At 38.5% G+C, this 142354-nt stretch overlaps 13 protein-coding genes, 3 long non-coding RNA genes and 2 pseudogenes across 18 annotated transcripts; 11 read left to right on the top strand and 7 right to left on the bottom strand.

Annotated features, from left to right (window-relative positions):
* The first annotated feature begins 4550 nt into the window (after positions 1-4550).
* Positions 4551-7774, top strand: LOC109093266 (purine nucleoside phosphorylase-like). The gene is made up of 6 exons (XM_042759411.1): positions 4551-4767; positions 5392-5561; positions 5668-5771; positions 6298-6473; positions 6589-6779; positions 7132-7774. Exons 1-6 carry the CDS (start codon positions 4745-4747, stop codon positions 7347-7349), a joined length of 882 nt encoding a protein of 293 aa, XP_042615345.1. The 5' UTR covers positions 4551-4744; the 3' UTR covers positions 7350-7774.
* Positions 7775-10627: 2853 nt separating this feature from the next.
* LOC109093265 (purine nucleoside phosphorylase-like) lies at positions 10628-13855 on the bottom strand. The gene is made up of 6 exons (XM_042759412.1): positions 13585-13855; positions 12782-12951; positions 12572-12675; positions 11930-12105; positions 11624-11814; positions 10628-11269 (listed from the first exon to the last, which is right to left on the bottom strand). Exons 1-6 carry the CDS (start codon positions 13605-13607, stop codon positions 11052-11054), a joined length of 882 nt encoding a protein of 293 aa, XP_042615346.1. The 5' UTR covers positions 13608-13855; the 3' UTR covers positions 10628-11051.
* Positions 13856-26437: 12582 nt separating this feature from the next.
* Positions 26438-43559, top strand: LOC109109663 (ATP-sensitive inward rectifier potassium channel 10-like). The gene is made up of 6 exons (XM_042759405.1): positions 26438-27100; positions 32221-32580; positions 32694-32905; positions 33597-33728; positions 33830-34007; positions 40621-43559. Exons 2-6 carry the CDS (start codon positions 32223-32225, stop codon positions 41010-41012), a joined length of 1272 nt encoding a protein of 423 aa, XP_042615339.1. The 5' UTR covers positions 26438-27100; positions 32221-32222; the 3' UTR covers positions 41013-43559.
* Positions 43560-45256: 1697 nt separating this feature from the next.
* LOC109109242 lies at positions 45257-51936 on the top strand. Its single transcript, XM_042759406.1, has 7 exons — positions 45257-45335; positions 47712-47801; positions 48338-48637; positions 48741-48989; positions 50348-50499; positions 50580-50717; positions 50829-51936. Exons 2-7 carry the CDS (start codon positions 47762-47764, stop codon positions 50991-50993), a joined length of 1044 nt encoding a protein of 347 aa, XP_042615340.1. The 5' UTR covers positions 45257-45335; positions 47712-47761; the 3' UTR covers positions 50994-51936.
* A 2219-nt stretch (positions 51937-54155) lies between these two features.
* On the bottom strand, positions 54156-56607 carry LOC109109662. Its single transcript, XR_006160395.1, has 4 exons — positions 56305-56607; positions 56037-56132; positions 54913-55002; positions 54156-54786 (listed from the first exon to the last, which is right to left on the bottom strand). It is a non-coding gene; the product is annotated as an uncharacterized LOC109109662 (long non-coding RNA).
* A 14-nt stretch (positions 56608-56621) lies between these two features.
* On the bottom strand, positions 56622-68724 carry LOC109055580. The gene is made up of 9 exons (XM_042761328.1): positions 68408-68724; positions 68014-68286; positions 67606-67713; positions 67335-67351; positions 63912-64059; positions 62375-62575; positions 57888-58136; positions 57145-57411; positions 56622-57021 (listed from the first exon to the last, which is right to left on the bottom strand). Exons 1-9 carry the CDS (start codon positions 68421-68423, stop codon positions 56714-56716), a joined length of 1587 nt encoding a protein of 528 aa, XP_042617262.1. The 5' UTR covers positions 68424-68724; the 3' UTR covers positions 56622-56713.
* Positions 57711-59510, bottom strand: LOC122145565. The gene is made up of 4 exons (XR_006160399.1): positions 59224-59510; positions 58823-58858; positions 58413-58667; positions 57711-58136 (listed from the first exon to the last, which is right to left on the bottom strand). It is a non-coding gene; the product is annotated as an uncharacterized LOC122145565 (long non-coding RNA).
* LOC122145558 (histone H1-like) lies at positions 61994-62706 on the top strand. The gene has a single exon (XM_042759413.1). The coding sequence runs from the start codon at positions 62056-62058 to the stop codon at positions 62683-62685; it is 630 nt and encodes a 209-aa protein (XP_042615347.1). The 5' UTR covers positions 61994-62055; the 3' UTR covers positions 62686-62706.
* On the top strand, positions 63676-64482 carry LOC109055589 (histone H2A-like). The gene has a single exon (XM_019072781.2). It carries the CDS (start codon positions 63733-63735, stop codon positions 64096-64098), a length of 366 nt encoding a protein of 121 aa, XP_018928326.2. The 5' UTR covers positions 63676-63732; the 3' UTR covers positions 64099-64482.
* Positions 68725-69206: 482 nt separating the features above from the next.
* On the bottom strand, positions 69207-80065 carry LOC122145764 (neural cell adhesion molecule 1-like). Its single transcript, XM_042761327.1, has 4 exons — positions 79683-80065; positions 78950-79234; positions 78554-78826; positions 69207-69463 (listed from the first exon to the last, which is right to left on the bottom strand). Exons 1-4 carry the CDS (start codon positions 79993-79995, stop codon positions 69207-69209), a joined length of 1128 nt encoding a protein of 375 aa, XP_042617261.1. The 5' UTR covers positions 79996-80065.
* A 2645-nt stretch (positions 80066-82710) lies between these two features.
* Positions 82711-83478, top strand: LOC122145559 (histone H1-like). The gene has a single exon (XM_042759414.1). The coding sequence runs from the start codon at positions 82782-82784 to the stop codon at positions 83409-83411; it is 630 nt and encodes a 209-aa protein (XP_042615348.1). The 5' UTR covers positions 82711-82781; the 3' UTR covers positions 83412-83478.
* Positions 83479-86956: 3478 nt separating this feature from the next.
* Positions 86957-89903, top strand: LOC122145763 (annotated as a pseudogene).
* Positions 89904-90624: 721 nt separating this feature from the next.
* LOC122145566 lies at positions 90625-98679 on the bottom strand. Its single transcript, XR_006160400.1, has 3 exons — positions 98628-98679; positions 96051-96329; positions 90625-91350 (listed from the first exon to the last, which is right to left on the bottom strand). It is a non-coding gene; the product is annotated as an uncharacterized LOC122145566 (long non-coding RNA).
* A 665-nt stretch (positions 98680-99344) lies between these two features.
* LOC109083419 (histone H2A) lies at positions 99345-99838 on the top strand. Its single transcript, XM_019098200.2, has one exon. It carries the CDS (start codon positions 99400-99402, stop codon positions 99784-99786), a length of 387 nt encoding a protein of 128 aa, XP_018953745.2. The 5' UTR covers positions 99345-99399; the 3' UTR covers positions 99787-99838.
* Positions 99839-101070: 1232 nt separating this feature from the next.
* LOC109059802 lies at positions 101071-101530 on the top strand (annotated as a pseudogene).
* Positions 101531-102201: 671 nt separating this feature from the next.
* On the top strand, positions 102202-103638 carry LOC109059803 (histone H4). Its single transcript, XM_019076982.2, has 2 exons — positions 102202-102577; positions 103506-103638. Exon 1 carries the CDS (start codon positions 102265-102267, stop codon positions 102574-102576), a length of 312 nt encoding a protein of 103 aa, XP_018932527.1. The 5' UTR covers positions 102202-102264; the 3' UTR covers position 102577; positions 103506-103638.
* On the top strand, positions 103365-103890 carry LOC122145762 (histone H2B-like). The gene is made up of 2 exons (XM_042761326.1): positions 103365-103368; positions 103511-103890. The coding sequence occupies exons 1-2, from the start codon at positions 103365-103367 to the stop codon at positions 103888-103890; spliced, it is 384 nt and encodes a 127-aa protein (XP_042617260.1).
* Positions 103891-105670: 1780 nt separating this feature from the next.
* LOC109112511 (Fc receptor-like protein 5) lies at positions 105671-141788 on the bottom strand. 3 transcript variants are annotated; one of them, XM_042759394.1, is made up of 15 exons: positions 141671-141787; positions 122927-122965; positions 122581-122823; positions 120652-120969; positions 117459-117722; positions 116458-116745; positions 115816-116100; positions 114988-115263; positions 114315-114587; positions 113923-114207; positions 113569-113847; positions 112762-113025; positions 112312-112557; positions 106285-106395; positions 105680-106194 (listed from the first exon to the last, which is right to left on the bottom strand). In XM_042759394.1, the coding sequence occupies exons 1-15, from the start codon at positions 141753-141755 to the stop codon at positions 106139-106141; spliced, it is 3312 nt and encodes a 1103-aa protein (XP_042615328.1). In that variant the 5' UTR covers positions 141756-141787; the 3' UTR covers positions 105680-106138. The 3 variants fall into 3 exon arrangements, with proteins under 3 accessions (XP_042615330.1, XP_042615328.1, XP_042615329.1); XM_042759396.1 differs by lacking the exons at positions 113923-114207; positions 114315-114587 and having other exon boundaries at positions 105671-106194; positions 141671-141788; XM_042759395.1 differs by lacking the exons at positions 122581-122823; positions 122927-122965; positions 141671-141787 and adding an exon at positions 121495-121650 and having other exon boundaries at positions 105684-106194.
* Between the last annotated feature and the right edge of the window lie 566 nt (positions 141789-142354).

Genomic DNA, 142354 nt, shown 5'->3' with positions numbered 1-142354 from the left:
TGAACAGCACGCCCTTGCTCTTTTTCCTGAGGCCTGTTTACTTAAACAACTCACATGAATTGTACTCTCACGTTTAGCTCTCTATCTCTCATCTCTTCTCAGCCTTCCTCTCTCTCCCTCTATAGAATTATATATCTATTATATATATGTCCCAAACTCACAGATAAAGAGGTATGTTTTCTTTGGGTGGGTAACGGAAATTTTCAGATCTTTATTTACTCATGATGCCATCCTCTTCTGTTTTTTTAATTGTCCTTAGCTCTCTCCATGGCCAGACTGGCCAGGTTTGCTTTTGCATGAACCTCGTTTACATATATGAAACGCACGTCCCGTCAATAGCCCGTCTATTTCAGTTTTTAGGAGGAGCACGTTACTCACAACAAATAAAGGCCTTCAAGTGCGCTCTTGTGAAGGACAAAAGTAATGTCACAGGTTTTACAAACACGTGACACTGTGGTTGAAAATTTCTCCACATTCATTCTCACTTAACTGAATTAATTTTTAGGCAAAGTAATAGGTAATTTAGCCAGAGAATGGGCCCTGTACAACTGTCACCGTCCCCCTATGGGACCTTGGTGCTCTTATTTATTTTGTTGGTGTTGGCCTTTTGCCCGCTAGCAAATCTTTTAGTAATCATCATAAAGGCTTAGAAACCCAAGATTCATCCTGTGAAAAAACACATTTTGAAATCGGACATGGCGTTACCATGGAAATGTACTCTTTAAAATCTTATGGCAGTCTCCCCCCCTTAGGTGGGGCGGTGGGTCAAGTGTCATATTAACCCAATGCATTACGGTCTGTTGTAGAATCAAAACTGTTTATAAGTTTTGGCAACCAAACATATCATTGGAAAAGGTCTCAGGATTTCCATTTTGGTTGGTTATTTTGAGATAGAAGTAATATTTGACAGAGAAATCTAGAGAAAAATTCAGTTAAACCAAAATTCAAAGGAGTTTTGATTGGCACCCAGGGCTGTTTGTGGCATGACGCCCTAAATAAAATCTCACAGGAACCTAGATTTTTTGCATATCAACGGCAAATTTGTAACAGAACTTATTTAGACACAAGGCTTTACTGTTATACCACATTAAGAGTAAAAACCTGTTATGTAAAAATATTATAAATAAATGAAAAATAAAATTAATACAGCAAATTTTATTTACAGTACATTTAAACTTTTATAACTTTTTGATACTTAAATTTTTGGAAAAAAATTCCACCTTTTGCCAAAATCTGCAAATTTTCTTCTTTAAAAAAAACCTTAGGTTTATATTCCAAATTGTTCATAAATTACAACTATTTAAGTTTGGATAGTGCACTTTAATGCCTATTATAAAAAATGGGGGTTGACGTTAAAGGGTTAAATAACCACTGGGGGATATTTTGTTTTTGAGTGAGTTCATTTACAGCAACCCCCTGTAATTACACATGGACTTGCAAAAAGCATGACAGTATTGTGCAATCTTAGTGCAAAGAAAACAGTCTGTTCAAACTCAGACTTGAGGAGGCGGGAACATACAGGGAAAAACTCACTTTTTTCGCACCGCCCCCCCTGTATGTATACTATTATATGTTGACTGACCTGTACAGGGCCTTGGCCTAAATGTTTGGTAAAATAAACGTAAGAGCCCTCTGTACATGACAATATGTATCGGGCCTCTTTTATCAGACTTCCTCATTGGAATTCAATAACATTTTAATGATGTGTGTACTACTCTGCGACTGGGTGTGTTTCATGATGGTTTGTGGCAACAGGTTTTTAAACTGTAAATTCCAGTAAGTTTCTGTTATTGACAAAGTTTTATGGTGGACTTATCACCCATTTACTGTCTTATTATTGTCTCTTTTCATCATGTGATTGATAAGAGATAGTTTATATAAAGACAGACTGAGGGCATGTTCTATGAAGGGGAGCTTGGTGCAGTGTCCACATTCTGATATAAGCTGACAGTAGAGACAGCTCTGTGATGATTTTTCCATAACAGTGATGAAGCACAGTGAGCTCATCTTGAAAACCTGATTGGCTTTACTATAAAGAGTTGATAATGTCTTGATGTCTACTTGTGAATTCCAGCCCTTCCTATTACATCACTTTTATAATGTCCAGAATGTCCTCATGTTTTCTCAATGTTCTTCCTCGTCGAAAGGTGTTGAAAACCTCAGAAGTCTTTTTCACTTTAAATATTCTATATTAAATTAGCAAAAAACAAAATGCCAAAAAGAAACAGTTCAAGATTGACTTTTGAACCAGACTGTATATTTACTAAAGCTTTGTTTTTGCTGCGCAGGAAGTTTAATGAAAGGCTGTGCGAGAAAAACAGAGCTGAAGTCTACATTTGTTTTGGTCCAAGTCCAAATACTGTATGTTTGGCAGTGAATTTCTGCAGACAAACTGACCCACTCATTTATTATGTAACATTATAGTCCAAATGCAACGTGTCTCAGTCCTACTAGAAGATTCTTTCTGGGTTGGCCTTTTTCATGCAGATCACACAAAAACACCTCAATGCTTGTCAGTTCAGAGGACAACAAATTAAGAGTCGTGGTCCATTTAGTACTGCACTGTTTTAGTTCCTAACTTCTACATGTGTTAGATTTTACTCGTGACTTGTCTCAACTGAGCTTGTGGTCTTCTTAGTCAATAAATAATAAGGACTGAAACTAAAAGGACTTATGCATGCATCAGCCAAACCGCATATTCTTGTCTACTCAGGTTCAAAGACATCAAGCTAAACTCACAGGCATTCAACATGTTTCACACACACTCTCAACCAAGTATGAACAGTGGGGTCACTATGTATGATGATTACATGCATGCTCGCAATTCCTGCGCTGACTGGGACGTGACTTTCATGCACACACTTGAAGTGAACATACTTTGCATTTATCAGGCATGGACAACAGTTTTACCAGATGTTATGCATGCAGTTTGTTGTGTAAAAAGTAAAAAAGTAAAACCCCTCAGTTTAAAGGATGCTGATTTATTTTCAAGGACTTTGCTCAGACAGTGTTTAAATGGAGGTTTTCAAGTAAGGTTAAGTGATTCAAATCATAAAGATGAGAAATTCTAAGAGCGTCCCAGCCTTGCAGCAGGAAGCTTTGGGAACATTTTTATCGATCCCTACAAGACTGTTACCGCTGAGGAAAAGCCTAAATTGTTTTGTGGCATCATGAGCCGAACGGTCAAGCCATTGGTCAGGATACAGGTGTGTCAGCTTGTGCAAAGAAAAACCATGTTGAGCTCAGCACAGCCGTTTCTTTTCTTCAGTTATGATTTTTGGGTTGATTCAAAAACAAGGCCCCCTATCATTATAGGTGAGGCTGTAAATACTATGCTTATCTGTTTGTCATTTACCTTGAATACTCGGCTGATCACAACAACAAGACATGACACAAAAAGCAGAATCAGTTTCAGAGAATTATGATGTCATGAACTGTGATGGAGTAATTTAATGGACTGGTGTACTGTGCTGTTATGATAGATATCGCATCAAACTGTCAGCCACAGAGGTGACCAAATATGACATCTTCACTGATAACCCAAAGATGGTTTTGACTGGCATGATCGTGTGTGGGAAGTGTGTCATACGAGGTGCTAAGGCTCTTCTACCTAATGTGATATGTTTGAAGCAGGTCCTAGGTCAACAAGGGTCGTGAACTTTGTTCCTGAGGCACCATAGGTCCTTTTCTCAAGTTAGGTCTAAAATAAAGCACGCTTGACCATTTAAACATATGCAGCAATAACTTCTGTGATAAATACAGGCCCAGGGTGCATGCATTCAGTACAAGGGTGTCCAATCCTGCTCCAGGAGGCCCAGCGTCCTGCAGAGATTAGCTCCAACCACGTATCTGACAGTTTCTAGTGCGTCTGAACTCTGAAGGCCTTGTTTAGTTGGTTTAGGTGCGGTCGGAGTTAAAGGACAGTGGCCCTCCGGGAGCAGGGCTGGACACCCCTGATTTAGTATGAGAGGAATGTTGAAAACTGTATTTGTTTGACTTTCTTAGGCATTTCTCCAATGTTGACTCACAGGAACAGCCAGAGCAAAGCAGGACAAAATAATTATGTTCTTGTTTGTGTTCAAACCTCAACAAAACACGTTTTACATACTTCATGTTTTTAAACACACACCTTAAAATTCAATAATAATAGCATCATACGCCCCTCGCTTGTTGACACAAAGTCAAAGGAGACAAGGTTGAGGCTATCTGTGTGAAAGTTTGTGATTTCTTTATCTGAATCACTGTGGGTTAGTTTGAACAAGCCAAACACACATGGACCCACACACAGTGTTTATATTGGGATGAGTCATGCATGAGTGCAGTTCAACCACCCGTCAATCTAACCGCGGAAAACCAATTTCCAGGTGAACATGTGTTCAGTCTGACAGCTGTTGTTTAAGTTTACTGATAACAGGGGCCCACGTTGGCCCTCCCTGGCCTGCGGCGGGGCCAGTTGAGTCACGAGATGTTTTCCGCTTTTCGTCTGCGTCAGAGCGCGAGGAGGAGCGTCAGAAGCGGAGGATCTATAAATAGCGGCTATATAAGCGGCGCTTCAGAAATTCTTAAATCGCTTTTATTCACTCATTCTCGCGTGTCGTTCCCCCTGGTTTTGTTTATTTGTGTCTCAGATTTGTTTCACTGGTAGGTCATCGCGTAAGTTACGTTCGTTGAGGGTAAGTAAAGTAACTTCACGTTGATATTTCTGTTGCCTATCCGTGAAGGATCTGACCATCGATTTTTAATCATGCTTCCTGAGAGCAGCACTGGGTAAACGATAATTATTTTCATATCTAACTTTCTAATTCTACTTCGTTTATTGAAAGCGTATATGGTTGAGTTTCTGTTTCGATGGTGAATGTAGTTGACTCGATCAGTACATCGAGCACGTGCAACTTTTTGGACATTGGCTAGTTGTTTAAAAATAATAATAATAATAATTTTGACGATTGTATTGAAATGTATTTGCCGCAATTGAATTATAAATCGAAGCTGAGTTTCAGATGAAACGTTGTTACTGTTTCTTAAAAGGCCATAGTAGCCTTCTACAGATGCTCACAGGAAGTTTATTTTAGCAGTCAGCTGCTCAGATGTGTCATACATGTTTCAGATTTGCCAGGATGTTTTTATTTGGTATCTGCAGGTTTCATTATAGCCATTCAAATATGTTACAATATTTAGCATCTTAGTTATATAATACATATGCAAATGCTATTGTATATTTGTCAGTTGTGAAAATAAGTGTGATATGAATGTGTGTGTGACATTCGAGTGTATCGGGGATGTGACTTCTGGATGGGAATACATCCTGTGGATTCAGTGAGCTGGAAACACAGTTGGTTACAGTCATGTGTGTGGCCTTATAAACTCATTTTTTCCATTCTCTCTGTCCAGGTGCAGCTTTGAGGATTGCCAGGACACAGCTGACTGGCTTCTGTCCCAGACTGCAGTGCGTCCTCTGGTGGGCATTGTGTGCGGTTCGGGTTTGGGTGGACTGGCTGACGTATTGAAAGACCAGGTGGCCTTCAACTACAAGGACATCCCCAACTTCCCCCAAAGTACAGGTGAGGTTTTCCGTATAATCTAGGATATTGTGTACTTTATCTTCTAAGATCATTGCATTTACTTCTTTTATCTTTGCTCACCCTTGCGTCTCTTTCTCTTCTGCAGTGCACGGTCATGCAGGCCGGCTGGTGTTTGGCACTTTTAAGGATAGAACATGTGTATGCATGCAGGGACGGTTTCATCTCTATGAGGGTTATCCCGTCCAAAAGGTACGAACGAACCCCTTATAATACATGCACTCTGGCACGTCAGAGTCCAAAACACGTAAACAATATCCAGATCCAAATGGTCTCGGTGCTGATCCAGGCCTGAGGGTTTAAGAACTTGACTTCCATGTATTTAAATATCACTGAAATTGCAAGTTGCACTGACTAAAAAGGCTCTGACCTAATGATCCTTCTTAAAATGAATTAAGTGAACTAAGTGGAACCATCTTTGATCCACACATGACCTTACTGAAAACTGAATTAATTTTAACTGGTTGTGTCGTGTGTGTGATTAAAACGTAAACCCTCTGACCCTATGGTATGCAGAGACCAGAACACTCACACTCAGTAGCATTCACACAGACTATTTTGCACTAAAATTACTGCTTAAATCAGCAAGATGCAACAATATGTCCTTGTGTATAAAGACCAACAATTAAAAAACAGCATTAATGGAACACAACTGGCGTAGTATGCACCTGATGCCAGATTCAGAGCATCTCAAACTAAGATTGTTCTTCCGTTTCAGATTACGATGCCTATGCGGCTCTTCAAGCTGCTGGGTGTGGAGACCGTGATTCTCACCAACGCCGCTGGCGGTCTGAACCAGGACTATCAAGTGGGCGACATCATGATCATCAAAGATCATCTCAACATTCCTGGATTTGCTGGAAACAACCCTCTGGTTGGACCCAATGACGAAAGGCATGTTTATATGTGCTTATTTAGTTCCTTTAAGCACTACACTCAGGACATGCAGAAATTCCACACGTGCTTCTGTAGATATTGTTCATAATATAACATTACTTTACCTTTTTAGGTTTGGTGTTCGTTTCCCCTGCATGTCTGACGCATACGATCGAGAGCTCCAGCAGCTGGCGCTCGACGTGGGTTCGGAGCTCGGTTACAGTGACTTCCTGCGAGAGGGTGTGTACTGCGTTCTAGGCGGACCGTCGTTCGAGACGATCGCGGAGTGTCGCATGCTGAACAAACTGGGAGCTGATGCTGTCGGTAAGAGTCTCGTCTGCTGTAAAGCTTCTTTTAACCAATCGGAACATGTTATCATAGCTTTATGATATAATATTAGAGTATAATGCAGTTCTCTGAGCATTCGAACTGGCAATATTTAGTTTTCCTGTCGGTCATGGGTTCGATTCCCTTTTTTAGTGCAGTAGTAGTTGTGTAAACGTACCTTAAGTTCAATCAAATGTAACTTTTTCGTTATGCAAATGAGCAGTGGTTTAGTGACCAGTGAGTTGTTGTGCTGTATAATGAAATCTATATAACACTGAAATTAAAATTAGTTTATATACACATTTGTCTATGTGAACTGGTTTAATAACCAGACCCTAATGTGTTTTAGGCATGAGTACGGCTCACGAGGTGATCGTGGCACGGCACTGTGGGATGCGCGTCTTCGCTCTGTCTCTGATAACTAATAAGGTAGTGAGTGACTACAACAGCGAGAAAAAGGCCAATCATGAGGAGGTTCTGCAGACGGGCAAACAGAGGGCGGAGCAGATGGAGAGGCTGGTGTCCACCATAATCACCCGGATTGGGCACAACAACAATTTAGCTTAAGACTGTTCTCAGATCACAGACCAAAGAACGCAGACTCTGGATATGGTTAAAAAAATCCGTGTTATACAGGTCAATTCCATTTTCCTCCCACGTATTTATGTTTGTGGAATCTTATTTTACAATGGGAAATGGTTATAAAGCCTTTGTTTATGGTTGGTCTGTGATCTTTTGCTCTTATGTATAAACCCTGTAAACAGGAGAGCACTTATTTTTACTAAAGAAAAAATACCTATAATTGTTACGTTCCTCTGAATGCTAAAACTAATGTTTCTTATTTCTAAGCTATCGTTTACATTTGTTACGATGTCTAAAATTAAAAAATTGAATTCTCTGTAAAACCCTAATTGCTTTGTAGAATTTGTCGGTAAATGTACAGTAAAGTCTGTCTTGTGTTTTATAACCTTTATTAAAAAAATTGGTTATTACACCTGTCTCCCTCTCGTCTATGGTGGAAAAGTGAGGGATTTTTTTGTACAATTTTAATATTACACATTCATGGGTGAGCTGTCTGTCTAAAAACTGTTTAAATGCTTGAGCAGTATTTCTACAGAGCCTCTAATGAGAGTCATTGCAGACGTTTCTCTGGGGAATGCAATACTTTTGCGACAGAACATAAAGATTTTGCGAGTGAATGCAAACACGCTCATAAATTTTAAAATGCATTGTTTTCAATAGCCATGTATTTAATCCAAACTCCAAAAATAAACTTTTTTTTCTTAATTTTTATTGTATTTATTTTCATTATTTGGATTTTTTTTTTTCATTATTTTGCATGACATTATTTTTCATTACAGTATTTTACATTTTTAAATCGTATTTGTACTCCTTTATTGCAGTTCTCCTGTACTGGGCTCTGTTGATTCTGTAACATGAACAAGTCATGCTTTTAGATCTGATTTTGTATATTTAGGCCTCATGCTAACATATTATACCATGTTAATCCAGTTGCATTGATGTCAGGGAGTCTGTACCATCTACAGCTGGAGTTTGAAATGCTTCTTCAAATCTAAACTCCGGCTCTTCCTGGATAAAGACCGGATTATGTTAGTTTGATGTGCAGCAAATTAAAGAGTTTGTATGTTTAAAAACACCAAATGAGGAAGATGTTCTCCAGATGTGGTATGATTCAAACTTTCCTGGATTCCCAAACACAACATCTGACGTGAAATATTGCTGGTCTCCTCCTACAACAATGCATTTTTCTTATTTAATCTATTAAGATATCAAGAATACATGGTTTAATTATGAGATGGAGCACCTCTGACATGTTCCTCATCTTTGAGACGAGGCTTAAGTCGTCTTTCCCTCCCAGCAGACGATATGGTTGACTTGATCTGGTTGTGTAAGATCTTTTCTCTCTGCACTTGATGCTTTATTAAGGATTCTACAGATGTGTTCAGCCGTTGGGTTTATTTTCCTTATAGCAGCTATCAGATTCTTGTGAATCAAATGAGAAAACAAACAGCATAGAACAGGTTAACTTCATTAAGTTTCTACACGTAATGTTGAGGATCAAAGCTCCCACATTTTTTAAGAAAATGACTTTTAAAGAAAATATATATATTTTTTAAAATGTGCATCGTTAAAAAGTTTTATTTATTTAGAGGTCCACTGTAAATTATTATTATAAAAATAATATAAAAGGTGAATATATCATTAAGTCCCTTCAGTTAATGAGTTGTGACTTGTGTGCAGACTTCAAAATAAAAGTTGCCCACTAAACCTCAAGACCATTAAAAAATTCAGCAGCGAGTGTTTCAAATGTTTTATTTTAGCAACCACTATAAACATAAATATCCATTAAAATATTTTAATGTATTTAATAAAATCTAAATATGAAAAAAAAAAAAAAAAAAAAAAAAAGATGTTGGCACTAAAACACCTCCTCAATCCTGGTCCTGGAGCCCTTAAATAAACACATTTCTAATATAACTGACTCATTAACTCATCAAGTGCTGTGTGAAATCTGAAAAACATCTAAAAGCATAAAACAGAAGTTTGGTTTATAAAAAACAGACTTTGAGTGGCATTCTGGATTATACTTCTTCAGCTGATTCATAAAGCCTGGGTTTGGTTGAATGTAAGGCCTGGCGGTTTTCACAGCGCTGAAGGATTCATCAAAGGACATCTCCTCCTGGGACATGAGGAGCTGAGTGCGAATTACCCCACCATAATTGGGGGGTACTGCTCCTTCACTTCTTCTATGACCATCATGGTCCACTACCATATCAATCCCCACCGTGATCCCCAAGTGCAACATGTGTTGCGCCTACACTTTTAATGTAATTGTTTGTAGATCTTAGTGCTAATATTTCCTGCTTACTCTTTTAGCACCAAAAAAGTGCCTGATGTCGGTGTGCCCTTTCCTTTTCCTCATAGTGTCTCTGTGAATAAAATCAAATCCTAATTTTATTGTTATTGTTATGGAACATGTCAGAGGTGCTCCATCTCATAATTAAACCATGTATTCTTGATATCTTAATAGATTAAATAAGAAAAATGCATTGTTGTAGGAGGAGACCAGCAATATTTCACGTCAGATGTTGTGTTGGGAATCCAGAAAAGTTTGAATCATACCACATCTGGAGAACATCTTCCTCATTTGGTGTTTTTAAACATACAAACTCTTTAATTTGCTGCACATCAAACTAACATAATCCTGTCTTTATCCAGGAAGAGCCGGAGTTTAGATTTGAAGAAGCATTTCAAACTCCAGCTGTAGATGGTACAGACTCCCTGACATCAATGCAACTGGATTAACATGGTATAATATGTTAGCATGAGGCCTAAATATACAAAATCAGATCTAAAAGCATGACTTGTTCATGTTACAGAATCAACAGAGCCCAGTACAGGAGAACTGCAATAAAGGAGTACAAATACGATTTAAAAATGTAAAATACTGTAATGAAAAATAATGTCATGCAAAATAATGAAAAAAAAAAAAAATCCCAAATAATGAAAATAAATACAATAAAAATTAAGAAAAAAAAAGTTTATTTTTGGAGTTTGGATTAAATACATGGCTATTGAAAACAATGCATTTTAAAATTTATGAGCGTGTTTGCATTCACTCGCAAAATCTTTACGTTATGTCGCAAAAGTATTGCATTCCCCAGAGAAACGTCTGCAATGACTCTCATTAGAGGCTCTGTAGAAATACTGCTCAAGCATTTAAACAGTTTTTTAGACAGACAGCTCACCCATGAATGTGTAATATTAAAATTGTACAAAAAAAATCCCTCACTTTTCCACCATAGACGAGAGGGAGACAGGTGTAATAACCAATTTTTTTAATAAAGGTTATAAAACACAAGACAGACTTTACTGTACATTTACCGACAAATTCTACAAAGCAATTAGGGTTTTACAGAGAATTCAATTTTTTAATTTTAGACATCGTAACAAATGTAAACGATAGCTTAGAAATAAGAAACATTAGTTTTAGCATTCAGAGGAACGTAACAATTATAGGTATTTTTTCTTTAGTAAAAATAAGTGCTCTCCTGTTTACAGGGTTTATACATAAGAGCAAAAGATCACAGACCAACCATAAACAAAGGCTTTATAACCATTTCCCATTGTAAAATAAGATTCCACAAACATAAATACGTGGGAGGAAAATGGAATTGACCTGTATAACACGGATTTTTTAACCATATCCAGAGTCTGCGTTCTTTGGTCTGTGATCTGAGAACAGTCTTAAGCTAAATTGTTGTTGTGCCCAATCAGGGTGATTATGGTGGACACCAGCCTCTCCATCTGCTCCGCCCTCTGTTTGCCCGTCTGCAGAACCTCCTCATGATTGGCCTTTTTCTCGCTGTTGTAGTCACTCACTACCTTATTAGTTATCAGAGACAGAGCGAAGACGCGCATCCCACAGTGCCGTGCCACGATCACCTCGTGAGCCGTACTCATGCCTAAAACACATTAGGGTCTGGTTATTAAACCAGTTCACATAGACAAATGTGTATATAAACTAATTTTAATTTCAGTGTTATATAGATTTCATTATACAGCACAACAACTCACTGGTCACTAAACCACTGCTCATTTGCATAACGAAAAAAAGTTACATTTGATTGAACTTAAGGTACGTTTACACAACTACTACTGCACTAAAAAAGGGAATCGAACCCATGACCGACAGGAAAACTAAATATTGCCAGTTCGAATGCTCAGAGAACTGCATTATACTCTAATATTATATCATAAAGCTATGATAACATGTTCCGATTGGTTAAAAGAAGCTTTACAGCAGACAAGACTCTTACCGACAGCATCAGCTCCCAGTTTGTTCAGCATGCGACACTCCGCGATCGTCTCGAACGACGGTCCGCCTAGAACGCAGTACACACCCTCTCGCAGGAAGTCACTGTAACCGAGCTCCGAACCCACGTCGAGCGCCAGCTGCTGGAGCTCTCGATCGTATGCGTCAGACATGCAGGGGAAACGAACACCAAACCTAAAAAGGTAAAGTAATGTTATATTATGAACAATATCTACAGAAGCACGTGTGGAATTTCTGCATGTCCTGAGTGTAGTGCTTAAAGGAACTAAATAAGCACATATAAACATGCCTTTCGTCATTGGGTCCAACCAGAGGGTTGTTTCCAGCAAATCCAGGAATGTTGAGATGATCTTTGATGATCATGATGTCGCCCACTTCATAGTCCTGGTTCAGACCGCCAGCGGCGTTGGTGAGAATCACGGTCTCCACACCCAGCAGCTTGAAGAGCCGCATAGGCATCGTAATCTGAAACAGAAGAACAATCTTAGTTTGAGATGCTCTGAATCTGGCATCATGTGCATACTACGCCAGTTGTGTTCCATTAATGCTGTTTTTTAATTGTTGGTCTTTATACACAAAGACATATTGTTGCATCTTGCTGATATAAGCAGTAATTTTAGTGCAAAATAGTCTGTGTTTTTTACGTTTTAATCACACACACGACACAACCAGTTAAAATTAATTCAGTTTTCAGTAAGGTCATGTGTGGATCAAAGATGGTTCCACTTAGTTCATTTTAAGAAGGATCATTAGGTCAGAGCCTTTTAAGTCAGTGCAAATTGCAATTTCAGTGATATTTAAATACATGGAAGTCAAGTTCTTAAACCCTCAGGCCTGGATCAGCACCGAGACCATTTGGATCTGGATATTGTTTACGTGTTTTGGACTCTGACGTGCCAGAGTGCGTGTATTATAAGGGGTTCGTTCGTACCTTTTGGACGGGATAACCCTCATAGAGATGAAACCGTCCCTGCATGCATACACATGTTCTATCCTTAAAAGTGCCAAACACCAGCCGGCCTGCATGACCGTGCACTGCAGACGAGAAAGAGACGCAAGGGTGAGCAAAGATAAAAGAAGTAAATGCAATGATCTTAGAAGATTAAGTACACAATATCCTACATTATAAGGAAAACCTCACCTGTACTTTGGGGGAAGTTGGGGATGTCCTTGTAGTTGAAGGCCTCCTGGTCTTTCAATACGTCAGCCAGTCCACCCAAACCCGAACCGCACACAATGCCCACCAGAGGACGCACTGCAGTCTGGGACAGAAGCCAGTCAGCTGTGTCCTGGCAATCCTCAAAGCTGCACCTGGACAGAGAGAATGGAAAAAAAATGAGTTTATAAGGCCAACACACATGACTGTAACCAACTGTGTTTCCAGCTCACTGAATCCACAGCATGTATTCCCATCCAGAAGTCACATCCCCGATACACTCGAATGTCACACACATTCATATCACACTTATTTTCACAACTGACAAATATACAATAGCATTTGCATATGTATTATATAACTATATAACTAAGATGCTAAATATTGTAACATATTTGAATGGCTATAATGAAACCTGCAGATACCAAATAAAAACATCCTGGCAAATCTGAAACATGTATGACACATCTGAGCAGCTGACTGCTAAAATAAACTTCCTGTGAGCATCTGTAGAAGGCTACTATGGCCTTTTAATAAACAGTTACAAAGTTTCATCTGAAACTCAGTTTCGATTTATAATTCAATTGCAGCAAATACATTTCAATACAATCGTCAAAATTATTATTATTATTATTTTTAAACAACTAGCCAATGTCCAAAAAGTTGCACGTGCTCGATGTACTGATCAAGTAAACTACATTCACCATCGAAACAGAAACTCAACCATATACGCTTTCAATAAACGAAGTAGAATTAGAAAGTTAGATATGAAAATAATTATCGTTTACCCAGTGCTGCTCTCAGGAAGCATGATTAAAATCGATGGTCAGATCCTTCACGGATAGGCAACAGAAATATCAACGTGAAGTTACTTTACTTACCCTCAACGAACGTAACTTACGCGATGACCTACCAGTGAAACAAATCTGAGACACAAATAAACAAAACCAGGGAGAACGACACGCGAGAATGAGTGAATAAAAGCGCTTTAAGAATTTCTGAAGCGCCGCTTATATAGCCGCTATTTATAGATCCTCCGCTTCTGACGCTCCTCCTCGCGCTCTGACGCAGACGAAAAGCGGAAAACATCTCGTGACTCAACTCGCCCCCCCCCCCCAAATAAAAAAAAAAAAAAAAAAAAAAGACTCAACTCGCCCCGCCTCAGGCCGGGGAGGGCCAACGTGGGCCCCGGTCTGTTATCAGTAAACTTAAACAACAGCTGTCAGACTGAACACATGTTCACCTGGAAATTGGTTTTCCGCGGTTAGATTGACGGGTGGTTGAACTGCACTCATGCATGACTCACCCCAATATAAACACTGTGTGTGGGTCCATGTGTGTTTGTCTTGTTCAAACTAACCCACAGTGATTCAGATAAAGAAATCACAAACTTTCACACAGATAGCCTCAACCTTGTCTCCTTTGACTTTGTGTCAACAAGCGAGGGGCTTATGATGCTATTATAGTTGAATTTTAAGGTGTGTGTCTAAAAACATGAAGTATGTAAAACCTGTTTTGTTGAGGTTTGAACACAAACAAGAACATAATTATTTTGTCCTGCTTTGCTCTGGCTGTTCCTGTGAGTCAACATTGGAGAAAAACAAAATAAAAAAATACAGTCTTTCAACATTCCTCTCATACTAAATCAGGGGTGTCCAGCCCTGCTCCCGGAGGGCCACTGTCCTGTAGTCAAACTCCTGTAGTTTAAACCCATACGTGTCCAGAAACCTAAACCAACTAAACAAGGCCTTCAGAGTTTAGACGCACTAGAAACTGTCACATACGTGGTTGGAGCTAATCTCTGCAGGACGCTGGGCCTCCTGGAGCAGGATATCTATCATAACAGCACAGTACACCAGTCCATTAAATTACTCCATCACAGTTCATGACATCATAATTCTCTGAAACTGATTCTGCTTTTTGTGTCATGTCTTGTTGTTGTGATCAGCCGAGTATTCAAGGTTAATGACAAACAGATAAGCATAGTATTTACAGCCTCACCTATAATGATAGGGGGCCTTGTTTTTGAATCAACCCAAAAATCATAACTGAAGAAAAGAAACGGCTGTGCTGAGCTCAACATGGTTTTTCTTTGCACAAGCTGACACACCTGTATCCTGACCAATGGCTTGACCGTTCGGCTCATGATGCCACAAAACAATTTAGCCTTTTCCTCAGCGGTAACAGTCTTGTAGGAATCAATAAAAATGTTCCCAAAGCCGTCCTGCTGCAAGGCTGGGACGCTCTTAGAATTTCTCATCTTTATGATTTGAATCACTTAACCTTACTTGAAAACCTCCATTTAAACACTGTCTGAGCAAAGTCCTTGAAAATAAATCAGCATCCTTTAAACTGAGGGGTTTTACTTTTTTACTTTTTACAAAACAAACTGCATGCATAACATCTGGAAATACTGTTGTCCATGCCTGATAAATGCAAAGTATGTTCACTTCAAGTGTGTGCATGAAAGTCACGTCCCAGTCAGCGCAGGAATTGCGAGCATGCATGTATTCATCATACATAGTGACCCCACTGTTCATACTGATTGAGAGTGTGTGTGAAACATGTTGAATGCCTGTGAGTTTAGCTTGATGTCTTTGAACCTGAGTAGACAAGAATATGCGGTTTGGCTGATGCATGCATAAGTCCTTTTAGTTTCAGCCCTTATTATTTATTGACTAAGAAGACCACAAGCTCAGTTGAGACAAGTCACGAGCAACTCACGAGCATTAAATTGCTTATAATGAAGAGCGGCTCTTATGGCAGAATCAAAGTTAGGGACTAAAACAGTGCAGTACTAAATGGGCCACGACTCTTAATTTGTTGTCCTCTGAACTGACAAGCATTGAGGTGTTTTTGTGTGATCTGCATGAAAAAGGCCAACCCAGAAAGAATCTTCTAGTAGGACTGAGACACGTTGCATTTGAACTATAATGTTACATAATAAATGAGTGGGTCAGTTTGACTGCAGAAATTCACTGCCAAACATACAGTATTTGGACTTGGACCAAAACAAATGTAGACTTCAGCTCTGTTTTTCTCGCACAGCCTTTCATTAAACTTCCTGCGCAGCAAACACAGAGCTTTAGTAAATATACAGTCTGGTTCAAAAGTCAATCTTGAACTGTTTCTTTTTGGCTTTTTGTTTTTTGCTAATTTAATACAGAATATTTGAAGTGAAAAAGACTTCTGAGGTTTTCAACACCATTCGACGAGGAAGAACATTGAGAAAACCTGAGGAAATTTTGGACATTATAAAAGTGATGTAATAGGAAGGGCTGGAATTCACAAGTAGACATCAAGACATTATCAACTCTTTATAGTAAAGCCAGTCAGGTTTTCAAGATGAGCTCACTGTGCTTCATCACTGTTATGAAAAAATCATCACAGAGCCGTCTCTGCTGTCAGCTTATATCAGAATGTGGACACTGCACCAAGCTTCCCTTCATAGAACATGCCCTCAGTCTGTCTTTGTGTAAACTATCTCTTATCAATCACATGATGAAAAGAGACAATAATAAGACAGTAAATGGGTGATAAGTCCACCATAAAACTTTGTCAATAACAGAAACTTACTGGAATTTACAGTTTTAACCTGTTGCCACAAACCCATCATGAAACACACCCAGTCGCAAGAGTACACACATCATTAAAATGTTATTGAATTCCAAATGAGGAAGTCTGATAAAAGAGCCAGACATATTGTCATGTACAGAGGGCTCTTACGTTATTTTACCAAACATTTAGGCCAAGGCCCTGTACAGGTCAGTCAACAAATAATAGATACATACAGGGGGCGTTGCGATGATGGTGGTGTTTTGAGAATAAAAGTGAGTTTCCTGTATGTCCCTCCCTCAACTCTGAGTTGAACAGACTTCTTTCATTAAGATTGCACAATACTTCATGCTTTTTGCAAGTCATTGTGTAATAAGGGGTTGCTGTAATGAACTCACTCAAAAACAAATATCCCAGTGGTTATTTAACCCTTTAACTGTCACCCCCCATTTTTTATAATAGGCATTAAAGTGCACTATCCAAACTTAAATAGTTGTAATTTATAAACAATTTGGAATATAAACCTAAGGTTTTTTTTTAAAGAAGAAAATTTGCAGATTTTGGCAAAAGTGGATTTTTTTATTCCAAAAATTTAAGTATCAAAAAGTTATAAAAGTTTAAATGTACTGTAAATAAAGTGTGCTGTATTAATTTTATTTTATTTTATTTATTATAAATATTTTACATAACAGGTTTTACTCTTAAACTGGTATAAAACTAAAGCCTTTTGTCTAAATAAGTTATGTTACAAATTTGAAGTTGATATGAAAAAAATTGAGGTTCCTGTGAGATTTTATTTAGGGCGTCATGCCACAAACAGCCACTGGGTGCCATCAAAACTCCTTTGAATTTTGTTTAATGAATTTTTCTCTAGATTTCTCTGTCAATATTACTTCTATCTCAAAATAACCACCAAACATGGAATCCTGAGACCTTTCCAATGATATGTTTGTTGCCAAGATTTTAAAAAGTTTTGATTCTAAAAGACCGTAATGCATTTTGTAATATGACACTTGACACCGCCCACTAAGGGGGAGGAGACCGCCATAAGATTTTAAAGTACCATTTCCATGGTAACGCAATGTCCGATTTCAAAATGGTTTTCACAGGATGAATCTTGGGTTTCTAAGCTTTATGATGATTACTAAAAGATTTGATAGAGAAAAAAGACAACAACAACAACAAAAAAGAGCACCAAGCGTCCCATAGGTGGGACGGTGACAGTTTTAAAGGGCCCATTCTCTGGCTATTAAACAATTACTTTGCCTAAAAATTAATTTCAGTTAAGTGAGAATGAATGTGGAGAATTTCACCACAGTGTCACGTGTAAAACCTGTGACATTCACTTTGGTCCTCACAAGAGCGCACTTGAAGGCCTTTATTGTTGTGAGTAACGTGCTCCTCCTAAAACTGAAAATTAGACGGGCTATTTGAAGGGACGTGCCGTTTCATATTATGTCAAACGAGTTAAAATGCAAAAGCAAACCTGTCCATGTCCTGCATGTGAGAGAGATAAAGACAATTAAAAAAACAGAAAGAGATGGCATCATGAGTAAATAAAAGATCCTGAAATTCAGTTACACACAAAACACATACCTCTATTATCTGTTATTTTGAGAGAGAGAGAGAGAGAAAAAATATATAGAGATAAAAATACATATAAATAGAGAGAGAGAGAGAGAGAGAAAGAGAGAGAGAGAGAGAGAGAGTGTGCTGACATTTCCTGTGAGTTTTTTTAAGTAACAGGCCTTCAGGAAAAGATGATGTTCATAAATCATGAATTCTCCTTGATCTTATAATTAGATGAGTGAACATGTGTCATCAATAATTTGGAGCAACTGCAGAACAAACCTAAACAGAGAGACTGAATGTATGTGATGCTGTCTGACAGTAAACACGGGATCTTTATGAAATCAAGTCCGGCAAGTTTTATATAGCACTTTACATTTACAAAATGCAAGGCTGCAAGAAAATATAGTGGTATTAATATCTGAAATGTTTATATAACATACAGCTATCTGATGTTGTTGCGAATGTGCTGATAAAGATAAAGACAGCGAGATAAGATAATAGGTGACATGTCTGAAAGGAACAGCATCAGATTAGATTCTCAATCATCCCTAAAGGAGTTTTTTTTTTCTATTATAATTCACATTGCTGATATTTTTTGCCGAGATGGTACATGTATGTATGGCCTATGTTTGGACTGATGCTAAGAGTTTAAAGGGCTCATATGACATTATTTGGTGTATTTGGTGTAATGCAATGTGTTTATGCGGTTTAAGGGAAAAAAAAACACATTATTTTCCACATAATGTACATTATTGTTTCTCCTCTATCGCCCGCCTTTCTGAAATGCATCAATTTTTACAAAGCTCATTGTTTTGAAAAGCGAGGTGTGATCTGATTGGCCAGCTATCCAGTGCATTGTGATTGATCGAATACCTCAAGCGTGTGACGGAAATGTAACACCTCTTACCATACTGTGATGTTGGGATAAGACAAAACCAATAAAACCCATTACAAACGAGGCATTTGTTGCATCCAGTGGCGACATAATTACTGATTATAATGACTTATTCTGTGTTTTATCGCTCCGTGTAAACATAAGCGCATGTCTGCATTTGTGATCCGAGAAATGACAAACAACAAGCGCTACGCTACACTGCTCAAAACTCATGTTTGAATCATCAGTGACAAATTCTGTAGGTCAGAAGTGCCAGACTGTTCTTGCAAAGTTGGAATTGCCCCACTTTATAGAAACAACCTTTGTGCACAGAAGCATAGTAGGCTACTCGTTCAGGAAACATTCCTCGTCCTCCGTAAAATGTGCTGCACACATCTGAATATTTGGGTTGAACTGTTCTGGAACAATGTTTTAAATACAACTTAACCACTGATTTCTAGTTGTGTCCTCTTTTGGAAGCCCAAACAAAGTAGCTTCACTTTCACAATGAAACGCACAGTGTCTACACAACATGGCAGCAGCGGCAACAGAGAGAAAAGTTATGCCTTCTTTCTTTGCGGGAACATTTGGGTGGCATTATGAAAATCTTCCCACATAGTGACGTAGACATGTGGGGGCCAGGGGCGCCCCCAAGGGGTGGCCAGGGGTGGCCACGGCCACCCCTGTATAAACTCTGGCCACCCCTATGGCCACCCCTAGGATGATTTGCAGTGGCTACTATTAATTTAAATCTATTTAAAATCTATTAATTTTAGATCTATATAATTTTATATATCATTTAATATAGTTACTATCACACGAAGAGTGACTTTTTTTCTCCAGAAGTCTCCATAATTGCAAATGTGACATTGATTTTATACAACAGTTCAATAAACAAGAAGTTAATATCAAGAGTTTTACGTTTTAGACAACATATTCACTTTTTGCGCTCTATTTCTAAAAACTAAAATCATTCCAAACACAGCCACTGTTTTGCGTCTCTGAGCAACATGATAGTGTTTCGTTCCTGAATGAATCAACCGTTTAAATGATTCGGTTCAATCGCAATGACTCACTTATTAACAGTGACTCGCTGCCACCTATACTGGCTGTTTTAATTTCACATTTAAGGTAACATTTCATTTTTTAAACAATTTCAAACATCAGTTTTCAATGTTTTATGTTTAAAATATCAAAACATTATTTATTAATTTGTAACTCCAGGTTAAAGTGTTCCATGTCCCTCAGAGCTCCATTAAACAGTGTGTAAAAACATCTAAATGGCACTTCAGATGCAGTTTCTGTTTTCTCTGCATTGCAAAGATCAATTTTGTTGATACTGATTGCATTTGCTTGGTAACAGCCCAAATGCAAGTGTCTGACTTAAAGATGGTGCACACTTTTAGAAAAAAATGGTGTAAAGGTAAAAAAAAAAAAAAAAAAGCCTCAGCTGTCAGCACACTTAGAAATAAGATATCAGCACAATAACACACACAGCAAAATATTGTCTAATTTTCGTTAGCGATAAAATCCCAGAAATCACAGAGATATCATTTTTTTTTGTCAATATTGCAAACCCTTTGTTTATTTATTTATTTTTTGATGTGCCACCCCAAGATTTACTGTGGCCTCATCTGGCCACCCCTATTAAAATTTTCTGGGAGCGCCACTGGTGGGGGCGTGTTGGAACAACCCATTTTAGGGGGGTGTGGTTGCCTCTTAACATTTATAAATAATATCTCTTTGGATTTGTGACTTTAGTCTTTGCAACTTTACAGATCTTCTTCATGCACCAAGAGCTTAAGAAAGGTAAAATTAAAATCGCATCATATGACCCCTTTAAGACAGTGTATTTGTATGCATTTTAGAAGGACTCTTTATTGGTGAGGTTATAGGGGTGTAAGGATTCATCGATATGGATAGATACATCGATACGCTGTCTGACGATACGATGCGTCGATGCCACACGTAAAATATCGATATTTGTAGTATAAATATTCACCTTATTTGGCACTGTCCACATTTTCACATAATGCCCGTCTATGCATTACCGCCAACGCGTGCATTCTCGCTCAAACTCGCGTATCAGGACTCGATATAAGGACTGCCCTTGCCCGAAGGCACAAGGTGAAGCATAAAAGACGCTCGTGATTGTTGGTGGAACAGTCGAGCGCTGTGTGAGAAGTTTTCACCGCACACATCTGAAGCGCGCGCACTCACACAGACAGCCGCGTCTAGACCGCGTGTATACTAAATCGAGCTCTCTTCCGCTTTTTTGTGCATGGATGAATAAATACAGACAAAATTAAATCAAAATGCGCATTTTGACGAATATCCTAGTAAACACAGTCGTTGTTAGGCATGTCTTAACGTAAACAGTTCAGAAAGAAAAGGCGTGTGTATCAGTATATTAAATCCGTGCTTCATTCTTAAAGTGAAAGCAAACTAATAATAAATAATGCTGTCAAAGAAAAATACAAGTGCTCATTGCTCCTGACTAAATAACCGTTATAACATCAGAAATGATTCATCTATATTTAATTTATAGAGTGAAGACTGTGCAGTTATTTTACATTTGATTAGCCTATTACATTTCTGTAGCGTACCTGAACATTTATTTTTGACTGAGCTGAAAAACCTGAAAAGCACTGTTTATTGAACTTGTGTCTTTGTTGTATTGTAGTTATTTTCTGCTATCGCTTGTAATTTGGTTATCTGTAGAAAAGATTTTAAGCACTGAGCCCATAGTAGCAGCCAGAATTGTTTTTCCAATTGTTTATTTTCTTTATTATTTAAAAAAATGTGTAGGCCTATTTTTTTTGTTGTGAATGTCCCAACGGAGGTACAGAATGTAAAATTTTCAGATAAATGTTCTTGTTATATATTTTGGTTGCATTTGTGAGTTAATAAAAATGTAGATGGTTGTTTAAAATAGATATAAAATATCAAAATATCGATATATCGATCAATATACTCCTGTCTCGAATCGAATCGTATCGTAGAATTTTTTTTTGAGGTATCGGAAAATATTGTATCGCTGGGTATGAGAATCGATATCATATCGTATCGTGACGAACCATCCGATTTACACCCCTATGAGGTTACCACATAATGGTCCAGTTAGAATATGGATTTAACGTTCTTTCCGACATGAGAACATAGTCTGGACAATTTTTTGATTGTTCCTGGTTAGGAAGAGTCTGGTGTTTGAGAGCTGTGGCTTGTTTTCATTACAAGAGGCTGGATTATTCATTTGCTATCAGCCAACTTCAGCTATGGACAGTGTTTGGACATTGATGTACTACAGATAAAACTTTCACACACATCAGCTTTCACATGACAAAATCCTATAATCTTACATTGCTTTTGTTCGCTTTCTTTCTTTCTTTTGTACTTTTGTGTATTTACATTCTTGGCTATATGTTGCTGTATTAACCTGAATTGAATGTTTTCTATTTTGTATTTAATAAATCCATTGATTTTAAATCCCTTTGACTACTGTACATTTTTGACAATATAGAAATTAGTTATGTGTTGACTGCATCAATTTCAGATGTGTAATAACTGCTTTTCCCAAAGACTTAAGTTGGAAAGTATTTAAAGTGAAACAGATGTATTGTTATAGATCAAGGGTGCATCCTGTTCCTGGAGATCTACCTTCAGTTCAGTTCCGACGCTGATTAAACAAACCTGTCTGTAATTATCAAGTGCTTTTTAAGATCCTAATTAGTTGGTTCAGTTGTGTTTGATCAGGACCAGAGTTGGGCACCCCTGTTGTAGATTAATAGTGAGGGCTGCCCGTGCAGCACCAGGACTAAGGGGCCAACGTTTTGTCAATGAGCAAAATCTCAGAGGCCCTGTGCTGGCAGCCTGCTGGGGGCCCTTAGTCTAGCCCTAAGTAGAGGGGCAGTGAAGGCTTGTTTGCAGGGATGTTTTCTACCCAATAAATGCAATAAAAAAGGACAACAAACAAGGCCTTAATCAAGGCTTTGCATGTGTTGGAGACTCTTAACAGAACTGGATATCAGTGAATCGTGGGACTAAGATCATAATATTCCTAAATCATAACATTGAACCTTTCAGCTGATGAATTTCTCATAATTTATAATCCAATAAAAGTGGTAATTTACTCCTCTTCATTTTGTTCCAAAACTACAGTATATGACTTACTTTCTTCCACTAAACATAAAAGGAAACATTTTGAAATACAACAGTTGGCTGAAGAACAGCAAGAAATTGAGGTAACTTTTACTGATAATATTCCCCTTCAAGCTATTGCATTATGCACATTTTGTACCTTAATTTTTCAACCCTTTGACACTACTTCAAGCTAAAAATGTGCGAAATCCTGTCTGACATCCAGTCATTCTGGTTCTGCTTGGCAAACCGTTCAAAATGTGGAGGTGAAAAGATGCACAAGACTCCTGAGATTCAATAAATATGTCAACTCACTATGTTGAAAGTTTAGTTCAGCAATCATCACCATTTATTAGTTTGGAATTAAATATGGTTCTATTGAAAATGAGCACTGTGTACCTAATAGCATACATATTGCAAAAATATAGTAAGTGCAGTATGTTAGAGTCCCAGAGGCGGACAGCAGTGGAGTATTTTTTACTTTGCTGTAAAAGTACTTTTCAAGTGTCTGTACTTTATCAGAGTGTTTTCCTTTAGAAAACTTTACTTCACAACATTCTAAAGCATAATATTGTACTTTTTACTGCACTACGTTTCATATTAAATATCATTTAATTACATTAGAAATCTATTAGCTACTTCTTACTTTTACTCAAGTAAAAGTAAGAAGTAGCTAACAGAATTACACTCTGATAAAGAAAACAACAACTTTTATTTATGAAATGAAGTGCAGTAAAAAGTATGATATTGTGATTTGGAATGTCGTGAAGTAAAGTTTTCCAAAGAAAAAGTACAGATACTTTTTAAATTTAATTGAGTAAAGTAAAAATACTTCACTACTTCACTACTACTTACATAACCTAGTTGTCCCAGCACTTTTGAGTCTGTCCTTTGTGGAGATGAATTGTGCAGCACCGCCCTCTACTGGATGTATTCATTCATAGATCCCTGCTGAGCTTTACAATAAAGGCAAAGGATTTGGAAAACTGTTTTAGGAAAGAAATCCAAACGTATACAATTTTAAAGGAAAGAATACTTTCTGTGCTGCTATTGTTTTTTACCACCATTTTCAAGTTATAAAATGCATGCAGAGTTATACAAACATTACCAAAATGCTGTTTAAAACAGGTTTAGATGCCATAGCATGTCACACCACATTACATGTGTGCTTCCCAAAAGCATTAAACCAAGCTGTCAACTACTCTAATGTCAGAACAAGACCGAATGCATGACAAAATATCACCAACCACTGAATAAAGTCTTTGTTTCAAAATTAAAGAAAATGGAGTCGGACTGGTTTCTTATAGCCACAGGAGGGCTCTAGAGCTAAGGGTTCCTAAGAGACCATGCATCTAATTGCAGGAATGGAAGTACACGATGGAGAATCCCTTGGCTGAACCATGAGGCCAGCTGTGAGTTACAGAAGTTAACAACGACTACCCTAATAAAACTTCTCACTGACTGTACAAATAAAACATCCCTCACTGGGGAGGCATAAAACTTAACCAAGCGGCTCCCTTGGACAGAATATGGGCACCGCTATCACAGACCTAATGGTTTCCTCGTTTTCTCTGAAAAAAAAAAAAAAAAAAAAAATCCTGATTGAAAGTCTCTGCTCAATGTGTGTGTGTGTGTGTGTGTGTGTGTGTGTGTGGTTATTGACTGGACAACAAAAAGCACTGAAACTCACTTTAATGTTCAGCTTACGAGGTAGCCTATAATAATTTGTTGCTAGACTGAACTGACAGAAAGGATATGATATTGAATTGAACATCAACTGCTCAGAAGGGGATAGAGAAACAGAAAGAGAGGGACGGAAGTTAAGTGGGAAAAGGCAAGTGAACCATGTGTTCAGTAAACAAGTGACATGTAATGCCAGAGAAAAGGATCAACAAAGTGAAGGAACAGAAGAAAAAGTCTCTTCCGACAAAGCTGTCCAGCCAAAAAGAGTCCTGACCAACTTACATCACCTCTGTTTCCTTTTTGTGCCTCATCCTGTTCTCTTCCACCCATCCTTTCTTCTCTTGTGTGTCAACATCCTCTCATTTGCATCTTACATCCCTGAGTGACAGCTTAAAGGATTTTTTTTTTTTTTTTGTAGCTATTATTTATTTGTTTAGCCAGGGTAGATGCCATATTTAACTTATGAAGTATTACATTTCTAGGTTTAATTCTCAAAACAAAGCTTCCCCAACCTTGACTTCTTCCCGCCTAATAAAATCGCGCGCTTTGGCAGTTGGGCGGGAACTCAAGATTAATGCTCGTGTGAAATGCTTATATCGCAAGATGTCTCGCGGCACACACAGGAGTGTATTCTGTGTATTCTGCTAACGCAACAGTAAAAATGCATCGAAAACAATTTTTTTATATAAATATATATATATAGCTATATATATATATATATATATATATATATATATATATATATAAGTATATATAGGCTATATTTTTTATCCTTTACAGCCGGCTTTCACTGGTGAAAAAAGAAATATGACCACTGATCTATTTATGTTCTATATTATAGATCAGTGAATATGACATATACTCCAGGTAAAATGTATTTCTTTGAAAAACGATTTAAAAAAAAATAAAAAAATCCACCTCCACATTATGCTTAAACTAAATTATTAATCTTTCCTAGACAGCACACATATACGGAGCCCCGCACATGACATGCAAGAAAAAAAAGAAAAGAAAAAAAAATTGTGCGCACAATTTACTAATTTGTTATTTATAAATCGAGGAAACGAAATAGTATATTGTGCACACGATTTAGCCTACTATTTTTCCTGCATGCCATGTGCGAGGTTCTGTACACGTCTGCAAGATGTCTGTTAAAGGTCGCTTCATCTGGAAAGCATCTGTGGTGTAGCCTATACAAACATCTGACAGACGTCTTTAAGATGTCAGTTACATAGGCTTCATTCTAAATCATAAACATCTTAAAGAGATTTTCTTAATGTGTATTTGACATTTGATAGGAACTTCCTAGACGTATTGCAGATGAGAAAACACTCTAAAAAATACGTCTAGCAGATGTAAATGCAGATTTCAAATATCTCCGTTTTACCTGTGCTACCAGAGTTAGTATCTTTTGTAGTTTAAAAAAAATATATATATTATTTATTTTGCTTTTTTAAGTAGTGGTAATATATATAAGTGTTAAATAGTTATCATAAATACGGTAATTCTTTCTCTGTTCCCACCAGCGTCTCTTTTCAAAGGTTTGCATCTCTGCGCAGTTATTGAAGCGGACATGGATCGACTTCAAAGTCATGTCACTTTCTAAGCAGCAAATTCCGCTCGGATAAAGAAAGAGGAAAAACTGCCACAAAAACAAATTCAACATCCGAGGTCGTATTTATAGACTAAATAATGTAGCCTATGTGTCCTCCGAACAAAAGCAACATACAGTTACTTCATTTCGACATATTTAAATCAAGCAGAAAAGTTTACAAAGGCTGAGGAGCGGAGGAGCTCAACAAGGGCTCTTTTTACAGACGGAGACCCGGGGGGCGGGAGGAGAATTAATGAATTAAACAGTACTGAGGCGCTGAAAGTACGTATTTTCATCAACAATGAAAGGCAGGACTGAGACGAGAGGAGAAAGTTGTCAGATAGAGCTGCAAACAAAACTTTTTGAGGAGTTCCACTTAAAACAAGACGAGTCAAAAAGAGAGCGAGGAGGATAGAGAGAGAGAGGGAGATAGACAGAGGAGGGCATTACATAATAAATCGGTAACATTCGACCGGGACCGGAACTGACTGACACTTAACTAACTAATTGCTATAGTATCGGACCGATTATATAGACTATAGACTATATATATATTTTTTTTAACTTGACCGATTTTGTATATTTGCATAAATATTTAGGTGTATAAAGCTAGGTTTTTGTTTTTTTTTATTTATTTATTTATTTTTTAATTATACTAACTGTTTCAAATGTGTGTTTTTGAATGATAAACATTATGAGACCTCCGCGGCTTGTCACTCTTCTGGCGCGGATGATGTTGACAAAGACGCAAGGAACGCGCTTCTCTCCGTTCTGAACGCGTTCACAACTTTCGCCTCAGATTGTTTGCTGAAATTGGAAAACAGCAGTGACTGTTGTAAATCACAAAGAGAGAGAGGGAGAGCTCTGCGTTCAAGTCCTCGGTGAAAAGGTAAGTGCTGAAACCTGTAACATCCTTGCTGAAGTCAATCGTGAGGCCTGGAGGATGTGCTGAGATTATGTTCAATTAAGATTAAGGAGCTTTATGAAGAAACTAAACCATAAGCATCATTTATGCTACATCTGTGCAGTTTTGAATCCACAAGTCTCATCCTTAAATAAGTACAATATGCATAAGATCCTTGCAAGGCGAGACAGTAAATGCATCAGTGTACACACAGGTGCATCTCTAAGATGTAAAAACATATCATTGTTAAACATTAGTAGTACACAGGAAATAAACTTTATATTGTTTTTCAGATGTGTAGCCTGCAGACTGATTGCTCAAATATCCTGTTATGTGCTAAATTTGTCATTTAATTAGCTAAAACCAATTAATAATGTACACTATAAACTGTTTGTAAATATTAGATTGCTTCAGTTTGTATCACTCTCTTTCGAGTTTCAGTAGGTTTAACATCATGCAAAATAAAAACTGAAAAAAGGAAAAACAGATTATTTAATAAAAACAGTTTGACAGAAAAACTGAACCTTTTTTTTTGACAGGTATTGATTTTGGTCTTGTAGGATGCGTTTGTCTGCAACGAAATGTTACCTTTTAAATATCATGACCATTTATTATAGTAGTTTTTTTATGATTAGAACTTTTAGTGTGTAAAGCTTTCAAATTCAGTTACAGTTCACTGTATTAAGTTTCATGCATGAGCTGTAGAGAAATAATATTTACTGATGCAATGATATAAAAGAGGAGGCATTATCCGCTGCTATCAAAATAATTTTATAGACTTTGACAGAAACACAGCATCGCGTGGGTATTCTTTTCTTTTTTTGTTCATATCAACTGATCTGATATGCTCCCCATGGCTCTTTCTGGCAAACATCAGACCTGGCAAAGTCTTTGGGTTTCCTTTTTGGACTTTTCCCCTCATTCATTTCAGATTTAAACTAAGCTAGGCAATGAAAGAACTGATCTGCCTAGATCAGATTATTGTGCACATGTTGATCTGTTAAGTGAGTCAGTTTGTTCGCAGAGTGATTTCCAGTGAACTTTAAAATAGAAAAGTCAAGTACATTTGACTATGACTGAGAGAGTTGCACTGGATCCATCTCTGGTCATCATTCCTTCCTTCCTTTCTCTCTCTCTCTCTGTGTCTCTTTTACTCTCTCTCTCTCACACAATGGAACCAGATTAGTCTCAAATATAATTCACGCAAAAAACACGATTCACACATGCGTAGACAATTTCACATGCATGAAACCTAATTCACGTACACACAAAAAAAATTCACGTGCGTGAAAAAAATATATATTCACAAAAAGCAATTCACATGCGCTAAATAAAAATTATATATTCATAAAATACATTTCACAAATGCAAAACTCAATTCGTAGATATACAACTGTGCACAAAAACCCTTGAATGTTTAAAATGTACGAGTGTCTGAATGTACAAATCGTCACTACGAATCCACTCGGATTTGTGTGTGTGTGTGTTTTTGAGACTTTCCTGGCAGAGCTCTCTTCCCACGTGGGTCTGTCGTACTCTTTAGCCAATCAGATGCGAGCTTACCATTCAACCAATCATATCATAATCCACCGATAGTGCATTCAGAAGCTCGCAGGCAATCGGGGAGACGTCAAGAGAGAAGCCCCATAGAAGCCCTGGCGTTACATTTTAAAATACTATACAAAATAATAATTATTAATCAATACTTACTCCTGCTCACTCAGGCCAAAGAACTCCCCGCTCAAGCTCACCGTCTCTGCAAGATTAACGATGGCAGTTTGCACGCACAGCTACTAGAAGATTTACATCTGTCAGACAGGTTGCTGACGTCATCAAGCTTAGTTTGAGTCTGCGCGTCAGAAACGGAAGTGCTAAATCGTGCAGAATCGTGCTCCTTGAATGCACTCTCAGTGGCTTATGATTGGTTGAATGGTAAGCTCGCATCTGATTGGCTAAAGAGTACGACAGACCCACGTGGGAAGAGAGCTCTGCCAGGAAAGTCTCAAAAACACACACACACACACAAAAATCCGAGTGGATTCGTAGTAAATGACGATTTGTACATTCAGACACTCGTACATTTTAAACATTCAAAGGTTTTTGTGCACAGTTGTATATCTACGAATTGTGTTTTTGCATTTGTGAAATGTATTTTATGAATATATAATTTTATGTTGCGCATGTGAATTGCTTATTGTGAATATATTTTTTTTTTCACACACGTGAATTTTTTTTGTGTGTACGTGAATTAGGTTTCATGCATGTGAAATTGTCTACGCATGTGTGAATTGTGTTTTTTGCGTGAATTATATTTGAGACTAATCTGCTTCCATAGTTTTCTGTCCATCTCTGGTCGTCATTCCTTCCTTCCTTTCTCTCTCTCTCTCTCTCTCTCTCTCTCTCTCTCTCTCTCTCTCTGTGTCTCTTTTACTCTCTCTCTCTCACACACACACATGCAGTGCTGTATTTTTCAATGGTGGCTTTTGTCTCTTTCATCTAGTCTCTAAACAAAAGGATTCTTGTGTATACAGGACAGCGAGTGAGAAAGAAAGACATCGAGGGAGGACAGAAAGTGAGATCAAGAGTAAAAAAAAAGACAAGACAATTTGTAAACACAGTGAAACAACATGGCTTCGTTTTTGTCAGCATGCATCAGTATAATACGAGTCAAATGTTTGGATGCACCTCCTTATTCTTTATGACTGTTTTCCACATTGCAGAATAATAATAAAATCATAAAATAACACACTGAAATATGGAAATGTTGACAATTTTCTGTCTCAGTAGTATTGAATTATTTTGCATCTATTCTTAGTCAAATATTAACGTGTAGGCATAATTTGTCTACAAAACTAATTTCATGCATTTAAAGCTTTTAAACCAAAAGGTCTTTGAGGGCATGAGAAGCATACATCGAGTCAAGTGCCTGTCAGTGCTTGTCTGCTGTATGCACTGTATCAGTGGGTGTGTACTCGCCCGAGTTCAGAGGTCAGCTGTGTGTACACTCTGCTTATAACACGTGCCTCGGCGAGGAACCGCCTCCTCACTCTCGGTCGGCGTTAGTATTCAGAGCACAGAGATCCAGACAGATACCTATTCATTCTCTCAGTGTGAGTCCAGAGAGAGAGTGAGGTCAGAGAGGGGAGAGCGTATCACATCTCCCTGCTACTCATTCATTTCATTTATTTATCTTATTTGATGTGGAAGGCTGAGTGAGACTAAACTACCACTAGACATTTAAACATGAATGCAGAGAGGAAGAGAAGAGAATGAGATTGAACAGTGTGAATGAATAGAGTCACCCTTGAAAGTGATTCCTTGTGTAACGTAGCTAAGATATTGGTTCTTAGTTATGTTTTTGTTTACGTATTAACTACATATTAGCTGTTTGCCCTCAAATTTACAAATGAGTCAGTTGTTTGATATCCAGTCAGATTATAGACCCATTAAATTAACATGAACAGAATTTAACAAGTCAAAGAATTTCTCAATACATATTGTTTCAAAGCAGCTTTACAGAAAATCATGATGTTAATGTTTATAATATTGCAAAATATAACTTTCAATCAAACAATCAGCAGAAAAAAACATAATTCTCAATTCAAGAAATCAATCAAAATTTTATAAAGGTGAAGGGTTAAAAAACATCATTCTCAATGTAAGAGAGGAATGCAGAGAATATGGAAAACATTGTGGTGTTCTTTTCATCTCTGATTCCTTCCTGCGGTTTTGTGCTTTTGGATGGTGAATAAGTCTACCCTTTTCAAAAATAACCCTTTTCACTACTCACCCAGGCCAGCCGAGCACGGCATGTGAGTTTCACAGCTTACAACAATACTTTTAATGAGAAAGGACAGCAGCTTCCATCATCTTAATAATGAGCATCAAATAATGCACTTGGGCAGCTGGAGGGCCTGAATGTAGAGTCAAAAAAGAGTAACGGACCACCAGGGTCGCCCCCAAAACCAGCCCTGTACTCCTTCCTGGCACACACAAACCTTGAGAGAGAAGGATGCGCTTATGTGTCTGCGATAAAGATCACAGTGGAAGCTTCTTTGCCCATTTCAGCTTTTGGAAAAGTCGTTTTTGGATACTGCTGAGAGTCCTAATGTGTCCCTAATGTGGCTCTCTTTACTTGGACGATGCACGTCTTTCAGATAGAGCTCAGACAGAGATAGAGCCCTCTTGCTTCCCATGTGCTATTTCTTTTAAAATGCTTCGAGACGACCTAGATTTTACAGATGGCGATAAGGTGACAGGTTTCTCACACAGATGGCTGACTGCTGGATTGGTTATTTCATTAAGAACTTCTTTTTTATGTCAGAGTTACAAGATACTAGTAGTTTCTGTAACCTAAACTGTGGCATGTATGAGTCCCATCTGATAACATCCACTGCTGGCCAGAAAAAAAATGGGGGAAATAAGTGGAATTGTGAGAAAAATAAAAATGGCATTGTGAAAACTTAAACTGACAGATAACAACATCATAGTTTAGTGTCAGAGCAAAAACTTAACACTCAGACAAAGAGAAGTTCAGGTTACATTTTACCCCCAAAGTTTGTTGTTATTACAGTAATATATTTAAAAAAAGGCAACTTGACATAGACTTTAATTGTAATTAACACTTTGTAATGGTGAGAGAGTCACTATTATGTGGGACAGTATTAACTATTACCGTTTGGTCATAATTGAACATTAACCTAATTACAGACTGTCTCTTTTCCATGAAACAACCAACCTTGTGTGCTTAAAGATTTAGCAGTCTTAAACTACAGTTTTGAATGAAGAAGCATTGAGCATTTTAGAAACTGCTTTTGTTTTCATGTTAAACACACAAACCACTACGCCATGATGAGTTTTAATGCATTAATGATTTATGAAGCTCTTAGTTCTTAATCTCTGGTTGATCTAACCTCAGAAATAGCAGAATTGATCTTTGTTAAAAATAACAACTTGTTTTTTTTTTTTTAATTTACCTTGAACAGTAAACGTGCACATTTTAAACCAGGGGTAGCCAATCCCCTTGCAACCCTGGAGCTCAAGTCTGCATGAAGTTAGAAGAAATCAGACTACTGATTGTAAACCATCTCTCTCTTCCCTTCTAGCTATGACCTCAGCCATGCCCCCTTCTTCCCGTAGCTCCTCCCCACAGAAGGTCTGCCACTCCCAGACACAGACAGATGTTCTAAAGCCACTCCTAGGTGGAGGAGGCGGGGCTTCGACAGAAAACGGACCTGCGGCATTGAGACGCCGTCGGCGGGTGTTATCTAAAGATGGGCGGAGCAATGTACGTATCGAACACATCAGCGGTCGAGGGACGCTTTACCTGCGTGACCTGTGGACGACCTTTCTGGACATGCAGTGGCGTTACAAGCTTTTTCTGTTTTCTGCCACCTTCGCTGGCACCTGGTTTGTTTTTGGAGTGCTGTGGTACTTGGTGGCACTTGTGCATGGAGATCTACTAGGTGAGGAGAAAAGATGTTCTTCAATAGGACCTGAATGTTTATTTACGTAAATATTAATATTATACTGCAACCCTGTAATTTTCATCTCTTTGGTTCTTGTCCTTTCTCACCAGAGTTCGACCCTCCATCCAACCACACGCCGTGTGTGATGCAGGTCCAAACCCTGACGGCAGCGTTCCTTTTCTCCCTGGAGTCACAAACTACCATTGGTTATGGCTTTCGCTGCATCACAGAGGAATGTCCTCTTGCTATCATTCTGCTTATTGTCCAACTTGTCCTCACCATGGTGATGGAGATCTTCATCACTGGAACCTTCCTTGCCAAGGTACAACAGAATACTTATCTGAGAAGTTGCTTAGGTTTTTAACAGAAATGTACTTAGGAGCACTGGAATTAAGGGCTGCACGATTTGGGAAAAAAAGTCTGATCACATTATTTAGAAAAATTTGTAAGAAAAATATTTTATTGTACAGATGTACAATCACAATATAAATATTTATGTTTGTCTTATATCTTCAGTTTTGAAATATTAAACAATTAAGCTTTTATTTTGGCAGAAAACCTCAAGGAGACCCTTAAGCTCTTATTTTGTTGACATTAGCCAGTTTAGAAGCGTTTCTCATTACAAGTTTGGAAAGAAGGCTGGCAAATGTTGAGTTCCCAAATGTATAAGTGGACCAAACTCACACCAAATTCAGAGATGGATTTGCTGTGAACCAAGTCGATCTGAGACACTGAAAACACTGGATGATCTATCATGAGCTGCCCATGTGTAAATAAACACAGTGCTGAGCTTCACTCAAAAACACAGAACATATATTAATTGTAATAAAACTGGAGCATTTGCAGGTTGATAATCGTACTAAGCCATATTGTGATTGTGATTGATCGTGCAGCCATACTGGAACTGGATTGAACTGAAACAATATTGGTTTAAATAATATATTTTTTTATGACCTGTACAGTTCTCTCAGATCTAATAAGGTGTTATGTACATTTTCATCTGGTGTATGTAGGTAGCACGGCCGAAGAAACGTGGTGAGACGGTGAAGTTCAGTAAACATGCTGTGGTCACCAACCATGAAGGCCAACCATGTCTTATGATCCGTGTCGCTAACATGCGTAAGAGTCTCCTTTTGGGCTGCCAGGTAAACACATATGATGCATTAATGTTTAATTTCATGTTCATTTCTATCGTAACATATGTGCCACTTATCAAACTGTATGTCCAATTCCTGGGATTCTTCAGGTAACTGGTAAGCTGCTGCAGACGTCACAGACTAAAGAGGGTGAGACAGTGCGTCTGGACCAGAGGAATGTAGCCTTCCAAGTGGACACATCCAGTGACAGCTCCTTCCTCATCATGCCCCTCACTTTCTACCACGTAATTGATGACAACAGCCCAATGCGGGCCTGGGCTGCCAAAGGTATGCAAGCCTAGGAGAACTAGGAGGGTAACTAGAACAATAAAGTGTGATGTTGAGATGTTAATATTCCAAAATGGTGCTTGAAATCCTAAGCATAGAACCGTCCCATTAGAAAAAAAGTATTCATTACTTTCTGCTGTAAGTTGAACTGGTATCACTCTAGTGCAAATGGAAGTGTATGGTGCTGGCTATGCCAAGGTCTTGGGTCAAGCATCTGCCAAATGAGTAGATGTAAAACAGATTAGGCACAGTTTCAGCTGGTGCAACCTTAGGTGTCTTGCTCTGTTGGCTCATGGACCGTTCCTTCTGGTGAATTAAACAGCAACCATCTGGTTACCAGCCTTGAGCTTGAATTACTAGACATCACTACTCCATTTCCTCATATATGTACAATTCAAACCCATCACCTCACATGAATCTTGAGATTCCTGTAGCTCAAGCACTAGCAAAGCTATGGTCATGCATTCATTGGGAATCGAAACCCATGACCACGTATGCCATGAATGCAATGTAAGTTGTTTTTGATAAAAGCGTCTGCCAAATTCATGTGGGTTTGATTCCCAAGGAGTGCATGAACTTGATGTTAATGTTCTATGTTTAACATCAGTTAAACTGATGAACTGATGTTCATGCATTCCCTGGGAATTGAACCCATGACCATGTGTACCATAAATGCAATGAAAGTTGTTTTCAATAAAAAGTCTGTTAAATAAATGTTTTTTAGTTCTGAAAAACCTACATCTAATCTTAGCTTCTTTGTGATTGTGGGGGACTGCAGAGATGGCACTGGCTATGGTGGCAGATGAAGGCTGTCAGTAGGATACACCTGAGAACAGAGACAGCTTGGTTGTGCACTGGCCCCATGGCCCCAGCAGAGTTGCTTTGAGGATAGAGTGCTACACAAGAGAACGTGAAACAGTAGTGTGGGGAGAGGTGTCGAAGACACCGGAGAAGCTCTGTTTCAGTGCAAAGGTCACACTGCAGGCAGAAGGTTCAGGGAGTTTTGGCACTTTCAGTACACGCTGGTGCCCTGTTTCCACTGACACTTCACACCTCAATCAAGTGCACATAGCATGCCAAAGTGGCTCAATTTATGTTTCCATTTTGCCTCTGTTTGATTATTCATGAGGATAAATGTGAACTAGATTTGAACATTTACTGTTTGCCTGCGCAAAACTTGCTACCATGGTTCTAAAGTGTTTGGATAGGTTGCTAGGGCATCGCTATATATTTGCAAGAGTACTCCCCTTACCAAAAAGTAGTATACTTCAAGTTTATTTTATTAAGTATACTTAAGTAAAGTTCAAGTATATTTAGACTTTTTGTAAGTATAAGTCAAGTATACTTAAATGTCATTTTAAGTATATTTCTGAGAAGTACATAAAGCCCATTTCTGAGAAGTACATAAAAAGTAAACTAAAATCATACAATCCTACCATCAACTTAAAAAAATAAAACTAATAAAACACTCTAATAAACCAATCAAATGTAAGAAACTGTGTGTTTTTTAGATAATTTCTAGTGGTTGCTGGTCCACAACAAAATGCAATGATGCTTTTTAGTATTTATAAGTAAAAAGCAAATGAACACCACTACAATGTTGTAATTATGAATGGAAAAAACTTGGGGTTTTCTTTGAGCGCTAAGTTTCGGATGTGGAAATGTGTCTTCCACACATCATCTGTGAATTTGTGGTGGACAGCTGTTGTCCCACCAGTCCTTGCATCAGTTTGAGCAATAATAATATCACTCTACCAAGCAGCAACAATTAGCATCAGAAATAATGGTTTTTCAATGTTCCTGTAATTATTTATTACACGATTTAACGAGACTAAATGTAAACAGATCTCCCTTCATCAACCAAATCAACCTGATTGTCAAAATCTGAATCGTGCTGGGAAAAACAGACCGGACAAACCACCAATCCACAAGACTGGTCTGTTTTGGTGGTTTTAAGACAAGAAGACTAGCTTAAACCAGCTAAGAATCCATTTTTCAGTAAGGACCTTTGGTGTCAGGACTGGCATTTGGGAATTATTGAAATCCTTTGTGGTAAAGACTTTAAAAGTTTAATTTAATTTTGGGAGGTTAAAGGACAGAAGCGGATTTCACATTTTATATGCAGTAAAACAAAAGTTTTAGTGTGAATTGTAGAAAATGTAATAATGAATTAGATGGTGGTGGTGGTGGGGGGGTATGTTTACAGGAACTTAGGGTTTCTATAATTGGCAGATGAGCTGCATTTATTGCCTTCTAACTCCCTCCATCTCATTTGCTCTCTGTTAGCACACATTCACTTTCTTTTCAGACGTGGCTTTCCCTCTTTCTTTTATACATTCTCTCTCTTTGGCTGGAATGCGTTTACGAGCGTGTGCCAGAGCGTCTCATTAGAGGCACAAAGCAGCCCAGTTCCTGGTGCTGACATGCAGGTCATGGATCCAGTTACGGTCCCAGTCTCTACCCCATCGAGGGCCCAATATATCAGACCCTCCGGTCCCCTCTTTTGCACTTGGTTCAATGAATGCGACTCTCATCTCGCACGGCTATGATATTTTTCCTGTTTCTGCATATCCTTGTGTATCTGTTTATGGTTTCTGGTGTGCTTTTTCTCTCGTCTCAATGCTTCTTTCTCATCGTGTTTGTAGTCTAGCCAGATTGCACGGTGTAATTGACTATAGTCTGATTATACGGTATTGGGTTATTTTAATAGACCCCACTTACATCTAATGCTACCTAATCCAAATTAAACTCTTGAAGACTTCGCGTTTCATCATGTCCTCCCAGAAATGACTCTGTTTTGTATGTTTACCGTTAAATTTTTCTTTAAAAACCTGAATATGAATTAGAAATAGCTATTCAGAATGCTCCAATGGAAGCACATTTGCATATGAATGAAGAAACTGGCACCGTTTTTTAAAACGTGTCAGAAAGCGTGCTGCTGCATTACAGTGTAAATCTGTATGTAAATGTATGTCTATGTATAAATGCACACATATTGAAGCTACAACAGTGTATTTATCAAAAACCATGAAAATAAAAAAACTGAGAGAAAAAAAAGATCTAAAAAAAAAAAAAAAATTATGAAATAAAAAGTTATCACACTGATAGCAAAAAAACATTTCATGAGAGAAAAAAGAATATTTGAGAGAAAAAGTTTTCATACCAATAGCAAAAAATAATAATATTTGAGACTAAAAAAAGTTGTGAGAGAAAGTATTTTTTCATAGAACATAAAAAAAATATAAATTTGAAATTTTTAAAATTATTTCTGAGGAAAAAAATCTCTATCAAAATACTTTGAAAAAAACTCTCAAATATATATATTTTTTTGCTATCAGTGTGAAAACATTTTCTCTCTCTAAAAAAAGTGTTGCTCTCGAAACGCCTTTCTTTGCTCTCGATGCAATTTCTTGCTCTCGTGTCAGGATTTTGCTTTCACTGTGAGAATTGTGTCATGGGCGGGGCCACGTTCCTATTGGCCAGTCGGGTGAGCATCGTCTTGTCTTGGGAAGTCGAACTGAATCATTACACCATTGTTCGGTTCACCTGCATAGATGCCGCCTCTGCCTTATGGCTAGTTTAGTTGAGCACGGACACTCCAATGTTTTGGGTAAGATGATGACACACAGCTGGCTGAGCAAGTTCAGTATCACTGAAGACATTAAACATTAAAAAAATAGCTCTCACATATTCAAAATCCTGACACGAGAGAAGAAATTGCAATCGAGAGCAAAGAAAAGCGTTTCGGAGAAGAACTATTTTTTTTAGAGAAAATGTTTTCACACTGTAGCAAAAAATATTATTTGAGATTTTTCTAATCAAATTTATATTTTTTTTTTATGTTCTTTTTCTCTCTCAAACTTTTTTAGTCTCAAATATTTTTTTTTCTCTCATATTACTTTTTCTCTCATGAAATGCTTTTTTTGCTATCATTGTGATAACTTTTTCTCTCAAACTTTTTTTTTCTCTCAGATCTTTTATTTTCTCGCATGTAATAAAGACACAATTCTAGCTCCATAACAGTGCACCAGTGTGTGTGAATCTATAGTAAAAAAAAACCTACATACACAGTGTGCCAGTCCGCTTAATGTGGCATTGTGTTTGTGTAAGAGGCTGAGGAGAGGAGACACGGGCCTCTGCGGGAGCCCTGTGACAACTCAACATAAAACTATATGAACCGCCAAACAAGATGTTCACTCATGATTATGTGTGTGTGTGTGTTTGACTCAGAGATTGTTTTACTTGTGGTATCAAACTAGGGCTGCATGATATATATCGAAAACAAATATTGTGATAGGGCTGAATGCAATCATCAAATCGTGAAAGCTGCGATTTAATTTAAATGTAGAGAGTTTTAGCATCTTACTGAGACTTGGTTCATTAAATGAGAATCGAGCTGCTTTGAGATGCTGAAATGCTGTATTATAACATGCACACATGTAATCGAACACCATGCCACTTCACTCTGAAACTGGCAGCACATATATTTATATGCAGGCAAACCATAAAATCTAAGCTTGATGTTTTAACTTTTGAAAATGAAGAATTTAATATGCAAATATTAGTATTGAATTTTATCTTTGTACTATACAAAATATATATATATTTTTTGTTTTAATATTTTTATTTAATAATCCCAAAATTATATTTAAAAATTATATTAATAATTTATAGTCCAATTAAATGGGTCAAAACATGTGGCCCATGAAAACTCAATGGAAATAGATTTATTTTAATTCATACATACAAACTTTTTTAAAACTAAGTTTAACTAAAAAAAGAACCACAATATAAAAAAATCAATTACATAACAAATATAAACCAATAATTAAAAATTCATACATACAAACTGTTATAAAATAAAATAAACTAAAAATATTAAATGCACATTAAAATGAAAATATAAATACAAAAATGTATGTACGATTGACCCATATATAAGTATCTCTTTTCCTCAAACGCATTAAAGACACAGTGAGAGGCCACATCAGATCTGCCCGCTAGTAAACACTGACATCCCCTGAGGATCTTTACACTGAGTTATGCCATGATCAGTGTGTGAACGACACCAAACAATATCTTCATATGCTGATAATTAATACTTGTCAGTGTATTTGCATTAATTTATGATGTATATACACTGGGCCAAAACAGTTTTGAATGCTTAATGCCATTCTTTCTGTCCGAATGTCATTGTATTAGACAATATCACACCGTTTGTCATCTGTTGGTTTAGCATTAACAATAAAACAATACAAACACATTTCTCTAAAATGAGTTCTTATGCTGTCTTTCTGTAAAATAAATTATGCTACATTTAAAATTTTGTGATGTAATGCAGTGACATTTCTAAGTGTGACTCCAGTGTCCCGATAGGGGGGGGTTTTGGGGGGGGGGGGGGGGGGGGGGGCACTGTAAAACACACTTTTTTTGTGAGCATGATCTTGTGTGTTTGTGGGTTATGAAACCCCATGTTTTTTACTCCCAGATTGCAGAACTGTGTCTGGGTTAAAAGAGAGACTGTTTTCACAGATGACAGTCTCTCGCTCTGAATGTGGGATATTGCTGCAGGTGTGTGTGCGACTGTGAGTGTATGTGTGTGTATGTGTGTGTGTATGTGTGTGTGTGTGTCAGTGGGTGAATGGCATGTTTACGAGTGAAGGCATTTGTATTTCTGCTGGTATGAACCATAATTTTCCTTACGTAATGTCTATGTAGGTTTTTTTTATTTCAGTTTTACATTTAGTTATTTTAGTACATGAAGAGTAACTGAAAATGACAAATGTTGCTTTGGCAACAAGCTGAAAAAAAGTTTTAGTTTAGTTTTATTTTATATTATTTCAGTTAATGTTTATTTTATTTCAAAGAACATAAATGTTTTCATGGTTTTAGTTAACTAAATAACCCTGCTTAATATACATAAACAACATACAGAACTACCAAATTTTGCTATAAGTTTGATTGCATCATATAATAATTGCAGTTAATAGTGTTCATCGTCCGTTTGATTACATCTTTAATTGATTTTTCCATACATTTCTACTATATGTACATAAACTGACAGTCACCACTGATAAGCTACTACTAAATATTGTAGAAACTTAATTTTCTGTATTTGTATCGTAAAAAGCGCTATACAAATAAACTTGAATTGAATTGAAATAAGTAGAATTAAGGTAGAAAAATAAAAGTAATACAGTAAAAAAAGTAATACAGTAAAAGTAATACAATCTAGATGGAGTAAGGAGAAGACTTAATAAACAGACGTTAACATTAAGTATACTTAATATACTGTATAAGTATATTACATTACATGATGAATATTATATAAATGTTATATAAATGTTCTTTGAAGAATATCCAAGTTATATTCAATAAGATAATGTAAATGAAAATAGACAAGCTCCAAAAAAAAAAAAAAAAAAAAAAAAAAAAAGTTCCATTCTAAATCTGTTGGATATGACACACTAGGTTTGCTTATGTTCAAGCATAATTGAGATTTCATTTGTCATACTGAAAGAAAGCCATACAGGTTTGGGACAACATGGGATGAATTACACTATCTGTTACTGAATTTCTGCTGTCTGTTTCACTGTGAATCTTTCTTTCTAAGGTGGTGGGTGGACGGATCCGGAGCTGGCCGACTTTGAGCTGCTTGTGATCATGAGTGCTACCGTGGAGCCGACCTCAGCCACCTGCCAAGTCCGCACCTCCTACCTGCCCGATGAGATCCTGTGGGGCTACGAGTTTCCACCTGTCATCTCCCTCTCCCCCTCTGGAAAGTATGTAGCTGATTTTGCCTTCTTTGACAAGGTTGCCAAGACCAAGACCATGCCCTTTTTCAAACAAGCCCCGCCCCAGTCACCGCAACATCAAGGCAGTGGTGGTAGAGACCAAGGGGCGGATACGGAGAAGATGCGATTGGAGGAGAGTTACCAGGAGGAAAGGGGGCGGGATAAGGGGCGTGTCCGAGACCAGCTTAGCGTCCGCGTTAGCAACGTCTAGAGAGCGAAAAACAGGTCAATGAATGAATGAATGGGGGGATCACATAGAGATAAATTGCTTGAGCACTTGTTTGAGTCAGTGTTCGCCACTTTTTTTTTTGATGGCACTGAGCTAACCTGTTTTACAAGGTAGCGTGCCAGTAGAGTTGGCTAGTGCTGAAATACACTGGCGTATAAGCATGAAATAGAGAAGATAAGACAGCGACTATGTTCGGAATAGCACACTAACATACTACACTTGCTGTTTCTGCAGTATATAGTACGTATACTGTGCATAGCATGCACGTTTTCTGTAAGAACAGAACACAGTGATGATCTACTATGGGAAAATTATTGGAAAAACATGCCTTTTCCTACACTTTTGAAAAACTCCAAAAATATACTTTTACATACAACAGTTTCTAGTGGCAGTAAAGAACCAACAACTTATATTCCTTTTCAAACTAATTATGATTGCAAGGGCATATTATTGATTGTTAAAAGCCTATTTTCACATGGTAACTTGCACAATACTATGTTATGAGCTAATAAGTAATTCATTTTTAATGTTTGCACATAATAATCACGTAGTCAGGTCCATAATATGTTTTTTCTGGCTGGTAAACTTGCTCGATAGCTCACCCGGCCCAGCACTGCACTTGCGATACGAGTCATGATAAAAGAGCTCAAAGGCTTGTAGAAGCAAGATAAAATACCTCAGCAAATGTGTTTCATGTCACATTTGCTTTTGTTAACGCTATTGGTTGCATTTAAGGCTGGATTTAATTAGATGATGTTATTTTCAAACATTCACCGGACATTCATTTGCGAATTATACATTGCTATATGTACAATTACTAATGAAATAAAACCTTGCCAGTTTAATGTTCATCTGTTGTCCACCAACTGGACATTTCATTTCCAAACTGCTGAGATTCATAGAACAACCAGCGTGATAAAACATTGGCAGATCAGCGCCCCCACTGGTCATTTCACCTTTTTACGAGTTTTTTACGAAATGTGCAAGAAGCAACATAAAGTCACTTTGCAGAAATGGCGATGCAGGCATTTTTCCAATGAGCCTGGTTTGCAAATTGTGGAGAACAAAACCAGAGCACACTGTGAGGAATACGTATCTCACAATGCAATGCAATATTTGATTTCAGAACCTGAAGTAATTCAGCCACAATTTTATCTTTTATCAAGCGTTGCTTACAGTGCATTCAGACTATATGTTTCTAGCATCTTGCTCAGCCAGTTGAGGAACCCATTTTCCTGACTTTCTTTATTTCTTAATTATTTAAAACTTATCACTGAATAATGCACATCGTTCCACATGTTACTTTTAAAAATAGTATGCTACATATGAATGCTAGTATGCTAGTGTTCCATTCTGGACATAGCTGGAATCCGTAAATGAGAAATACTGTAAACTACTAAACTATTAGACCGTGTGGAATCAAATGATGATTCAACATAGATCTGCTGCTTTACACTTGACAAAACATCAACAGACTCTTGTGTGATGAACCTGCTCACTGGGAAAGACTAGTTCATCACCTTGTGGCCAAGAAAAGCAGTGCCACAGATTTGAGACACTTTGAGAAGAACAATTATTCTGTAAACTCTGATGGACAATACCTGATTTTATAAATACATGGATATCGATCTATTTTTGCAGAAGGATTATGGATTACAATGGATTGGAGGGTTGCATGTCATTGACTGGAAAAAAAAAATCATAATATTTAATCCACTGTACTGTACTTAATGATAGAGCAAAGGTACAACATTTAGAGTGAATAACTTGTGCGTGTCTCATTGAGAGAGTGCACTGGATGTGATTTGTATCTCTGTTTGTGTCTAACAGTGCCAGTTTAGAGCTATTTTGGGTAAAGATCTAGTTTTTTTCCCCCATAGTTGATCTTTTGTCACTGGAATAAACATGATGTTTGTTAACAATACTAAAAGCACTTTAACTCGAGGAGGAGGCTTTATTTTTGATATTTTGTTTGGGTCCAACTCAACTGTTCATGGCCTTTTATATGTGAAGATTATGACGAAGAGTGATAGAATGTATTTTGAAATATAGTAATTGTCAAGTCAATGTGCCTATGAATCAACAACAACAATAATAGTAATAATACATTAGAGCTGTTTATTAAGTCAAGAACCACTGTTACCGTGGTAAATTACTGTTGTTCATGCATTGTGTTATTTTGAGTGAACAAACTCCTCATTATACAGATTACTGAGGGGAATGTAATTATTTTTTTTTATTATTATTATTTTTATGAGAGATCTGATATAAACTTTTCAACTTGCAGGTGATATAAACCACTTAAAACACTATTATTATTATTATTATTATTATTATTCAATTTATGTTGTTGAAAAAGAATGATTGGTTTCATCTTTATTGCGTTCTGCCTGTCTTAAACTGTGGCTGTAAGGAAACACCTGTTTCATGAATTTCCTTTTGTGTTTAGTCACTTTCAGAACTGGACTTTCATCACTTTAACAGCTAATGATCTCAAATGTCTGTTTTTAATAAATGAGAAGTTTTGAAGCAGTTGCACAGTGATTTTATCAGTGTGTTCAGTGAACAGTGTTAAATCACAGTTTCGTAACACCTGGTGTGATTCTGAGGTGAGTGTTAAAAACACCCGGTGTGTATTCCCTAATTCCCAGCATCATGAAAATGAAAGATTAAAGTGTGATGCAGATGTGTCTGCAGTGAATTCAGCCTTCATCTGAAGTCACTGTACAGTATTTACAGTATTTATTTAGCCTATATATATAATTATATTGTCCTGGCAGCACTTGTTGAATTATGTGCGCCATTGACTAAGACCTTTCAAAAGGTACTAATATGTACACTTTAGGATACTGATATGTAATTTTAAGGTACTAAAATCCAATTTTATACGATAATATGCACTTTAAGATATAAGTATGTACTTTTAAGGTACTAATGTACTTTAGGGCACTAATATGCACTTTTAAGATGCACTTATAATGTGCTAATATGCACTTTAGGGTACTAATAAGTACTTTTAAGGTACTAATATTTATATTAATATGTCATTTTAAGGTAATATGTAATTTTAACATGCACTAATATGTACTTTAAGATACAAATATGTGACCCTGGACCACAAAACCAGTCATAAGGGTAAATTTTTTGAGATCTGAAAGCTGACCCAGATAGCAACATAGTGTTGGCCCAGATTCGGCCCACATCTGGCCCGTGTGAAAATCAATGTGGGCTGGATCTGGGGCGGATCTGGGCCAACACTGCATGCTGTCTGGGGAATAAATAAGCTTAAGGACTATATTTGGCCGAGATACAACTATTTGAAAATCTGGAATCTGAAGGTGCAAAAAAAAAAATCGAAATACTGAGAAAATCACCTTTAAAGTTGTTCAAATTAAGTTCTTAGCAATGCATGTTACTAATCAAACGTTAAGTTTTAATACATTTACAGTAGGAAATTTACAAAATATATTCATGGAACTTGATCCTTACTTAATATCCTAATGATTTTTGGAATAAAAGAAAAATCAATAATTTTGACCCATACGTTGTATTTTTGGCTATTGCTACAAACATACCTCAGCAACTTAAGGCAGGTTTTGTGCTCCAGGGTCACATGTGTACTTTTAAGGCACTAACATGTATGTTAGGGTACTAATATGCACTTTTAAGATGTATTTTAGGGTGCAAAAATGTACTTTTAAGGTATTAATATGTACTTATAAGGTGCTAATATGCACATTAGGGTACTAATAAGTACTTTTGAGGTACTAATATGCACACTTTCGGTACTAATATGTCCTTTCACAGTACTACTATTCAGTCTTGAGGTATAACTGTTATGTACTTTTAAGTTACTAATCTTGTATACTAATCTAAGTATTAATATTTACTTTTAAGGTGCTAATATGCACTTCATGGTACTAATATTTACTTTATTCACATGTAAATTACTTTAGTAATACGTACACTTTAGGTGCTTTTATGTGCTTTTAAATTAAATAATATCCACCAATTAGAAAAAAAAAAGCAAAAAAAAACCACCTTTCTTCTTTTAAGATATATATAAATAGATAGATAGATAGATAGATAGATAGATAGATAGATAGATAGATAGATAGATAGATAGATAGATCTATTGTGATGTGTTAATCATAGTTTCCATATGACATCACTTTCATATTGTGGGGTAGAAATTTTCTCGTTTCAAACATGCAAATGAACAGGAAGACAATGTTTTTGAGTTTGAGAGTGGAAAACCATTGCGTCTCATCCTGTGTAAGACATTTACTACAACAGATCTTGCAGGTAAGAACTCGCTGTAGTATGGGATCAATTTCTGGCTTTTATATATTTGACATGTAATGAGTGAAATGTGAATGCATGCATATTCGGTTTCACTTTAATTTATTATAAAATAGACTGAGTTTTTATAACTGTGCAGTGCGTACACAGCTGTTTCTGAATGTGCAATGTTTTCAGGTTTGCAATTCTAGATTTGACACAAGTGATATGAACTTTTGACAACATGGCAGTAGTTTTTTTTGTTTACATTAAAGTTTTAATGACTGGTTAAAGCAAGTGTTCCCTGGTTAAGCAGGTTTAGTTGTTTGTGGTGTTATCTGCTTATTTCTGTAAAAAAAGGTGGACACTTAAAGGGGTCATATGATGCTGCTAAAAAGAACATTATTTTGTGTATTTGGTGTAATGAAATGTGTTTATGCAGTTTAAGGTTCAAAAAACACATTATTTTCCATATACTGTACATTATTGTTGCTCCTCTATGCTCCGCCTTTCTGAAACGGGTCGATTTTCACAAGACTTATTGCTCTGAAAAGCGAGGTGTGGTCTGATTGGCCAGCTATCCAGTGCATTGTGATTGGCTGAATACCTCAAGTGTGTGACGGAAATGTTATGCCCCTCACCTTACTGTGATGCATGTCCTGGTCAGAACACCAGCACTACAAGACAAAAACTATAAAACCCATTACAAACTAGCCATTTGTTGCATCCAGTGGGGACATAATTATGGATTATAATGACTTATACTGTGTTTTTACTCGTTGCATCGCGCCTGCGCTGCATAAACATAAAACCATGTCTTTATTTGTGATCGGAGAACAAACGACAAACTACAAGCGCTACTCTACACCAGCAGTTCTCAATTCCAGTCCTTGTGCCCCCCAGCTCTGCATATTTCGCACGTCTCTCTTTGTTAACACACCTGATATAGATAACCAGCTCGTTAAAAAGTGAGCTCTGTGCATGAACTGTGTTCCCATTGACATGGTCCCTACACAGTGTTCATTGCTCCCTACTCCCTGAGCAGGGGAAATCTGTTGAAGTTTACCTCACTTCGGAACATTCATTCACGGACCTCTGTAAATAAATACAATTTAAATTCATGTCTTGCACACTTCAATGCACTTTGAATGGAACATATACGTTTGCTTCGGACTGGAATCATGGGGGACCAGTTCATAGGGCACTTACGATCGAATAAAACAAACGTCTGAAGCGATAAGAGAAACAAACAAAATGTGCAGAGCAGGGGGGCGCGAGGACTGGAATTGAGAACCGCTGCTCAAAACTCGTGTTTGAATCATGAGTGGCAAATCCTTTACATATATAAACGTACTTACAGACTGTGAGTCAGAACATTGTAGTCTTCTCTCCCAGGATCAGGAAACAGTCCTCCATAAAATGCGCTGCACACATCTGAATATTTGGGTTGAACTGTTCTGTAACAGTGTTATAAATACAACTTAACCACTGATTTCTAGTTGTGCCCTCTTTTGGAAGACCAAACAAAGTATTTTCGCTTTCACAATGAAACAGCGTCTCCACAACATGGCGACAGCGAGAATCAAAGTTACTCCTTCTTTCTTTGCGTGTACATCTGGGCGGCGTTATACAAATCTTCCCACATCATGACGTAGACATGTGTGTGTGTGTGGGGGGGGGGGGGGGAAAGAATGAGCCATTTTAGGGGGGTGTGGTTGACTCTTAACTTTTATAAAGAATATCTCCCTGGATTTAAGTCTTTAGTCTTTGCAACTTCACAGATCTTCTTTATGGAACAAGAGCTTGTAACACTTCAAAGAGAAAGGAAAAATTTAAATCGCATCATATGACCCCTTTAAACATTTGCTTGGCAAAATTTTGCACAAATTTCTGATCTTTAAGATTTCATTTAGAATCTATAATATGTGCTTGTGGTGTACATTGAGTAGGCAAGACTTTAATTATAAAAATTCCATTTGAATTAATTTCACAATTGTATGTATGCGTGTGTGTTGGCGGAGATGACCTTTTCTGTTGTCTGTGACTCATTGTAAAACAACACTGAAAACTTTTAAAAAATCATCTCAAGCTCAGAGGAGATTCAAACTTTCCGCTAACTGCACACACTCACACACACACACCCACCCACCCATGAACACATAGTTACAGTAATCTCTCATTCTCTATTTTGTTGAGGTTTACAGAAGTACAGAAGACTGAGGCTATTGTGGAAATAATAAGTCATTAGTGGACATAAAAAAGTTGGTCTAAACAGTTGGTTGAGGTGGAATTCTTCATTCATTTAGATTGCTTCATTTGCTGCTCTGTTTGTAAACTTTTTTTTTTTTTTTGCAGAAGAACTGCACTGCTGACATACACTTTTCTGTTTCTTGCCTGCAGGTGCTCAACAGGAAGTCTTATTTTCAGTCTTCAAAGTCGAGCTGACAGCTATGAAACTCATTCTGTGGTGGATTTTTTGCTTTAGTTTAGGTGCGTATCTGCTTTATGAAGAATTTCCCAGCTCAAACAGAGTCAAAAGATTCCCCTTACAGGTTCTTCTTAAACGTTATTTATTGAAGGAATAGTTTCCAAGAAAACACACACAAAAAAAAGATATTTGCAAGAATTTACAACCTGATAAAAGCATATAAGTACACTCTCAGAAATAAAGGTACAACAGCTGTTACTGGGGTGGTTGTCCTTTAAAAAGCTTATATGTACATTTTAGAGACCAATATGTACCTTTATGCTACCAAGATGCACCCCTCAGGGGTAAATATGGTACAAAGGTGAACCTTTCAAAAAGGTACTGCCCCAGTGACAGCTTTAATACTTTTTTATAGCCTATATATGGTGCAAAAAGTAGTTCATACTGTGTATACATAGGTGAATTATACTGCATTACAAATTATACAGGGAGTTTTCAGAATTCAGTTTCTCTCCATGTTTTCAGTTGTAGTAAGATACTGATCTTCAGTACACTGAACAGTTATGTATGAACATAAATAAAATTTTAATTCATGCAGGTTTTGTCGCTGATTGCCAGGAGAATCATTATGGATTGAAAGGAAGCTCAATCCGACTGAGCATCAATCCCAGAAATCAGTCACATCGGCTAACTAAAGTTAGATGGCACCGATTCAACAGGAAAGAGATGCTGACAGACTCAGACGAAGTTTCCCCTCATTTTAAGAAAAGAATGAGCTTAAACATCTCAGACTGGTCTTTGACCATACACAACCTTGAGGAAAACGACAGTGGACTTTATGAGGCCCTTGAGAAGTGGCAGCAAGAAACTCTGGCTGCATTCACACTTTCAGTGGAGAGTAAGATCTATCCATCTCATTTACATTGTATGCTTAGTACATGATTTATAATTCAGTATCTTATCTCAAATGTTGCTGTAACACATCTACGGTGTTTTTTCAGACACTGTCTCTGAGCCTGTAATCAAAGTGAGTCAATACGACTTCAATTCATCTGCTGGACTGTGTCAGGCCACAGTAAACTGTTCGGTTGATGGCAGCTGGGCCGTGTTTGACTGCGACCAAGGTGTCTGTGCAAAGACACAAGCCTCTCCATCCTCCATTAACATCACTGTGAATGCAACGGACAACATCCAGTGCCACGTCAGCAACCACGTGAGCAAGAATCATTCTCAGGCTTCCGAAGTTATGTGTAAGCATGAATTGTATTTACTACTCATCTTGTGTCATGTTTCACACTGATTGTACTTTACCCTGTAGTAATTCAGGTTTGGGATTTCACACTGTCTATTCATTAAAATTAAAAGTTCTTCTTTGTGTATTCATGAGATGAATAACATTAACTTGATGAGCAATGTGTTTTATTAGCTGTCACATCTGTGAATATGTGGTCATGAAAATCCCCTCAGGTTTCTTATGAAAGAAAGACAGAAGGAAGAAACAGAGGGGTGTTTACATCACAAGATTAGAACCGTTTCCTCCAGGGACTGAAGTGAAGCGTTTCTGTGGCTTTACTAAGTGCATGATTATATAATAAGGCAAACACAGAGTGACTGGTTAACTATTTGCATTAAGTTTGGCACCACAAACTGCTTCATTGTTTATATCGCTACAATATACTATCCTATGGGCCAAACTGCTAAATGTGAATAGCACTGGCAGCTCTAGAAGTGTTTTCTTGCAGGTGCTAAGAAATTTTTTAAGGTGCATCAATAACTTCACTGTTCTGCATTTATTGTATTTTATTTATTTAATTTTCCATTCTACCTTAAAACACAAGGTGACATTTTGAAGTGTGCACAGTTATTAGGCACATCAGTTTTCTGAATTTTTATTATTACCTTATCAGCTCCTATCATTACCGTTTTATTATTCCTATCATTAGCGGTTTGTTGAGCGCTTTAAAAATGCAGTGAACTTAACGAATGAAGGCTTTTGTGCTTTTAAAAACACGAACAGAATAGAGCGCAAGTTTTTGAGATGTTGTTGTTTAAGAACTGTTAACCTGATACACCGTTTTAAAACAACCTTTTCTCTTTTTCATCACTACTGCGCTACGGCCAAACAAAGTGAAAGAATTTTAATTGAAATCTATATCATTTGACGTTTATGACGTGAGATTTCAAAAAGATCAGCGGATTTCGACAATAATCGGGGGCTAAAGCCACCAGCTCACCAATTGCAGATTAGGACAATAGGGCTGTTGTTTTCTTTAAAGATATTCTAAAATGTGTTTGAAGTCTGTGGTCTTTTGCTTCATATTTAATAGTGCTCCATCTCTATTATGATCGCTGTTGATGATGAGCTGATGATGGCTTGGCTATTTGCTAATTTAGTGCCATACCCGAGATATTATGCTGTATCAAGAAAATTGTTTATACATATAACATAAGCACATCTGGCCTTCAAATTTAATTTAATTAAAAAATATATATATTCAAAATAAAACAATAACATAACAATACTATATTCAAAAAGTTGAGTGTAAATAGCTGTTTTGTTGTTGTTTGTTTTTCTAAAATGTGTTATTATTTCTGTATTTATCTTCAGGCCATGAAAAGCTGCAAAGTGATTCGCACTCTCCACCGTCACTCAGCGCTTCGAACATTGTCACCATTGGTGTTGGTGTTTTATTGGTTTTGTTTATGGGTTTCATTGTAGTATTTGTCAAGAGAAGAAAGTGTTCAAAAGTTCATCCGCAGGTATAATTCAGACAAATTCTCTTTCAGAACGGAATTATTTATCATGATTTTTTAAACTCTGTTCTTTCTCTCTGTATCAGTCCAGACATATTGTGATTCAACAGCATCATGAGACAATCTACAGCACAGTGGAAAAGCCGGCCGCATCCCAGACATCTCCAAGAAACAACACCATCAGCAACAAAGTAGAAACCATCTATGATACTCCATCACGACATGTATGCAATATATTACCGAATCTCATCCGAATAGTGATATTGTAATTTGAATCAATGTCCTTTGATCCATGGTGAAACTCTGTGTGACCTGTTTATTTGTGTCTTTCTCAGACCAAGGCTTGTCAAGTAGACAGTGTGGAGGTGATGAGAGACAATCAGGAGCAACAGCAATCTGGACCGGACAGAACTATTAAAGTAAAAGCTACAGTTCACCAGGCAGCAGAACCCGATTCAGAACCAATAAACACAGTTTACTGCAAACTGGGAGAGATATGACACAAACGCACACATACTGTACATGCCTGAGACGTCACTTCAGTGGAGATTTAAGATTTTTGTGAGAAAAAAAAATATTTAATGTAAATTTTGTGTTTTTTACTAGTGAATAGATGGTTTTGAGGATCATTGATGGATGCAATATATTTGTATGCTGCCTCCTATTTTGTAAAAACAGCATATGCAATACACTCTTAAGAATAAAGGTTCAAAAAGCAGGTTTTCAAAGCAGTGCAGTGGAAGAATCATTTTTGGTTCCCCAAAGAACTTTTAAACTCTTAAAAAAAAAAAAAAAAATCTTAGCGTGACGAATATTTTAATAATATGAAGAACTGTTAAAGAACCTTTTGGGGAATGGAAATATTCTTCATGGAACCATCAATGGCAATAAAGAACTTTTTATTTTTAAAAGTGTAATGATATACATTTCATACAGTCCTATGTTGTTGTCCTGTGTAGCATGTTTAATTCAGCAAGTAGCATCGAGCTGAGTTGCCATCTCTGAAAAAAAGTGTCGTTTTGCATTTGTAATCCCATTTTGTTTAAAAAATGTCATTTTGAAGATCAAACTGATTTTAAAAATTGATGAAAATTTGGTGTTAAAAATCACAGCACATATAGTGTCTCGTTCCTTCCTTAACTGGAAATAAAAAAAGTCAAGTTGAGGGCAATTACATGATTGTAGCATTCTTTATCTCATGTAGTGTCCTGTGGTTGCACATTTTGGCAAATAAAATAAAAAATAAAATAAATGAATAAAAAGCATACTGTGCACAGTACACATACTGAAGGAATAGTGATAATATGCTGTTCTGAACATAATTGTCTGTTGTACTACACATTTTCTCTGGGTTGACAACTGTTTAGTTAGGAATGGAGATGGAAACTGAATGTAATACTAAACAGTTTTATTTTTTTGTAAAATAAAGGCAATTGCAAAGTAGGTTTTTTTTTGATCATTTGTTATTTGTTTACTGCACTCGTTCTATTTCATTCAAGGCAGGGCTGTCCAAACCTCTTCCTGGAGGACCACTATCCTGCAGAGTTTAGATCAGCTCTGATTAAACACACCTGAACCAAAGTAATCAAGGTCTTCAGTTTCATTAGAAACTTCCAGGCAGTTGTGTTGAAGCTGGTTGAAGCTAAACTTTGCAGGACACCAGGCCTCCAGGAGCAGGATCTGACATCCCAGATTAAAGCTCATAATGAAAAAAGTACTAGAATCTAGATTGTAATGTATTTAGCTGAAGAAGGGCATTAATGATTTCCGCATTTAACTGATTTGGTTTTTACTGGCAGCACAAACAGGAAATTCACATTTATCTTTGGTGAACAGAATAAGATACTTGAAACGTATAAAAAAATGCCATATAGAGAAAATTGAAAAATATATTAATATAAAAAATAAAAGCGTAACCTTGTGATACTACAGCTTGAGACCCAGCAGTGTCATGACAACCAAAAAATCCTGATGATTTCAAAAAACACAATGTATACAGAAAATTTTGAAAGATATTTCAGACAAACAGAGACATCACGAATCAGCATATCAATCTCAACACTGGTGGCATTCAAATGAAAGTCTTCCTGCTGCAGGGCATGATGGGGGCTATCATAGTACAAAACTTATCCATGACTCCCAGCATGCATTCTGGCATGAATAAATTATACAGACAAATTGTCTCACTCTTTTGTATTCTTACTATTTGCTTTTATTTTTCCTGTTTTATCGTGACTTTAGTTGCTTGTTTTGTAATGGTCAGAGATTATCTGTATATTTTGTTGATTGTCAACACTGCTGAGTTTCATATGCTGATTCTTGATGTTTGTGTGTGTCAAAATGCAGTTGTTGAAAACTTTCTGTGCAAATTGTATTTTTAAGATGGCAACTGCGTTAAATCTCAGAGATACCGAATTATCACAAGGTTTAGTCAGTAACATTATTGTTATCCCACATAATAAGAGTGTTACCTGAATGAGATGTATCAGATCTCATCATAAACACATAACAATTTTATTTTCTCTTAGTTTTTTTTTGTCATAATAAATCTGTCTAATAAACACACATTTACAGGAGTGAGAAAAAGTTATGTTAAATAGTCAAGGGTCAAGAGCCTAGCTAAAACACTAAACACTATAACGGTGACTAAAAAATAAACTCAATAAAATACCATTGTCGCTAAACATCTGTTCACTCTCAATAAGAACTTCTGTAGACATATTATAAAAATTAAAACAAGCTGGTTTGTAATAAGTATGGATTTAATGATTCACTCAACTCACAATTCGATGTTCTCACCATTTTTTTTTTCCCAACAAAATGAGACTGAAGACATTATACAGTAAATGAAAAGGTGTTGCTTTATTAGGCTATTGCTGCACATTTCTTTGTGAAATCAAAATATAACAAATCTAAATTAAAATTTTTAAACAAACCCCAAATTAAACAAGTAAGTTGCAAAAAATAAAATAAATCTCTTAATATGAACAAACCAAGGCTTTGTCTGTGCTCTTTCCATTTAAAATTAGAGGCAACCATTGGATTTTCATCAGGATCCAAACAAAGATGCAGCATATATGTAACATGAGTAGTTCTTAATCTAAATTAGACTGTATAATTTCGAAATTTGAAGCAAAAAATGAATGGCCTGACTTTAATTTTGTGAAACTATACTACATAAAACACATCTGAAGGAAACAGCAGCCGAGCTGAAAGAGATGCAGATTCACTCTCTGACAGCAGGTGGCGCTCATGAACAGCAATGATACAGTGTTTCCTTGGTTACAGCTGTAAAGAAAGCAGAGCTGCTCTTATGAACACTACTTTGACATGCATCGTTCAGAGGCAAGATGAAAAGAAAATACCACGTAAAATTTTCTAAAGATATAGTCAGTTCCTCTCAGAGATACATTCATATAAACTCCTACTCCAACTGTATCGCGATTTGTTTGGCATCTCAACCGATTTGAATCATCACATATTTTAATAGATTTTCGACCGGCTCGCGGTTAATCGTTACATCCCTAAATGAAGCTGGTTAATTAATCTTCCTCTGCTGAGATTTTGAATGGTGTTGGTGTGGGCCACACCTCTGCTCTTGATTGCTTTTGGTCTTGGTGGTTCACAAATTATATAGTACTTTATTTAGTTCTCACAACTTGTTTGGAAAATACATTTTATTAACATACATGATTAAAGTACAAACAGTGCAGGTATGAAAGTAAGAGGACAAACACGCAGTAAATACCAAAATAAGATGATCAAAAACTAGCACACAGTAAAATATGGATGAAACTACCAAATCGTCTCTATGATGACATCTAGTGGACAATGAGAGGAAAGATCAATACATGAACATAGACCATGACATATTTTCTTATAATGTTTAATATTTTGTTAGACATATTAGTAATGTAACAGTTATGTAAGATGAATGCTTATGCACCCAGTGTATCAGCGGTTAGAAGGATTGTGTGTTGTGCTGACACAAATCTAGTTTTAAAATATCATGGATTATGAATGTATGCATGTTATGGTGAATAATTTAAACAATTCGATTAAGAATTAGGATAATATATCCAAGTCACCAACATTTGATACATTTTTGAATTCCATTGTTGATAAAAATTGAGTATTCATCATATAGATCCAGCAACAGAACCTGAAATTATACAAATTAATTCACAAGTATAAAACATGTAACTGCCTTATATTATGATATTTTGCATTGTTTTTAGTATACTTCACCTTAAATCTTCAGTTTGGAGTAAACCGTGTCAGAACTCTCCTTTCCTAACAGATGACAAGAGTGGATCATACATTTATTTTACAATTATCTTAACATATATGCATTTATTTTACTGTATTATGTTACAAGAAATAACTGCGAAAGACATCTCAGCAGGTTTGGTGTCATACCTTTGTTTTCTTTCTTTTTCTTCTTAATTTCATTCAATGATTTCAGGTCAATCTTTACGTAGGTCACATCAGAAGGTCCATATATGGTATCTGCATTAAGACAAATAATGAATGAGTGAGACATTTTCCTCTCTTTTTCTAGCTTTGATCTTTCAGTTGTTTGTATTTACTGAGTTTATTTTTTGTCCTAAACTGATGATGGCTACTATTTTGTTGTCCATCATAAAATTAAATAATTTAAACCAAAGTACTTGTTTCTATATAGGTCAGACACGCAAAGATCATCAATCTATTTATCCATCCATCCATCCATCCATCCATCCATCCATCTATCTCATCCATCCATCCATCCATCCATCCACTGTTATATCTCATCCATCCATCCAACCATCCAACCATCCATCCATCCATCCATCCATCCATCCATCCCATCCATCCATCCATCCACCATCCTATCTCATCCACCATCCATCCATCCATCCATCCATCCATCCATCCATCCATCCATCCATCCATCCATCTATCCATCCATCCACTGTTCTATCTATCTCATCCATCCATTCATCCATCCACTGTTCTATCCATCCATCCATCCATCCATCCATCCATCCATCCATCCATCCAACCATCCATCCATCCATCCATTATATCTCATCCATCCATCCATCCATCCATCCATCCATCCATCCATCCATCCATCCACTGTTCTATCTATCTCATCCATCCATTCATCCATCCACTGTTCTATCCATCCATCCATCCATCCATCCATCCATCCATCCACTGTTCTATCTATCTCATCCATCCATCCATCCATCCATCCATCCATCCATCCACTCCATCCATCCATCCATCCATCCATCCATCCATCCATCCATCCATCCATCCATCCATCCATCCATCCACTGTTCTATCTCATCCATCCATCCATCCATCCATCCATCCATCCATCCATCCATCCATCCATCCACTGTTCTATCCATCCATCCACTGTTCTATCCATCCATCCATCCATCCATCCATCCATCCATCCATCCATCCATCCATCCATCCATCCGTCCATCCGTCCATCCGTCCATTCATCAAGATATTGTAAGTATTTCTGGGTGATGACTGAGACTGACCGGACTGCAGTGGTGTTTGTCCACTCTTCTTCTGTTCTGATGTCTGTCGGATTTTTTGTGGCTGATGGTCAGTAGAGAAAGACGGAGATCCTGCACCTACTCAGACACAGAGAAACCTCAGGAATGATTCACAAACAGCTTTCTTGCCCTCAGATTATGACAGATATTTATATAAAATGATCTTTAACCATAATACACTTTCAAAGGTCATTATTGTTAAGACAGTCTGTAAAAGTACTCTATGCTGATTTAAAGAGGTGAGACAAACCTTTGTTGTGTTTGCAGCACCACAGCAAGGCCAGAAAGAAAATGAGCAGAAATGTGACACTCAGTGCTGCAATCACTCCAGTTATCAGAGCATGAGCTTCTGAAGATCCTGATGTTTTAAAATAAAAGTTCAGTAGGTCAAATTAATCAAGTTGGTTAAGGGGAGCTAATCATCTGCTATTTGATTGTGACATGATTTAACGTAAAGTAAACCCATTTATATATTAAAATAGCTTTTGTTTAAGTTATTTATCTGCAGAGTTACTACATATTATATAATAAGAAGTGGAGCATGGATCAATGCAGATCACATTAAACATTAATTCATCTGATCAATGCTCGGTTGCATTTAAAGTTCTCTCTCTCTCTCTCTCATTTAAACGTGTTGGTTAAGGTTTCTTATTTGATATTTATATGTGATGTGAACAGATATAAACACACTCACCTGATACGGTCAGTGTAACTTTATCACTGCTGTGTGAGTATCGTGATCCTCCTGTTTCTCTTCCAGTACAGCTGTAATTACCTGTGTGAGATTCACTAACAGAACTGATTCGGTATTCCTGAGATTGACTGACATGAATCTCTGAATCATCTTTATTCCAGCTGTAGCTCCAGTTGGTGACATCTGTGTCCTGTATGTCACATGTGAGAGTGACTGTCTGTCCTCTGAACACACGTCCATCAGGCTGGACACGCACTACAGGCTTGGGTCTCTCTGTTCAAAATAAACTGAAGTTTAATTTAACTGACAGCACATGATACTGTTGATGGATGTAATTCATTTTCATAATTTTATAGTAAACTCAAAATCAGATTGTCCTGTAAAAACAGCACTGACCTTCTACTGTTAGCATGACTCCTTGACTTTGTGTGGTCTCTCTTTCCACAGAACACACATATCTTCCTCCATCAGAGACTCTCACTTCTCTCAGTGTTTTTGTTTCAGAATCAGCTTTTATTCTCTTAAAGTCTTTGAACCAGTAAATTGTCCATTCAGTTGACCGTCCCTCATCACAGATCAGAGTAACTGTGTCTCCAGTGAACACTGAACTCTGGGGCTTTACAGTTACACTGGGCTTGTCTGTAAATATTTCATGATACAACCCTGAGTCATCATCTATCACTGCTAATGATTTCTGTTGTTTATGTTAAATGTTTCTATAATTTTCCCCTTACCCATCAGCTTATTTTCTTTGTCATTATGATTAATATAATTGTATGGCTGTTTTATGCTTTTCTAACATGAGAGGTCTCATAAAGACAACACATGAAGAAACAAATCCTGTGAGACTTGGGCTCCTGGGTGCCGAGCTCACTTGGGTGCTAAACTTTCATTGTTACAATTATAGCAAGTATTTTGTTATCAGCCACATTTCCATATGGCAGTAGCATAAATAATATAATACACAGTATGTGGTAAGTTAATGTCATGTATTGAGATTAAGCAGACACTATTAACATTCAGTCTGTCTCACATACAGCATCTAGAAATGTTTACTGGTATGTTTTTCTCAGTTGGAGGCAATTAATTGTTTATGCATTTGATCAAGATCCTGATGTGTATCAGTGATGATCACTCACACGAATCAGTCAGCGTCTCAGCATCACTCCATTCAGAGCAGAATGATTCTCTGCAGCCTTTACACTTGCATGACTGTTTGAACTGTACAGTGCTCTTGAACTCTTCCTCATCAGAGTTTTGCTGTTTATCTCCACACTGCCATGTGTATCTCCAACCTTCCCCCTGTACGTCACATGTGAGAGTGACAGTCTCTCCTCTGAATATCTGTGATGTTTCTGTCTGAACAGTCAGACGAGCTTTAGGTGCCTCTATAAGAACCGAACAAACAGAAGTTATGGTAAAACATCTAAATAAGCCACAATAATCTACACATCTACACATGTATCAGTGATTATTTCTTGTCTTTGTCCAGGAATGGTGCAATACAATGAAAGCACTTACTGCAAAGGCTCTTGCCCTACATGATGAGAACAATAAACTCACTTTATATACACCCCTTTTTTTCAGTGTAAATAAAAGCCCCTCTAAACATGTTATTGTTCTTTTGATCATAATGTATATGCAGTGAAGCTCATCAGACTCACGTGATACAGTCAGTGTAACAGCACCACTGATTTCTGACTTCTGTCCATTACTTTCTCTCTCTCCTCTACAGGTGACGTTACTGCTAGTGTCAGATACACCAGTTCTGATGCTGAATTCTCTGTCAGAGCTGAAGGGAAGAGATGACCCCTCTATAAACCAGCTGTATGTCCAGTCATCTTCAGGTCCTGGTATTTCACATCTGACAGTGAGGGATTCATCATTTTCATTTATCATCACTGCCGCTTTTGGTCTCCCTATGACATCAAATCCTCAGATGTATAATCTTTTTTCATTGAGGACTCAATTAATGACATAAATAACAAACACTAAACACAACACACTTGCTATAAACACTCTGCTTCTGTTCCACTGTTATATGTGTGAATATCTGAAGAAATATATAAATCACCTTGAGTGTGTGCAGGGTGGATGTTTGAAATCAGCACTGAAAAGTGAAAAAAGACAATTATTGATTAATTATTAGACTTTGTTGCTTCTTAAAAGAACCACATGAATATCTTTCAAAACTTTTGAAAGGAATTTCACAAGAAATAGTTTAAATCGCCATTTTAATAGTTTACACTGATTAAAAGTTTGAGAGAGAAATTAGCTCTTTTATAGAAGACTAATTCAAAATAGCAAACTACAAACAGTGTCAATGGGATTTTGATACAACAGATTTTAGACCAATTGTACTTTGTTAATGAGCAGAATTTCTCAGATCAACTCTTTCTATCATCTCTATTCTATCAAATCAGCTCAATCTATCTCTATCCTTTCAGATCTATCGAAAATGAAGTCAATAATGACCAGAATGAAGGAGGGTTAAAGAGTGAAGACATCATCTATGTGCATAGCTAAGAATATCGTTGTGATGCTGTCATCATAAAACTGAAACAACAGAGACATTGAATCGCAGATCTTATTTTGCATGCCATCAGTACTTAAGTGGTCAGTAATGTCACCACATCACATCACAAGTAAAAATATAGATGCACTAACTGTGGTGAAGGTCTACTGAAGAAAACAAACTTACAAAAATTTCATAACATGATTAATAAATACACTGATCTCACTCAGCCACATTCAGCCCATGTGAGTATAATTCACTTTCACACACAGATATCATGAACTGGATTCAATACTAAGATTATTAGCAACATGAATGAAAACAATACATAAGGCGATGAAATACAGATGAACACTGATTCACTACATCATTACACAAAATAAGAAATTATTGCATAAATGAGAAAATTATACTCACAGAGCATTAGAGGAAGTAGACTGAGCTCCATACTGATCTATTAATGACACACAGTCAAACACAGGCTGTTTTATACTCAACACTTCCTACAAACAAATAAGGAAGAAAACCACTCCCCTGTAAAATGTGTCATTCTGTTTTTTTGTGAACATTTTTGATAATATGGAAGATTCTTTACACACGCACACACACGCAAGCACGCACGCACACACACACACACACACACACACACACACACACACACACACACACACACACACACACACACACTTACTTAGCTATCAAATGGGGAGATTCCATGGGTGTAATGGTTTTTATACTGTACAAACTGTATATTATGTCGCCCTACACCTAAACCTACCCCTTACAGAGAACTTTCTGCATTTTTACAGTTTTCTTTTTTTTTGAACTTTATTTTTATACCAGTTTTACAAATGAGGACATCCCAAAAGGGAAGTTTTTGGAGATTTTGTCAGGTTTTGCTCACTTTTGGGTACAAATTTGTCCCCAAAATATGGTTAAGTAGGTACACACACACACACACACATGCGCGCACACACACACCACACACACACACAAATACTCAAAGTATAATTTGGCAAAAGCATTATTATGGTTATGACTTTTTATTCTTAATACCCCTGACTATAGTTTCAGTCTATATTTTGCTAATATATTGAGTTTTATATATGTTCAATAAGCTCATCAATGATTCATTGTTTCTGTATAAATTATAAGAACATACGCAACTCTCATCAGACATGTTCATACATGGACTTTATACTGATGATTTGAAGGGATGCAAAGCTACCTCAGACTGAATGAGAAGGGATTTATTTTAGTGCTGGATCTAAAACGTTCCTTTATGTGGATCGTTTTAAACCTATCGTCAGATTGCTCAAATAAGGTATTTCGACTAAATGTTGTTGACTGTCTCAGAATGTGAGAAAAGGGAAGCATGAAGCCACAAATGTTACTAAAATTTCTGAATGATTTTGCAACCATCTGTTTATGGGTAATTTAATCATGTCTGGCCATGGCCACTTTAACCAGAAATCATCAGTGCAAAATTAGTATATGAGATGTGTACGTGACTGGGGGTCAATGTGAGTGATTTATCATCAGTGTGATAATATTAGATCTCTCTGTATTTCATTGACATGATGATCTCTGTAATTAAAATCAGAATGTAACTAAAACAAATTAATTCGGTCATATCAATTAATATCCATTGTTTAAACTACTTGTTTAAAAAATATTTGGCAGACCATCTAAATTGTAACCTTAATTTAATATTGTCATGTTTGCTGCCTTCTTGTCTGATTTGACTGTGATGCTGCTTGAATTTTAGGATTTATAATCAACATTGATTCCTGTCAGTGTGACATCAGTGTGATACATTTAATCAGAGGGAGACAACTGGCTGAATGAGCTTGAAATGTTTGACACATAGTTAGAAAATGTCTCAAGATAAACGTCTCTTACATGTCAGTCTTTATTTATTGGTTTCCCTGTCTTTCATCCAAAACAGTAACTCTGTCCAAAACAGGCCTATATATGTCTAATCATGTCATATGTTTAATTTGATAACAATAAAGTGTATATGGAAAATACATTTCCATTACCCTTCCAGCTAGTGAATGACCTGTGATATAAAGAAATGGTCTGTTTCAATTTGATATTGTAACAAATGCTTACACACAGTATCAATAAATTTATAAGTTTTATTCATCGGTTCATTAAAAACTAAATAAAAACAAAACAAAAATATGGGTAAAAAACAAAACAAAACAAAACGTCTTTGTATCAATAAAGCAGCGGATCGTGGGAAGCAGCAGTGACCGGAGATGAAGGACAGACAGATGTGTTCGTGTGCTTCAAGCTGACCAAAACAACGTCTGAATAAAAACCTCCGCAACTCCCTCAGCGATGTTTCTTTCATTAAACACATCACCAAAGTGCTTGTTAAAAACACGTTTGACACGTTCAAATATTTACCACTGTTAATACACTAGATTAGATGAAAAATACACGCAACCTTGTCTATTACCGTGCACACGCCGTGGATTTGATCTGACTGTGTTAAAATAAATGTTCAGTTGTAGCAATCTTTAGTCTGTAAATAATGTTTAGTGCCTCTACTCCTTGTATACGTTGTTTTTACTCAACTGAACTATTGTACAACTCCAATTTTATTCAAAATACGACAGGAGAAAACACAAGCACCGGTCGCTCGTGGAGGAGCCCAGACACTGAACAGATCGAGTTGAGTCTACACGGTTCTCATGCGGTGGTTAAAATGCGCAGCGCCGCTCAGCAGCGGCTCATAGTTGATCATCAGTTTGTGTTTGAGTCCAGATTCGATCAGAGAGATCATGGCAGATACCGCACCAGCAGCTGTCGCGACCAAAGCGGCCAAGAAGAAACCAGCAGCTAAACGCAAGAGAACGGGCCCAAGCGTCGGCGAGCTCGTCGTCAAGGCTGTGTCCGCATCGAAGGAGAGGAGCGGTGTGTCCCTCGCCGCCCTAAAGAAAGCGCTCGCTGCCGGTGGCTACGATGTGGAGAAGAACAATTCCCGCGTCAAGATCGCCGTCAAGAGTCTGGTGACTAAAGGCACTCTGGTCCAGACAAAAGGAATCGGCGCCTCCGGCTCGTTCAAGCTCAACAAGAAACAAGCGGAGACCAAGACCAAACCCGCCAAGAAAGCCGCTCCTAAAGCCAAGAAGCCCGCAGCCAAGAAACCTGCGGCCGCTAAGAAGCCCAAAACCACAGCAGCGAAGAAGCCCGCCGCTAAGAAATCTCCGAAGAAGGCCAAGAAACCCGCTGCTAAAAAGGCAACGAAGAGTCCCAAGAAAGCAAAGAAACCAGCGACTCCTAAGAAAGCAGCCAAGAGCCCTAAAAAGACAAAGGCAGCCAAGAGCCCTAAAAAAATCAGGGCAGTCAAACCCAAGACGGCAAAACCCAAAGCCGCCAAACCCAAAAAGACAGCAGCCAAAAAGAAATAAACTCATTTTTAAAATGTGTTTTATCAAAACGGCTCTTTTCAGAGCCACCCACCAATTCAAAATGAGAGAGCATTATTTCTCTGGTTATCTGATAAGTGTTGCGTTGCATTTGGATGTTATATTGATACAAGAATATGAATATTCTGCAGTCAGACATTTAACTTGAATCACATTATGCACAAAACCATTAAAATAAATGATAGGCAGGTTTATGCAGCACATTTAATAAAGTGTTCCGGTGGCCGGCAGGAATAGTCGGTGAGTGTATGTACAGCGCTGTCTCCACCCTCAATACCACGACTGAGGTGCCCTTGAGCAAGGCACCGAACCCCCAACTGCTCCCCGGGCGCCTAATCAAAAATTACGCCCACTGCTCCGGGTGTGTGTTCACGGTGTGTGTGTGTTCACTGCTGTGTGTGTGCACTTTGGATGGGTTAAATGCAGAGCATGAATTCTGAGTATGGGTCACTATACTTGACTGTATGTCACGTCATTTTCATCTAAAAAGAAACATAAATATCTTTCAAAACGTTTGAAAGGAATTTCACTAGAAAACAGTGTTTAAGTCGCGCGCCTGTCTTTTAGAACGTGATTTTTCTCCAACGAGGGGGGCGAAACATTTGGCAATTACGCTGCAGCACTATATTATTGCACTGGTTGGCTTTTAAACTGTGAGCAGACAGAGTGTCAATCAATGCATTGGAGAATACGACGAACATAAATAAAGAAACGAAGTTGCTTGTCAGATTTCCCTAACAAGCAACCATATATTTTAAAATAAGACCAAAATTTTTTCATGCATCTTACAAAAAAGAAGCCCATAGTCGCGTATAATACGTGGACTTGGCAACTCTGTGCTTGAGGCGAGGGTTGTTGGCGGAAAAAAGGGGGATGGGCTTGAAGTTCGGAGGGAAGTTCACTGATTGGCTTGGAACTTATTCAGACTCCAACCAATAGGAGACTAGCACGCTTTCTTTAAAATGGAACGTCGGGGTTTTCTCTACTTTAATTCATTCTTTGAATTGTGTTGAAGTAGTTGTTTCTACGATGAGTGGAAGAGGCAAAACCGGTGGAAAGGCTCGCGCTAAGGCCAAGACTCGCTCCTCAAGAGCTGGATTGCAGTTCCCCGTCGGTCGTGTTCACAGGCTTCTCCGCAAAGGTAACTATGCCGAGCGCGTCGGTGCCGGTGCTCCGGTGTATTTGGCCGCTGTGCTCGAGTATCTCACCGCTGAGATCCTGGAGTTGGCTGGAAACGCCGCTCGGGACAACAAGAAGACCCGTATCATCCCCCGTCACCTGCAGCTGGCGGTGCGCAACGACGAGGAGCTGAACAAGCTTCTGGGCGGCGTGCTGCCCAACATTCAGGCCGTGCTGCTGCCCAAGAAAACCGAGAAACCAGCCAAGACCAAGTAAACTGAATGAAGTTTCTCTTCAAACTAAAGGCTCTTTTAAGAGCCGCTACTTATCTCCTAAAAAGTGATTTCTTTTTTTCATACAGTCTTTGAGTTTGTTTAAAGACAGGTTGAAGTGTTTAGTAAGGTTTAATTCAATGACAGGGTTTTTGTTTCTCCAAACTTGAGTGAAAATGTGCTCCCACAGAGTTTCAATTTAAATAACATGCCGTTTGTGTTTAAATTCAGCAGTCTTAAACGGTTATTGATAACTTAATGTGTATTATGAAAACGTTTTTGGCTTGGTCAAAGGGATTGGATTGATGCATACAGTTGCAATCAAAATTATAATTAAAGTTATTTTGTTGCGGAGAACACTATTTTATAAAAACAATTAAACAAAGGCATCAGTAAACCATTAAAGAAAGTTTCTTAATACACATTTGAGTGATTCTGGGAATGTAACTGAAGAATAATGATAAAAAAAATAAAATTGGCTCTAAACAAACCCCCCAAAAGTCACATTTTGTGCAGAATCTTTTATTCTTTTAAACCACCAATAAACACTGCCTGTAAGTGCTTAAAGCTTCTGTCAGCTCTCTCGATCACTGATAATCTTTGGTTTTCACATTGCCACTGCTTTCTTTAAATTCAACCAAATACAATGTTAGTTAAGTGTTCGATCTCAATTATGATTGCTGTTGATGATCAGCTTAATATGAAGACTTGATTATTTGCTAATTTAGTGCTGCATGCCTAATCAACTCTTCCCCCATCCAGAATATTGTTTATATACATCACATAAGTATGTTAGGCCTTCAAGTTTTATTTTATATTATTTTTAAATTAAAATAAAACCATTACATAATACTAAATTATGCATCTAATGTAAATACTGTAGCTGTTTTGTTTCTTTTTCTAAAATGTATATAATTGTATTTATCTTCAGGCCATAAAAAAACTGCAAAGTGATTCAGGCTCTCTGCCATCACACATCACGTGGATCATTGTCACCATTGGTGTTGGTGTTTTATTGGGTTTGTTTATGGATTTCATTGTAGTATTTGCCAAGAGAAGAAAGTGTTCAAAAGTTCAAACACGTACATGTCGAGACGTCACTTCAGTGGAGATTTAAGACCTTTGTGAGAAAGAAAAAAAAACTTGCATTTAATGTAAATTTGTTTTCACTAGTGAATTGATGGTTTTGAGGACCATTGATGGATACAATATATACTGTATGCTACTTGCTAGTTTGTGAAACAGTATATTCGATACACTCTTCAAAAAGGAGGTTTTCATAGTGATGCAGTGCAAGAATCATTTTTGGTTCCCCAAATATATTAAGATTTTAATAATATAAAGAACCTTTAAAGAACCTTTTGTGGAATGGAAAGATTCTTCATGGAACCATCAATGGCAATAAAGAATCTTTATTTTTAAAAGTGTAATGATATACATTTCAAACAGTCCTATGTTGTTGTCCTGTGTAGCATGTTTAATTCAGCATCGAGCTGAGCTGTCATCACTGAAAAAAAAAAAGTGTCATTTTGCAATTCTATACCATTTTGTTTAAAAGTGTCATTTTGAACATTTGATGTTCATAATCACAGCACATATAGTCTCTAGTTCATTCCTCACACTGGAAATGAAAAGTCAAGTTGAGTGCAATTACATGATTGTAGCATTCTTCGCCTCATGTAGTGTCCTGTGGTTGTACATTTTGTCAAATACAATAATAATAATAAAAAGCTACTGTGCACAGTATACATGCTGATCTCTCTGGGTTGACAACTGTTTAGTTAGGAATGGAGATGTAAATTGTAATGTAATATTAAGCAGTTTTATTTTTGTCAAATAAAGGCAATTGCAAAGTAGTTATTTTGATCATTTGTTATTTGTTGACTGCACTCGTTCTATTTCATTCAAGGCAGGGCTGTCCAAACCTGTTCCTGGAGGACCACTATCCTGCAGAGTTTAGATCAACTCTGATTAAACACACCTGAACCAAAGTAATCAAGGTCTTCAGTTTCATTAGAAACTTCCAGGCAGTTGTGTTGAAGCTGGTTGAAGCTAAACTTTGCAGGACACTAGCCCTCCAGGAGCAGGATCTGACATCCCAGATTAAAGCTCATAATGAAACAAAGTACTAGAATCTAGATTGTAATGTATTTAGCTGAAGAAGGGCATTAATGATTTCCGCATTTAACTGATTTGGTTTTTACTGGCAGCACAAACAGGAAATTCACATTTATCTTTGGTGAACAGAATAAGATACTTGAAATGTATAAAAAAAATGCCATATAGAAAAAATTGAAAGATGATTTCAAACAGCACAATGTAGTGTTTAGTTAGTTTCACTTCACAAGTACTTTATTTAGTTCTTACAACTTGCATGGAAAAAACGTTTTATTAACATACATGATAAAATACAAGCAGGTATGAAAGCAAGAGGACAAACACACAGTAAATACCAAAATAAGATGCAAGACTAACAAAAACTAGCACACAATATGCATTGTGCATATGGATTGCAAATATGTATGAAACAACCAAATCTTCTATACGATGACATCTAGTGGACAATGAGAGGAAAGATTAACACATGAACATACAGGCCTATTACTATTTTCTTATAATATTCATTATTCTGTAATACATATGAGTAATGTAACAGTTATGTAAGATGAATGCTTATGCACCCAGTGGTACTGTATCAGCGGTTAGAAGAATTGTGTGTTGTGGTGACACAAATCTTGTTTAAAAATATCATGGATTATGAATATATGCATGTTATGATGAATAATTTAAACAATACGATTAATAATTAGGGTAATATATCCAATTAACCAACTTTTGGTACATTTTTGATTTCCATTATAGACAAAAATTGAGTATTCATCACATAGATCCAGCAACAGAACCTGAAATTATACAAATTCACTCACAAGTATAAAACATGTGTCTTTGTAATTGCATTATATTATGATATTTGGCATTGTTTTTCATTCATTCCACCTTAAATCTTCAGTTTGTATTAAACAATGTCAGAACTCTCCTTTCCTAACAGATGACAAGAGTGGATCATACATTTATTTTATATTTATCTTATTATACATGCATTTATTTTACTGTATTATGTTACAAGAAATAACTGCAAAAGACATCCCAGCAGGTTTGGTGTCATGTTTTCTGTTTCCTTTCTTTTTCTTCTTAATTTCATTCAATGATTTCAGGTCAATCTTTATGTAGGTCACATCAGAAGATCCATATAGTGTCTGCATTTAAAAAATAATGAATGAGTGAGACATTTTCCTCTCTTTTTCTAGTTTTAGTCTTTCAGTTGTTTGTATTTACTGATGATGGCTACTATTTTGTTGTCCATCATAAAATTAAATCATTTAAACCAAAGTACTTGTTTCTATGTAGGTCAGATACGCAAAGATCATCCATCCATCCATCCATCCATCCATCCATCCATCCATCCAGTCTGTAAAAGTAGTCTATGCTGATTTAAAGAGGTGAGACAAACCTTTGTTGTGTTTGCAGCACCACAGCAAGGCCAGAAAGAAAATGAGCAGAAATGTGACACTCAGTGCTGCAATCACTCCAATTATCAGAGCATGAGCTTCTGAAGATCCTGATGTTTTAAAATAAAAGTTCAGTAGGTCAAATGAATCAAACTGGTTAAGGGTAGTTAATCATCTGCTATTTGATTGTGACATGATTTAGCCTAGTAAATCCAGTTATTTATTAAAATAGCTTTTGTTTAAGTTATTTATGCAGATTTACTACATATTTATGATATACAGTAAATAAGTAGCGTGAGCATGAATCAATGCACATTACATGAAACATTAAAAATGTTGGTTAAGGTTTCTTATTTACAGACATTTTTGCTCATAGTCAGAGTGATGTGAACAGATATAAACACACTCACCTGATACGGTCAGTGTAACTTTATCACTGGTGTGGGAGTATCGTGATCCTCCTGTTTCTCTTCCAGTACAGCTGTAATTACCTGTGTGAGATTCACTAACAGAACTGATTCGGTATTCCTGAGATTGACTGACATGAATCTCTGAATCATCTTTATTCCAGCTGTAGCTCCAGTTGGTGACGTCTGTGTCCTGTATGTCACATGTGAGAGTGACTGTCTGTCCTCTGAACACACGTCCATCAGGCTGGACACGCACTACAGGCTTGGGTCTCTCTGTGCAAAATAAAAAGTTTACTTTAACTGACAGCACATGATACTGTTGATGGATGAACATTAATCTTCATAATATTATTATGAACTGAAAATCATATTGCCTTGTAAAAATAGCACTGACCTTCTACTGTTAGCATGACTCCTTGACTTTGTGTGGTCTCTCTTTCCACAGAACACGCATATCTTCCTCCATCAGAGACTCTCACTTCACTCAGTGTTTTTGTTTTAGAGCAAGCTTTTATTCTCTTAAAGTTTTTGAACCAGTAAATTGTCCGTTCAGTTTACCGTCCCACTACACAGATCAGAGTAACTGTGTCTCCAGTGAACACTGAACTCTGGGGCTTTACAGTTACTTTGGGCTTCCCTGTAAATATTTCATGATACAATCCTGAGTCAACAGTTATTTACATTGAGACTGGGTTGTTTCTACTGTAGATGCTGTATGTGAGACAGACTGAATGTTAATAGTGTCTGCTTAATCTCAATACACCACATTAACTAACCACATAACGTGTATTATATTATTCATGTTACTGCCATATGGAAATGTGGCTGATAACAAAATACTTCCTATAATTGTAACAATGAAAGTTTAGCACTCAAGTGAGTTCAGCACCCAGGAGCCAAGTCTCACAGGATTTGTTTTTTCATGTGGTGTCTTTATGAGACCTCTCATGTAAGAAGAGCATAAAACAGCCATACAATTATATTACTCATAATGACAAAGAAAATAAGGTGATGGTTGAGGGACAATTAAGAAACATTTAATATAACAACCCAGAATCAATAGATTGAATTTCATGACTATGTCACGAACTGCCATGAGACAGGGTTGCTAGAAATATTTACTAGTAGTTTTTTGTTGGAGTCAATTAATTGTTTATGCATTTGAGCAAGATCCTGATGTGTATCAGTGATGATCACCCACACGAATCAGTCAGAGTCTCAGCATCACTCCATTCAGAGCAGAATGATTCTCTGCAGCCTTTACACTTGCATGACTGTTTGAACTGTACAGTGATCTTGAACTCTTCATCATCAGAGTTTTGCTGTTTATCTCCACACTGCCATGTGTATGTCCAATCTTCCCCCTGTATATCACATGTGAGAGTGACAGTCTCTCCTCTGAATATCTGTGATGTTTCAGTCTGAACAGTCAGACGAGGTTTAGGTGCCTCTATAAGAACAGAAGTTATGGTAAAACATCTAAATAAGCCACAATAATCTACACATCTACACATGTATAAGTGTTTATTTCTTGTCTTTGTCCAAGAATGGTGCAATACATTGAAAACATGATGTGTTCCTCTAAAGCCTCTTGCCCTGCATGATGAGAACAATAAACTCCCTTTCTTTACAACCACCTTTTTTTCTGTGTAAATAAAAGGCCCTCTTAACAGGTTATTATACTTAAGATCATAATGTATATGCATTATATTTGTTAAAGGGGTCATATGATGCGATTTCAAATTTTTATTTCTCTTTGGAGTGTTACAAACTCTTGGTGAATAAAGAAGATTTGTAAAGTTGCAAAGACTAAAGTCTCAAATCCAAAGAGATATTCTTTATAAAAGTTAACACTTGTCCACGCCCCACTGAAATGACTCATACTAACACGCCTCCACATATCAAAGTCACTAATGTGGGAAGATTTGCATAATGCCGCCCAGATGTTCATGCAAAAAAAGAAGGCTCTAGGCCTCCGGCCTCTGCTCACTCAAGCTGGCCGCGGTGTGTGACGCTGCTTCGTTGAGAAAGCAAAACTACTTTGGCCTTCCAAAAGAGGATACCACTGGAAATCATGTTTATATCAAGTTTATAAAGGGTTTTATGTTTATGTCTCATCGCTCCGGCCGGACAGGGCATGACAATATGTTAAGAGCCATAACATTTCCATCACACTCTTGAGGCATTCGGCCAATCACAACACACTGGATAGCTGGTCAATCACAGCACACATTGCTTTTCAGAGCGATGAGCCTTGTAAAAATCAACGTGTTTCAGAAGGCGGGGCATAGAGGAGAAAAAATTATGTACAGTATTGTTACGACCCCAGTGTGGGTCATATTGTGTGGGTTTGGTTGTCCTTTTGTTATCTGTTTTGTAGGTTGGAGTTGGAGTGAGTGACGTCATAATGACTGATGGTTTACACCTGTGCTAGAGCTGATGCCAGCAAACTAAAGCAGCTCCCTTCAGTCGTGACGGGGGTTGCTCTCCCCTCGTGCCATTTTGTTGTCTTGTTCCCGTTTTTGGTTTATTCTTCTACTTTATTACTTTTACTTTAATAAATGTTATTCCTTTTGCATACAACTTCAACGTGTCATTCCCTTCTTTGTCGCGGCTTGCGAGCCGGCCGTGACAAATGGGGGCTCGTCCGCTCGTTTGTTAAAGAAATTCCTGTTATTTGTCGACATGGTTTAGAAGCGTTTTTGTTTGCTTTCGGTTATTTTGTAATGAACGTGGCACGTTCATTAATTGAACATAAAACCGGGAGAATGTTATTTGATTAACGCTATTGTTTGGTAGGTCTTATTCGTCGTTTGGAAGGAAATGCGCGTTGAATTTATTTATTTTGAGGACTTATGTTGCTGTATTGTCAGTTAGCTGTTCTATGCCGTTTTTTAAGAGGTAAGTGATTTTGCAAATCTTATCGTGGGGAGATTATTGTTGATGTTCCCTTGTTAGGGGTAGCTGCTTGGTCCCTTTTGGAACAAGTAGGTAATGTAATTTTTGTTATTTTTTTGTGTGGTGACCGTGAGTAGAGCAGTTGTCTCGGGAGCATGGCCGTGGTATGAGATAGTCGCCAGCTTGCTGGTTGCTTTTCTTGTACCAGCGGGAGTTGGTGCTTAAATACCCCTCGCCAGTAACCACACGAAGATTAGGGATGAGTTAATTAGTTGTTTTCTTTTTTCTATAGATAGGGAAAGGGAATTTTTTCTTACCACGTGAGATTTGTGAATCACTATATTAATTATAACGTATATTTTAGAGGCAGTATGTCTAATCTCGTAGAAGATTTTATTGTTTCTCCCTCTGAAGCGTTACTTGAATTGTTCACAAAAGATCAGTTATTTAAGATTGCGGATCATTATGAAATCGAACTTGAAGATAAAAGATTAAAAGAGAGTACAATAAGAGAAACAATTAAAGCAAAACTGATAGAACAAGCTATATTAATTGAAATGTCTGATACAGCTACTGCTAGTCAAAGCAAACCACCTGTCAACCTTTTAACTTTTGAACAACAAGAAAGGTTATTACTGTTACAGCTTGAACAGGAGCGTGTAAAATTAGAAATGGAGCGTGAGAGAAATAGAATCAAACAGACAGATATAGAGCTGCAGAAATATCGCTTGGATATGATAAGAGAAGGCAGAATGGATGATGGTTCAGATTATGCTCTTCAGGGTGCTTCTAAAATGTTTGACACAGCGGGAAATTTGCGTTTGATGCCTAAATTTAGTGAGCGAGATCCGGATACATTTTTTACCTTGTTTGAACGGATTGCGGAAGCGAGAGGTTGGCCCAGTAAGGAACGTACACTACTTTTACAGTGCGTGTTTACTGGCAGGGCTCAGGAAGTCTATTCTTCTCTTCCAGTCTCAGACTGTAACGATTATGACATCGTAAAAGCAGCAGTTTTGAAATCGTACGAGTTAGTACCAGAAGCGTATAGACAAAAATTTAGAACATTGTCCAGAGGTGTTAATGTTGCTCATGTTGAGTTTGCTAGAGAGCTCAGTATTGCATTTAATCGCTGGTGTATGGCATCTGAGGTAACCACAGTTGAGGAATTGACTGACTTAATTGTGCTGGAACAGTTTAAGAATTCTGTACCCGCTCGTATTGCAACGTATATAAATGAGCAGAAAGCGGATACAGCTGCTAAAGCTGCTGAATTAGCTGATGATTATGTGTTAACACACAAGAGTTTTGAGTTTCGGAAAGGGGACGAATTTTTTGAAAATAAGGGAGATCATATGTCCAGAAATTCGTCTCTTATCTGTAATTACTGCCATGGTAAAGGCCACTGGAAAAATGAGTGCCCTGTGCTTAAAGCCAAGGGTAGAGGGGGAAAGGCTTTTCGCGTTAAACCAGCTGCTCTTGTGGCATCTGTGTTAAGTCCTGTTGATTCACTGGGTGAAGGATTTCCTAAATCGGGTAACCTTTTGGGAAATGGTGATTATGCGCCTTTTATCACCTATGGACATGTGTCGATGATTGGAACGGAGGTAAAAATTCCAGTAACAATATTAAGAGATACGGGAGCTTCGGAGTCTTTTATATTGGAGGATGTCTTGCCATTTTCATTTTTGAGTGACACTGGTACTAGTGTTCTTGTTAGAGGAATTGGGTTGGATGTGATGTCTGTTCCCTTACACAGAGTAACATTGTCATCTGAACTTGTGAGTGGTGAAGTGGTGATTGGAGTGCGTCCATCATTGCCCGTGGATGGTGTGGATATAATCATGGGGAATAATTTGGCAGGGGGATAAGGTGTGGCCTGATGCCTTTTCATCTCCTGTGGTTTTATCTGTTCCTCTTCCAGGTTCTGACGAGAGTCACAAAAATTATCCGGAAGTGTTTACTGCATGTGCGGTAACTCGTTCCATGACCTCCACTCAGCCAAGGGTAACCTCTGATTCTGCTGTAGTCAAACCATTCTCTTTGCCTGATAACTTTTCTGTTTCTCCTTCTGAGTTGCTCCAAGAGCAGCAACTTGATTCTTCTCTCCATCAATTGTTTGAGAGGGTGATGTCTCCTGAGGAAATTAGAAATGTGGCTCATGGTTATTTTTTGCAGGATGGAATTTTGGTGAGAAAGTGGATTCCTCATGGTAGTGATTTTGCTGGGGATCCTATCATACAGGTGGTAGTTCCAGAGAAGTATCGCTCACTGGTATTGCAGATTTCCCATGATAAACTTGCAGGTCATTTAGGGGTAAAAAAGACCTATCACAGAATCCTTTGTCATTTTTTTTGGCCAAAATTGAAGAAGGATGTGTCACAGTATATCAAGACATGTCATACTTGTCAACTAACAGGCAAACCAAATCAGAAGATCAAACCTGCTCCATTGTTTCCTATTCCTGCTGTCAGTCCGCCATTTGAGCACCTGATTATTGATTGTGTAGGCCCGCTGCCTAGATCAAAGTCGGGTAGCATTTATTTGCTCACGGTGATGTGTGCCTCTACTCGATATCCTGCAGCATATCCTCTCCGTACGATCACTGCCAAATCAGTGGTGAAAGCCTTGACTCAGTTCATTTCCATTTTTGGCATTCCAAAGATTGTGCAGAGTAATCAAGGTTCTAATTTTACTTCTCATTTATTTTCTCAGGTCTTGAAACTGCTACACATTAAGCACAATAAAGCTAGTGCTTATCATGCTCAAAGCCAGGGGGCATTGGAGCGTTTCCATCAAACGCTGAAGTCTTTACTGCGTTCTTATTGTACAGAGATGGAAGGTGATTGGGAACAAGGATTGCCGTGGTTGATGTTGTCAGCACGTGAGGTATGCCAGGAAAGTACTGGGTTTAGTCCCAATGATTTGGTGTTTGGGCACACAGTTCGGGGACCACTGGCTGTACTCAGAGACCAGTGGGTTGAAAGTGCACCACCAAAAAACTTGCAAAGCTATGTGAATGACTTTAAGCGTAGATTATATGAGGCAGGTAAGGTGGCAAAAGAACAATTACATTCTTCGCAAAAGCGTATGAAGACAATTTTCGATCGACGAACTGAGGAACGGAAATTCATGCCTGGCGATCAGGTGTTGGCTCTGTTACCTGTGGAGGGTTCACCATTTCAAGCTCAGTTTACAGGTCCGTATGTGGTAGAAAAACAAGTTACTGATTTAAACTATCTGATTGCCACTCCTGAGAGAAGAAAGTCCACCCAGTTGTGTCATGTTAATTTGTTGAAACCCTACTATTGCCGTTCTCACAAGATGTCAAACGATGAGGTGAAACCTGCATTAGTAGTTGGGAGAATTTCGCGTTGTGGGGGAGGGAGTAGATGAGGGAGTTTCTTTTCCAGAGGATACAGTACTATTGGGACGTCTAAAAAATTCATAGACTCTTAAAAATGTGCATAAAATGTTGGCCCATTTGCCGGGATGATAAATGTGGTGATTTGATTGATATTATTAATCATCATGTTTCTTTATTTGGGGATGTACCTTCGCGTACACATTGGTTGGAGCACGATATTGATGTTGGGGATTCAGAGCCCATTCGCCAGAATTTTTATCGGGTGTCCCCAAATAAACTCCTGCATCTTAACACTGAAGTTCAGTATATGCTGGATCATGATATTGCACGACCTTCATTTTCCAGTTGGGCATCTCCCTGCTTGCTTGTAAATAAATCTGATGGTACTTATCGGTTTTGCACAGACTATCGTAGAATAAATAGAGTAACAAAACCAGACTCATTTCCACTGCCTCGTATTGAGGATTGTGTTGATCGGGTTGGGTCGGCAAAAATTGTAAGCAAGTTCGATCTGCTTAAAGGCTATTGGCAAGTTCCATTGACCAAAAGAGCTCAAGAGATTTCCACTTTTATTACATCAGAGGGGTTATTCTCCTATAACGTTATGAGTTTTGGCCTGAGGAATGCGCCTGCAACCTTTCAGCGACTTATGAATAGGGTTGTTTCTGGGTTAGAGGGAGTGGCCGTCTATCTAGACGATGTAGTAGTTTTCAGTGATTCATGGGAGCAGCACTTGGAACATGTTGCAGACCTGTTCTCTCAGTTTGAAGAGGCTGGCCTGACCGTCAATCTGGCTAAATGCGAGTTTGCCAAGGCCACTGTGACTTATCTAGGTAAGGTAGTGGGACAAGGATGTGTGCGACCAGTTCGGGCCAAGGTTGAGGCCATTGATCAATTTCCTTCTCCTACTACTAAGAAGGAGTTGATGCGGTTTTTTTTGGGGTTAGTGGGTTACTATCGGGGATTTTGCAGGAATTTTTCTACCGTGGTAGCCCCCCTCACTGATCTGTTGAAAGCAAAGGCAGCTTTTGTTTGGACATCTGCCTGTCAGGTTGCTTTTCAGGCAGCTAAATCACTGCTTACTTCCACTCCTGTGCTGGCAGCGCCTCGTTTTGATCGTTCTTTTCAGGTATGTGTGGATGCTAGCAATGTGGGTGCTGGAGCGGTGTTGTTACAGGCTGATGAGGAAGGAATTCAACGTCCCGTTAGCTACTTCTCAAAAAAGTTTAATTCTTATCAGTTGAATTACTCTGTGGTTGAAAAGGAGACATTAGCTTTGATTTGGGCTTTGCAGCACTTCGAAGTGTATGTGGGATCCGTGTCAGACCCATTGGTTGTGTATACGGACCACAACCCGCTTGTCTATTTACATTCTTTGCGGTGCCCAAATCAACGATTGACTCATTGGTGTCTTTTCTTGCAGTCATATGCACTTGACATCCGGCATATCAAGGGGACTGACAATGTGGTAGCTGACGCATTGTCTAGAGCTCCTTATTCCTTTTAACTGATTGACTAACTATGTTTTGTTTTGCTCTACTTGTCTTTCTTAAATTGCTTCCACAGGGCCCGTGGTTGCTGAGGATATTGGAGCACAGTAATACCATGGTCAGTAAACCATTTACCAGTGGTTTATTGGGTGACGGGGTTTATATGTCCACCCTTTTTTTTTTTTATGGGGGGGGGTGTTACGACCCCAGTGTGGGTCATATTGTGTGGGTTTGGTTGTCCTTTTGTTATCTGTTTTGTAGGTTGGAGTTGGAGTGAGTGACGTCATAATGACTGATGGTTTACACCTGTGCTAGAGCTGATGCCAGCACACTAAAGCAGCTCCCTTCAGTCGTGACGGGGGTTGCTCTCCCCTCGTGCCATTTTGTTGTCTTGTTCCCGTTTTTGGTTTATTCTTCTACTTTATTACTTTTACTTTAATAAATGTTATTCCTTTTGCATACAACTTCAACGTGTCATTCCCTTCTTTGTCGCGGCTTGCGAGCCGGCCGTGACAGTATGTGGAAAATAATGTGTTTTTTTTAAACCTTAAACCGCATAAACACATTTCATTACACCAAATTCACAAAATAATGTTCTTTTTAGCAGCAACATATGACCCCTTTAATATTTGAAGAAATATCTAAATCACCTTGAGTGCATGCAGGGTGGAAGTTTGAAATCAAAACTGAAAAGTGAAAAGAGTAACAGTGAAATGACAAACCATGTTTTCTAAAAATCGAGCCAAGAGGGAGAATATAGAGAGAAAAAGCAAAGGAGACAAAATAGAACCCTGGGGAACCCCACAGGGCAAAAAAACAAACAAACACATTATTTGATTAATGTTCACCCATCTTGACTGAAAAACTATTTGCAAAATATGATTTAAAACAATCTAGAGTGACACCTCTTGAACCAACACAATATTCTAAACAATCAATGAGAACAGCATGATCGACTGTATCGAAAGCGGCCATCAAATCTAAGAGCACACGGACTGCAAAATCACCCGAATCACATGATATTAAAATATCATTAAGAACCTTTAAATGTGCAGTCTCGGTAGAATGGGATTTACGAAAACCTGACTGAAATGTTTCAAACATTGAATATTATCAGCTGATTATCCCCAGCCGTAGGATCCCTAATTTTACTATCAAAAAATAATAAAAATTCTTCAAATGATGGAGAAGAAGCCCCAGAAAAAAGACAGGCCGATGGGTTGAGAGTAGCATTAATAATGTTGAAGAAAGTCTTTGGTCTAGAACATTTCTTATTAATAATATCTGACAAAGGTCGACAAACATGAACATTAAAATCTCAGCGTACAAGAAGCTTGTCATATTTCGGAGTCACTTCACCCAGGAACTCAACAAACTCCATTAAAAAGTTTGTATTATAATTTGGTGGTCGATAAACTACCTCTATCAAAAGCGGATCCCCAAGTTCTAAAACAAACAACTGAAGTTCAAAGCTGCTGTAGTTTCTCCCCTCTGAGCGACAGGTAAAATGATCTTTATAAATAGATACGAGTCTGCCACCCCAACCAGTTGTGCGTGGGGAATTAAAAAACAGACATTAAGATGGCAAAAGTTCAAAAAAAGGGCTCGAATCACCTGGACAGAGCCAGGTTTCAGTAAGAAATAAAAAATCCAAGTTCTGGGTAGAGAACAAGTCACTTAAAATGAAAGTCTTGTTAATCAACGATCTGGTGTTAATCAAAGCCATCCTTAAAATCAGAGAATTTGAGGTAGACATTCTCTATGTTTCAGCAGCGCAAGCCTTTGCTTAACAGCTGTGCCCCCCCGTTTTCCCCAGCGTCACCTCCGCCTCCAGGCCAGTAAGGAACATGGCCAGTGACGTAGATATCCAGGTATGGTCAATAGTAGGGGAGGAGGAATATAATAAGAGCCATTCTGTAATTGGTATGGCAGCGCGTTTGCAGAAACGTGCACATTTAAAAGGGATGCCCAATCATAAGTCTGTACCAGTGAGGCACAACGCAGCGGCTGACAGATAAAACAGATTAAAATAAACAAACAAACAAACAGCACATGGAGCGTCAGAAGGCAAGCCACACACATCGGCGCCATCTTGAATTGCAGTTCATCACAAACAGACAGTGCAGTTCTACTTTACAGAACAGCCTTTGAGCCCTGACCCATTGTAGGCTAGTCTGCAGATTCAGGAAACAGTCCTCCATAAAATGTGTCACACAGCGTCACACACTGCGGGCTTGAGTGAGGAATGGCCGGTGGATGTGAGAATGGCGTGGCCGGCTGATTCAACGATTCACAGCGCAAAGTTGATGTATTTCCTTAGCGACCATCACGGATCCGCTCTAGGCATGTCGAAGCGGATATCATCCTCTTTTGGAAGGCTAAACAAAGAAGTTTCGCTTTCACAACGAAACACACAGAATCTCCACGACATGGCGGCAACAACAATACTACAGCGAGAATAATAGTTACACCTTTTATCTTTGCAAGAACAATTGGGTGGTGTTATGCAAATCTTCCCACATAGTGACGTAGATATGTGCGGGCGTGTTTAAATGAGCCGTTTTAGGTGGGTGTGGACAAGTCTTAACTTTTATAAAGAATATCTCTTTGGATTTGAGACTTTAGTCTTTGCAACTTCACAGATCTTCTTTATTCACCAAGAGCTTGTAACACTCCAAAGAGAAAGGAAAAATTTAAATCTCATCATATGACCCCTTTAAATGTGTTGGTTAAGGTTTCTTATTTGTTATTTATATGTGATGTGAACAGATATAAACACACTCACCTGATACGGTCAGTGTAACTTTCTCACTGGTGTGTGAATACCGTGATCCTCCTGTTTCTCTTCCAGTACAGCTGTAATTACCTGTGTGAGATTCACTAACAGAACTGATTCGGTATTCCTGAGATTGACTGACATGAATCTCTGAATCATCTTTATTCCAGCTGTAGCTCCAGTTGGTGACGTCTGTGTCCTGTATGTCACATGTGAGAGTGACTGTCTGTCCTCTGAACACACGTCCATCAGGCTGGACACGCACTACAGGCTTGGGTCTCTCTGTGCAAAATAAACTGAAGTTTACTTTAACTGACAGCACATGATACTGTTGATGGATGTAATTCATTTTCATAATTTTATAGTAAACTCAAAATCAGATTGTCCTGTAAAAACAGCACTGACCTTCTACTGTTAGCATGACTCCTTGACTTTGTGTGGTCTCTCTTTCCACAGAACACGCATATCTTCCTCCATCAGAGACTCTCACTTTTCTCAGTGTTTCTGTTTCAGAGCCAGCTTTTATTCTCTTAAAGTTTTTGTACCAGTAAATTGTCCGTTCAGTTGACCGTCTCACATCACAGATCAGAGTAACTGTGTCTCCAGTGAACACTGAACTCTGGGGCTTTACAGTTACACTGGGCTTGTCTGTAAATATTTCATGATACAACCCTGAGTCATCATCTATCACTGCTAATGATTTCTGTTATTTATATTAAATGTTTCTTAATTTTCCCCGTACACATCAGCTTATTTTCTTTGTCATTATGAGTAATATGTCTGTTTTATACTCTTCTTACAAGAGAGGTCTCATAAAGACAACACATGAAGAAACAAATCCTGTGAGACTTGGCTCCTGGGTGCCGAACTCACTTGTGTGCTAAACTTTCATTATTAAAATTATAGCAAGTATTTTGTTATCAGCCAAATTTCCATACGGCAATAACATGTATAATATAATATACAATATGTGGTTAGTTAATCTCGTGTAATGAGAATAAGCAGACACTATTAACATTCAGTCTGTCTCACATACAGCATCTAGAAATGTTTACTAGTAGGTTTTTCTCAGTTGGAGTCAATTAATTGTTTATGCATTTGAGCAAGATCGTGATGTGTATCAGTGATGATCACTCACCTGAAACATTCAGAGTCTCAGCATCACTCCATTCAGAGCAGAATGATTCTCTGCAGCCTTTACACTTGCATGACTGTTTGAACTGTACAGTGATCTTGAACTCTTCCTCATCAGAGTTGTGCTGTTCATCTCCACACTGCCATGTGTATCTCCAACCTTCCCCCTGTATGTCACATGTGAGAGTGACAGTCTTTCCTCTGAATATCTGTGATGTTTCAGTCTGAACAGTCAGACGAGGTTTAGGTGCCTCTATAAGAACAGAAGTTATGGTAAAACATCTAAATAAGCCACAATAATCTACACATCTACACATGTATCAGTGCTTATTTCTTGTCTTTGTCCAAGAATGGTGCAATACATTGAAAACACTGATCTGTTCCTTTGAAGCCTCTTGCCCTGCATGAAGAGAACAATAAACTCCCTTTCTTTACGACCACCTTTTTTTCTGTGTAAATAAAAGCCCCTCTTAACATGTTATTATACTTAAGATCATAATGTATATGCATTTTATTTAGTATCACAATTTATATGCATAATGTATATGCATTATATTTGTTAATATTTGAAGGAATATTTAAATCACCTTGAGTGTGTGCAGGGTGGATGTTTGAAATCAGCACTGAAAAGTGAAAAGAGAAAATTATTATTAGATTTAGTTGCTTCTAAATAGAACTACATAAATATCTTTCAAAACTTCTGAAAGGAATTTCACAAGAAAACAGTTTACATTGCCATTTGAAAAGTTTACACTGATAAAAAGTTTGAGAGAGAAATTAGCTCTTTTATAGAAGACTAATTCAAAATAGCAATCTATAAGCAGTGTCAATGGGATTTTGATACAACAGATTTTAGACCAACTGCATATTGTTAATGAGTAGAATTGATCAGCTCAACTCTTTCTATCATCTCTATTCTATCAGCTCAATCTATCTTAGGGTTGAAACAAAACCCCTGATCTATGTGCACAGCTAAGAATATCAATGTGATGCTGTCATAATACAACTGAAACAACAGAGACATTGAATCACAGATCTTATTTTGCGTGCCATCAATACTTCATAAGTGGTCAGTAATGTCACCACATCACATCACAAGTAAAGATATAGATGCACTAACTGCTGGTGAAGGTCTACTGAAGAAAACAAACTTAAAAAAATTTCAGAATATGATTAATAAATACACTGATCTCACTCAGCCACATGCAGCCCATGTGAGTATAATTCACTTTCACACACAGATATCATGAACTGGATTCAATACTAAGATTATTAGCAGCATGAATGAAAACAATACATAAGACGATGAAATACAGATGAACACTGATTCACTACATCATTACACAAAATAAAAAAAATAATGCATAAATGAGAAAATTATACTCACAGAGCATTAGAGGAAGTAGACTGATCTCCATACTGATCTATTAATGACACACAGTCAAACACAGGCTGTTTTATACTCAACACTTCCTACAAACAGGAAGGAAGAAAACGACTCCCCCGTAAAATGTGTCATTCTGTTTTTTTGTGATCATTTTTGAGAATATGGAAAATTATTTACTAACAAGTGATTTAATTTAGTGTGTGTGTGTGTGTGTGTGTGTGTGCAATCTTAAACACGGAAGGGATGCAAAGCTACATCAGACTGAATGAGAAGGGATTTATTTTAGTGCTGGATCTAAATTGTGGCTTTACGTGGATCGTTTTAAACCTATCGTCAGATTGCTCAAATAAGGTAATTTTGACTAAATGTTGTTGACTGTCTCAGAATGTGAGAAAAGGGAAGTATGAAGCCACAAATGTTACTAAAATTTCTGAATGATTTTGCAACCATCTGTTTATGGGTAATTTAATCATGTCTGGTCCATGGCCACTTTAACCAGAAATCATCAGTGCAAAATTAGTATGTGAGATGTGTACGTGACTGGGGGTCAATGTGAGTGATTTATCATCAGCTGTTGTCATCTCATGCCATCTGTGTGTGTATGAGGACCTTTGTCTAAGTGTGATAATATTAGATCTCTCTGTATTTCATTGACATGATGATCTCTGTAATTAAAATCAGAATGTAACTAAAACAAATTAATTTGGTCATATCAATTAATATCCATTGTTTAAACTACTTGTTTAAAAAATATTTGGCAGACCATCTAAATTGTAACCTTAATTTAATATTGTCATGTTTGCTGCCTTCTTGTCTGATTTGACTGTGATGCTGCTTGAATTTTAGGATTTATAATCAACATTGATTCCTGTCAGTGTGACATCAGTGTGATACATTTAATCAGAGGGAGACAACTGGCTGAATGAGCTTGAAATGTTTGACACATAGTCAGAAAATGTCTCAAGATAAACGTCTCTTACATGTCAGTCTTTATTTATTGGTTTCCCTGTCTTTCATCCAAAACAGGCCTATGTCTAATCATGTCATCTGTTTAATTTGATAACAATAAAGTGTAAATAAAATAAAATAAAAAATAAAATAAAAACAAAACAAAAATATGGGTAAAAAACAAAACAAAACGTCTTTGTATCAATAAAGCAGCGGATCGTGGGAAGCAGCAGTGACCGGAGATGAAGGACAGACAGATGTGTTCGTGTGCTTCAAGCTGACCAAAACAACGTCTAAATAAAAACCTCCGCAACTCCCTCAGCGATGTTTCTTTCATTTAACACATCACCAAAGTGCTTGTTAAAAACACGTTTGACACGTTCAAATATTTACCACTGTTAATACACAAAATTAGATGAAAAATACACGCAACCTTGTCTATTACCGTGCACACGCCGTGGATTTGATCTGACTGTGTTAAAATAAATGTTCAGTTGTAGCAATCTTTAGTCTGTAAATAATGTTTAGTGCCTCTACTCCTTGTATACGTTGTTTTTACTCAACTGAACTATTGTACAACTCCAATTTTATTCAAAATACGACAGGAGAAAACACAAGCACCGGTCGCTCGTGGAGGAGCCCAGACACTGAACAGAGCGAGTTGAGTCTACACGGTTCTCATGCGGTGGTTAAAATGCGCAGCGCCGCTCAGCAGCGGCTCAGTTGATCATCAGTTTGTGTTTGAGTCCAGATTCGATCAGAGAGATCATGGCAGATACCGCTCCAGCAGCTGTCGCGACTAAAGCGGCCAAGAAGAAACCAGCAGCTAAACGCAAGAGAACGGGCCCAAGCGTCGGCGAGCTTGTCGTCAAGGCTGTGTCCGCGTCGAAGGAGAGGAGCGGTGTGTCCCTCGCCGCCCTAAAGAAAGCGCTTGCTGCCGGTGGCTACGATGTGGAGAAGAACAATTCCCGCGTCAAGATCGCCGTCAAGAGTCTGGTGACTAAAGGTATTCTGGTGCAGACCAAAGGAATCGGCGCCTCCGGCTCGTTCAAACTCAACAAGAAACAAGCAGAGACCAAGACCAAACCCGCCAAGAAAGCCGCTCCTAAAGCCAAGAAGCCCGCAGCCAAGAAACCTGCCGCCGCTAAGAAGCCCAAAACCACAGCAGCGAAGAAGCCCGCAGCTAAGAAATCTCCGAAGAAGGCCAAGAAACCCGCTGCTAAAAAGGCAACGAAGAGTCCCAAAGAAAGCAAAGAAAACCAGACTCCTAAGAAAGCAGCCAAGAGCCCTAAAAAGACGAAGACAGCCAAGAGCCCTAAAAAAACCAAGGCAGCTAAACCCAAGACGGCAAAACCCAAAGCCGCCAAACCCAAAAAGACAGCAGCCAAAAAGAAATAATTTGGTTATTGCAAAAAAAAAAAGTGTTTTAACAAAACGGCTCTTTTAAGAGCCATTCCACCAATTCAAAATGAGAGCATTATTTCTGTTCAGAGTAACGTTGCATTTGGATGTTATTGATACGTGAATGTGAATATTCTGCTTCAAGTAAGACGTTTAACTTGAATCATTATTATGCTTAAAACCAATTCACGAGTTCGCACTAACATATAATAGGATTGAGCAATTTAGTAAGCACATTTGGCGTGCTGTCCGGAGGGAGGGCTCGAACCCGAGAACTCCTCCATCCCTAAAACTGGGACGAGAAACAGAATAAGAGTGAGGAGTTGGAGTGGAGGAGGGATGCTGTCGTGGGACAGAGGTAAGTTGGCTGTATATATATATATACACATTTGTATATATATAGTAGTGAGTGACGTTACATACAGCCAAGTATGGAGACCCATACTCAGAATTCGTGCTCTGCATTTAACCCATCCGCGCACACACACACAGTGAACACACACCCGGGGTGTGTGTGTATATATATATATATATATATATATATATATATATATATATATATATATAAATATATATATATATATATATATATATATATACATACACACACACAGGTCCTTCTCAAAAAATTAGCATATTGTGAAAAAGTTCATTATTTTTCCATAATGTAATGATAAAAATTAAACTTTCATATATTTTAGATTCATTGCACACCAACTGAAATATTTCAGGTCTTTTATTGTTTTAATACTGATGATTTTTGTATACAGGTCATGAAAACCCAAAATTCATATCTCAAAAAAATTAGCATATTTCATCCGACCAATAAAAGAACAGTGTTTTTAATACAAAAAAAGTCAACCTTCAAATAATTATGTTCAGTTATGCACTCAATACTTGGTCGGGAATCCTTTTGCAGAAATGACTGCTTCAATGCGGCGTGGCATGGAGGCAATCAGCCTGTGGCACTGCTGAGGTGTTATGGAGGCCCAGGATGCTTCGATAGCGGCCTTAAGCTCATCCAGAGTGTTGGGTCTTGCGTCTCTCAACTTTCTCTTCACAATATTCCCACAGATTCTCTATGGGGTTCAGGTCAGGAGAGTTGGCAGGCCAATTGGAGCACAGTAATACCATGGTCAGTAAACCATTTACCAGTGGTTTTTTGGCACTGTGAGCAGGTGCCAGGTCGTGCTGAAAAACGAAATCTTCATCTCCATAAAGCTTTTCCAGCAGATGGAAGCATGAAGTGCTCCAAAATCTCCTGATAGCTAGCTGCATTGACCCTGCCCTTGATAAAACACAGTGGACCAACACCAGCAGCTGACATGGCACCCCAGACCATCACTGACTGTGGGTACTTGACACTGGACTTCAGGCATTTTGGCATTTCCTTCTCCCCAGTCTTCCTCCAGACTCTGGCACCTTGATTTCCGAATGACATGCAAAATTTGCTTACATCCCGAAAAAAGTACTTTGGACCACTGAGCAACAGTCCAGTGCTGCTTCTCTGTAGCCCAGGTCAGGCGCTTCTGACCGCTGTTTCTGGTTCAAAAGCACACGCCTGTGCACGGTGGCTCTGGATGTTTCTACTCCAGACTCAGTCCACTGCTTCCGCAGGTCCCCCAAGGTCTGGAATTGGTCCTTCTCCACAATCTTCCTCAGGGTCCGGTCACCTCTTCTCGTTGTGCAGTGTTTTTTGCCACACTTTTTTCCTTCCCACAGACTTCCCACTGAGGTGCCTTGATACAGCACTCTGGGAACAGCCTATTTGTTCAGAAATTTCTTTCTGTGTCTTACCCTCTCGCTTGAGGGTGTCAGGTTGGCAGTCTTACCCATGATTGCGGTTTTGAGTAATGAACCAGGCTGGGAGTTTTTAAAAGCCTCAGGAATCTTTTGCAGGTGTTTAGAGTTAATTAGTTGATTCAGATGATTAGGTTAATAGCTCGTTTAGAGAACCTTTTCATGATATGCTAATTTTTTTGAGATAGGAATTTTGGGTTTTCATGAGCTGTATGCCAAAATCATCAGTTTTAAAACAATAAAAGACCTGAAATATTTCAGTTGATGTGCAATGAATCTAAAATATAAGAAAGTTTAATTTTTATCATTACATTATGGAAAATAATGAACTTTTTCACAATATGCTATTTTTTGAGAAGGACCTGTATATACACTGCTCAAATAAGGTAATTTTGACTAAATGTTGATTGACTGTCTCAGAATGTGAGAAAAGGGAAGTATGAACCCACAAATGTTACTAAAATTTCTGAATGGGCCGGCAGTTGAGCAAGGCACCGACCCCACAACTGCTCCCCGGGTGTGTGTTCATGGTGTGTGTGTGTGTGTGTGTGTGCACTTTGGATGGGTTAAATGCAGAGCACGAATTCTGAGTATGGGTCACCATACTTGACTGTATGTAACGTCACTCACTTCACTCACTCACTCACTATATATATACAAATGTGTACACATACATAATACATACATATATATATATATATATATATATATATATATACACACACACACACACACATGTACATGTGTACATATATACACAAATGTATATATATATATAATATATATATATATATATATATATATATATATATATATATATATATATATATATATATATATACACACACACACATATATTTTTGTGTACATATATACACAATGTATATATATATATATATATATATATATATATATATATATATATATATATATATATATATATATAATACACACACACACACACACACAAACACACACACACACACACACACATATATATATATATAAATATATATATATATATATATAAATATACACACACACACACACACACAAACACACACACACACACACACATATATATAATATATATATATATATATAAGGGGTTGCACGACTACTGATTTCTACTAGTCCGATTTCTTGTTTTAAAAAAAACATACTCGAGGTCTGAAGACTACTCGTGGGAACATGCTACTGTAAATTAAAAGACAAGAAATAGTTCTTATCAAGGTGACCCTATAATAACGCTTAATAATTCATAGATCAATGCAAAAATTACATATGTAAATTGTCAAAACTTTATAATTATGACATTACATATTTAAATTTTCATTTTAATTTACATACACAGCCAGTATTTTTGTATCTGTATTTTTATCTGTGACAATCACCAAATTATTCGTATCTGCATCCGTGTTAAAATAACCGGGTGGAACGTCGTACAGTTTACTTTGTGCCAAATAATGTTTAAGGCCTCTACTCACTGTATACGTTGTTGTTACTCAACTGAACTGTGTACAACTCCAATTTTTATTCAAAATACAGCCAGGAGGGGGGGACAAAGCACACGCACCGTCGCAGTGGGAGGAGCAGCCAGACACTGACTCAGAACGGAGAGTGTGAGGTAGGAGTCTACACGGTTCTCATGCGGTGGTTTTAAAATGCGCAGCAGCCGCTCAGCAGCGGACTCAGTTGATCATCAGTTTGTGGTTTGAGTCCAGATTCGAATCAGAGAGATCATGGCAGATAACGCTCCAGCAGCTGTCGCGACCAAAGCGGCCAAGAAGAAGAAACCAGCAGCCTAAACGCAAGAGAACGGGCCCAAGCGTCGGCGAGCTTGTCGTCAAGGCTGTGTCCGCGTCGAAGGAGAGGAGCGGTGTGTCCCTCGCCGCCCTAAAGAAAGCGCTCGCTGCCGGTGGCTACGATGGGGAGAAGAACAACTCCGCCTCGTCAAGATCGCCGTCAAGAGTCTGGTGACTAAAGGTATTCTGGTGCAGACCAAAGGAATCGGCGCCTCCGGCTCGTTCAAACTCAACAAGAAACAAGCAGAGACCAAGACCAAACCCGCCAAGAAAGCCGCTCCTAAAGCCAAGAAGCCCGCAGCCAAGAAACCTGCCGCCGCTAAGAAGCCCAAAACCACAGCAGCGAAGAAGCCCGCAGCTAAGAAATCTCCGAAGAAGGCCAAGAAACCCGCTGCTAAAAAGGCAACGAAGAGTCCCAAGAAAGCAAAGAAACCAGCGACTCCTAAGAAAGCAGCCAAGAGCCCTAAAAAGACGAAGACAGCCAAGAGCCCTAAAAAAACCAAGGCAGCTAAACCCAAGACGGCAAAACCCAAACCAAAGCCGCCAAACCCAAAAAAGACAGCAGCCAAAAAAAGAAATAATTGGGTTATTGTGCAAAAAAAAAAAAGTGTGTTTTACAAAAAAAACGCTACTTTAAGAGCCATCCCACCAATTCAAAATGAGAGAGCATATTTCTGTTCAGAGTAACGTTGCATTTGGATGTTATTTGATACGTGAATGTGAATATTCTGCTTCAAGTAAGACGTTTAAACTTGAATCATTATTATGCTTAAAACCAATTCACGAGTTCGCACTAACATATAATAGGATTGAGCAATTTAGTAAGCACATTTGGCGTGCTGTCCGGAGGGAGGGCTCGAACCCGAGAAACTCCTCCATCCCTAAAAACTGGGACGAGAAACAGAATAAGAGTGAGGAGTTGGAGTGGAGGGAGGAAGGATGCTGTCGTGGGACAGAGGTAAGTTGGCTGTATATATATATATACACATTTGTATATATATAGTGAGTGAGTGGAAGTGAGTGACGTTACATACAGCCAAGTATGGAGACCCATACTCAGAATTCGTGCTCTGCATTTAACCCATCCGCGCACACACACACAGTGAACACACACCCGGGGTGTGTGTGTTATATATATTATATATATATATATATATATATATATATATATATATATATATATATATATATAATATATATATATAATATATACCACACACAGGTCCTTCTCAAAAAAATTAGCATATTGTGAAAAAGTTCATTATTTTCCATAATGTATGATAAAAATTAAACTTTCATATATTTTAGATTCATTGCACACACCAAACTGCAATATTTCAGGTCTTTTATTGTTTTAATACTGAGATTTTGGCATACAGCTCATGAAAACCCCAAAATTCCTATCTCAAAAACTTTGCATATTTCATCCGACCCATAAAAGAAAAGTGTTTTTAATAAAAAAAAAGTCAACCTTCAAATAATTATGTTCAGTTATGCACTCAATACTTGGTCGGGAATCCTTTTGCAGAAATGACTGCTTCAATGCGGCGTGGCATGGAGGCAATCAGCCTGTGGCACTGCTGAGGTGTTATGGAGGCCCAGGATGCTTCGATAGCGGCCTTAAGCTCATCCAGAGTGTTGGGTTCTTGCGTCTCTCAACTTTCTCTTCACAATATCCCACAGATTCTCTATGGGGTTCAGGTCAGGAGAGTTGGCAGGCCAATTGAGCACAGTAATACCATGGTCAGTAAACCATTTACCAGTGGTTTTGGCACTGTGAGCAGGTGCCAGGTCGTGCTGAAAAACGAAATCTTCATCTCCATAAAGCTTTTCAGCAGATGGAAGCATGAAGTGCTCCAAAATCTCCTGATAGCTAGCTGCATTGACCCTGCCCTTGATAAAACACAGTGGACCAACACCAGCAGCGGACATGGCACCCAAGACCATCACTGACTGTGGGTACTTGACACTGGACTTCAGGCATTTTGGCATTTCCTTCTCCCCAGTCTTCCTCCAGACTCTGGCACCTTGATTTCCGAATGACATGCAAAATTTGCTTTCATCCGAAAAAAAAAAGTACTTGGACCACTGAGCAACAGTCCAGTGCTGCTTCTCTGTAGCCCAGGTCAGGCGCTTCTGCCGCTGTTTCTGGTTCAAAAGCACACGCCTGTGCACGGTGGCTCTGGATGTTTCTACTCCAGACTCAGTCCACTGCTTCCGCAGGTCCCCCAAGACTGGAAACTGACCTTCCCCAAAATCTTCCTCAGGGTCCGGTCACCTCTTCTCGTTGTGCAGTGTTTTTTGCCACACTTTTTCCTTCCCACAGACTTCCCACTGAGGTGCCTTGATACAGCACTCTGGGAACAGCCTATTCGTTCAGAAATGTCTTTCTGTGTCTTACCCTCTCGCTTGAGGGTGTCAGGTCGACAGTCTTACCCATGATTGCGGTTTTGAGTAATGAACCAGGCTGGGAGTTTTTAAAAAAGAATCTTTTGCAGGTGTTTAGAGTTAATTAGTTGATTCAGATGATTAGGTTAATAGCTCGTTTAGAGAACCTTTTCATGATATGCTAATTTTTTGAGATAGGAATTTTGGGTTTTCATGAGCTGTATGCCAAAATCATCATTTTTAAAACAATAAAAGACCTGAAATATTTCAGTTGGTGTGCAATGAATCTAAAATATATGAAAGTTTAATTTTTATCATTACATTATGGAAAATAATGAACTTTTTCACAATATGCTAATTTTTTGAGAAGGACCTGTATATACACTGCTCAAATAAGGTAATTTTGACTAAATGTTGATGACTGTCTCAGAATGTGAGAAAAGGGAAGTATGAACCCACAAATGTTACTAAAATTTCTGAATGGGCCGGCAGTTGAGCAAGGCACCGACCCCACAACTGCTCCCCGGGTGTGTGTTCATGGTGTGTGTGTGTGTGTGTGTGCACTTTGGATGGGTTAAATACAGAGCACGAATTCTGAGTATGGGTCACCATACTTGACTGTATGTAACGTCACTCACTTCACTCACTCACTCACTATATATATACAAATGTGTACACATACATACATATATATATATATATATATATATATATATATATACACACACACACACACACATGTAACATGTGTACATATATACACAAATGTATATAGATATATATATTATATATATATATATATAATATATATATAATATATATATATATATATATATATATATATACACACACACACACATGTACATGTGTACATATATACACAAATGTATATATATATATATATATATATATATATATATATATATATATATATATATATATAATATATATATATCTATATATATATATACACACCTACATACATGCATATATAAAATACACACACACATATATATCTATATATATATATATATAATATATATATATATATATACACACACACACACACACACACACACACACACACCACACCACACACATATATATATATATATATATATATATATAAGGGGTTGCACGACTACTGATTTCTACTAGTCGATTTCTTGTTTAAAAAATACTCGAGGTCTGAAGACTACTCGTGGTACATGCTACTGTGAATGAAAAGACAAGAAATAGTTCTTATCAATAAACGCTTATTAATTCATAGATCAATGCAAAAATTACATATGTAAATTGTCAAAACTTTATAATTATGACATTACATATTTAAATTTTCATGTAACAGCCAGTATTTGTATCTGTATTTTTATCTGTGACAATCACAAAATTATTCGTATCTGCATCCGGTTAAAACCGGGTGGAACGTCGTACAGTTACTTCATAAGATCGACTATCTTTTATCATAGTTATCACTGAACAAGTTATCACTGAACAAGTATGCCGTGACACATAGTATGCCGTGTTAAACTGAAATAATTATTCATTTCTAAATATATTTATCATGCAAGCAGAAAGATGTCATGACAAACGTTTAGTGATCATTTGGACTCGACTGAATTAATTCAATGCGCATATTTTCATTACGCAGAACTCAAGCGAGGCTTTTTGTGCACCTCACTAAATAAATGTGCATGTACCACGCAAACCAGCAAAAGTTAAAGCTGCAAACATGTAGGGCAAGTGGAAAATGTATCTGTATCGAAGTTGATTATTAGCCTACTCTTGAGAGCGAACTGGTTTGGTTTTTGAGAGACTGAGACGCGCAACGCGGCTGTTCTTCTTCTTCTTCTTCTTTTGTTTTTTATGGCGGTTGGCAAACCAACTTAACGGTGCATTACCGCCACCGACTGGGCTGGAGTGTGAATCAGGAGATATTGGATCTTTAAAAAAAAAAAAAAAAAAAATTTAATCCTACAGGCTAAGCCTGTGTCTCTAAGAAACTTAATAACAAATTGATGAATGTTACTGGATGCTTTCCCTAATAAACCTTGCATTGTAAAATTATTCTGATTGACACTTCTGAGAGACTGAAAAAGCTGGTTTCTTTCTTGGCTGTACTTTGTGCACTGAAATAAAATATGCTCTACAGTTTCTAAATGACTGCAATATTGGCAGTTCCCTGTTGGATGTTTCCCTATTATCTTCAATGAAGATAATTCTATTCTTAACCGTGTAATTATACTTTCTTCTCTTCTACTCCTACACTCTGTCCTTCCTATACCCACTTCTGGTTGTATATTATATAAATGCCTCCCTTTATCTTGATCCACCCAATACTCCTGCCATTTTGATCTTGCATATGCTTTAATGAATGTTTTAGCTTCAGATTTACTATATGGAACTTGTAATATTCTATTGTGTTTCAGTGTTTGTTTTGCAAGTTTATCAACCTCCTCATTCCCTTTCACTCCAACATGTGCAGGTACCCAGAGAAACCTGATTTTTTAAATCCTTTGCATTTAACTTGTGCAAAACCATACAAATTTTATGAATTATATCATTTCTTATAGATTTCCCAGTTTTTTATGCTTTCTAAAGCTGAATAACTATCAGATATAATCACTGAGTTATTTAACTCATTTCCCTCTACCCATTCCAAGGCCAACAAAATTGCAACCAGCTCTGTTGTGTATACTGATAAATTATCTGTTATTCTTTCCTGACATATTACCCCATTCTTTGGAATATATACTGCTGACCCAACGTGTCCTGTCTTTGGATCCTTAGAACCCATCTGTAAATATGAATGTATAGTCAGAGAAATGCATATCCAGATAATATTTAACAATATCCCTCACTGCTACTTCCTTTGACTTTCTTTTTATTTCCTTATGAATGCCTAAATCTACATCTGGTATAGGGAAAAACCATGGTGGAATAGGAGGGACTGAAAACCGTTGAACAGTACTGTAATTTATGTAACCCAATATTCTCAGCTTTCGCATCGCCAATCCACCCAAAACTTTTGTAATTGGACTTTCCATGTTCCCAGAAATCTTTTAAGATAGCTTTAGCTGGATGGCTATCAACTTGTCCCTTCACATTAATCCAGTATGCTAACATCAGTTGTACCCTTCTGATCCTCAAAGGCATCTCACCCATTTCCACTTGCATAGAAGATACCGGGGATTGTTTTAAAAAGATCCACTACATATCCTTAGAGCCTGAGCTTGCATGACATCCAATGTTTTGATATTAGACTCTGCTGATGACATATATGCTATACACCCATAATCAAAGACAGACCTCATTAGTGCCCAATAATATATTTTTTAAAGATGCCCTGCTTGCTCCCCATGCTTGTCCTGATAAACAGCGTAGGATATTAACAATCTTTTTACATTTATTAACCATTTTTTCCAAATGAATCTTCCATGTCAGTTTTTCATCAAACCACATCCCAAGAAACCTAATAATCTTCATTTGCTCAAGAGGCTGACTGTACAAATTTAAGGATACAGGTGTGATCTTATGCTTTTTTGAAAAACATATGACTTGTGTTTTTGACACTGATAATCTAAAAATCCCCATTTATTTGTCCATTTTCCACTTCCTTAATTGCCTCTTGCATTTTTGCTTTAACATAAGATTCATTACGGCCTCTAAACCATAATGCTCCATCATCAGCATACAGGGATTTTCCAATTTTCTGGTCAATATTTGAGAATATATCGTTAATCATAATATTGAATAATAATGGGCTACATACACTACCTTGTGGAGTTCCGTTCTCTACTGTATATACCTCAGAAAATTCTGCACCTACTCTTACCTGAACATTCCTATTAAACAAAAAATCCAAAATCCAATTGTATACTCTACCACCAATTCCTAATCGTTGTAATTTAATTAATAACCCTTCTTTCCAAAGCATAGCATATGCTTTCTCTACATCAAAGAAAAACTACTATTACCACCTCCCTATTAGTCTGTGCTTTCCTAATATCGGATTCTAAACATAATAATGAATCCATTGTACTTCGCCCCTTACGAAACCCACTCTGATATGGGGGAAAAAAGGTCATTACTTTCTAAATAATGGGTCAATCTATCTGTAATTAATCTTTCCATTATTTTACACAACTGCGATGTTAAGGCAATTGGTCTATAACTAGACGGGTCAGACGGGTTTTTTTCCTGGCTTTAAAATAGGTACTATAATTGCATGTTTCCACACTGATGGAAGCTGACCCATTTCCCCAAATTTTATTAAAAAATTTTTAGTACTATTTCTAGTGTCTCATCTGTCATATTTGCTACCATTTTGTAACATACCATGTCTTTTCCTGGAGCAGTCTGTTTTGCATTAAGGACTGCTTTTTTCAACTCAAACATATTTAAAGGTACATCTAATGGATTTCCCGAATGTCCTTTCTTTTTTAAAATATCTGGGAAACTTTCTAACACTTTCCTTCTATTCACTTGTGCTTCCTTATGAGGTTCTCAGAACTATGCACTTTCCTAAATGTTTGAGCTAAAACTTCAGCTTTTTCTAAATTCGTAACTGCCACTTTATCACCACTATTTAATACAGGTAATTCATAATTCCTTCTAACTCCTCCCATCCTCCTTATCATTCCCCATATATCAGATAACTTCACATCCCTTCCTATATCATTACAAAATTCCCTCCAGAAATTGCGTTTTTGTGTCTTAACTTGTTTTCCTAACTACTGCCTGCTTTCTTTTATACTCTATCAAAGCCTCCTGAGAATGATATTTCTTAACATATTTAAAAGCTTTGTTTCTTGCTTTAACTGCTTTACTGCACTCATCATTCCACCATGGTACATTCTTACCTTTCCTATTTCCTTTACTTTTAGGTATTGTTTCTTCAGCTGACAATATTATTTCATTTACTAATACACTATTAAACTCATTTATTCCTATTTCTTTATCCTCATTTTTTAAGTTTAAGACATTTTACTGCACAAATGATCTGAAACTGTTCCCAATTCGCTTTCTCTATTTTCCACCTTGGAATATTTTTAGTCCTTTCTTGACACGTCCCTGATCCAACTTTAATTAGAATAGGGAAGTGATCACTACCTATTGTAGTTTCCTTATCTACACTCCACGTACTAATACCTGCTATTGCACTGGATACAAAAGTTAAATCAAGTACTGATTCTGTATTGTTTATGCTGTTAAACCGTGTTCCCTCACCATTGTTAAGACATACCAAGCACTTATCATCAATATATTCTTCTAAAGCTAAACCATTTGCATCTGTACTGTTACTTCCCCATAATGTATTGTGTGCATTAAAATCCCCACACCATATTACCTCACTGAGTGGTGATCCCACAATATTTTCCAAAATACTTCCCTCTATTTTCCCACAAGGATTATAATAATTTATTACATCTATAGAACCTTTACTTGTCCATATCCTTATGATAATTAATTCATTCTTATCATTTACATTTATAATTTCATAGCTTAAACCATTTTGTATAAAAGTTACTAATCCTCCCCCTCTACCATTTTCTCTATCTCTCCTTATTGCTGAATATCCTTTAATAATAAAATCTAACTCCGATTTCAACCATGTTTCTTGTACACATATTATATTTGGTTTCTCTTTTAACTCATCTACATATTTCTTAAACTCTTGGCCGTTAGCTATTAAACTTCTAGCATTCCATTGTAGTATGCCTACATTTACCACCATTTAGTCTATACCAACATTGTGCTGGGTAGACTGAGTGTCTGTACTTAAGTTATCCCTAACTGTTTCCCAAACCATTCCTTTTATTCCCAAATATTTTTCAGCTGCTTTCACAATAATTTTAATCCTTTCGGTACGACTCGTTGTCTGTGCAGAACAGTTGATAACTTCAACCATAAAAATCACAAAATCATGTTTGCTGACAACTAAATTGTCTTTCCTTTTCTCTTCATCCTCTTCATTTATTATGTCATTTCCAATGCCCTCATTTAGTTTTGGTATTACATTCACTCTGGGGACCAGCTTTACTGCTTCAGAGTAGCTAATGCCTTCAGTTACCTTAATTCTTTGCACCTCTTTGGCTCTTTTACTAAATTCACAACCCTGGTATGCTGCACTGTGCTCCCCTCCACAATTGCAGCATTGATTGCGAGCTTTGTCACATTCATCATACTCATGGTCTCCTCCACACTTACTACACCTCTTTTTCCCTTTACATACAGCCGCGATATGCCCAAACCGTTGACATTTATAACATCGAAGTGGTGGAGGGATGTACAACTTAACCACATAACTCATAAAACCAACAAAAACCTTATCTGGTAATGTTTCTCCTTCAAACGTAAGCATAACTGATAAGCTGTCGCAAATGTCTCCAAATCTCTTAGTTTTTAAGTCTTTTAGCTTCACATACTTTAGCCTGCTTAATGTTTGCTATTATAGCATCCGTCTCTACATTTACCGGAATGACTGTAATGACTCCTCTGACTAACTTTTTGTCATTAGCCTTTGAACATTGCACTAGTTTACCATGAATTTTACTCATCTTAACTGCTTTTTTGAGTTGCTCTTCGTTTTTTACAAAACACCAGAAGTTGTCCATTTCTTAATATTTTTGCACTCCCTTACCTCTCCAATTTCTTTACTTAGACCTTTTGTAAGTTGTATCGGATTCCACTCTCTGAACGTGGTACCTTCTTGCCCCAACTTAACAAATACCTTATATTGTTCCCCACCATACTTTAAAGATGCACTTTCACCACAATCAGTTGTATTATTCTTTTTCTTTTTACTTTTATCCTCGCTGTCTTCCAACTCTCCAATGCTCCCCACCTCTCCTGTCTCACTTACTACGTCACTTCCTTCCTCCATCTCCTGACCATTCCCAGCCCAGCTGTTGCCATCCACCTTTTTTTTTTTTTTTTTTTTTTTTTTTTACATTTATTGAACCTTAACAAAAAAAGTCATTCGAAGTTTCAGATTTACAATCAAACCTGAGCGTACATACAATTATTACAACACAATATACATATTCACATCAGCAGGCAAGAAAAGTTGAAGCCTAGGTGAAAATAAAACTAAAAGAAAAAGAAAAAAATTAAATAAAATACAAATAAAATTAAATGAACAAATAAATATATAAAGTAGGGGAGTTGGACAATATTCAGTTTATAAAATCAAAGTCTTCCAATAAGGAGTACAAATACACTGCTTTAGGACTTTTCATCCTTCTCACGGTCTCCAAATATACTTTAAACTCCTCCTTAAAAACCACTAATTATGGAGGGATTTTGAAAAATTTACATTTGTGTATATAAAATTTCAGCAAAAGCAACACATTATTAATTACATAGGATACCTTTTTATCCTTTATTAATAGCCCAAATTTAATAAATTCCCACGACAGTATCAACCTTACAGGTATTCTTTGTTGCATCCATCTCAATGCATCATTCCAAAATTTGTTTACCAAACTGCATTGAAAAAACAAGTGTTCAACAGTTTCTATCTCTACCTTACATATTTGACATAAATTTGAATCCCCAACATTAAATCTCGTTCTTAAAAATTCTTTGTTGGATATATATGATTCAGAATTTTTAAAGTGCACCTCTTTACATTTAGGATTAACAGGAAATGAAAGAAAATTGGTCCTAATTTTACACACTTCTTTCTTCTCATAATGACGAAAAATGTAATTTCTTAATACCGGTCCTGGGAAACATTGATGTATTAAACAGTCTCTTAAGAATTTGTTTGAACATTTTCTGTCAACAAAGCTTACATTTTCTATAATAAGTTCTTGTACTTTAGGTATTATCCTTGAATGTTTCAGATGTTCACTTACTAATTTAAGCATCTGTAATGGAATATTCTTGATAATTTTTTCATACATTTTAGAAGAGCAACTTATATTGTATTTACCACAAAAAGCAACATGGCTTAGTATATTTCCCACATTGTCCACTAAATGTGTTAGTGACCATATGCCCTTCTGCCACCACTCATCAATAAACAAAGATTTTCTGTTCACAGTTTATACATCTGTTGTTCCAGATTGACATATTATGAGGGCTAAAATTATGCTTGAAAATCAATTTCCAGTATAATAATACTTGTTGATGGAAAGCAGAAAGTTTTACAGGGAGTTTCGAAAGTTCAAAGTCACATTGCAGCAGAAAACTTATGCCACCACATTTATTAAATACGATAGTAGGAATCTCAAACCAGAAAGAGGACTTATCATTAATGAAAGCCTGCAACCATCTAAGTTTAATGACCCCATTCATAATATCAAAGTCAATCGTTTTAAGACCTCCTTCTTCATAATCTTTAATCATGTCACTTTTACGTATATAATGACTTTTCATTTTCCATATAAAATCAAAGTTTAATTTGTTAACTGCCTTTATCCTTTTTGCAGAAACTGATAAAGAGAAACATGGATAGATGAATCTAGAAAGATTCTCTACTTTTGTCAATAAAATTCTTCCAAAAATTGTTATGTCTCTCTGCAGCCAAGTATTCATTATTAATTTACAACTATCCAAAGTTTTATCAAAATTTAAATGTTCTAAATTATCCATCCTCTTAGATAACCAGATACCTAAATATTTGACTTCATTTTTCACTGGGATATTGTATAATGTTACATTAGGATGATCATGAATGGCCAATAACTCACATTTTGACATATTTAGCTTTAAACCTGAAGCTTCTGAAAAAAACTTAATTAACTGAAGTGCTAGGGGTATTTGCTGTTCATTTCTTAAAAAAAAGAGTAGTGTCATCAGCAAATTGACTGACAATAAAATTATTACTTTCAAAATCAATGCCTAATATGGTTCCCATTTTGAGTAAAATAGACAACATTTCTGCTACCATAATAAATAATAAAGGAGAACATCCACAACCTTGCCTGATGCCTCTTCTAACCTCAAATCTTGGACATGTACCTTGAGTAAGAGCTACAGAACTGTTTATGTCTTTATAAAGCATTCCAACAATACTAATAAATTTAGAACCAAAACCAAAGTGTTTAAGAGTTTGAAAAATAAAAGAATGCTCCACCATGTCAAAGGCCTTATAGAAATCCAGAAATAAAATTAAACCATCCTCTTCAATTAAATGACCATATTCAACCAAATCAAAAACTAACCTGATATTATTATGAATTGACCTATCCTTTAAGATGTTGCCATCCACCTGACACGGAGTCAGTTTCCGTTTGCGCTGACGTCCACCCGCCATTTCCCACCAGTCAGCTCAAGCACCGAGACCTGGTTTCGCTTCAATCAGCCGTCTCTCAACGCGGCTGTTTGATTGGTGAGACCATTTTGAAGGCTCAGGAAACCTTTGCAGGTGTTTTGAGTTGATTAGCTGATTGGCATGTCACCATATTCTAATTTGTTGAGATAGTGAATTGCTGGATTTTTGTTAAATGTGAGCCAAAATCATCACAATTAAAATAACCAAAGACTTAAACTACTTTAGTCTGTGTGCACTGAATTTATTTAATACACGAGTTTCACAATTTAAGCTGAATTTCTGAAATAAATGAACTTTTATTTAGGGGGCGGAACATTTGGCAAATAACGCTGTAGCACTTATATTATTGCACTGGTTGGCTATTAACTGTGAGCAGACAGAGTGTCAATCAATGCATTGGAGAATACGACGAACATAAATAAAGAAACGAAGTTGCTTGTCAGATTTCCCTAACAAGCAGCCATATATTTTAAAATAAGACCAAAATAAACACAACCCGCGACTTGGCAAATCTCTGTTTGAGGCGAGGGTTGTCGGCGGAAGAAAGGGGGATGGGCTTGAAGTTCGGAGGGAAGTTCACTGATTGGCTTGGAACGTATTCAGACTCCAACCAATAGGAAACTAGCACGCTTTCTTTTAAAAGTAACGTCGCAGTTGTCTCTATTATCATTCATTTTATGAGTTGTGTTGAAGCAGTTTTTTTTCTGCAATGAGTGGAAGAGGCAAAACTGGTGGAAAGGCCCGCGCTAAGGCCAAGACTCGCTCCTCCAGAGCTGGGTTGCAGTTCCCCGTCGGTCGTGTTCACAGGCTTCTCCGCAAAGGTAACTATGCCGAGCGCGTCGGTGCCGGTGCTCCGGTGTATTTGGCCGCTGTGCTCGAGTATCTCACGGCTGAGATTCTGGAGTTGGCTGGAAACGCCGCTCGGGACAACAAGAAGACCCGTATCATCCCCCGTCACCTGCAGCTGGCGGTGCGCAACGACGAGGAGCTTAACAAGCTTCTGGGCGGCGTGACCATCGCTCAGGGCGGCGTGCTGCCCAACATTCAGGCCGTGCTACTGCCCAAGAAAACCGAGAAACCAGCCAAGACCAAGTAAACTGAAGTTTCTCTTCAAACCAAAGGCTCTTTTAAGAGCCACCCATTTTCTCTGTGAGAGAGCGATTTCTTTCTTTCAGTTGGTATAAATCTTTTTTTTTTTTTTTTTTTTTACGGTCTGTGGTATAAAAACAGTTTGAAGGTTTTATTTGATTTAAAACAAATGTTCTTTCAAAAAGTGGCGTATTTTATTTGAGATTTCATTTAAATGTTTTCATTGAGTTATATTTTTAAGTTTAGTGAAAATGTGGTCCTTAAGCAATTTTAAAGTAGCATGCAATATTTCATTTAAATTCTGCAGTACTACACAGTTAATTTAATGTGTATTATGAAAATGTTCTTGACATGCCCAGATGTATATAAACTGATATACTTATAAAATATTTAGATTGCGGTATTAATTCCAAAAGGCCTTTATTCTATACATTCAGTAAGATTAATAATAAAAAAAAATCACATTATCTGGTACAAATTTAAGACTGTTTTTGACGTTCAATGGCGGTTGGCAAACTAGTGCATATTCCGCCACCTACTGGGATAGAGTGTGAGGCATTGATAGAAGAAACAGGAGGAAAAAAACGTAATACCCCCTACCTTTCTATATTTTCTGTTGCTTTTAAAAAAAAAAAAAAACAAGAGCTTCGTATCCTTTGAAAGAACTGTTAAGTATATTCGGCAAAGTTAAAAAATTTATTCAACCAGAAATCAAATCGTTTTTGAATCGAATTCTTTCCCTTTCATGTGCCATACAACTGATTATTACATGCTCTACAGTTTCTGGAATCCACATTTATTGCACTGACCAGAACCATGTTCCCCTATCATTTGAAGTGATTTGTTGAGGGCAGAATGACCAATCCTCAGACGAGAAAATACTGTATCTTCCTTTCTGTTGCCATAACTAATTCTAACTAAATCAGCTTGTTTTTGTATATTATACAAATGGCGACCTTTATTTTATCCCACCTCTCCTGCCACGTATTTTTAATAGCTGTTTTAATTAAGCTTTTCATTTTAGACTTACCCAAAGGTATTTCTAAATCAATAACATTATGTTTAAGGGCCTGTTTTCGCCTATTCTTATTTCATACAAAGTGAACAAGAATGCAGGGCGTTAAGGCAGGAACCACAAACTGTCGTTTCTTGTTTGAAAACAGGAGACGCACATTCATTGGTCAACTGTCATTTAGAGGACCCAGACAAAAACCAATCAAAAACCACCGAATCTACGCCGTCCAATGAGAGCATGGCAGCCCTAGATTTAAAACAAGTGTTGTGGGCTAGCACGTCTTATTCTAATTTCTTACTTTTTGAAGCAGTATTTTTCTACTGTGCCATAATGGCAAGAACCAAGCAAACCGCTCGTAAATCCACCGGAGGTAAAGCTCCGAGGAAGCAGCTGGCTACTAAAGCTGCTCGTAAAAGCGCTCCATCTACCGGTGGCGTTAAGAAACCTCACCGTTATAGGCCCGGTACCGTAGCTTTGAGAGAGATTCGCCGTTATCAGAAGTCCACTGAACTGCTGATTCGCAAACTACCCTTCCAGCGTCTGGTGAGAGAAATCGCTCAAGATTTCAAGACGGATCTGCGCTTCCAGAGCTCAGCTGTCATGGCGCTGCAGGAGGCTAGCGAGGCTTATTTGGTCGGTCTGTTTGAGGACACCAACTTGTGTGCCATCCACGCCAAAAGACATCCAGCTGGCGCGCCGCATCCGCGGAGAGCGCGCTTAAATCTAGTTACATCAGCCATACAAACCCCAAAGGCTCTTTTAAGAGCCACTTCGATGTTTCTCTGAAAGATGATTTCCATTGAATTACGTTAAATTTATGTATAAAGGGCGTTTAACTTTGGTGTGTTCAAATCTAGATTTTTTTTTTTTTATTTAATTGTATGTCAGCTGTATACTAAAACAATCTATATCGACATGTAATGCGCATAATGAGAGAAAATATTCTACAGCTAAAAAAACCCAAACAAAACTGAAACCAGCTCTTAGTTCATAGCAGGAATGGTACTAACTGTGTTGGAGACGTCCCTGGCCTGTGGAAATTGTCCTTAAACGTTTCTTTTCTGCTATCTTATGACATTCTTTACTACTAATTTTAAAAAGCCTTAGAAGAAGCTTGAACATTGAACACTTGTGTCTGTGCTTCATTTTTTCATATGGCCGTATATACTCCTGTGCGAGGGGCGAAAAGGGTTACATTTTCTAGATTATTCGACAGTCAATCTAAAAGCTGTCAAAATGTTTGTTCGGTCCTGCTAACGGAAGTGGATATGCTCGAATTCGTGTTAAGAAGTAGAGTTTGTTTTATTTGCAGATATATTGGAAGACCTATTGGAAGCATTGGAAGACCTAGATTTGGGTGGCGTTTAGTACCGCCCATGATTGTGCTTTCAACTAGGTCCTGTAAGCAAGCATAAGAGCTTCGCCTCTAAGTTGTCGTATGCGTATATTGTTGTAAGAAGATTAGACGAAATGTCTGGTAGAGGAAAGGGCGGTAAAGGACTCGGAAAAGGAGGCGCTAAGCGTCACCGGAAGGTTCTTCGTGATAATATCCAGGGAATCACTAAACCCGCTATTCGTCGTCTTGCTCGTCGCGGCGGCGTCAAGCGTATTTCCGGGTTGATTTACGAGGAGACGCGCGGTGTGTTGAAGGTGTTTCTGGAGAACGTTATTCGCGATGCTGTGACCTACACTGAACACGCTAAAAGAAAGACCGTCACCGCTATGGATGTTGTTTATGCTCTGAAACGACAGGGACGCACTCTGTATGGATTCGGAGGTTAAGATACTCCTAGAGAAAACAAAACCCCAACGGCTCTTTTAAGAGCCACCCACGATTTCACACAAAGAACAAGTTTCCAATTGGTTAAACCATTGGTCTTTGAAAATATTATAAGTTAAATTTTATTTTTTAATAAATTGATCGTGTTGAAATGTAGTGGAAACCTGGTCATCTGAAATTCCGCCAGAGCATGTGGGCTGGCCCGTAACTAAATGCCTAAAGAAAGAATTATAGTAGATTTTGTACACTACAGCGGTCTAACAGCGCACTTGTAAACCGTCTGTGTTAATACAAATAACAACAACTACAGTGCCAAAAAGAGGGATTTTCTCCGATTTAATTTCAGTGGGAACATCTCTACAGTATTATTGTAATTGCATTTATTGAAAACATTTATATGAAAGCGGACTTGTGACATTGTGTTGTATGTTTTTAAGTCGGTAAGTGGTGTTAAAAATGGTATTTGCAAAATATTTGGTGTGTGGGTCGCTTTTTAGTTCCAATAACCCGCCTGTTAAAATGTTACAGTAACAGAATCTGCAGCGTCCGTACAGTTACGTTCCTGTGTGTGTTATGCATGTTTTTGAATGCAATAACGAACCATGAAACTGTTCGCAGTATTTCACATATTAATACATACCTCCCGGAAAATGCTGGAAAATTAAACAAAAACACATATTTGAATGGGGGATGGTATCATAAGGCGATGGGCGGGATTTACGTTTTAAAGAATCTGATTGGCTTTAATACGGATCAGAGAAAGTAATGTGGCCAATGAACTCAATGACCAATGGGTATGTCCATGGAGATACGCAATCACAAACAGACATTTTACCTTTATAAATTAGTATAGGGAAGTGCATAAAAACCTATGCGCTCTAACGTGAAAGTATTGAAGTTTGTCCATCTCTAAAAGGAGCATTATACCTGAACCAGCGAAGTCCGCGCCCAAGAAGGGCGTCACTAAGAGCGCCGGTAAAGGAGGAAAGAAACGCAAGAGGTCCAGGAAGGAGAGCTACGCGATCAACGAGTACAAAGTGCTGAACCAGGTTCATCCTGACACCGGCATCTCCTCCAAGGCGATGGGCATCATCAACTCTTTCGTCAACGACATCTTGGAGCGCATCTCCGGTGAGTCTCGTGTCGCTCACTACAACAAGCTCCAGCATCACATCGAGAGAGATCCAGACCGCCGTGCGTCTGCTGCTGCCGGGGAACTGGACAAACACGCAGAGTCTGAGGAACAAAGACCGTCACCAAATACACCAGCTCCAAGTAAAGCTTTATCTCATCAACGAAACCAAAAGCTCTTTTAAGAGCTACCCATATTATCTTTAAAAGAGATCTTCAGCACTTAAACCAAAGACTTTGTTCTCTGAAGACGTGAGATTTTATTTAGACTAAGTGGTTCATTTAGTGGGTTTTGGAAAAAATGAAGAAATGGATGTTGCGTTCCATATAACAAGCGAAGCAATTTAATCTTAATGGCACTTTTTCATCAGCACAGGGTTTCTGCATCCGTCTACAATTTCAAAAACAAACGGCCTCTGTTTTGAGAAGATTAATACATTTTAAGAGGCCATTTCTCTAAATATGGACAACTTGAGGAACCTTTTTAATCGTCTTACCCAACAAACACAGAATGTTCCCCTAACGTTCCCATTAGGTTCCCATTTGGTTACTTTTTTGGGAACCAAATAAGAGCGTTCTAGGAAGGTTCCCTGCAGGTTATTTTTAGATTTTATTCTTATAACCTAAAGAGAACGTTCCCTGTGGGTTATTTTCAGATGTCATAACCATGTAAACTAATTAAAACTTTGCAGATGTTTCTGATTATTTTAATGCTGAAATGTGTATTTTTTTTTTTTAATCAAACTATTTTTGCAGAATTTCCTGTCTGAAATAAGCTTTTAATAAAGTGTAGACAAAGTAGACAAATCGCATTATAATGATACTATAATTCCTACTTTATAGCTGAAATGAAGCCAAGGTTAAGCATAGTCTGAAAAGCATGCCATAAACGCTGGGTTTGTTTCTATCTTTCATTACTGCGCGCCTCTGATCTGCATATGCTTTCTCCTGTCTTCCACATGAAGCCGCGCACACACATAATTTAAAAATTAAGTCATTTTGTTTTACTGACTGACTAGCATTCGTTTATTGATCTCTTTATTGAAGAAATACTTATTAATATATACAAGAGTAAATATTGTGAATTTATAGGGATTTTACACGTCTAATTGAGGAGAACATTAACCGAGAGTTAAAAGTCATTGTTATATGGTGCTTAAGAAGCATAAAATCTGGGATATTATATGGTACATGGTAGTTAAACTGATAATAAAGAGCTGATAATTCAGTCTCATTTAATGCGCCTTATGATGGTTAAATGTGCTCTGATTATCTTTAATGATTAAACAATAGTTTAAAACAAGACCTGGTTTAGTACTGATTATTAAGGTACATATCCGTCCGTCTTCCATGCCTCTAATTCTACTGGACGCAGGAGTGCTGGATGATTACTCACTTACAGCAGCCGTATAGTAATAAAGATGTAAGCAGAACGTTCTGGGAACCTTCAGAGAACTTTCTGGGAACGTTCTCGGAATGTAAATAGAATCTCCCTTTTGGTTAGGGGATTGTTCCCGGAACCTACCGATAACGTTCTGGGGAAAGTTCCCACAACATTCTGGGAACATTCACAGATGGTTCCCAGAACGTTCCCCTAACCTAAAGGGAATGATCTATCTACGTTAAGGAAACTTTCCTGGCTAACCAACAGGGAACATTCTGGGAACCAAAAACTAACATTCCCAGAACGTTCTGGGAACCAAAAATTGTTAGTTGGGTAAGGCCCGTTCACACAAAGCACGATAACTATAAAGATAACGATAAAGATATAGTTCTAAAAATCATTCTCAATATTAAAGAATAGCAGAGTCCACACTACAACTATAACGATAAAGGCAAAGAGAAACGTTGGCATAATTGGAATAATTTTCAGAACGAGCAAATGAAGGATAAAAACATTGACAGCCAATCAGAATCCATCCTGCTAAAAATTTAAAGCGGCAGACCCACGTGCGCTTAGAACAAACAGACGATATCGTTCGCTGGTGTGGATGCTAATATTGTTATCTTTATAGTTATCGTTCTTGGTGTGAATGGGGCTAAGTCAATTAGTTTTCTCAGTAAGAAAAAAAAGACATATTTGACATTGTTTTTGGATTAGACGATGAATTACAACGGATGATACACATGCAAGACAAACCAAGATATTTATTTACTTCTATAATGCTACACATTAATTTCATTTATTCATTTATACAGAATATGTGACACAGAATAAAACTTTTGTAATTAATGTTAACTAAATATTTAAGTGATCTAAAAACAGGCAACTAGTGACCAAAACCAACAAAATCTATTTTTTTTTTTTTTTGATGAGTATATATAAATGAGGATATAAAAGCAGAATAACACATTAAAATATAAGTGATATAAGGTAAATCAAATATGTTGACAGAAATAACAGTTTGATTAATATTCAGAATTTTTAAAGCTTCAGGTTGAAGTTTCTTCTCTCACTGAATACTGGCTTTGGTCTTCAGCAGATGGAACTGTAAAATACACACACACAAAAAATATTTTTTTAGTTTGTAGAAAATACAATGTTAGAGAGAGAGAGGCGATTCAGACAGAAGTTTTACCTCTCGCTCTGCAGCATTTGAAAAGCAGCACGACTGTGGCCAGCAGAAACATACAAGCTGCCAGAAGAGAACTAAGAATCTTGAAGACAGAAATCTGACCTGAACGTGACACTGAAAAACAGATGAACAAGCAAACAGAAGCACATTATTGAACAATATAATCTCTCTATAAAAGGCCAAATTGACATAAGTATAACTTCTGCACAAACTAAATTGGCTTAACATTACGTCTTCACATGTAACATCAGTGTTTCTTCCTTAACACTAATAGACAATGCTAAAAAAAGAAATGTAGGCCTGTAAAATTAGCACTTTTGTTTGCCTGTATATTGATTAATGAAAAATTATTTTGATGGTCATAAGGGGATACACCAATCTCCTCTTCACTCCAAAAATACTGTACTTGACATGAGCACATTCAGATTAATTCCTAGCTGATTTTGAATGGAAAATAATTTTATTTATGGAAAGAATGTCACTAAAATGTTTGATCAGATTTTATTTCAAGGCTGTTGAGTGATAATATTGATTTTTTGGCTCTGGATAAAGAGGAAGGATGTGTGTTGAGGTACCCCCTAGCACAGACGCAGGCTGCAGGGGGTGACAGGGAGATGTCCCTGACACTGTCCCGCCACCAGGAGGCGTTCCGAGAGTAAAGGGGCGAAACGTCAATGAGTGATGGTACCCGGCTGATGACCCTGCAGCCTGCCAGTTCATAGGCACCGGAGGAGGTGTGTCAGGCAGCAATGCCCTAGCAGGTAAAGACCTACCTGTGTAACAATTGCATTTTCTGATACTGTGAATAGAACAGTTGGAGTCCAGGGAAGATTGGAGGGCGGTGGTGGGGGGATGGTAACCCAACCCACTAGTCTCTATAAAAGACACACAAAGCTCACCACAAAGACGACAAGTAAAAGACAACCCGCAGGCCCTTTGAGAGGTGGGTGAAAGATGGGCCTAATCAGATGGATCACATGGAAACGACAGGAATGGACAAGGACAATGAAAAGAACCTACGGACGTGTGGGTACGGGTGGGAAAAGGTGACCACAGTAAGAGGCCTCCGAATCCACCAGGAGAAAATAAAGTGTGGTGGGAATATCCCGCAGCAACCTTGCACTGCTACAGCAGATAAGACAAGAGGGACCAAAAGCCAGGGCAAAGTCCACAGTGCTAAAGGACCCATTGATGCTGGGGGAAGCAAGGCAAAGCAGAAGGAAGGCCCCATGGAGGAGGAGGTTCTGGACTGTGGGCACTGAGAAGATTCATCAAATTGCCCCAAAATGACAGAGCCAAGAAGCACAGAGACGACACCATTTAGGAGGAGCAAAATCAAGTGGCCAAAGACCAGTGAGGCATCAGTGGGGCAGAATTAAATTCAGACCTCAGTGAGGTTCTGCAGAGGTCTCTGTGGGGGAGTGTGGAGTCCAGGCTCAACCTGTTCGAAGACATTCTTTACCAGGAATGCAAAGACAGGTTTGGAACACTTACCAGCTTGAAATCCTCCATGCAAAGAGAAAAGGGGAGGAGAGAGAGAGGGTCTTAAAGTGCTATGGATCAAGATCAGGCAAAGGCTAGCCAGTTTTCAAAGGGCGGAGCGCATCCAAAGGAGGAGGAGGAGAGAAAAAGCTGGAGGAGTACATCAGGAGGCAGTATAGTGACCCAGTGAGAAATAAGCCCCTGGGTCTACCAAGCTACCTGCCTCAGCCAGGTCCCCCTGTGTCTAAGTTCGATATCCTCCTGCCAAAGCTCAGTGAAGGTCGAGACGTGGTGAGAAAGGTCAAATCCGCATCAGTCTCTGGTCCCAATGGGCTACCCTGTAAGCTATACAAGAATTGCCTGGCAGTTCTAAAGCAGTTGTGGATCCTCATGTAAGCTGCTTGGAAAAGGCAAATCATTCCAAAAGCATGGTGAAGAGCTCTGGCTGTCTTCATTCCCAAGGAGAAAGATTCCAGTGAAATTGGCCAATTCCTGAACATCGCCTTGCTCAATGACGAAGGCAAGATATTCTTCTCTGTTCTTGCAAGAAGAATGACCAACTTCTTGCTGGAGAATGGATATGTCGACACCAGCTGCCAGAAAGTGGGAGTCCCTGGCTTCCCAGGGTGCATGGAACACTCTTCAGTAATCTGGGAGCATATCCAATGGGCCAAGCGGGAAAGATCTGATCTGCATGTTGTGTGGGTTGATGTGGCGAATGCATACGTTTCAGTACCCTACCAGCTCCTTAATTACACCACTGAGTTTTTCCATATGCCTTGCAGTATCAGGAGCCCCTTAACAAATGACCTTAAGGACCTGAGGGTGGCCTTCTCCCTCCAGGAGTTCACAACCGGATAGCAACAGTTAGAGGCGGGCATTGCCGATATCCCCCATCCTCTTCATGGCTGCATTTGAGGTAATCCTCATTGGGGCAAAGCAAGTGGTGGGAGGAGTCAGACTGTCATCTGGCCAGAGACTCCCCCTCCTGAGTGGCTACATGGATGACATCACCAGCCTTCTGCCAACAGCCCCATGTACTGCAAGGCTGCTGAGAACTAATGTCCTGGGCAAGGATGAAGATCAAACCTGCCAAGTCCCAAAGCCTCTCCCTCAGGAAGGGAGTTAGATGTGAATGCACCATCTTCACGGTTGGCGAGAGAATCCCCCTTCTTGCTGACCAGTAGTGATGCGTGGGTCGACTCATAACCCACGGACCCTGCGGGTCGGGTTGGGGCGGGTAAAGAAATTGGCACTTTATTTGCGGGGCGGGTTGGGGCGGGTCATTAAAAACAAAATAAAAAATTCATGTATGTTGCGTGCAGTTCCCTGCAGCCTATATTAAATATTTGGAATATATATTTTTATGGCGTTATTTTACTGACAAATGTTGAGAGCACATTATTGTAGCATGAAAGCACATTAATACAATGCGTGAGCGCAAATCTCTCCGCTCGCGCACAAATTTTCTTTGCTCTTGCACAAAACCGGACGCGTGCGCTCAGATATACGCTGCTCGTCCAAAAACAGTGCGCACACTTAAAACGTGTCTCTCCTCTCGATCAAACTGTGTCCTGTGCACGCTCAAATCTCTCTGGGTTCATGCGCTGTAGATATAAATTCTACGCACTTGAATTAAACGTTGTCAAAAGTTATCAACCAATCAGATTTCAAAGATGGATCTGTAATTTCCATAAAATTTAAAAAAACTAGAAAAAAATCATGATCAAACAAAAAAAACAAAAAAACAAATTAAACATAAAATTAAAACCCTTCTGAACAATTTATCTAAACAAACATAAAAAGCATATGATTCTTTAAATTCATGGGGTCATATAGGCCAATATATATTGTGTACTTGGATTGATGTAGCCTATATATAGCCTATAGCAAGTCTGCTTTAAGACTGAACTATTTAGATATTGGTCAGATGCACCTTTCCCTAAACCTATAAATGGGGACCAAATATACATTTTATTTAATTATGAAATAGTTAATTAATAATTAATATGAAATTTTCATATTTGCCAGAACATTACTACATTATATTCTATGGGTTTAATGCATTTGCAAACAATGTAATTACATGTAACTATCACTATCATATCATAACTGTATATTCACTGTTTTAAAAAAGAGTGCCATTAAATGTATAGCTAATATTAAGTGGATTTTCATGGAAAAAATTCTGACCTCAAAACAACACTGGATTTAAAAATAAATAAATCACACAATTAGAGCATTTATTGTTATATAAATTTATTGTTTTATATATACACACACACACACAATATACATTATATATATATATATATATATATATATATATATATATATATATGTACATTAAATTGATTGGTTGATAACTTTTGCCAACATTTTATTCAGGTGCGAAAAGAATGAATATCTACAGTGCATGAGCCCAGAGAGATTTGAGCGTGCACAGGACACAGTTTAAGCGAGAGGAGAGACACGTTTTAGGCAAGAGCAGCGTATATCTGAGCCTGTGTCCGGTTTTGTGCGAGATCAATAAAATCTGGCCGCGAGCGGAGAGTTTTGCGCTCACGCATTGTTTTAATGTAATTTCGCGCTCTCGACATTTGTCAGTAAAATATCGACATATTTTTTAATATTTTATTAGGTTCTTTGATAAGGTTACAATACGAAGGTCTACGTAGCAACGTAACTTGTGTGATGTTCCCGCCGGTCCGGTCGGGTAAAGAAATTTTACTTTATTTGCGGGGCGGGCCAAATAATTTCAGAAAAGCGGGACCCGCTGGTTGGAAAAAAATACGACCCGCGCATCACTACCGACCAGCCCATCAAAAGCCTTGGCCGACAATATACAGCAGAGCTATCTGACAAGCAAGCAGGGAAAGCTGTGGTGAAGCACCTGATTGATGGCCTGTCGAGGACTGCCAGCTCCCAGAAAATCTCAAGGCCTGGTGTTACCACACCATACTTTGCCAGAGGATAATGTGGCCACTTAAACTGTGCGAGATCCCAATTTCTATGGTAAACAAGTTGGATGGAAAAGCCAATTCGTTCATCAGAAAATGGTTGGGGTTGCCATGATGCTTATCTAAAACTGGTCTTTTCAGAAGAAACATGGTCCAGCTGCCCCTACAGTCAATCACCATGGGCTGCAAACAGGAAAAGGCTAAGCTTGTGATGAAGTCCACCGACCAGTCAGTGAGGGATGTTTACATCAGGATCCGCACTGGCCCCAAATGGAAAGGCCATGCCGAAGCTGACCAGGCAATAAGCAGGCTGCAACAAAAAGTGGTGATCGGAAGAGTCCAAGCAGGAAGGGCAGGCCTTGGACATGGAGAAGTCCCAAAATTCTGGTTCAAGGCCAGAGGAAAGAGAGGAAGGAGCTGGTCATTGCCGAGGTGAGAAACATAGAGAACAGGCATCAAAAGATCAAGGCAGTAGCCCAGGGGCATCAGGGGAACGTGGGAGAGTGCAGTTGCTAGGAACATCAGCTTGGCAGATCTCTGGAAGATCCCACAGGCAAGGCTCAGTTTCTTGATTAGGGCAACGTACGACACACTGCCATGTCCACCGAATCTGAGCCTGTGGCTTGGCAAGGAGGAATGCTGCTCTCTATGCAACACCCCGAGTGCAAGCCTTCATCATATCCTGTCAGGGTGCAAGACAGCACTCTCCCAAGGCCACTACAGATGGCGGGATGACCAGGTCCTTGGGAGGCTGGCAGAGATCCTGGAGAGCCAGAGGCAGGAAGCGAGTAGAGGGCATTCAGCACCAGCAGACTGTTACATCCAGTTTGTTCAAGAAGGGGGAGGTGGCACAAGCACCACTCCAAGAGTGCCATGGAGACAGACCCTCTTGACCCAGGATTGCAGCATAAGAGTCGACCTTGACAGGAAGCTCCAATTCCCCACTGAGGTCACCAGCACAAGCCTGCGCCCAGACATTTTGATGTGGTCCAGCTACTCCAAAACGGTACTCCTTGTTGAGATAACCATTCCGTGGGAAGCAGGGATGGAGGCTGCATGGGAAAGGAAGAGGTTGAAATACAATGATCTCGCAGCTGAGTGCAGGGAGGCGGGATGGAAAACCACCATTTACCTGGTAGAGGTGGGATGCCGCGGCTTTGTGGGTACATAAGCTGTTCACCTCATGAGAGAGCTGGGAGTGTCTGGATCACACTTTAGGAAGGCCCTCAAAGATCTGGCTGAAGAAGCCAAGAAGGGTAGCTTTTGGCTCTGGATAAAGAGGAAGGATGCGTGTTGGGGCACCACCTAGCACAGACGCCTGCCAGTTCATAGGCACCAGAGGAGGTGCGTCAGGCAGCAATGGCCTAGCAGGATAAGACCTACCTATGTAACATTTGAATTATACAATGTTGGTAATGAGGTGATGCTTTCACTTGTAGTTGGCTACAATAACAGAACAATATTAAGTATATTTTGCATATGATTTGATACATTTTTGTTATGTGAAATAATGAACAGCTGTCAGTAACTGATTGATCATTATTGAAATTGAATCAGCGGACAGTGACTGAACTCCACAGACTCTCACCTCTGACTGAGATCCAGCTGTGCAGTGACTGTCCTCTCTCTGTTTTACAGTAGTAGAAACTCTCGTGTGACTTTGAGACAGTGGTGATGTTCATCTCTCCTGTTGTCTGATGCTGGACGAGTGATCCATCTTTATAGAAATCAGCTCTGAGGATCGGGGAGTTTGTAGATCGATGTAAACAGTGTAGAGTCAGAGTATGTCCCTCAATCACAGGATCAACAGAACTCTCCAGAATCACATCACCATCTACACAACACAGGAAATGTGTGCTTACTACTAATATTAAGAATATATCAAACAATATAAAACAATTCATAAGCAAAAATACAGTGAATTGAATTGTACTTTTTATACTAGTCTACATTTTGATTTATTTTGAGCGGCATTTAATGGCAGGATCATTTCACAAGAAACTCATTCAGTCATGTTGTGCTGAGAAACAGGACTCACCATAAACAGTGATGTTTAGGGGATGACGTTTCTCTCCAGATTCAGACTGACACCAGTAAACTCCAGAGTCAGATGTGCTGAGAGAGATGATTCGACATCTAGATCCTGTTTGTGTTGAACAATCTTCTGTGTTTCTGTTTGTGTATCTTCTCACTGTCCATCCAGCAGAGTTCCTCTGATCCTCACAGCTCAGAGAGAGAGAGTCAGTTGAGAAGTGTTGACTTCTGCTGGGACTGACCACCAGAGACACTGAAGGAGAAACACCTGAGACAGAAATGGAACTTAATTATGCTGTTTGTGTCATTTGAGATCCACTTACAAAGACATTTCATTTTTTTTCACATAATCTTTTTTTTTTGTTTTGTTTTTGTTAAAAAGAACATCATTTACTTGAAATATAAATATTTTGTAACATTATAAATGTCTTTACCGTCACTTTTAAACAATTTAATACATGCATGACTGGTGTATCATATAACGTGTCCAACTGATTTATGCATTACTTCAAAAAAAGATTTAATATCAAAAATCCATTTGCAATCAGTATAAAGATTAGGGGTGTTAAGTGAAGACCAAATGCTTCATAAATTGACCTGCTGGTGGAGCTAGAGAAGCAGTTTTTACCAGCAGTTACTGCAGGCTGAATAATTGTAGAGGAACAAACACTCTAGATATCTATTAAATTTAGGTTTCTAGTTTCTAAACATCTTCACTGTCAAGAAAACTTGTTCTGATGATTGTTGACTAGTCTAATATTATACATCAAATGAGTTTTAAATAGAGATTTTGACAGATGATTTGACTCACCAGTGATCCACAGTGGCTGTGTGTTACTGTTCTTTGTGTAATAGGCCGGTCGTCCTCTCTCTGCTCTGCATGTATAAACTCCTGTGTGCTGTAGAGCAGCAGGACTGAGAGTGTAAGAGCCTCCAGCTCCTCTGCTGCTGTCGGACAGACGATCATCATCTCTGAACCAGCTGAACGTCCAGCCTGTAGAGGAGCCTGTAACCTCACAGATCAGAGTCACTGAGTCTCCTTCAGTCAGCCACGGCTGTGGAGACACTCGCACTGCTGCCTGAGCTTCAGCTTAACACACATGAGATGAGTTATAGAGAGAGAAGCTGTTCACACTGATAATAATGAACACACACACAAACTCACCTGATACATTCAGTGTAACAGCATCACTGCGCTGAGAGCTCTGTGTTCCCATCTGTCCTGTACAGGTGTATTTACCGCTGTGAAAGACTTCAACACTGATGATGTTCAACTCTTGTGTTGAGATTCTCCTGACAGAGTTTGTATATTGGTAGTTTCTTCCCTGTGTTTCCCATCTGTACGTCCACTCAGTGTCTCCTCCCCACTTTATATCACATCTCAGATTGACTGTTTCTCCTCTGAACACTCGTTCATCAGGCCGTACTGTCACTACAGCTTTAGGACTCACTGTACAAACACAGATTATTGCATTAATTTTAGATTCAAAGTGTTAGATGTCCTGTAGATATTGTCTCTGATCTGTATGTTGTGTCAGATACTATGTTCTCTCTCACCTCTAACATTTACCCACAGTGCATCACTGTATTGTGTGTAGTAGACTGGTTTTCCTCTTCCAGCTCTACACCAGTACTGGCCTCCATCAGACACTGAATCAATCTTCACTCTGTAGGAGTTTGTTTGTGTCTTTGTCTCAGAGTTCAGTGTGTATTTGTACCAGTAAAAGTCCCATCCAGGGGACAGATTCATGTGACAGGTCAAAGTCACTGTGTTTCCTGTCAGTGCAGCTCCTGCAGGATCTGATGTGAGTTCAGGCTTTGGCTTCAGATCTGCAGGAGAACAAGAACAGATTCAGATCCTGAAGAGTTCAGATGTGTTAGACAATCATTGATTATTCGTCTGCATCAGAAAAAATAAATCTGATATTTATGCATCCTGAACATATAACAATAAGCTTCATCTGTATACAAGCATGTTTGCCCAGAAAAAAAAAAAAAAAAAAAAAATGAAATAAATGATTATGGTTATAGTTTACTTGTTTGTTCACAAAATTCTGAATAGTGTACTTGCTACGGAGGCTTCATATGCATAAGCAGTTCTGCATCTAAAAGTGAATTGTTTCAGGCTTTAATAAGAACAGTTGTAGCTTATACAGAAGAATATAAGAAAAGTGCTGAGCCACAAATACTGTTAAATGAGCATTAAAAAGATCTGAATATAAAAACTCACCTGATACAGTCAGTGTAACCACAGCACTGGTGTCTGATCTCTGTGAGTCTGATCTCTCTCCTCTACAGCTGTATTTAACACTGTAAGACACATAATCAGCTCTGAAACTGATCTCTGCTGTTGTTGTTCTGTATGGATATAAAGTGTTTCCATCTTTAAACCAGTTGTATGTCCACTGAATGTCTCCTGCTCTCTGTATGTCACATGTGAGAGTGACTGTCTCTCCTCTGAACACACGCTGATCTGGAGTCACCTTCACTACAGCTTTTGGTCTCTCTGTATTAATACACATATGAGTAGATATTGACTGAAACAGCATCACAGTATCATGATCACTGTTATGAACCTCGTAATTTGAAAAAACACTGCATTATATAAAGATAGTTTATACTTGTAGTTTGTATTGATATGTACATATTATTACATATTTACAAATATCTACACTACATAATTTGAGATGGCTATAAACCTTCAGTTAGTCAAGCTGTCTTGTGCAAATTTATCCAGAGTATTAAATCAGACTATCTCTTATTTAATTCACATTTATTTTGAGCTGATAATTGGACATTAAATAACTGAATTAACAGGCAGTGTGTTGAGGTCATAATTTATCATTGCATAATGCATTCTAAAAACTGAAATAATAAACAGTATGAAATGTACAGTATGTAAAATACTGTGCTGAAAATAAAATACACAATATAATCTGCTGTGCTGTATTCAGTAAGCAGTAAGCATTTCATTAAAAAAAAAAAAAAAAAAAAACCTCTCTTGAATAAATGTGGACACAGTAGAGTGAGTTTAGGAGGACAATGCTATTCAACTCACCCGTCACAGTGAGATAAACAGAGCTTGAGTATGATGAGACTGGTCTTCCGTCAATGTGTCCTCTGCACCAGAACTGATCCTGATCAGACTCATTCACTCCTCTGATAGTCAGAGTGTCTCTGTTTACAGTGTAACGCTCAGACGTCTGTAACATTACACTGTCTCTGCCTTTATACCACTCATATCTCCAGTTACTGTAAGACTCAATCACACACTTCAGACTGATTGTCTCTCCAGTGAAGACAGGACTGTCTGGTCTCACAGTCAGTGTAGATCTGGGTAAAGCTGTGAAGAAAGAAGACAAAGCACTTTCAGTGAACTATTCAGAAACATGATCTGATCATCTGAGTTCCTGTATTTGTGTGACACTGATGTTAAAGAGGAGAGATGTGGAGAGGAGAGTGATGGTCTCTCCTCATCTGATTCACTACACGTTTAATGTGATTCAACATTATATCATCTGAAACAATCATTAGACTTACAGTGAATGTGTGCTATTTTTTGTTCTCTTTAACTTGATGGTGTTTTATATGTTATGCTGAGAACTTCAGAAGCATGTACATTCAGTGTAAGTGTCTCATCTGAATAAAGGATCATACATGTAGTAGAGTGAGTTTAGTAGGACAATGATATTTAACTCACCCTTCACAGAGAGATAAACAGCAGAGCTTGATTGTGATGAGTTTGGTCTTTCATCTCTCTGTCCTCTACACCAGAACTGACCCGCATCAGACTCAGTAGCTCCGCTGATAGTGAGAGTGTCTCTGTTTACAGTGTAACGCTCAGACGTCTGTAACATTACACTGTCTGTGTCTTTATACCACTCATATCTCCAGTTACTGTAAGACTCAATCACACACTTCAGAATCACTCTCTCTCCAGTGAATACAGGACTGTCTGGTGTCACAATCAGTGCAGCTCTGTATGAATCTGTGAGAAGGCAAAAATATAAAATGAGTCCAAGAGTTTTTTTTTTTCTCAAACAAAAGAAATGTATCATTTTAAGTCATCTTTCATAACATTTGTTCTGTTTTGGTTTTGTCCTGTCCTTAGTTTTCTGATCCGAGTGTTTTCTGGAGGCTCTGGCTCCGTCTCGTCCTCAGACAAACACCTCTGACTCGTCATAGAAAGCAGAATGAAGCTCCTGCTGAAGGAGAGCTGAAGAACTCCAACTACAACCTCATATGAGGAGCAACTGAATCTCAATCAACTTCAACAGACTATCTGAAGACTTCATCAACTCATTTAACATCATTATCTGTAAGTCACTTCATTCTCTCTGACTTCAGGACAAAACTCATTTGTATTAAACTCTCTCGCTCAAGTCCTTTCCTATTCTCACAAAAGTCATGGATATCATCTATAACCACAGTGACACTGACTGAAGTAAATATCAAAGAGGTTGATGCCCATAACAAAGGAAATCTGGTCACAATTTACATGACATTAAAATAAACCAGAACCTCCACAAAAACCCACACAAGATGTGTACATCTGAACAGAATGTGAACAAGTGAATAGCTTCATTTTTCTTATAAGAACGTTGCTGCTACAGAAGAGTATTAGTAAAGTCAAGTAAAGTAAAGAGCCAAAAAATATTGAATTTAAATGAGCATTAAACAGATGTGAATCTGAAGACTTACCGGATACAGTCAGTGTAACAGCAGCACTGATGTCTGATCTCTGTGAGTCTGATCTCTCTCCTCTACAGCTGTATTCAGCACTATCAGACACAGATGTGATGGTGTAGACTCTCTCAGTGATGTCTCTGATGACTGAACCATCTTTAAACCAGCTGTATGTCCACTGAATGTCTCCTGCTCCCTGTATGTCACATGTGAGAGTGACTGTCTCTCCTCTGAACACACGCTGATCTGGAGTCACCTTCAATACAGCTTTTGGACTCGCTGTATTAATACACATACGAGTAAAATCAGTGCATGCAGTGGGCCCAGAATCCCTAGCGATGCCACTGAGGTCATATGACAACTAGTTGAAGAGTTAGAATTATTTAAGATTGAATGTGTTCTGTTTCACATCCTGAGACATGTTCCGTAAGCAGCACCACAGCATTTCATTTTGAACAAAACCACAGTCTGTCAAATGGATGTGTAATCACAATGTAAAAAAATTGTCGTAAAAATGACCAAATTCTGAGAGTAATATACTATTTTCCATGAAAATGTTGTGGATGTTATCTTTTAAACCCACGTGAGCTGTGTTGCAGTCAATTTTGGAGATTTTTAATCTCAATGTGCTTCTTTTCTAGTAAATAGTAATAATAATACTAATAATACTTATACTACTACTACTACTACTAACTAATAATACTAATAATACTAATAATAATAATAAGTACTGCAGAAAACAATGCATTCTGGCAAAAGGGAAAACTAAACAATCAAATTACACTTCAAATAATTTTTTTCCAAAGACATTTTCTGTCATTTATGTAACAAGTTTGCTTTTAATTAGTTATTTGATGCTAATGAAACAGGGTGTAGTGTCACGGTTGTGAGCTTGTGATTTGGTCTGCGGAAGTTTGGGCAGGACTTTGATTACGCCGCTCCAGCTCATGATCACTATAGCGCAGACTCCTGCTCCTAATGACATGATTTTCGCAAGATGATAGCGGCCATACACTTAACAGTACTTTAAATAAAATAGGGAAACATCAGACAGGAAAATGTGAACACTGTAAACAAGTGGACACTGTGGAACACGTTATAATGAAATATCCAAAGTATAATAGTGAAAGGAGAATATTGTTTTTTAAGTCGAAAAGAATTAAGATGAAGTTTGACTTGACAAACACATTGCAAATGAACTCATATGATGAATGTATTGATTTTTTTAATGTTATATCTGGAAATTACTGATTTAAATAAAAGAATATAGGTGTTTAGGAGGCATTAGGAAAAGGGTTTTGTGTTCTTGGCTCACACTCCTTACCAGCAGGTGGCGGTAATGCACCTTGAAGTTGTATGCCAACCACCATTAAAACCAAGAAGAAGAAGAAGAAGAAAACGACAACGACAACAACAACAGCGGCCATACTGAGAATGCTTTGCCTTCACTTTTCTATAGTGGAAGGAAGTGGAGACATGTCGTCCATCTTTTTTACAGTCTATGTCATAGGTCTTCAACCCTGCTCCTGGTGTCCCAGCTCCAACCCTAATCAAACACACTTGAACCAGCTAATCAAGGTCTTTAGGATCACTTCAAAAATTTCACTGGCCAGGTGTGCTGAAGCAGGTGGTAAATACACTTTGCAGGACAGTGGGTCCCCAGGAGCAGGGTTGAAGACCCATGGTGTATGTGAACGAACTTGTTGAGTTCTCGGCACTGGGACATCGAATCTCATAAGAGAGAACTTTGAAACTGACTGCAGAGAGGAGCATGTTTTTTTGAAACTGGAGGTTTTTGGGTGCTTTCACACTAGCACTTTTGGTGCGCAACTGGGTTCGATTGACGTTAAAGTTCAGTTCGTTAGGATGATGTGAACGCTGTCTTCCGAACTCGGGTGCGCACCCGCAAACCATACCCGAGTCCTCTTAGGGTGCTTTCACACTTGGTTTGCTTGCCTGGTCCAAACTCGAGTTCGATTGCTCCCACTTTTCTCTCACTTTTCTGACAAGCGTGACTGATTCGCTGTAAACATAGCGCTGTATATCTCATTTCTGTTCGCCTTCACTGTTCTTTCGAGCATTTGCAGTACATTTGTAAGACAGACGTAAGTGCCGTTATGTACCGAAGCCTTGTAAACAAAGCGAATGTTTCAAAAACATAAATACATAAAAGTGCAGAGAGTAATGTTATACATTTGCCACCTTCTCATGCGCCGTCATTACTAAGCAATGGGGTAAACAGCTGCTGGCTTGATGACGCAAACGAACCACGGTTCGGACCCAAATAATATAATTATGTTATTTTATAATTATATATTATATAATAATATAATATGAACACAGTCCAGCGGGGGCAGGGGGAGGGGGGAGCAATCGAACTCGGGTGCGGACCAGGCAAGCAAACCAAGTGTGAAAGCACCCTTTGTCGGAGTGTTTTCTCTCACATTCATATTACTCAAATGGTGACCGATGAGCTGGAGTTGAACAAGACGGAATGGCGCTTGAGAATGCTTGTAGGTGAGTGATCATAAACACATTAATCAGAGAGCGTAAAATCCAAATCATTGCAATTCACCGTAATACTTTATTCCCAGCTTTCAGTGTTTATTAAGGCTTTCAGACTGTGTATTATGGCACTCAGCCTGACTGTTTTGGCTGTCTACTGCTAGCTGGCAGAAGAAAAAAAAAATACTTGTCACATTTGTTCTTAAACATTATTGATTGTTAAACTAAATTTAATTTAACTATACAAGCGATAAAACTGAGTTTGAGTTTGTATTTTATGCACTTTTTCTTGCAAAAATGTTCACGTTGCTATTAATCTTGCCTTTTTTTTTAAATCTATTTTCGCCTTTTATTAGCCTATTACTGTTGGCTGTGTTTTTTACTGTAGTGATTTTCTGTGTGGTTTTAGTTTCCAAGCTATTTTGAGGTTCCCTTTTGACCCAGAGCTTTATTTATTTATTTAATATTTTTTAGAGTGTATTGTAAATTGAAATAATAACAGAATGTATTTTCACAGTATTAATGCTGTAGAATAACAGTATATTAATGGCTACTCTGCTGCCAGTATTTTATTGTAAAAAAAATAAAAATAAAAATACTGGAAAATACTGTATTTTTTAATGGTAATACTGTTTGCTGTAAAGCAGTTTCACAGTATTGATACTGTAGAATCGCAGTAGATTGCTGGTAATATTTAACTCACCCTTCACAGTGAGAGAAACAGCAGAGCTTGATTGTGATGAGTTTGGTCTTCCATCTCTCTGTCCTCTACACCAGTACTGACCCTGATCAGACTCAGTAGCTCCTCTGATAGTGAGAGTGTCTCTGTTTACAGTGTAACGCTCAGACGTCTGTAACATTACACTGTATCTGCCTTTATACCACTCATATCTCCAGTCATTTGTCAGGCCATTTCTCCATCTCCAGTCACTGTAAGACTCAATCACGCACTTCAGATTGACTGTCTCTCCAGCGTATACAGGACTGTTTGGTGTCAAAGTCAGCTTAGATCTGGGTAAATCTGTGAACATTGCATGTTAGATTACTTACAAAGTATAGTTCATTACTGATTATAAATAATATGATGAACATTGTATTTAGTAATACAATCTAGTAGATTAAAAATTTTAAGTAATGCATTCTACTTTTTGATTACTTTAAGATTACTTTTGACCCAACTCATTTATCGCATTGATTTGAACAAGATTATTTTGTACCATATTGCTATATCAAACCATACCATATTTTATATATATATATATATATATAGCATTATATATTTTACATTCTCTTTTTTTTGTTTTTAAAATTATTTATAATAATAATATTATAACCAATAATATTTTTAATAATACTAAAATTTTACCCAACAAATCTTGTATCAGTATGATAGCTTTAGATTTTGTTTAAAAAAGGGCCAGGTCTTATAAGAGAACAACATGATAACTATAATATTTACAACACCAAAAACTCGGCACCGAAAACAAAAGCATGCATTACACTCTACAGAATATTCAAGCCACGCTCATACCAAGTATAATCATACCAAGTGGTCAAAGCATCTCTCCCTCCCTCCCTCCAAAAACAGTTTGGGGGTATGATGAAATTGAGTCATCTATTTCTCCAACCTCATGGATAAGTTGTTAGCTGTGTCCTTATGAGCTGAAGTGGTTTTCTTTTGTCTTTTCTGAACAATAAATCTGTAAACATTGCGTTTTGTTAGGGGGATTTTTTTTTACATTTGTTTAGAGAGCATTTTCTATACATACAGTATAGAAACAACTACATCTCAAGCTGCACTACCAAACAGGACCACACAGAGACGCCAACAGACCACTATACTAGTCGCCTTAACCTGACTATATATAAATATATACCAATCCATTCAGAAATATTAAACAGAGCAAAAAAACAAATTTAAAAAGTAAATAAAAACATTCTGAATTTCTCAAATATGGTGATCTGTAGGCGGCTCGACATCACCAGTGAACAGTTCCTCTGTCAGTGTTGATGCCCATATGTATATAAACACCACTGACCATTGCAAACTTCTATAATAACACACTTTTTCAGCAAGTGTTCATTATAAAACACTTGCCAGACATGCGGCTGTACTGAAATGTACTCGTGCAAAAAGCTATCAGAGAATGCACATACACGGTCTGTCTGTTTGCACATTAATAATAGTGCGTGTCTAATAATGTACGATTCCTGTATGTCACTGTAATTATCTTTACCTCCATTACAATTGTCATCCATCTAAACTTCCCTGGTTTGCTTTATTCACCCCATACAGATTAGTCCTGACTTCTTGTTTCTTATTTATAGAGTTTGTTCCCACCAATTGCTGCACAAGTAAAGCTTAGGTATGTTGAAGAAAGGGGGCGGTACTACACAGAACGTAACTTGATGCTGATTGGACAGTATATCAAGAGGCAAAACAAGCAGTCTAGAACAGTGACAGCTGTGATTAAAAAATAAAATAAAATCAAACACTCAAATCCAGTCTGAGCAACACAAAAACACTAACTAAAAAAAAAAAAAAAAAAAAAAGACTGTCTCAAAAAAAAAAAAAAAAAAAAAAAAAGAATATATATATATATATTATGAATTAATTAATATTAACACTCACCTGATAAAGTCAATGTAACAGCATCGCTGATGCTCTTTGCTTCACAGCTGTATTTACTATTATCAGACAGAGATGTGATGGTGTAGACTCTCTCAGTGATGTCTGGGATGACTGAACCATCTTTAAACCAGCTGTATGTCCACTGAATGTCTCCTGCTCCCTGTATGTCACATGTGAGAGTGACTGTCTCTCCTCTGAACACACGCTGATCTGGACTCACCTTCACTACAGCTTTTGGTTCCACTGAGTTAATACATTTAAGAGTAAATATGGATACATTAAAAATCATTACCTGTTATGTTTAAACTGAGAGATTTCAGATTTGTTATATGAACAAGTTATTTACCTTGAGTGAGTCCAGAATGGCTGCATAATAGCATCAACACTAAACAGCAAAAAATACAGAAACAAAGCGTTAGATGCATAGATAGTGTCAGACACAGACGAGGACACAGAGGATTCAGTGCAATAGTGTTTAATGTGAATCAGAGGTTTCAGACACAGGTGAATCTTGACACGTAGACAACACAGTGGTAACACAACTTTCCTTTGAGGTGATGGTGATACAGATGGTGACTCAGACGAAGACGATGGGAACAGGTAGGCAGACGAGGATGAAGAGGGTTCAATATATCAGGTAGGTTCGACGAAGGGAGTTCAGGTAAGTTGGGAGATCGGTGCAAGACCAGACAATGAGTGATGGTGACTGAGGGCTTTATGTGTGGCACTGGTGATGATGCACAGGTGTTCAGAATTCTGGTGATTGGGAACGAGGGGGCGTGGCGTAAGTGTCCGATTCAGGGAGTGTAGATGGTGTGGCTGTGACAGTACCCCCTCCCCCCCGGGCGGCTCCTGACGGCTGGGATCTTGAACGACGACGGGGTCTACCACGGCCCCGGGGAGCGGGGCGGTCTGGATGGTCTCGGTGAAAGTCGGTGAGAAGGCTAGGGTCCAGGATGTCATTACGATTAACCCAGCAACGCTCCTCCGGGCCGTAGTTCTCCCAGTCTACAAGGTACTCCAGTTGAGGACCCCCGTCGTCGAGAGTCGAGGATAGCTCTCACCCGGAAGATGCTGTTGTCTTCTTCGATGGCGGGAGGAGGAGGTACGGCATCATCACCAGGCTCTGTGGATGGAGGAGACAAAGGTTCAGTGAATGGTTTGAGGAGTGAGACATGGAATGAAGGTGAAATACGGTACTGTGCTGGTAGCTGGAGTCTATAGGTCACTTCGTTCAGTTGCCGTTCGATCTTGAATGGTCCGATGTATCGAGGACTCAGCTTACGGCAGGGCAGCCGGAGGCGGATGTCCCTCGTCGAGAGCCAGACCAGCTGTCCAGGTTGGTATTGTGGCGTAGGTCTTCGACGAGCGTCCGCTTGCTCTTTATGCCTCCGAACTGCCCGCTGGAGATGCACGTGAGCCGAGTCCCAGACCCTCTCGCTCTGTCGGAACCAGTGATCTACCGCTGGGACCTCCGAGGGCTCACCCGACCATGGGAAGAGTGGAGGCTGGTATCCGAGGACACATTGGAAGGGGGTGAGCCCGGTGGTAGATTGCTGGAGGGAGTTCTGTGCATATTCTGCCCAGGGTAGGTACTGGCTCCAACAGTCCTGATTCCGGTGGCAGTAGACCCTCAGGAACCTCCCGATCTCCTGGATCTTTCGCTCAGTCTGGCCATTGGTCTGGGGATGGTATCCTGAAGAGAGGCTGACGGATACTCCTAGGAGGCGGAAGAAAGCTGACCAGACTCTGGAGATGAATTGGGGACCCCTGTCGGAGATGATGTCTTCTGGAATGCCAAAGTGACAGAACACATTGTGGAATAGTGCCTCTGCCGCTTCAAACGCTGTGGGAAGTCCTTTGAGAGATATGAGTTTGCATGATTTTGAAAACCTGTCGACTACTACCAGCACACAAGTATTGCCTTGAGAAAGGGGGGAGGTCAGTCATGAAATCTACACCTATATGGGTCCATGGACGTTCAGGAATGGGCAGAGGCACCAGTTTACCTTCCGGGAGTCTCCTAGGGGTGTTCGCTATGGCGCAGACTGAGCATCCTTTGAGGTAACGGGAGGTATCCTGACTCATCGAGGGCCACCAGTAACGTTGTTGCAGGAGCGAGAGGGTCCGCCTCCTGCCTGGATGTCCAGATCCCGGAGAGGTGTGAGCCAAGTCCAGAAGGGTAATCCAATGTTGAGGAGGGACGAAGAGTTTCCCTTCTGGACCTCCCGGCGGAGCAGGGTGTTGATGGTTTTCTTGTTCAATCAGACGATTAAGGTCCCATTGAATGGGACTTACAATCATGGCTGGAGGAAGGATTGATTCGGGAGATTCTGGTTCTGGGTCTGCCTGATGAAGGCGGGATAGAGCATCAGCTCTATTGTTCTGGGAGCCAGGGCGATACGTGACTTTAAAGTCGAATCTCGTGAAGAATAAGGCCCATCTAGCTTGGCGATGATTCAGTCTCTTAGCTTCACGGAGGTATTCCAGGTTCCGGTGGTCAGTGATCACCTCGAAAGGGACCTTGGCTCCCTCCAGCCAATGACGCCACTCTTCCAGAGCCAGCTTGATAGCCAGTAGTTCACGGTTTACCTATGTCGTAATTTTGCTCCGCCGGGGATAGCTTCTTCGAGAAGAAGGCACATGGATGGAGTCGTGGAGGATCCCCCTGCCGCTGGGAAAGTACCGCTCCGACCCCGGTCGACGAGGCATCCACTTCCACTATGAACTGTTGGTTGGGATCAGGATGAGCTAGGATCGGAGCGGTCTTGAAGGCTTGTTTGAGATGATGGAAAGCTTCAGTGGCCATGGGGTTCCAGGACAGAGACTTGGGCCGGTTCCGGAGGAGTGAGGTTAGAGGTGAGCTGAGTATACTGTAGTTCTTGATGAATCTCCTATAAAAGTTGGCAAAGCCCAGGAAGCGTTGGAGTTCTTTAATGGAGCCAGGTTGGGGCCAGTGTGTGATGGTGCTTTCCACCTTCCCCTGGTCCATCTTCACGCCACGTGGGCCGATGATGTATCCCAGGAACTGGACTGAGGGCGTGTGGAACTCACATTTTTCTAACTTGAGATACAGATGGTGTTCCCGGAGTTTTCAGAGTACAAATATGACATCTTGGATGTGTTCTTCCTGGGATGTGGAGTAAATGAGGATATCATCGATGTAGACAATTACGAACTGGTTGAGGTATTCTCTGAAGATCTCGTTCATGTAGTTCTGAAAGACGGAAGGACTGTTGGATAACCCATATGGCATGACCCTGTATTCATAGTGCCCGGAAGGAGTGATGAAAGCTGTCTTCCACTCGTCCCCCTTCCGGATTCGGATTAGATTGTAGGCGCTCCTCAAGTCCAGTTTGGTGAAGATCTTTGCTCCGCGTAGTTGTTCTAAGGCAGCTGGGACCAGGGGAAGAGGATAACTGAATTTGACGGTTTGAGAGTTGAGATGGCGATAATCTATACACGGCCTCAAGCCTCCGTCCTTCTTGGCCACGAAGAAAAAGCTGGAAGCGGCAGGGGAAGTAGATGGTCGGATGAATTCTTGAGCGAGAGCTTCCTGTACGTACTCCTCCATGGCCTTCTGCTCCGGGATGGACAGAGGATAGACTTGTCCCTTGGGAAGGGTTGCTCCAGGCAGGAGGTCGATAGCGCAGTCCCATGGCCGATGAGGTGGAAGTTTCGTTGCCAACCGCTTGCTGAACACATCCTGGAACGCCCGATATTCTGGAGGGATGGTATGTTCCGCCTTAGTTTCGGGGCTTTCCACTGATGTGGACTGGACCGGTAGGGATGACTTCTTGAGGGATGGAGTGACCTTGGGAACTTTAACTGGTGGAGTGATGCAGGTAGAATGACAGGAATTTCCCCATTTCAGGATCTCACCTGTGGGCCAATGGATGTGTGGTTGATGTTGGTTAAGCCATGGGCGGCCCAGGATGATATCTGCAGTGGATTCCTCCAGCACCATGAACGTGATGTCTTCCTCATGCAGGGAACCCACGCGGAGGATGACTGTGGGGGAGAAATAGCGGACATGACCTCTGCCCAGCGGCTTTCCTTGTATGGTTGTTACTTTGAGTTCGACGGGGCTTCGATGACGCTTGACACTTAGACGATTTAATGTTTGCTGGTTGATGAAGTTCCCCGCCGGAGTCGATGAGGGCTTGTACTGAAATAGAAGAGTGGAGATGTCTTAGAGTAACCCAGGTTTGAGTTAATGGAGCAGTTTGAGGTGGTAGATGGATGGTACTCACCGCTGGGCGTGGAGGTCGTACGGGACATGATGGTAATAAGTGTCCCTCTCCCCCACAGTAGAGACACAGCCCGGTGTTAATCCTCCGCTGACGTTCTGATGTAGATAGGTGGTGTGAATCTACCTGCATGGGTTCAGGTGCTGGAGGAGCGACAGATGGTAGAGCGGGCGGAGGAAGTACAGCGGGAGTGAGTTGATGACATGCAGTGAGTCTCTGGGCGACTCTGATGGACTTCTGGATAAGACACTCCAGTCCCAGTGAATCTTCATATACAACAATCAAACCTTGTATCTTTTCACATAAACCGTGGCGATATGCCGTAATTAAGGCCGTTTCATTCCAACCGCTGATGTAAGCGAGGGTACGAAAGCGAACAGCATAATCACTCACGGACTCATTTTTCTGTTGGCGAATTGTAAACAGTTGATCATGGACAGATAATTCAGAAGTTTGTTGACCAAAGACAGATTTTAACTGGGAACAGAAATCAGTAACAGATCCAGTGGCAGATGAATTCGATTCCCAGAGAGATTGAGCCCATTGGAGAGCTTTACCTGTGAGCAGATTGATGATAAAAGCAACTCGGCTGCGTTCGGTGGTGAATAAGTGTGCGTTGGACTCCAGGTAGAGTGAACACTGTAGCAGAAACCCGCTGCAATCCTCCGCCGCGCCGCTGTATGTCGCTGGTGTGGCCATGGGACTCGCAGGGGCAACTGAAGAAGTGACCGGAGTTGTAGCGATGTTTGATGGCGATGAGCTGTTGACATCAGGTGAGGGAAGTTGCATGAGTGAGGACCGTACAGCGTGAACCAGTTCAGTGAAGGGATCCGCGGTGCGGTCCTCGCCTGTGTCTGAAGAGCTCTGCATGAGGTCTGGTCTTCTGTCAGACACAGACGAGGACACAGAGGATTCAGTGCAATAGTGTTTAATGTGAATCAGAGGTTTCAGACACAGGTGAATCTTGACACGTAGACAACACAGTGGTAACACAACTTTCCTTTGAGGTGATGGTGATACAGATGGTGACTCAGACGAAGACGATGGGAACAGGTAGGCAGACGAGGATGAAGAGGGTTCAATATATCAGGTAGGTTCGACGAAGGGCGTTCAGGTAAGTTGGGAGATCGGTGCAAGACCAGACAATGAGTGATGGTGACTGAGGGCTTTATGTGTGGCACTGGTGATGATGCACAGGTGTTCAGAATTCTGGTGATTGGGAACGAGGGGGCGTGGCGTAAGTGTCCGATTCAGGGAGTGTAGATGGTGTGGCTGTGACAGATAGATAGTTCAGAACACTTTTTATTAAATTTATATATTTATTAAATAAACATAAATAAATGTATTTAATTTATTTAATGATGAAATTTTAGATTACTAGATAACATTAGATTATTTAGCTCAACGTTAAAGAATACTAATTTTTCTCACCAGTCCACCATTAATATTCCTGCATTGACTTCTTTCTCACCAGTAATTCAATCATATCAAATATTTCTAAATCAAAGATCAATCCAATAGTCATTAGTGATCATGCCCCAGTAACATTAAAATGGAATAAAATTAGTCCACATAAACCCATTACTAGATGGCGATTCAACACATCTCTTCTGAAAGACCATGCTTTTGACAGTTATTTTAAAAGAGACTGGACATGCTTTCTAGAGATGAATGACTCCCTGGAATCATCTCCATCTCTTCTGCGGGAAGCAGGGAAAGCAGTACTAAGAGGAAAAATAATTTCATTCTCTGTTTATAAAAAAAGGAAAGAGAAGGAACAACAAGCAGAACTGGAACAAAAAACCAAACAGCTAAAAGACATAAATTATCCAACAGGAAAATATAAATTAAAATTAAATGAATTAATTAATAAACATGCCTAGTTCCTAATTTAAAGACTAAGACAGGAAGACTTCCATCATAGAAACAAATCTGGTAAATATTTGGCAAATCAAATCAAAATAAGGAAAAAAACAACAATACCAGTTATTACAAACACAGCAGGAAAGTCCACCAACTCACCGAAAGAAATAAATCAAATATTTCATTTTTTTTTTTACAGTAAATTATATTCCTCTGAAAAAGAACTGAATCATAAAGACATCAATTCATTTCTCAACAATATCAACCTACCTCAACTTCAAATAAGTAAACATCAAATAAGTTCTCTTGTATCCCCCTTAACAGAACATGAACTTTTTAATGCCCTTAAACTCATGCCGAACAATAAAGCACCAGGTCCTGATGGATTCCCTGAGTTCTACAAACACTTTTGGTCCACTTTATCACCACTCTTCACCTGAATGATAAATGAATCACTCCTTATCAAACCCAATAAAAACCCCAACATTACCGTCAAGCTATTGTCCAATTTCCCTAATCAAAATCATCGCCAAAGTACTAGAATAGAAAATGTCACACCATCTATAGAGATAAGTGTCAGACCATCTATTGGGGGATGGTGTGGCCTAGTGGTTAGAAAGTTTAACTCCTAACCAAAGGTTGTGGGTTCGAGTCTTGGGACAGCAATACCAAGACTGAGGTGCCCTTGAGCAAGGCAGTGAACCCCCAACTGCTCCCCGGGTGCTGCAGCATAAATGATGCCCACTGCTCTGTGTGTGTGTGTGTATGTGCGTGTGTGTGTGTGTGTGTGTGTTTGATGTTTACCCCAGGCTGTCAGAGCTGTTTGGACTCAACTATACTCCATTACTTAAAACAATAGATGATGATCTTCAACGCTGGTTGAATTTACCACTATCTATTATGTGCAGAATATCAGTACTTATAATGACTATACTCCCTAAATTAAACTATTTATTTACAATGACTCCAACACAACCCACCATTACCTGGTTTAAATCGCTAGATTCAATCATTGCCAAATTCTATTAGAAAAACAAGACCCCAAGAATAAAATTGACTACCAGAAACCAAATACACAAGAAAGACTGGAAGCACCACATTTCTACCACTGCTTTCTGGCCAATCAGCTCCAAAATATATACAAATGGATTCACCCTAACCCATCAGAAAGCACATGGCTAGATGTTGAACAAACAATTTGAAAACACTTTAGAATTACCCTTCTACAATCAGACAATCAAAAAGCAAAGTCTTAAAATGCCAACAATAGAAGCAGTTCTGACAGCCTGGTTGAAATTTCATTGAATCACAAACACCCCTCTTTCACCATCCAAATACACCCCCATCAGGAATAACCCAGATTTTATAGCTAACAAGAAGCCACTCAACTTACGCACATGGGCAGAAAAGGACATCACACAACTTCAATATATTCTTCATAATAATAAACTGGCACCATTCTCAAACTTGTTCTAGAAATAGGCCTGACTCTCAAACATATTGTTTTGGGATGCACCATACCATCTATGAGCTGCTCTATCAGAGTGCCACGAGAGCCACCCCCCCACACCCCACTTAGAACAGTATTTAAAATCTATGTTATGGTAAGTGTGCACGTGAAGTCTTTGCACACTTTCTGAAATCCACACTGTGGTAAGTTCGCACGCTGGTGCTCTGCATTCTTTCTAAAATCCTATATGGTGAGGGCTTCGCACAGTTGCTTCATGCCCTTTCTTGAGTTGGTAAAAGCCCCATTCATCTTGGGCGCCACGCCACCTATGTATCCTTGGAACAGGGTGTGAATCTAAACAGGGTGTTGCTACTAGGGATCTGTTGAGACAGTTCCTTCAGCAAGCTTATGCAAGAGCAAGCGGTAGCCCCTGTGTGACAGGCAAGACTCAGTATAAAATGCTAGACTCTTTGCCGTATCTCTTTAAAGGAATCTTTCCTGATTCCAAGCCTTGAGCTCTACCCGGGTCGAGGCCCTAACAGGTAAGTTGGGTATGTAGCCTAGGCCTTTGGCCGTAAGGGATAGTCATGGACAGCCGTCTAACGTCCCAGGGGCAACTCCCATGGAAATGGTATAGTTGGTACTTAGTGCTCGCCATGGTTCTGGCCTGCACTCCCCTCAGCGTGGTGGCGTGGGTATACTGTTCTCCATAGCGACCCCTAGAGGACGCAGTTCGAAGTTCCCTCATGAACTGGAAATCAAGGAATATCATACATATTACATCTTGGAAAAACTTGCTAACAGGGATGCAACAATACCATTTTTTCAGAACCGATCCGATACCGAAAATTCTGAGTATCTGCCGATACTGGTCCAATCCGATACCAGCACAGTTTTTTTTTTAATCAGTGTAGAATTTCTATACTTCTCTGTGTTGATCTGATCACCACTCTTTTGTGTGTTAAACACAATCTACTACATAGAGACAATTTCATTTTAATGAAAAATAGCAAATGAAAAAATACATCAATCTATGACAAAAATACTATTATAAACTAGGTTAGTGGATAATTCAGCAGCAAAAAATACTCTAGATTCTAGAAAAAATCACGGGTGCCAGTTATTTTATAAAATCTAGTGAAATATTTTATTTACCATTAAAAGTGAATAAGTCTAAATGTGGTAAAATGTTACACATTGCTATTTGTATTGTTGTAATATACATTCATATAAAAAAGTATATACATTTATATAGAAATATAAAAGACATTTCTTTTAAATGTATAGCACAGTAATAAAGGCAGCAGGACAGAACAAGAAAGACTATTAATAATCTTTGATTGCGCAGAAAGGTATTATAATACTAAAGGCGCCAATATAGAGCGGCACAGAGTGCTTATGCACATCCTGTGCACAGAATGATAAGCTTTAAACAACACGGAGTCACAGTGCGCAGGCTGCGCAACCCTCCGAGTCCGCACAGAAATGTTAGTACAACACAAATGCTGCTCTGCTCATGTTCATCTTCAGTTCTCTCTTCACAGCAGTTCAGTCAGTGTACTGTTTGAGTAAATTAATTACTCCGGGATATTGGTAAATTTCGACTCAGAGAGAGTGTCAGCCACGTTAAAAAAGTGTTTGAAACTTTTCTTTGAACAGTTTTCAACCTCAGTTACTGTCTGCTCTTAAAGAGAGTTTCATCATTTTGACTGTAGTAGCCAAACGCGACACGCTGTTTGATTGCTGAATGGAGGATGACAGACAGCCGCAGTGGAAAGAAGAGTTTATGTGAACTTGAATTTAATGACTTAAATATTCATCTGTACCTCACCACACTGATAGTGCATGAAAACGTTTTGGTGCTTTATAACGTTTTTGTGCCTTTCGTGGGGCTCAACAATAACACAGAATAGTATACACACAATATCGGATTTGGATCGGTCATTCATCGGCTTGCCTCATAAGTGAATAATTAGACACAAAATAATGATTTGAGTTGAAATATTTGAACGCAAAGCTTCCTTGGACACAGCAGTTGCTAACAAGCGGCAAGTTTAAACTAGACAGACCAAGTGTTGGATTGTGTTTTTTTTTCTTTTCTTTTTTTGTCATTTAAATTCTGCCGTTTTTACAGCCATTGGCTTTGCAGGATTGTGGCATCTTCGAATATTCATTGATTATTATGGTGAATGATGTCAAGTTGACCATTACAATATGGCCGACAGCTTACGTATAGTGGCCCATAGAAGCAGTCGCTAATTAGGCATCTACGTATACATAACATATCTATGGATAACATACCTCGGAATGTCATGACTGACCAATCAGAATCAAGTATTCCACTGAGCAGTGTAATAAATAATAATGAATTACCATTCTGGTTTATGTCACCAAAACCTGCGGTTTGTGTCTCATTGTATCATGAGCCCTGTGCCCTGTGCCCTCTGCCCTGCACCCCGCAGCATCTCTTCTTGATGGCCCATAATAGCGTGACTTGGATGGGGTATTACTTATGCCGTGGTAATGGAGGGCCCTGAGGCAGCCTTATAATACCTTATCATTAATAGCTGTATTAATGTTATTATTATTATTATCGTTGCTGTTGTTGTTGTTATTATACTACTATTATTATGATTATGATTATTATTTTTCATCTTCCTGATCTTCCAACCTCCCCCTCGCTCCTGATGAAATAAGTTTATTGTTAATATTGTTATTATTACTACTATCACTAATACTATTATTATTACTACTATTTGTCATCTTCCTAATCCTCCAACTTTCCCCTCATTTCTGTTGAATTAAATTCTTTATTATTATTGTTATTATAATTTTTGCTAATACTATTACTATTATTATTTCCCACCCTCATCATTCTCCATCCTCCAAATTTCATTATTATTATTATTATTATTATTATTATTATTATTATTATTATTATTGTCACCAAATTTTTGTTTTTGTTTTAATACAGAGTTCTAGCATGAAACTCTGATGGCGCAGTCTGATAGATCTAACTGAATTTGACGTAATGACATCATTATCACATGGCACAGCTGATTGGTTCTCTCCTGTTTTGGTAGCCAATGAGCTCACTGCTCAACATTCAAATATATGACTAGAGCTTGACGTAGCAGTGCAGCTTGCTTCAGAACAGCGAATTCAACATCTAAGATAAATGAATGCTCTTCTAATCCATATCACTGTGTGTATTGCATGGTCTGCCTAATTGAATTCAAAAATGAGCAACCATAATCAAGTTTAACTAAGTGTCATGTTAGCAGTTTGCATTGTATGCAGGAGTGAATATTAAGCATATGAGCAGCAGCATTTAGCATCTGTGTTTATACAGCTGGAGCAAAACGCAGTTTATAGAGCATACGTCCAGCCCAGGGTCATCACATGTGGTTGCTGCATGCACAAAGTACTCTCCTTTGTAGAATCCGTCTCAAGCCACCCGCGGGTCACTCTAGACCGCGACTCACTCTAGGCCTCCGGCCTTTTGCTCACTCAAGGCCACGTCGTGTGGCGCTGTTTCAGTGAGAAAGCGAAACTACTTTGCTTTTGCCTTCCAAAAAAAGACACAACTAGAAATTGTTTATTTCACGTTTAAAATGGGTTTTATGTTTATGTCTCGTCGCTGTGGCAGGACAAGGCATCACAATTTGTTAAGAGGATTAACATTTCCGTCACAGGCTTGAGGCAATCTTCCAATTACAACATGCTGGATAGCTGGCCAATCACAGCACACCTCGCTTTTCAGAGCGATGAGCCTTGTAAACATTGATGCGTTTCAGAAGGCGGGGCATAGAGGAGAAACAATAATGTACAGTATGTGGAAAATGTGTTTTTTTAAACTTAAATCCGCATAAACACATTTCATTAAACCAAATACACAAAATAATGTTATTTTTAGCAGCATCATATGACCCCTTTAAATGTTATTTGTATTACCTTCGTCTTTGTGAGCCTCCCTTCACATGAGCATGACAGAATAACCTGCCAAACAAGGAGTTATACAACGTGCTTTCCCCTGTTTTTTTTTTTTTTTTAAAATCTTTTATATATATATATATATATATATATATGAATCACCCCAACTTTCCCTCGAGGACCACACCATTCCTGGACATTTCCTACAGAACCAGCTACACGGAGGACACGCTCTGCTCATTCTACATTGCAAGCCTCAACACAGTTGTCCGGGCAAGGTTCTTCGCCGCATTTGTGGAGTGGGTGTGGTGAGCAACGTATCACCGTTCACTGTTGGCCTCACTGATGAGGAACTCTCCAGCCCCACTCTGGACCCAGAGCCCAGCCAACCGTCACCCTGCTGGACAGAGCATTTGCTAAAGCCCACAGCAGACAGAGAGCCAAAGCCCGCCGTGACTGACGAACCATCACCAGAGAGGTCGTCAGAGCTGAGGATCGCCCCGGAGCCTGAGCCTCATGGATCATCTGACCAGGTGCAAGAACCGGCAACAATGCATGCGACAGTGGATGTAACAGTGGAGAGTGAGGGGACGGAGGAAAGCTCTGCCCACTGTACCACCTCTGAGAGTGAACTGAGGGGATTTAACTGAATTTTATTTAGAACTACCCAGTCTTCTTCCATCATCTGAAATCTATGTATGTCCTGTTAAGGCCAAGGAGGCCGTTTTCAAACTGTCTATCTGCCCTGAACAGTCTGTCTCTGCCCCTTCACGACTATGGAGGTCCCAATACTGGGAGTGGCCATCTGGTGTGTGTGAGCAGCACACACCATCCCTGAAACCTCAGTAAAAATGACATTAGTCACTTCCTGTTTGTTGCTGCCGTGTGCTTTGAGTCTGAGCTCTCTCAAGTTAATTCTATATCGTCTATTTTTTATCCTAATATCAATTTCATACACAATCATTTTGTTTCTATAACGTGTGAATATATCTCCTATCATATTCTCCAACAAAAGCAATCAGAGCACATTGTTCTCACTAGTTTTATTTTGATTTCCCGAGTCCGCTATTAGCTTATGGCCCATTAGCATTGCCAGCGTGGTTGCCGCTAATCTTGCTTACATTGCTAATACTCTGTTCACACACATTACCATTGTTTTACTCACTGTTACTTGTTTTAATGGCCGATGTGTGTGTACCTTTGAGTGCAGGTGAGGACACGTTCTAGCTGCATTTGGTGCAGCTCGAGCTGGTGGAGAGGCAGGCCCAGCTGAGATAACGGAGAGCAGCGTTGGAAACCTCTGGGGCTGATGCTCACAAGTCCGGGGTGAGTATACAGCGCTGTTACAACATACTGTTATAAGCAACAATATATACTGCATGTTGCAACAATATATAGTGGTATTCTCAATGTTACTCAGAAAACAGAATACAGGTTTAACTCATTAGAAATACTTCTGCTTAATGATACACTGTCAGATATGCAAAAGAAGTCTATCGTATCTCTTGCTCTGGCTACAGCCAGGGCCGTATACAGATTTCCTAAAAGAATTTGCAGATTTCCTTTCAGACCTATTGGTTACTATTGATTAGGGGTGTGCAGCGAAGCCAGTATTTGTATGTGTATTTGTATCTGTAACAAACACAAAATTAATTGTATCTGTATCTGTATTCAGATAAAACCGGAAGCAGGCGGAGCTTGAACCAGAACTTTGTACAGTTGTATTTGATAAGACCGTTATATTTATGGTTTTACAGCCTATCTTTTTTTCATAGCTATCACTGAACACATATGCCATGTTAAACTATAATTATTATTATTTTTTATGATTATAACATTTATTTAAATATCTACTAACAGTCGGAGCCGATATCCTTGTATAGGCAGTGCTTCAAGATGTAGTGCGGTTGTGCCTCATGCAACGCAAGTTCGAGTCCCAGCTTGGGGACCTTTCATGATCTGATAAATAAATATTTAAATATCTAAATTAAAACTGTAAGGGTTCCTATAAAGTGTAGAAATATGGAAATTGATTTAAGTAATTTCCAGGAAATGCATGGAAAAAGGCAATTGCAACATTGCTATTTTATTTGTACTTATTGCATTCATAAACTCATTTAGCTACATCACACACTTGTTACTGCATTGTAATTTTAGAGGTTTATGTAAAACAGCATGATTTCCTTTGGCACACCAGTTCCTGCTCAGTTAAAAAAAAAATTCACTTAAGCAGGGCTAGGCCTAATTTGCAGGTCTGGAAAAGCTGGGGGGGGGGGGGGGGGGCCAGAGTATGGAAACATATTTTGTGTTTCAACTATTTGTCCTATTCTGTGTTCTAAAATATAAAATTAATAATTTCCAAAAATAAATTTATCATACAAGTAGGAAGATTTCATGACAAAAAATAAAAATAAAAAAAATAGTGATGATTTGAACATGACTGAATGAATTCAAGGCGCACATTTTCATTAAGCACATTTTCATCAAGCAGAACTCTTTAAATGAGTCTTTTTTGAACTTCACTAAACAAATGTGCATGTGCATGTGCCACGTAAACCAGCAAAAGATAAGGAAGCAAACATATAGGCCTAGTAGAAAATGTATCTGTATTTAAGTTGATTACTTGCCTACTCTGGACAGAGAGCTGGTTTGGTTTTTGAGAGACAGAGAAGGCAACACGGCTGTTTGATTGAAGATCACACTGTGCTTATTCCTTTCATTTGTGTATCATATCATAGCCTACAAGGTTTAAATCATTGCCCTTTAAATATACACAAATAGTATGATGTATCATTTTAGGTAATATTACTCTGGCCAAGCTCTGATTTCTGAGAGATGCACAGAGTGGCAACAGCAATGCAGTGTTTGATTTGAGTTCTTTTCATTCATAAAGTTTACATTCATTCACTTCACACACTCATTATTGCGTGAATTTAGAGGTTTGTGTAAAATATCGCGCTGATCCCCTGGCTCACATGTGAATCTAGCTAACAGACTGTGCTGCAGCCTCAGCCGAATATTCGGGCAGAATTATTCGTTGTCCGTTATTCGGTTTTGAAGCCATTATCCGTGCCTTTCCAAATAAGGAATTCGGCTTTGAAGAACTACCCAGGAAGAACTATTGGTCCAACCACTAAAGATAGATTTAGAAATAACCTGCCTGATTTATTTCAACTGGTCTGTGTTCCCATAAGTACATGAATTAGATGAAATGACTAGCAACATGGGCACTATCTTCTCTAATACATTTGTAGCTGTTGCCCCCATCGAATTAAAAAAGGTTAGAGAAAAATGTACTGCGCCATGGTACAACAGTAATACCCACTCTCTCAAGAAAGAAAATCATAATCTTGAGCGCAAATGGAGAAAGACTAACTTGGAAGTTTTTGGAATTGCATGGAAAAACAGTATGTCCAACTATAGACAGGCTCTAAAAGCTGCTAGGACCAAGCATAACTGCAAACTCATAGAAAACAACCAAAACAATCCAAGGCTTTTATTTAGCAGAGTGGCTAGATTAACAAATAACCAGACACCACCCAGTCTAAATATAGTAGATTCTACAGCTTCAAATACTTCAGCTTCATTTATCGCACCAAAAAAAAAAAAAGAATGCAGTGCTTTACAACTATAGGACAGGAGATGCTAAATAAACTTATCACTGCATCTAAACCAACAACGTATTTATTAGATCCTGTACCCACTTAATTACTGAAAGAGTTCTTCTGTAGCAGAAGAACCGCTTCTCAATATTATTAACTCATCGTTATCTCTAGGTCATGTCCCAAAAACATTCAAGCTGTAGGTTATTAAGCCTCTCATTAAGAAACCACAACTAGAACCTTGTGAACTGGCATATTACAGACCCATTTAAAATCTTCTGTTTATGTCTAAAGTTTTAGAAAAACTTGTGTCCTCTCAACTGAGCTCCTTCTTGCAAAAAAATTAAGAAATTCTCCATGAAGAATTTCAGTCAGGTTTCAGGCCCCACCGTAGCACAGAAACTGCACTTGTTAAAATTGCGTCTGACCAAGGCTGCATCTCAATGCTAGTTTTACTTGAACTTTGTGCTGCGTTAGAACACCATAGATCATGACATACTCATAGATCGATTACAAAACTATATGGGTATTCAAGGACAGGCTTTAAGATGGTTTAGATCCTACCATGGTAGGATACCACGATGGTGTAGCTCACTCCTATTCCGCCATGGCCCGTCAGTCCACCAGCTCTCCCGGGCTCCCTTGTCCCTCCGGCTCCACCTTGGTCTGTTGCCGACCCACCTCAGGACTCCACTCCTCCTGCTGTGCCTTGCTGATCCAGCCCACCGGCTCCGTTGGACTCCTCCCTCTCTTTAGTTCCACCTTGGTCCTCTGTCATGCCGGTTCCACAATGGCCTTCAAGATCCCTGCCTATGTCTTGGTTGCCTGAGTCATCTGAGTCATAGTAATGTTGAAAATGCTTACAGGCAGAAGTTGAAATGGGAAACACCCGCACTCAGGATGATTCTATGTTACAGGACTGTTTTAATTACATCGACTGGGATATGTTCCGGGCTGCATCCGATGTTGACATCAATGTTTACATGGACACCATCACGTGCTTTATAAGGAAGTGCATAGAAAACATTCAAAACAATCAGAACCTACCCAAATCAGAAACTGTGGATTAACACTGATGTTCACGTGGCTTTAAAGGGTCAAACTTCTGCCTTTAATTCCATTACTGCGGATGATTATAAGCAAGCCAGCTATGCCCTCCGCAAAACCATCAAGACAGCAAAATGCCAATACAAAGATAAAATTGAAGCACAGTTCACCACTTCTAACTAGGACTCCACAACATCCAACCTACAAGGATCGCAAACACCCTGCTACAAACACTGCTTCCTCACTGCCTGACGAGCTCAACACCTTTTACGCTCGCTTCGAAGTCAGTGGCTCCTCCCCAACGCAGAGTACTCCCGCGGCTGAGACTGCTGAGCTCGTCCACTCTCCGTGTCTGTAGCGAATGTTACCTGATCGCTCCGGTGCATGAATATCTGCAAAGCCGCAGGTCCAGGCGGCATTCCTGACCGAGCGCTTAAAACATGCGCTCACCAACTAGCTGGAGTCTTCACAGACATATTTAACCTCTCCCTTTCCCTATCTGTTGTCTCTCAATGTTTCAAAACATCCACCATTGTGCCAATACAAATGACACCCCAAGCTTTTTGCTTGAATGTCCAATGTCCAATGTTTTTGCTTGAATAGTTCCAACTGGTGCCATGTTGATCTGACTCCCATCATCAGTAAGTGCTTTGAGAAGCTTATCAGAGATCCCATCTCCTCTGTATTACTAGCATCACTCGACCCACTGCAGTTTGCCTACCGCAATAACCATTCCACAGATGATGCAATTGCTTTCACCCTGCACATTGCTCTTTCCCATTTTGACAAGAGGAACACATATGTGAGAATGTTGTTTGTTGACTACAGCTCAGCGTTTAATACCATAGTGCCCTCTATGCTTGTGGTGAAACTCCGGGCTCTGGGTCTGAACAATTCTCTATGCAGCTGGATCCTGGACTTCTTGTCAGGCAGACAGCAGGTGGTCAGAGTTGGCAGCAACATATTCTCCCCTCCTCTGACCCTCAACACTGGAGCCCCACAGGGCGGCATTCTCAGTCCTCTCCTGTAGTCCCAGTGCACACATGACTGTGTAGCCATGCAAAGCTCCAATGTCATCATCAAATTCGCAGATGACACAACAGTGGTAGGCCTGATCACCGACGATGATGAATCAGTCTACAGAGAAGAGATGCGTACCCTGACTAACTGGTGCCACAACAACCTATCTCTGAACATCAAGAAGACCAAGATGCTGGTGGTGGATTTCAGGAAACGGACCAGTGAGCACTCCCCATCACCATCGATGGGACTCCAGTGGAGCGGGTCAGCAGCTTTAAGTTCCTCTGCATTCACATCACCTAGGACCTCACCTGGACTACTCACACACAGTCAGTAGTAGGGAAGACCCACCAGCATCTCTTCTTCCTCAGGCGACTGAAGAAATTAGGTCTGAGCTAAAAAATCCTCAGACAGTTCTACAGTTGCACTGTGGAGAGCTTCCTGACTGGCTGCATCACCGCCTGGTACGGGAACTGCACAGAAAGCCCTGCAGAGAATAGTTCAGACAGTCCAGCACATCGTCGGAGGTGAGCTACGCTCCCTCCAGGACATCTAAACCCAGAGATGCGTGAGGAAAGCATGGAAGATCATCAGAGAACTCACAAACTCTTCTCACTGCTACCATCAGGCAGACGGTACCGCAGTATCAGGACCTGAACCAGCAGAATGTGAGACCGCTTTCTCGCAGGCCATCAGACTACTGAACTCCAGATAGCAAAACGATAATCGCCTACCTACCCCTACCCATCACACTGGATTCCATCAACACACCAGCCACACTGACTCTGACAGCACTATAGCATGTCTTGCACTGCATAGCATAGAACACACGCAGCTCCATCTTCTCTTCTGTACTAACAAACTACTGCACTTCACAGTAAAACACTACAGTATACATCACTATAAGTCATATGTAAAAGCTATATATTTATAAGTCTCTTGAATATACTGTGCACTATTGTACCCAATAATTTCACCATCGTTACACTTCTGTACATGATATGTGACAATAAAGAGATTTGATATGATTTAATATGACAAATAAATAGCAATACATTTTCAGTATAAGTGCATACATTTAAATAACAATTTCAGCAAAGATAAAACAAAAACATCACTACCTCTCCATTATTTTATAAGAACTATCTATATTATTTTAATTTTACCACAATACCTTGATGTTACAATATAAATACAGATATATATAATATAAATCAATTAATCAAACTATCTCTATTTTGATTGGAGCAGACAGTCTCTCTCTCTCTCTCTCTCTCTCTCTCTCTCTCTCACTCGCTCTCTCTCTGGTTTCCATGTTTTATGGGGACATAAAATACCAGGAATACAGAATTTATCATTTTGTGATACTTTGTATCCATATTTTATGTTATTTTATTAAAAAAAATGTTTTAATAAGTTTGAAGTTGGTTGCATCAAGCACAAGGATGAGCACAATTTTTTTTTTACAACTTCTCCTTTTGTTGAACAAGAAGCAAGGTATACATCAATATAAAAACACCAGGGTAAGTAAACTATGACTGAATTTTCATTTTTGGGTAAACTATCACCATAACTGTCTCTCTCTGGTGGAATGCCATTCCTAACCCTACCTAGACAGCCAAATCTCTTTCAGTATACACTAATATTCAAATTAAATATTTAAACATTTCAGCAACAGCTAAAAACTCATCTTTTCTCTGTGAACTGTATCTAAATTATTCTGTAAACACAGTTCCAGCTTATTTTCAAATGTTTCAAAACTGTGATGTAAAATGATATTTAAAATTTTTTATTATTACTTCTCATGCCATTGCCTACTCAGGATTAATTGCTTTGTGTTATTCCAAATTTATAAGTTGCCATATAAAAAAAGAAATGCTATATGTTTAAATGAAAATGCTAATAAAATACGTTCAAATACTCACAGAGGATGAAGGACAATGCACTGGACCTCATACTGCCACAACGCTGTTTGTTCAAAACCAATGCTTCCTGTGTTTTAATGCTCATTTCTTACATCAAAGAAGAGGGTGGGTCTACAGAGAGAGAGACAGAACAAAAAATGAATCTGTTTTGAGGGAGATATTTAACTTTTCTTTTAGTACATTTCAAATACAGAGCTGTACACAGCAGAAATAATAAGTATTTTGATCAGTCTGGCACACCTACTGATTGAGTACCATCTTTCATCCGCACCATCCTCATCTTCAGTTCAGGTCTTCTGTTAAAGATTCCTGTAAAAGCTGAAAATCATGTTTGTTTAATGCATCAGCTTACTAGTAAATAGTAAATAGCAATTACATTTAAATTACATTTACATTGTAACTTACATTTCAATTGTGTTGTTTTCCTCAAACAAACAAACAAATAAATGTATGTATGTACGTAAAATAATTATGATCAGGCACTCCAACACACATGGGTGAATCTGGTGGCTGAAGTTGATTCAAACTATCTGGATGGAAATTTGACTACAAAAAGAAATAAAAGACGTTCAGTTGTTTCCCATGTTTGTATTAGTGATGTGAGAAGAAGTGAGAAGTGTGGTTTGAGTCTTCCTGAATGAAAATAGAATGGCAAGAAACGGGGCAGAAGTCAAACCACAATAA

This window comes from Cyprinus carpio, chromosome A7 (genome assembly GCF_018340385.1).
Source record: "Cyprinus carpio isolate SPL01 chromosome A7, ASM1834038v1, whole genome shotgun sequence".
In the NCBI taxonomy this organism is placed as follows: Eukaryota; Metazoa; Chordata; class Actinopteri; order Cypriniformes; family Cyprinidae; genus Cyprinus; species Cyprinus carpio.
Note: the sequence above shows the minus strand (reverse complement) of the source record. Positions and strands in the feature narration are given on the sequence as shown.

What these genes read in the sequence shown, in the direction of transcription:
- LOC109083419 (XM_019098200.2), top strand. Translation starts at nt 99,400, where the DNA reads ATGAGTGGAAGAGGCAAAACTGGTGGAAAGGCCCGCGCTAAGGCCAAG.
- LOC109055589 (XM_019072781.2), top strand. Translation starts at nt 63,733, where the DNA reads ATGAGTGGAAGAGGCAAAACCGGTGGAAAGGCTCGCGCTAAGGCCAAG.
- LOC122145558 (XM_042759413.1), top strand. Translation starts at nt 62,056, where the DNA reads ATGGCAGATACCGCACCAGCAGCTGTCGCGACCAAAGCGGCCAAGAAG.
- LOC109109663 (XM_042759405.1), top strand. Translation starts at nt 32,223, where the DNA reads ATGACCTCAGCCATGCCCCCTTCTTCCCGTAGCTCCTCCCCACAGAAG. An exon ending in TGTGCATGGAGATCTACTAG is followed by an intron (nt 32,581 to 32,693) that starts GTGAGGAGAAAA and finishes CTTTCTCACCAG; the next exon opens with AGTTCGACCCTCCATCCAAC. An exon ending in GCGGGCCTGGGCTGCCAAAG is followed by an intron (nt 34,008 to 40,620) that starts GTATGCAAGCCT and finishes TTTCTTTCTAAG; the next exon opens with GTGGTGGGTGGACGGATCCG.
- LOC109093265 (XM_042759412.1), bottom strand. Translation starts at nt 13,607, where the DNA reads ATGCTTCCTGAGAGCAGCACTGG. An exon ending in AGGGTTATCCCGTCCAAAAG is followed by an intron (nt 12,106 to 12,571) that starts GTACGAACGAAC and finishes CTTCTGTTTCAG; the next exon opens with ATTACGATGCCTATGCGGCT. An exon ending in ACTGGGAGCTGATGCTGTCG is followed by an intron (nt 11,270 to 11,623) that starts GTAAGAGTCTTG and finishes AATGTGTTTTAG; the next exon opens with GCATGAGTACGGCTCACGAG.
- LOC109055580 (XM_042761328.1), bottom strand. An exon ending in CCAACTCCAGGATCTCAGCG is followed by an intron (nt 62,576 to 63,911) that starts GTGAGATACTCG and finishes TTGTCTTTTTAG; the next exon opens with GGCTCTTGGCTGCTTTCTTA. An exon ending in AGGAGCGGCTTTCTTGGCGG is followed by an intron (nt 58,137 to 62,374) that starts GTTTGGTCTTGG and finishes CGGTTCTTATAG; the next exon opens with AGGCACCTAAAGCTCGTCTG.
- LOC109112511 (XM_042759394.1), bottom strand. Translation starts at nt 141,755, where the DNA reads ATGAGCATTAAAACACAGGAAGCATTGGTTTTGAACAAACAGCGTTGT. An exon ending in ACTGTGGGTAAATGTTAGAG is followed by an intron (nt 114,208 to 114,314) that starts GTGAGAGAGAAC and finishes GTGTTTGTACAG; the next exon opens with TGAGTCCTAAAGCTGTAGTG. An exon ending in CCTAAACATCACTGTTTATG is followed by an intron (nt 112,558 to 112,761) that starts GTGAGTCCTGTT and finishes TGTGTTGTGTAG; the next exon opens with ATGGTGATGTGATTCTGGAG.
- LOC109059803 (XM_019076982.2), top strand. Translation starts at nt 102,265, where the DNA reads ATGTCTGGTAGAGGAAAGGGCGGTAAAGGACTCGGAAAAGGAGGCGCT.
- LOC122145764 (XM_042761327.1), bottom strand. Translation starts at nt 79,995, where the DNA reads ATGTGTAGATGTGTAGATTATTGTGGCTTATTTAGATGTTTTACCATA. An exon ending in AGTCATGCTAACAGTAGAAG is followed by an intron (nt 78,827 to 78,949) that starts GTCAGTGCTGTT and finishes TATTTTGCACAG; the next exon opens with AGAGACCCAAGCCTGTAGTG. An exon ending in AGTTACACTGACCGTATCAG is followed by an intron (nt 69,464 to 78,553) that starts GTGAGTGTGTTT and finishes CTGTTCTTATAG; the next exon opens with AGGCACCTAAACCTCGTCTG.
- LOC122145559 (XM_042759414.1), top strand. Translation starts at nt 82,782, where the DNA reads ATGGCAGATACCGCTCCAGCAGCTGTCGCGACTAAAGCGGCCAAGAAG.
- LOC109093266 (XM_042759411.1), top strand. Translation starts at nt 4,745, where the DNA reads ATGCTTCCTGAGAGCAGCACTGG. An exon ending in AGGGTTATCCCGTCCAAAAG is followed by an intron (nt 5,772 to 6,297) that starts GTACGAACGAAC and finishes CTTCCGTTTCAG; the next exon opens with ATTACGATGCCTATGCGGCT. An exon ending in GTTGGACCCAATGACGAAAG is followed by an intron (nt 6,474 to 6,588) that starts GCATGTTTATAT and finishes TTACCTTTTTAG; the next exon opens with GTTTGGTGTTCGTTTCCCCT.
- LOC109109242 (XM_042759406.1), top strand. Translation starts at nt 47,762, where the DNA reads ATGAAACTCATTCTGTGGTGGATTTTTTGCTTTAGTTTAG. An exon ending in GTTCAAAAGTTCATCCGCAG is followed by an intron (nt 50,500 to 50,579) that starts GTATAATTCAGA and finishes TCTCTGTATCAG; the next exon opens with TCCAGACATATTGTGATTCA. An exon ending in ATGATACTCCATCACGACAT is followed by an intron (nt 50,718 to 50,828) that starts GTATGCAATATA and finishes TGTCTTTCTCAG; the next exon opens with ACCAAGGCTTGTCAAGTAGA.